At 39.2% G+C, this 141,214-nt stretch overlaps 14 protein-coding genes and 5 long non-coding RNA genes across 22 annotated transcripts; 10 read left to right on the forward strand and 9 right to left on the reverse strand.

Moving 5' to 3' along the window:
- The first annotated feature begins 1,387 nt into the window (after positions 1-1,387).
- Positions 1,388-13,812, forward strand: LOC108101983. 2 transcript variants are annotated; one of them, XM_017206577.2, is made up of 2 exons: positions 1,388-1,631; positions 12,651-13,812. In XM_017206577.2, the coding sequence occupies exon 2, from the start codon at positions 12,712-12,714 to the stop codon at positions 13,048-13,050; it is 339 nt and encodes a 112-aa protein (XP_017062066.1). In that variant the 5' UTR covers positions 1,388-1,631; positions 12,651-12,711; the 3' UTR covers positions 13,051-13,812. The 2 variants fall into 2 exon arrangements, with proteins under 2 accessions (XP_017062066.1, XP_017062067.1); XM_017206578.2 differs by lacking the exon at positions 12,651-13,812 and adding an exon at positions 7,962-8,185.
- LOC108101985 lies at positions 5,474-6,202 on the reverse strand. The gene is made up of 2 exons (XR_001772135.2): positions 5,901-6,202; positions 5,474-5,779 (listed from the first exon to the last, which is right to left on the reverse strand). It is a non-coding gene; the product is annotated as an uncharacterized LOC108101985 (long non-coding RNA).
- A 542-nt stretch (positions 13,813-14,354) lies between the features above and the next one.
- Positions 14,355-16,266, reverse strand: LOC122319981. The gene is made up of 2 exons (XR_006245430.1): positions 15,362-16,266; positions 14,355-15,310 (listed from the first exon to the last, which is right to left on the reverse strand). It is a non-coding gene; the product is annotated as an uncharacterized LOC122319981 (long non-coding RNA).
- Positions 16,267-21,587: 5,321 nt separating this feature from the next.
- On the reverse strand, positions 21,588-22,985 carry LOC122319982. The gene is made up of 2 exons (XR_006245431.1): positions 22,595-22,985; positions 21,588-22,543 (listed from the first exon to the last, which is right to left on the reverse strand). It is a non-coding gene; the product is annotated as an uncharacterized LOC122319982 (long non-coding RNA).
- Positions 22,986-41,564: 18,579 nt separating this feature from the next.
- LOC108097865 lies at positions 41,565-44,239 on the forward strand. The gene is made up of 6 exons (XM_017200401.1): positions 41,565-41,781; positions 41,842-42,183; positions 42,287-42,569; positions 42,623-42,861; positions 43,014-43,712; positions 44,100-44,239. Exons 1-6 carry the CDS (start codon positions 41,621-41,623, stop codon positions 44,200-44,202), a joined length of 1,827 nt encoding a protein of 608 aa, XP_017055890.1. The 5' UTR covers positions 41,565-41,620; the 3' UTR covers positions 44,203-44,239.
- Positions 44,240-44,935: 696 nt separating this feature from the next.
- LOC108097820 (cyclin-dependent kinases regulatory subunit) lies at positions 44,936-46,078 on the forward strand. The gene is made up of 2 exons (XM_017200339.2): positions 44,936-45,285; positions 45,350-46,078. The coding sequence occupies exons 1-2, from the start codon at positions 45,230-45,232 to the stop codon at positions 45,516-45,518; spliced, it is 225 nt and encodes a 74-aa protein (XP_017055828.1). The 5' UTR covers positions 44,936-45,229; the 3' UTR covers positions 45,519-46,078.
- A 1,773-nt stretch (positions 46,079-47,851) lies between these two features.
- On the forward strand, positions 47,852-57,161 carry LOC108097856 (excitatory amino acid transporter 3). Its single transcript, XM_017200392.2, has 11 exons — positions 47,852-48,083; positions 52,745-53,076; positions 53,297-53,392; positions 53,466-53,633; positions 53,695-53,737; positions 54,556-54,598; positions 54,662-54,845; positions 54,906-55,036; positions 55,117-55,546; positions 55,605-55,701; positions 55,940-57,161. The coding sequence occupies exons 2-11, from the start codon at positions 52,892-52,894 to the stop codon at positions 56,000-56,002; spliced, it is 1,440 nt and encodes a 479-aa protein (XP_017055881.1). The 5' UTR covers positions 47,852-48,083; positions 52,745-52,891; the 3' UTR covers positions 56,003-57,161.
- A 900-nt stretch (positions 57,162-58,061) lies between these two features.
- LOC108097861 lies at positions 58,062-59,696 on the forward strand. Its single transcript, XM_017200398.2, has one exon. It carries the CDS (start codon positions 58,216-58,218, stop codon positions 59,542-59,544), a length of 1,329 nt encoding a protein of 442 aa, XP_017055887.2. The 5' UTR covers positions 58,062-58,215; the 3' UTR covers positions 59,545-59,696.
- Positions 59,697-63,749: 4,053 nt separating this feature from the next.
- On the forward strand, positions 63,750-64,507 carry LOC108098268 (accessory gland protein Acp29AB-like). Its single transcript, XM_017201105.2, has one exon. The coding sequence runs from the start codon at positions 63,779-63,781 to the stop codon at positions 64,478-64,480; it is 702 nt and encodes a 233-aa protein (XP_017056594.2). The 5' UTR covers positions 63,750-63,778; the 3' UTR covers positions 64,481-64,507.
- A 6,914-nt stretch (positions 64,508-71,421) lies between these two features.
- On the forward strand, positions 71,422-71,697 carry LOC108097819 (kunitz-type U1-aranetoxin-Av1a). Its single transcript, XM_017200338.1, has 2 exons — positions 71,422-71,430; positions 71,493-71,697. Exons 1-2 carry the CDS (start codon positions 71,422-71,424, stop codon positions 71,655-71,657), a joined length of 174 nt encoding a protein of 57 aa, XP_017055827.1. The 3' UTR covers positions 71,658-71,697.
- Positions 71,698-72,337: 640 nt separating this feature from the next.
- LOC108097834 lies at positions 72,338-72,898 on the forward strand. The gene has a single exon (XM_017200358.2). The coding sequence runs from the start codon at positions 72,428-72,430 to the stop codon at positions 72,827-72,829; it is 402 nt and encodes a 133-aa protein (XP_017055847.1). The 5' UTR covers positions 72,338-72,427; the 3' UTR covers positions 72,830-72,898.
- Positions 72,899-73,824: 926 nt separating this feature from the next.
- LOC108097830 (isoinhibitor K-like) lies at positions 73,825-74,269 on the reverse strand. Its single transcript, XM_017200354.2, has 2 exons — positions 74,171-74,269; positions 73,825-74,113 (listed from the first exon to the last, which is right to left on the reverse strand). The coding sequence occupies exons 1-2, from the start codon at positions 74,238-74,240 to the stop codon at positions 73,944-73,946; spliced, it is 240 nt and encodes a 79-aa protein (XP_017055843.1). The 5' UTR covers positions 74,241-74,269; the 3' UTR covers positions 73,825-73,943.
- LOC108097828 (kunitz-type serine protease inhibitor BmKTT-2-like) lies at positions 74,217-74,667 on the reverse strand. Of its 2 annotated transcripts, none has more exons than XM_017200352.2 (2): positions 74,553-74,667; positions 74,217-74,500 (listed from the first exon to the last, which is right to left on the reverse strand). In XM_017200352.2, the coding sequence occupies exons 1-2, from the start codon at positions 74,623-74,625 to the stop codon at positions 74,301-74,303; spliced, it is 273 nt and encodes a 90-aa protein (XP_017055841.1). In that variant the 5' UTR covers positions 74,626-74,667; the 3' UTR covers positions 74,217-74,300. The 2 variants fall into 2 exon arrangements, with proteins under 2 accessions (XP_017055841.1, XP_017055842.1); XM_017200353.2 differs by having other exon boundaries at positions 74,217-74,495; positions 74,553-74,643.
- Positions 74,668-74,942: 275 nt separating this feature from the next.
- On the reverse strand, positions 74,943-75,383 carry LOC108097835. The gene is made up of 2 exons (XR_001771806.1): positions 75,270-75,383; positions 74,943-75,210 (listed from the first exon to the last, which is right to left on the reverse strand). It is a non-coding gene; the product is annotated as an uncharacterized LOC108097835 (long non-coding RNA).
- Positions 75,384-76,297: 914 nt separating this feature from the next.
- On the reverse strand, positions 76,298-76,756 carry LOC108097832. The gene is made up of 2 exons (XR_001771805.2): positions 76,619-76,756; positions 76,298-76,559 (listed from the first exon to the last, which is right to left on the reverse strand). It is a non-coding gene; the product is annotated as an uncharacterized LOC108097832 (long non-coding RNA).
- Positions 76,757-97,966: 21,210 nt separating this feature from the next.
- Positions 97,967-99,096, reverse strand: LOC122319983 (accessory gland protein Acp29AB-like). The gene has a single exon (XM_043207886.1). The coding sequence runs from the start codon at positions 99,045-99,047 to the stop codon at positions 98,340-98,342; it is 708 nt and encodes a 235-aa protein (XP_043063821.1). The 5' UTR covers positions 99,048-99,096; the 3' UTR covers positions 97,967-98,339.
- A 1,067-nt stretch (positions 99,097-100,163) lies between these two features.
- On the forward strand, positions 100,164-100,917 carry LOC108097827. 2 transcript variants are annotated; one of them, XM_017200350.2, is made up of 2 exons: positions 100,164-100,633; positions 100,684-100,798. In XM_017200350.2, coding segments are annotated over exons 1-2 (396 nt in total). In that variant the 5' UTR covers positions 100,164-100,238; the 3' UTR covers positions 100,685-100,798. The 2 variants fall into 2 exon arrangements, with proteins under 2 accessions (XP_017055839.1, XP_017055838.1); XM_017200349.2 differs by having other exon boundaries at positions 100,164-100,917.
- Positions 100,918-103,995: 3,078 nt separating this feature from the next.
- LOC108097843 lies at positions 103,996-138,792 on the reverse strand. Its single transcript, XM_043207885.1, is given in 12 exon segments — positions 103,996-107,345; positions 108,396-108,500; positions 111,752-112,060; positions 113,763-114,015; positions 114,096-114,305; positions 114,660-114,956; positions 115,273-115,661; positions 115,664-115,775; positions 116,028-116,207; positions 116,266-116,398; positions 119,672-119,821; positions 138,340-138,792. Coding segments are annotated over 12 exon segments (2,832 nt in total). The 5' UTR covers positions 138,384-138,792; the 3' UTR covers positions 103,996-106,695.
- On the forward strand, positions 122,550-126,980 carry LOC108097841 (aldehyde dehydrogenase, mitochondrial). Its single transcript, XM_017200371.2, has 4 exons — positions 122,550-122,797; positions 124,697-124,845; positions 124,915-125,011; positions 125,554-126,980. The coding sequence occupies exons 1-4, from the start codon at positions 122,675-122,677 to the stop codon at positions 126,745-126,747; spliced, it is 1,563 nt and encodes a 520-aa protein (XP_017055860.1). The 5' UTR covers positions 122,550-122,674; the 3' UTR covers positions 126,748-126,980.
- Positions 138,793-141,214: the final 2,422 nt, after the last annotated feature.

Here is a 141,214-nt window from a genome sequence, read left to right on the forward strand (position 1 = left end):
TGGTAAAACCGAGATTACAAACCAACAAAATTGTTGCAATATTTTTCCATTTTCCACCAAGGCCCACAATAATATTTGTATATATTTTAATCCCATATTCCGCTCACACACGCCTGGCCCACTCGAGTGAAAAGATCCCCATCAGAGAATCCGATTTACACACCGTAAAAATAAACGCATGAATGAAGGAAAAATTCGCCCACACAAAATCAACAAAAACGAGTAAATTTAAAATGACGTGTAAGCAAAAACTATCCACGCATAAGACCAGAATTCCCGCAAATAACAAAGGCAGAAATCAAGAGCACATGCGATGAATACGTAACTAGAACGCCATAGAATATGCAACTGAAATTCGCCGAAAAATATAGAAAACAAAATATAAAGAACGAAACGAAATTAAATGCGAAAACCCGGGCAACGAGGGGTAGAAAAAAAGCGGCATGACATTTTTAATTATCTAGAACAAGTGCATTTAGCACACACCCACACAGACATGGAAATAGAGACGCCACCAACACACACAGAAAAATAGAAAGTGAAAACAAAAATCGCTGCATACTTTGCGGGATGTTGGGCATTTAAATGAAATTTCGTTTGCTAACTGCAGTGCAAGTGCGAAAAGAATGCGAAAATGAGGCAACAGATGATGATGAAAGGGGAAAGGGGAAGCGGGCTAAAAAAGTTAAAAGTGTTTTGCAAAAGTTAAATGAAATATTTGCCAGTCACGCAAGCATTTTTCACTCTTCTTTAATTAAAGCATGAACTGTTCCAAATCCATAAATGTGCCTACCGGGTACCGGAAAACATTTTTTCCTTAATCAGCCAAGCCTACTACCAGTTCATCCCCACCCCTTTGGCCAACCGTGTTTGCCTTTCCAAGAGCCGAAGAGAAAGCCTATAAAAATATGTTTTTCTTTTACGACCAACTTTTGTGTTCCTCTCCAAGTGTGTGTGCGTGTATACAGATTTATTAAAATATTTCTCGGCCAAGTGTGCAATGAAGCAGGGCGGAAAGTCGGTTGGTCTTGGGCGAAGTGGGAAATACCCTCGGTGGGAAATAATTGGGGAAGCCATTGCTAAGAGGTTTTCCGAAAAACTTTTTCTAAGACTATAAGTTTTCCTTGGAAAGTCGTAAGCTACGTTTTTCTATTTTTAAATGCTTGCTTAAAGCACCTCAGTTACTTTAACATTTTGAATAGTGCTAAAATCTGTTTAAAACGTGAAAAAAAGTTATTGAAAGTAAACTCCACATTGGAAATGAGTTGTAACCCAATCCAATCCAATTTGTATTTAATTTTAGAAACTTAAAACTTTTAATGTTTCCCATGCGATTCAGTTGCAATGATTTTCGAATCTATATTTTGAAAGGTCATTTTAATTCCTGTAAAAGGTATTAATTTAATCGGATAGGAGATGCATCTGGCATTTCATGCATATCCACCTATATGTTTAAGTTAATTTATCCCCATCATCGCCATAAAATGGCAATCAGGCAAGCGTTTCAGTCGCAGTTCTTTAATTAATAACGGCGAACGGTTTTTATTTTCCCATCGGCTGGCCGTAGATGTTGCGTTTACCCTCGTGGAGCAGAAAGAGCCATCAGGATCTGCAGATCCTGCCGATAAAACGTACGTATGTAGCTCTTTTCAGCGAACACGGCTCGTTAAATTGCACTTTGCACACGCAATTCAAACAGAGCGACAGAGAAGCCAGCAGTTGAGCGGTCGCTTGGTCGTAATAAAAGCAAATAGAAAGCTTTTTGAGAGCAGCAAATATTTTAATAATATTAAACCGGTTTGCAGCCATCGCAAGTTGTTTCCGTTTCGGCTTATTTGCTCAACACTTTATCCTTAGCACACTTTTCGGCTCTCACCGCTCGAGCGGCAATAGTGAAAGTAATTTGTTTATTTATTTGCCCGGATAATAGCCAAAGCTTAAAGTGAAAAGCAAAAGGCGCAGAACTTTCCACGCGTATTTGTGCAGCACTTCAGTTTTCAGTCCTGCCACCGAAACTTTCGGCCATGGCATCTCTCTCTCTCTAATCAAAGACAGGAAGGAAATACTGGGGACAGGATGGGGAAAATGTGGCTGATAACTTTATCGGCGTCAGGATTTTGCATACTTCATTGCGCTCGAGGGCTGACCTTTCGCCACTCAAAATGGGAGGGGGAAGAATATGTTAATACGCCTACAAAAGGGCAACAAAAGTGCACGAATAATGTTCTCAGCTCTTCTCCCGAACTATACAACCTAGAATCCACCGCCCCCCATTCAAACAATACACATTTCCGCCCATTGTTTGCCCTTGGCCTGCTTGCCTGAATGTTTGCTCTCGTGTGTCTGTGCTCTGTTTATGTTTGTTGACATGGAAAAGCCTAAAAGTTATGGTTCGGCATCGTGGCTCTGGACACGCCCATTAGGGGCGAGCACCGTGCCAGACATGACCATCATTTGCCTGCCTGCTAATAAGCGGCTCGAGTGTTGGCCCGGAATTAATGCGATCTCCCTCCATATATCGTCCGGTTCCAAAAGGCTACACTAACCGGACATCAGGATGTGAGTGTGTTTGGGTTTTTGTGCCAGCGGCTTTGTTTGCCGCATCGTTAATATCGCCCAAGGCCATATTAGTAACTGGACTAAAGTGCGTTAGTTAAGTCACCCATGGTTACGATTTGCTAATGAGCTGAATAAAACACAGTTGACACTAAGCTGTGGGCATACAGCTGAAAGTGTAAATTATAAGTTATGTTGCTGAAACAACAGCAGGGTGCACAGATTATAAAGTCGCAGAAAATAATCCCTTTCTCGAACATAAATGTAAAATGTGTGGTCATTTATTTAAAACAAATCATATTAAAATATATATTTTAACAAGAAAAAAGCTACCTACGGCTTATAAGTAGTGCTGTTCAAGAAATTATATAGTAGGTGCCTTCTTTACTGCTTTGCAACCTTCTGCAAGGGTTTAAAAATTATTTAAGGAACGAACAATTCTTTAACCTCCTTTAACTTGAATTTTCAGTGAATAAAAATTTATTTTTTTTCATTTCATTTTATTTTCATTTTTAAATTTTTTGTTACAACTTCTCAAAGAAACACTATTTATTCTGTCCATACAAAATATTTATTTACTTATCCAACTCTATTTAAAAAGTACATTGTACATTTCTAAGTGGTTTCTTCCGCATCCCTGACCAATGTGAGCCTCGGATCCTGTGGCCCAGTGCTCTTCACAGTCCGTCGCCCTGAGAATGGCCAGCGACACTTCTGCTCCTTCGTTTCCTAATCTGTCCCCTTCAGTGTTTTGGCTTTTAACGACCTCTTACTGGCACTGCCACTTGGACTCGGCCGAATCATCCGGCCGCTGTCACTTACGCATTCCACTTGAATAACAAAAGCTTTTGATTGATAAGCGGCCATAATAAATTTGTTATTAGTGCTGGAGCCGAGAGCAAATGAAGCATGGACGAGACAACAGTGCGGAGGTGTGAGCCTTTGAACTTGGAAATATATCGCCATTCGTAATGGATATTGGACAATCGAATTTCTTTTTTCCGAGAAATGGAATTTAATGCGCTTATTTGTATATAAATAGGAAAATTCCGTTGAATGTTCACACTTTGTTACACTTCAATTCAGGTTGATTTGATTTCACATGACACGAAGATAGGAGGATATATTCCAGTAAAAAATTTATGAATGACTGGGGAAAATAGTTTCGCAAGAAATTCTCCCCAAATTGCCAACCGGCGGTTCTGATTAGGTCCCTTCAAATTGGCGCTCGTCCAGAAACACACCCACTTCCGCTCACCGCCTCTGGAACGCCCCCTTTCAATTGTAATTATAACTTGGCAGCCCACGGCATGAAATTCTGTTTCACAATTAAGACGAGAGAGAGAGAGGGAAGCCGCAACGATTTCGCGGTGACTGGTGGAAATTTCGAATGCTAATTTCAATTAAAAATTTCATCCGCTTGCTTTGGGGCGGACCATCAATTTTGGAGTCCTGTTGCTTACGCTGATTGATGGGAAGCGAGTTCAAAGAGGTGCCAAATGCTGATGCTCTCTAAATATTTAAATTGGAATTGAAAGCTCCGCTGACGCAAGACACTCTTAAGTCACAGTTGGCCTAAACAAACAGGGTAGAAAGCTGGAGTGGCTCGACTCCCTGCTCTCCTCGATTTCCCTGCCATTATGTACAGTTGACAAAAAGGCCGGTGCTGGCATTATATTTGCCTTGTGTCTCGCGCTCCATTGATAAATATTTCCCTCGTTTATTTGTGTGTCGGATGTGAGCTGGAAAAGTAAATACAATAAAACACAATACACAATTAAAGGTGGTAGCGTGACACGAAGGTAAATAGTGGGATAGAATACTGAACTAACTGCAGTTTGTTTAAGTAGAATAAGAAAATAGTAATAGTAAATATGAAACAACATGTCTGTTATGTCATAAAAACATAAAAAGAAAAGATTATATTTGTTCAATTATACCAAATAACAAAAGTATTTGAGATAATATTTTTAGAAAGTTTATTTTTAGCATTCAAGAACCTCGTTCCCCAGCGCAGAATCAATAATCATTTACCAGGGCGCAGGAGTCAATCCCAGACATCCTCCACGTGTCGCAGAGCACAAAGAACGCATTAGCCTTCCTTTTAGCCCACTTCACCTACATTGTAGCCATTGTTGTACCGTTTTGTTGTTCAGGAATGGTCAGACATTTGCTGTTGAATTTGCTTTCTTGGCTTTCGCTTTATCGTTTGATTTGAGCCCGAGTCGCCGTGGCAATGGAACTTGCCCCATCCTCCAGTGGGTTCCCATATGAACGCTCGTTTGATGGTTGCTTTATTGAAATTGATTTCCTAATTGAACCAATTTGTGCAGTCAATGGATAATCAAAATGATTTTTGTTGGCCGAAATTAGTCGTCAATTTAATGGATTCGTCAAAGCAAACTGCGACTTTAACAACTCCGTCTAATAAAACTTTTGTGAACTGTACTTCAAATCGAAAGAAACTTAAGCTATGATGACCTTTTGTGTTAAATGGATTAATTTATTACCTCCCATTAAGCGCATCATCAACATAATCGACCTCAACATCGTCATCGTCATCATCGTTATCATCAGCAGCAGCTGAATAAAGAAGCTAAGCCACAAAAAGCCGCATAAATAATGAAACATTCTTTTATGTCGACGCCAACAAAAAATGAAGGTCGGGGAGAAAAAGTTGATATAAAAATAAAAATGAATGGCCGCCCTACATGACCAGAGGCGGTGCGTTTAAAATAATTGTTAGCAGAGGGTCTGGGAAGTGCTGGCCACAAAAAATATTTATATATAAATTAATATTTAAAGACCATGCGAAAATCATGAAATACCCTAAAAACAGGGTCTACTAAAAGCTGGATTAAAATGGCTCAAGCTATTAGGGGTTTTTTTCAGGAAAAGAAATGAAAAAGGATCCAAATTTAAATAGGGACCATTATTAAATTATATTTAGAAGCGAATTTAAAATGCAAAAACAACACCTTATTAACTTAGGTTTTGCTTGGAGTAAGAAAGTATCATCCGTAATTGCTCATTAAAAACATTCCAAAAACGTGAGGGAAAATCTTTTTCATTCACTTTTTCTGTTCATCAGGGGCTTGATATATTTAAAGAAGTCGCCTTGGCAGCTGAAAGCACTTTTTCCCCCACCGTAACGAGATCCGTTTGATTTATGTGGCATAATGTGGGCTTCTTATTATATTTTCGTTTCCGTTGCGTTAATTTGCTGAAATGACGTATGCAAGTTGGAAAGTTCGACGTGGTGAAATCCGCAGAGTGAACCAAAAAGAAAGTGAGGCGAAAATGAATAAGGGTTTTAATGTTATAACTTTTACTCGCCTGCGCACTTATTGCACTTTTTAACCGAAACTTGTGTATTTTTTTTCCCACTGCAGCGAATGGCGTCCATTTTGTATGCATTTGTTTTTTACCCTTTTTGGTTTTCCTGTAGATAGTTTTAACTGGTCGCGTATTTTTTTGTTTTTAATATATTGTGCGAAAAGTTTGGCGTGTAATGAAAAGCTTTCCTCTTAGCTATTTCATTTTGGCAGTGCTGGCCGGGGTTTTATTGAAAGTTTAGCACGATAGACATGCCAGATAAACGGTCTTAAAAAACAGCTAAAACCATGAGAGGTAACCAGTGTGTAGGTTTTTTGGTGATTCCACAAATTGAAAAGCCTATTTGTTGGGGATTATTGTTTTTGCCCCAGCACATAGGTTTTATTAAAAAGCCTTTCATGTTTAAACACTGAAGTACATATTTTAAAATGCAATACCCATTCTGTTAAAGTCATGAAGCTGAAAGTTAAGGTTAAGACTACCTGTTTTTGACTTGTAAATCCATCTCAATTTGCATTTTGCTTATGCATATCTTCTTGGGGATCGGAAAGCTCTTAACCTTTGTCTTGTTTCCAGTGTTCCTTTTAGGCCATTCAAAACGCTCTTTTTGGCTTCCCAAGGAGGACACAAAAAACTAAAAAACAAGGAACCCGAGCACTTCATTAGCATAGAATTCAGAATCGGGTCAGTTTGGCGGGGTCTTTCTCCGCCTTCGTTCATTCTGTATGCATAAGATCCATCGCTTTAAGTCTCAAGTCTACTTACATTTCACTTTGCGTTGCATTTTGCTGGCCCTTTCTTCTCAGCCTTGTTTTTTTGTTTTTTTGCACCCAGACCAGCTTAGCTTGTGGGTCACTTGACGTCCTTTATTCCACTGGTGTTGCACAATCAGAAACGCCCACATAATTATCGCACATCCATAGAGGAGGTCCCATTGTCCTTTTATCGTTATAGAGAGCACACACTCGGGTCCTTGCATATCCCCATATCTGGTGATAAATGCGTAATGCGATAAAAGAGCCCCGAAAGTTGTCTAGGAAAAGGCGGCTAGGGGTTTTTTCTGAGACAAAAAGCGGTTCTGAAGTGAGACATCATCATCCGTTTTCGCTGAGGCCTGTGTGCTGGTGACTGATTAATTGAAGTGAAAAATGTGCCCTGGCCTTGTTGAGTCCTGATTGATGGCACTTGCCTTTAATTAGAATTTATTGTGGCATACTTGCCATCCACTTCAAATTAAATTTGCAATTTTTCTAAAAAGCCCAACTGGGGAAAAATCCCCGCCGCGGGCCAAAGATATCGAGCGTAACAAGAGTTTCCTTTCTCTGCCTTGTGCGCCACCCACTTTTTGTTTGCCATTTGCAATTTAGTTAAATGTTTTTCCGGCTTTGCCTTTCGGGCGTGTGTACGCCTTACTCGATTTTCATTTCGCCGGGCATTATTCTAAAAGCTTTTCCGACCGAGGCCGGTCAGATGGGGATTTTCCTTTTGCATACGGCCGGCAAGTCATTCGTTCAGTCGTTCATTCGTTCAGTCATTCACTCACCCATTCAGTGACTCGTTCAATTGCAATGACAATGAGCCATCCTGGCCGGCTGCATTGTTGCCGCTTTTCTGGCAAATGTTACGCTGTCAAGCGCCTGTCGGCAGTCCATACTTTTCCAGTCTTTTCTCCCTACCCCCATTTCCCCCATTTTCCCACATTTTCCACCTGCCACATGTCTCGGAGGCATCGACATCAGCTCATTCATGCCCATTATACACACATTCGGAGCGGAGGAGCTGCGGCAGGCTGACAGCTCTGCACTTTTCCTTTATTTTCCCTCGGTGCTTTCTTTTTTTCCCATTCACCCGCCTGACAATCACATTAAGATTCAACCGCACGGCACAAAAAATATTAAATATAAAATAAACCGTAAAAAATACAATATAACTTGTCTGCTTAAATCGTTGTGTCATCAGAATATTAAAAGAGACACGTCCAGCATATTGAGATATCATTAAAATACGAAAAGCCTTAATTTGCAATTTAAATTTTATGGTATTATATCCTGGACATTTTTTCCGTGTAGAGTGGACTTGTCGGAGGACTCAACTAACCATGATTGCAACGACTGTGGGCAGGATCCGTCGCAGTCAAACTGTGGCACTAACCGTAATTGTTGACGAGGACTGCGACTCCTCGTCCTTCTTCCAGTATCCTGCTGTCTTCCTTTGTGCCCGCTGTCATTTGTACAATTGACAATTGTGATTGCATATGTTATAATCCTGAATGGCTGAAGGTGCAGCGGGATCGCGGGGGGTCGCCTTTGGATGGTGGGTTGTGGGTGGTGGGTTTGGAATGGATTGACATTGAGCTAGTGCGTAGTTTTTGCATTTGTGCTGATTACGGATTGCATCAAACGATGAACTGCGGATGAATGGGAATGTCAATCTAATGAACACGCGCGCTGATTTCAAAGTATTGCACATTGGGCGAAATTAATACTTATTGCGTGCACTTTTTCCGCACGAATTATATATTTGATTCTGTGCTTTAACCTTTGCAATTGGTGTTCTAAAATTGATATTTCCACTATGACTAAAAAAGCAATAAATCCAATTTTCAATCTTCTACTGTGTATTGCTTAAAGCATCAAAAAACTTAAACCTAACACTCTAAAAAATCTTTAAGCTTTAACAATGATTTCACATAAATGGATAAACAGGATCCACTTAAATTCAGGAGAACAGAAATTGCTTATATTCTTTTTAAATTGGCACTGGGTTGGCTGGTTGGCGTTCTGCTGGCTTAAATATTTTCTCCGCTTCGCAGCCAATCCCTGGAGTTGGCCGTTGCACGAACTCCAGCTGCCACTCTTCGTTGATATTTCATTTTGCCATTGTGCCGGCGCAAAGCTTCGACTGGCTGCGAATGCGTTTGGCGTTCAGAGCTCTGGCTTTTCCAGGGCGTGCCGCGCTCCGAAAACGGATTTTCCAAAATGGCTGCAATGGCCAAGAGTGGGGACCGAGCGCCGGCAAAGCGAAATGGCAAAAGTGCTGGCAAAACTGTGAAAGAAAACGAGACACATGGAGGCCATAAACTAACTGCATTGTTTGCATACTTTCGGCTGAGCCGAATTTCTCTTCTAAGTGCAATTGGGGCCTTTGCGGTCGAGAGTTCGATTATAAACCATCGGATATTGTCCCCAAAAGAGAGTGCCAGTTTGAGGCAGCCACGTTTTCCAATCAGCCCGTTCACACTTTTTGACGCAATTATGCTTCAAAGTTTGGCTCGAATCCACAGCGCTAACTAAGCGCATTCAAGTGGGTCTGGCTGGTCAATTGATTTTCGTTGTTTGCCTTTGATCTCGGCCGTGTCATTGTTGCAATTGAAGCGGGTCGAAATTGAATTTCATTCAAGCCATATCGTGTTAGCCAACCACAGCTCGCCAATTATGAAAGTTCTTTAAAGAAACGTGACCAGAAGGCAAAAGCATATATCGTTACTTGCTCTACACTTTCTTAAACAAAGTCTTATATTATTATTTTGGGTTCCTCAAGCATAAAGCATAATCAATATATATATATATATATATATATATTATTATAAAGTAAATTTACATGTGCATTTTTGCCTTTATTATTATCGGAGTGACTTCTTATTATAAGATATAAATTCAAGAAAAACTATTATTGTAATTCTAACTTTTCAATTCTAACTTTTCAGTTATTTTACTGAATAAGCCGTGAAGAATTAATTTAAAGAGCTTGAAGCGAAGTATTCTCAGAAAGTTTCTTAGTTACCCAGAAAATGTCTACAATTGTTAACTTTTGCTGGTAATGCAATCCCCATTGTTAGGCCACAAGCTAGTTTGGTTTATTCGTTCTGGCCTCAATGTCGTTCCTTTAACTTGCCAACCAGCCACCAGCAATCGAGCACAGAATTCTTGACACATTTTTGTTATGGTCATGTAAAAGTCAACGGCTATGGCCAAATAAAGGACGACACGCTGCCCCCGCTGCAGGACTCCCCTCCTCCCCCTCCCTCCCACTACCCATCCCTCATAAGCTGGTGTCCGTAACAAGTGGGCCACGCTGTGCCACAAATGCGATTACGTATACGCAACGTGTGAGGACGTCGCCGGCCATTTGCTGGATGGAGAGCGATAGGGGCGCACAAGAGGGCAAACTAAACGCCGGAGGAAGCTGAGGAGAATACGGAATGATGTGTGCGTAGGAATAAAGTATACGCCCCGTTCCCAAGCTTGGTTTTGTTTTTTTTTTGTTGCTCGGGACAGGCAGCGCATGTGGGCTGACTGCTGTCTGCTTGAAGTTCCGAGAATCAGTAATTCGTGCCCTGCCATTGGCAAGATTTCGGCGGACGACACGTGTCCGCCTTAAATATTTATTTGTGCGGCAGCAGGTTTGCCTCAACAACTGCCGCATAGTTGGCCAGAGGTTCGCCAAACTTTTACCGCACTCAAAATTTGTCGGCAGCTCAATCTCCCCGCTAAGCAAATCGCATTAGCGTCATCTGCCAAACGATTCGAGCCTTAAGTCTAGCATGGAAAAGTGGAAGTTAAATAGAAGGAGGGAAACAATGTAGACTGGATTAAAGGAGACTATTAAATCAATAGTGTGGTGAAGGAAAAGCCAAGGGGGAAGTTCAGCAGATTGTAACAATTGCCGGCAGCTTACTTCAAGGCAATTTATTGAATATGCAAAACTCTATTGCCCTGCTTTTCACTGTCTCGTTTACTTATAAACGGAACTGACTGAAATCGTTGGGCAAGGACAAAGGATATTGAAGAAAGTATGGATGAACTTTGACGATAAATAAATAAATGGTATTGGAGCAAAGTAATGAATAAGGATTATCTACACTTTATATTTAAAATAAAAAACTTATTTTATTGGCCAAAAGTAAAGCTGTTTGTTGTTTGTTTTTATTTTCGCGGTAGCATATAAAACACTTTCCATCTGAATAACAACATCAAGGTGAAATAAAAAGTGGAAATCAAATCCTTAGAGGAATGCTTGAGCTGTTCAATCGGTGTCTAACCAAGCAGACAATACCCAAATACCGCATCTCTGGCCTGCCCTTAACCTTTGGTAATCTCTTCTGATGCCCAATATACTTGAGCTTTATTCAGCAGATTCTCTCACCTTGGCATTAACTTTAAAGCGCCGCACATCAACCAATTTCTTATCGAAGGACACAAAAGAAAGCTGGCAATCCAGCACTTCCCCTGCGAAAACACACACACATTCGCACAGGCACACACAGATACTCGCAGGCAACCCATTGAACACATATGCCAAAATCAGGATATGGCGGAACCGGAGCGAAGCATAAATCGCCCTGAAATCTGTGTCAGTTCTGCGAGAGCGAGCGTCGAACGCAAAACGATACGGAGCACTCGCACTCGCACTCGGAGCCGTGGGAATCCGCATTTTAACCGCACACTGTGGGCGAGTGCCACGCCTTGTTTCTGGTGAGATGGGACCATCCCACAGTCCTACCGCTACTCCCCTCCCCGCCCACTTCTCCTGTCCGCTTGACGCCCTGCAGCTGCTTTTGGCATATTCAAATGTGCCGGGGACACTCAAAAAATGCTGCATACTTTACGGCGCTTTCACTGGGCCACAGGTGCGAGAAGTCGACACTAAAAATAGGGAGTAATGGACTGATAAAGGTTAATACCTACGTGTACGGTTTTTATTCCTCAATTATTAATAAAAAAATTTATTGATATTTCAGTTCTCATTACTATGAAACCCTTTTTAAAATCAAAATCTTCCTTCGTATTTTTTTATGTATTACGTTTTCAAGATTTTTAAATAACAATAATGATTCTTCCAATTTTTTTTGGTAGGATTTAATAAGTATCTTTGCTTTCTAACCATGTGTTTAAATCAAACCATTTACCATTTTAAATTTTCGATTCCCAATTCGATGCAATTACAATCGTAATCCCCCCAGCTACCCTTTATGGAAATGCAGTTTTCACACTGAGACTCAGCCTGATGATGGCGACGATGACAAAAGCCCGCCTGTAAAGCATTCGAAGCGAAAGGGAACCTATCCATATCGCAGATGCATTCCACGTGGGCGTGAATGGGTGTTATGTTAAGTGAAATGGAAGACTATGAAAATGAAATGGGGGTGCTGCCTTACATGGCGAAAAAGCCAGCTGAAGTTGGATGTCTAATAAAGCCAGAGCGGCGGTGTTCTCCGATCTGATGCTGACACTTTATTGGCAGCTTCCCCGTTTCACCATACATTCCACTGGGAGGAGGCAACTCATTTCACAGTTGAATGACACGAGCCCTTTCCCGCCATCATTACAGTTTAATACGTTCCATATCCATTAAGCTCCAGTTGGAAAACGTGGCCGTAAGTTAAGCCTTTAATTACGGAAAAGCGCTGCTTTACCTTTGCAAAAAAAGCCACTTAATTAAAAAGGCAAACGGTTATTTATAATATTATTTCCCTTTAAATCCATCACCTTTTCCCTTTCTGAAAACAAAAACTATATTAAATCAACATCATTTAAGAATGAAATCAGCGAATTGTAATTGATTCCGATTGATTTTTATAGCTGGCAAAATCTGGGGTCTGAAAAAGTACCCATCAAATCAGGGAAATGAATCGCTCTTACAAAGTTATAGTCATAAAATATCCCTCTCGTTTACTGCGCAACGTGATTAACCCTAAAGGAAGCGAAATTGAGTTAAAGTTTAAATTTTCATGGACCACTTTGGTTGGCTCTTTTCAGGGCTGGCAAACGGTTGTCAATTTGCACGAGGAAAGTGAAGCCATTAATTGTCCCACTAGCCATGCCGATTCCCCAACCTCCGGGCAATCAAGGTTGCGCAGTGGGAGCCTGTTTGAAGGGCCACGCCTCCCGACCACTCCCACTATTACTCCCACGGCTACCGCCCCCGCATCGAAAGTGCTGCCAATTGACGACGACATTGAGGATTGACCAGGCTACGAACAACAACGGGGACAACTACATCAACATCGACATCAGCATCAAGGATCCGGATGTGGGGGCCTTGGCGTTCCATTTAATTGTTTTGCAGGACGCACGTGTTTTGCATGCCAAAGGGATTGCGGAGCACAAGCTTCTAATTTCTGTTTGTGGTACCGTTTTTGGCATTGCATCCACGTAGCCGCGACCGCCTTTTAATTAGCCAACTCAGCCCGCTCCAATGAACTAGCCATCGACACCGCTGTCGTCGGCGTCAGCGTTTGCGTTTCGAGTTCGCGTTTGCGTTGGCGTCGCCTCACTTAATTAGCCAGGTCCAGGTGTCGAGCTTTTGGCGAAAATTGCGGCTTACGCCAGCCATTGCGCGTGGCAGCAATTCAATTTGGCCCGCTGAACACGTCGAAAAATATGCGAAAACTAAGGCTTCAGGTAAGAGTTCACGGCGAATGGCAAACGAAAGGTAATTGTGCTGCTAGCGAAATGCAAACGAGGTACAGTCACGTTAAACTACCAGCAACGCATCATGCTTCCAAAGGCACTAGAAAAAAAATACTTTTTTAAGGATGATCCAAAAAAGATAAGGACTAAAAGCGAATTTCTCCTGCTGTCCAAAAAAAAATAAGCTTCAGCTGGTTGTACTCTATTTTTCAAGTTTCGACGAAACTAATACACCCCTCTGAATTTGGGAATATCTCGTGTAGCTGTCATATCATATCATATCGACGCATTTCCGTGAAAGATTCCTATGTCGCTTTTTTTTGGAAATTGAGATTTTAATGCAAAATTGTTAGGCACCTAATGTCTCACTACCCTCTGAAATATTATAACTGAAAGCCCTATAGTTCCGATAAAAATTAAGTTTCAATTTTATGGTATGTTACAATGCTTTTCAATGTGCGCGCGAAATTATCGTATGTCCATACAAATTTTTTTTTCATTTGCATGGAAATACTGCAATCGCACAAAAATACCGAAATACAAAAATAAAGAAAAAGCTTCTCCTGTAAAATTTGATTTTTATACCCTTGTGTAGTGTACGGGGGTGCTGGTGAGCAAAATCTATCTCTATCTTTCGATAGTCGGTCGTCTATTAGCGGATGGAAGATACTATTAGAGAGGACCTTATACCTTCAAGCTTGGGATACGCACTCTTGCTAGGCTCGGTTCTAGCTCGCCGGATGTCGGGGTTCTTCCTTGCTTGAGAGGGTACGGTTGCACGCTACCACACTTTACTAGTGCGTAATAATCAAAAGGACAAACAATCAAGACTAATGGTTAAGCCATAAAACAATTAATTTAATATTGTAGTGCGCCGACACACTGAAAATCAACTGAGGATCCGATACTTTCTTTTGGGAATCTAGATGTTATTATCCCTTAAGTCTTTACCCTCCCTTCCATGACAATGTTACTTAAATTCTTGCATTGTCCCTTGGCCAAGATTAAACGATCTCTACCACATTATTAACGAAGTGTTCGACATAAGTACTCGACAGACCATTATTATTATTTATTCAAACTTCATTATTTTAATTAAATCCTATATTTCATTTATAATCATATTTATCTACTCTATGTTCCATTGATTCATATATATAACAATTTAAGAATTTCCTAACATAAGAATTAAAGTTGCATTTCATATTCAATAAAATTTCATTTCACAATTAATTAAGTAAGAACGATCAATCTTTCATTTATATGTTTATGAATTTAAGCTATGAATTTAATAATGCATTTAATGACAATAGGGCGGCAATTATAGGTTTTAAAATAGATATTCGTTTTAATTAGTACTCACGACCTTTTTATTTCTGCTCCATGATACGAGTTGTAAAGTTGGGCCCAAGTTCACATGTCCGTTGATGAGCTGTTGGTCAAAATATTTAATAAAATCTACTTTAAATGACCTATACAAATACCGCACTCATGCCAATTAGCAAGTTGTCAAAGACAAATTAAATGGATACAAAATAGAGACTCCTAATAGCCGGACATAGATCGCTGGACGGGCTGGACGTTGTCCTCAGCCGTTGGCCGACTTATGGTCGTCTTGGCAGCTCCTTACAGTGGCACGATCCGAGTTGTTGCTGGGCTGGTGCTAGGGCCAGGGGTATAGGCCAGATGTGGCTACACCTTCTGCACCTTCGTAGTAAAGCGATCCTGAGTGTCGATGGGTAGGTACTCCGCGTTGAATAATAATGATCTTGCGTTGAACGGCCGATGTCCAAATGTCAACCTACGTGGCGGTTGCGTAATCTCGCCACCGGAGGTTATGTTTTCCTCTGGGCCACTTTCATCAAGAATTTGGGCAAGTTGGAACTGATGCAATCTTGTTGAGCAGGCGTAGGGCGATCAGACTGTATCCGGCCTAATGTAGGAGCAGACTCCCTCAACGGGATCTACTGATATACGTCTGACGCCTCGCCTTCTTATGCGGATCCCTAAGAAAAATTCGGTTAAATTGGAGACCCACAAATTCTGCATTTGTTTACCTTTCACTCACTATCACAAATTCACTAGTTATTATTAATAACCTCCTGGTTATATTAATACACCACAGATCGAGATTATATAAGATAAGGGTAACACGAGGTTTATTAATTAGGCCTAAGCCAAAAATTGAACAATAGAACTTTCCACCAAGAGCGCAGATCAGGTATTGAATGCAAGGTTGAAAACGAAGTGTAGATAAGCCGCTCTTGAAAAGCTTTCAACTGCAGTTCTGATCAACGGTTGAATCGTACGATTTTTGCAAGCGTGACTGGTGCTTATCTCGCTTATTTGCATTGATATTGGTAGAGAGTAAGCTAGGCCTTCGGACCTGTGAAGTTACATTTATCTATGCGAGGGTGGGGTGAATAGTTCTTTATCGTAAAAGCTCAACTGGCCACTACACCCACAGATAATGGAGACAAGATTATTTCTTGGAAGCATTATCTGAAATTTTCCTGTTCTGTATATCTTTTAAGTGAAATACGCCTAAATTCTTCCCTTTTTCATCCACTAATTCATAGTAATATGGACTACGTTTCCTAAAAACTTTGGCTGGGATAAACACGGGAGCTAGTTTACTGCTAAATTTCTTTATGGCGTTGCTTTGAGTAAAATTTCTAGCGTAAACTAGGTCGCCAGCTTTAAACTGTATTTCCCTGGCTCGCAGATTGTATCTATTTGCATTTTCTTCATGAGACTTGTTTATGTTCAGCTTAGCTTTCCATCTCTGCAGCTGCAAAACATCTGGCTTTTGTAGCCTAGTGTCATCTGCTAACAGGTTCAAACTACGTAGAAGGCTGTAATCCTTGCCGTTAAGAATCATATTCTGCCCAAATGCCAGGAAATACGGCGATGAACCGGTACTCCTGTGAAGAGATGCCCTTAATGAACCACTAATGGCATTTAAGTTGTCATCCCAATTTGTGTGATCATTCCCAATATAAGCCCTTACTGCTGCCAATACTGATCTATTAAGTCTTTCGCTGGCGTTAGCCTGCGGGGAATATATGGCTGTGAATTTTTGTTGTACTCCAAAACTGGTAAGAAAAGCCTGAAAATAACTCGATTTAAATTGACTACCATTATCAGAAAGTATTACTTCTGGAACCCCGAAAGTATAGAAAATAGCCCCCTCCAAATATTCGCAAATTTTAGGAGCCGTGAACTTTTTAAGCGGACACAGAAAATGAAAACGAGTGTTATGGTCAACTACAATGAGTAAACCTATATTGCCCTTCTTCGTGCGAGGATATGGCCCCCAACAGGTCAATATATAGCTTTTGAAATGGCCTATCTGAAGTCAACGGTTTCCCCATTGGTGGTTTAAGAATAGTGTTTGGACTTTTTGTGGTTCGGCAAACTACGCAGTCAGATATATAGTTGCGTATTTGCGTGACCATGTATGGCCAAAACAAATATCTCTTAAGTTTTTCCACGGTTTTGCTCATACCACAATGAGCTGAACTAGGTGAATCATGAGCCTGGTATAAAATATCTGGTACCAAAGCTGTAGGAACCCAGAGTTTCCAGACGTTTTCCTGGTTGGCCTCGTCTGATGCGAACGAAGTTTTCTTATAAATGTACCCATCCCTGATTTGCAGATCGGGAAATTTGGACTGGTTGGCGGATATATTTTCTAGTAAGTCCGTGTATTCTGAAGATTTAAAGTGGGCAGAGTCTAAGTCAACTATCGGACCATTCTGACAAAACTCATCAATGCTTGGATCGTTTTGCCGAGACAAAGTGTCAGCTACGACATTCTGAGAACCGCTACGGTGTTTGATGGTAAATGTAAACGTTCTTAACTTCATTGACCATCGAGCTAATCTCCCTGACAAGTCTTTTTGTCGCATTAACCATTGAAGTGCTGCGTGATCCGTTATGACTAAGAAATCCTGACCCTCAATATACGCACGGAATTTTTTTATCCCTTTAATTACGGCAAGACATTCTAATTCGGACACAGAATAGTTACGCTGTGCCTTAGACAACTTCTCGGACATATACGAAATCGGTAGTTCTACTCCCTCGCGCTCTTGAGCTAACACGCAACCAATACCATAAGAACTGGCATCGCATAACAAAACAAATTGCTTAGAAAAGTCAGGCGTAATGAGTATGGGTGAAGCTGTAAGACAAGATTTTAAGGTTTCAAAAGCGAGCTGCGCCCCCTCATTCCACTCTAGCAACTTTTTCTTTTTCAGAAGCTCAGTCAAAGGAAAACTTATAGTAGCAAAGTTTTCTACGAAACGTCGGTACCAACCGGACAATCCTAGAAATCTTCTTAACTGCTTAACCGATGTTGGCACTGGGAATTCGGCAATTGCCTTTACTTTATCTGGATTAGTTCTTATCTGTCCATTTCCAATTATAAAACCTAGATATACGATTTCTTTCATACAAAATTTTGATTTGCTAACGTTGATAGTAAGATTGGCTTTACGCAAACATAAGGCTATTTCTTGTAGTAACAGCAAATGAGACTCAAAGTCCTCGGACAAAACCAATAGATCGTCTAAATATACGAAAACCCTATTACGGAGATGAGCTGGTATCACTCGATCCATCAGACGACAAAGAGTTTGGGCCGCATTGCAGAGACCAAAGGGCATCATTTTGTACTGATACAAAGGACGGTTTGGTATCGTAAATGCAGTATATTGTCGTGAGTTCTCATCTAATGGAATCTGCCAGTATGCATGTTTCATGTCGATACCGCTTATAAATTTAGCTGGCGGTAATCGGCTTAAAATACCGTCTATATGTGGAAGTGGGTACGCGTCTCGCTTTGTAACCTTGTTTACTTCCCTAGAATCGAGGCATAAACGATTTTTGTCCCCCTTCTTCACTAAAACACAGTTGCTACTCCATGCACTCGTTGATTCCTCAATAACATCTAAGGCTAGCATGTTATCTACTTCGGCGAACATCAGCTTTTCTATAGCTGGTGAAACCGGCCAATGCCGCTGCTTAACAGGACTAGTACTCCCAACATCTATGCTGTGTGTGGCCAAACTAGTGCGGCCTAAACCTTCAGATGCAAATGACGGAAAGTTTTTGATAACTGTCTCAAGTCTAAGTCGTTCACCTTCATGCAGTTGGTGATAATTTGGAGGCTCTTCATTATCGTCTAATGTTCCTAGATCTAGCTCCGAAACTATCTTACTACTATTCGTAATTTTATTAAGCAAACCGAACTTTTGCCAAAAATCTATACCTAAATATACGTCTTGTTTAAGATCGGGAATTATGAATAATTCGAGATCTTCTATTTTATTCCCATATGTTACAGAAGTTATAAGTTTTGAAACTACCTTGCTTTCTGTTCCGTTTGCAGCTTTAATTACACCAGAACATTTTTTTACGTTTTTGTGTTTTAATAAGTTCTGCGCAGCTAAGCCGCCTACACAACTAATTGTAGCTCCTGAATCCAACAACGCTTTATAAGTATTACCCTCTATAGGAATATCCGTGTAAAGTCTCTGATCAGAGCTTAAAACTATAGCGGAAACTAACTTCCGTCGATCATGATGAACTTTCTTCCAAAACTCTCTTAATCTCCTAGTTGATCGTTTGGGTTTTAATTTAGCTTCAATAATATCTACCTTTTCAAATATTTCTTTGCGTTTATTCATGTAATTTTGTATCCTTATATGTAAAGGAACAAAGGAAAAATGAATCTCAGACTGATTTAAATTTTCTGTTTCCTGACAGTCACTGATTTGGGTGTTTGGATTTGGTTTTGCAACTTCGGATTTTATGGATGTGTCTCCTTGTTGCTCAGAGAAACATCCTTCTGCTGGTTTCCCGGATTACAATTCGGACAAGTTGTTTTGTATTGTTCTTTAGCTCCACAACCGAAGCAACGGATAGTTTTTTTAGCCATGCAATCATCGTATCTGTGACCTTGTTTGTCACAGTTCCAACAAGTGATAGGCCTACGTTGAATTTGGTTTACTTCTTCACCCTCGTTTACTATAGCTGTCTCCTCGTCTTCCGCACTTATCTCGTTTACGTAAGAACGAAAAGGTTTTGGCTTAAACGTTCTAAGATTATTATAAAACTGCTCATGTCTGCGGATTTCGAATCTAAGCTGTGTTCTATTAGCGATTTTAAGATGCAGCAACTCATGTTGTAGGCTAGGCTTTGCGTTTCGAACTAATAATTCGACCAGTTGTGCCTCAGAAACTCCATTCTGAAGTCTATCTACTAGACGTTCCATAGACTCTTGGAAATCTTCAAAGGGTTCGTTTTCGCCTTGTCTACGTTTCCTTATTCCCTCCCAAATGTCGTAGTCTGTCTCAATATCTTCGAATCTTTTCCTAAACTCGAAACAAAACTCATTCCAATTGAAATTTGGATTGTTGCGATGGAATTTCCAATACCAATCACTGGCTTTCCCCGAAAACAAAAGATACAAATGGTCACACAGTAAAGCATAATCATTACCTAGATTCTGTTTGGTAAGTGAGCCTATCCTGTACAAAAACTCGTCCATCCTGAGGCTGGTTTTGCTGCCGTCAAACTTTAATCCCCATTTTTGAATAATTCCTGACACCTTTTCTGGGCTAACATATGAGCTTGTGTTGCTTCTGTTTAACCCTATTCTTTCGAAATTATCCCCCGAATTGTTGGAATGGTGTTGGTGTTGTTCTGGGTGGTTCCTAAGGTTCTCCCTAAGCGGTGGATTAATACCAGGTGTGAAATTTGTTTGAGTGGGCTGAGATAATTGTAAGTTTTCCAATTGACTTTTTATAGATGTTTCAATAGTCTTCGCCAGGTAAGAGGTGAGTTGATCAACAAGTTGTGCCTGCTGTGAGCTTATGGTAGACTGTATATAGTTGGTAATCTCTACTTGAGTACTTAATGTCATACCGGACATGGCTGGTGGCTCTGCAAGGATTCTATCTAGATGTCCTCTTTGTGTATTTCTAGTTGTCATTCCTCGTCTTGGAGGTGTACCACGGTTTCTGGTTGATCTGGTGTTTCTCCTTACTTGGTAACTTGCGCTGTCATTGTTATCTTGATATTCGCTTATGCTAGATGGTCCAGCTGTTGCGGCATTTATTTCAGCATACAAAGTGTTATTCGAATAAGATAAATTCATTTCATTGCAATCAGTTTTACAAATAGGACACGTCTGTGTGCTCTTTAGGTGATCAAGAACACATTGTTTGTGAAATGTATGTCTGCAAGGTGCTGTTGCTGTCAAAACTGTTGGTGAAAATTTTTCTTTACATATAGAACAGCAGTTTTCGGTTTCTTGTGGTATTTCTGGTACCCCTTCCGAGCTATGTTTTGCTGCCATTTTATATTAATTTATTCTTTTTATAATCAAAATATATTTATTTAGTTATTTGGTCTGTCTTTCTTTATGTCGATCACTTCCCTCAGAATTGGGTTGTACTTGGTCTATGGTCTCTAGTTTTGTTCACTAAGAAATCGGACAATATACAGACGTTAAAGTGGGAGTATACTGTATTCCAAGAAAATCAAAATGTAAACAAATCAGAGTTAAGAAACATATGGTGATGAACTCCTATGGTTTTCTGATGGCTATGTTTAGGTCGATCAATTCTAATCTGAAATGAAATCGCGTATTCCTAAATTTGACTATCTCCTCCAAATCGATGCTCTCAATCCAATATGTTAATTTAATGAAGTTAGTTTTATTGTGTTTCAAAAATGGATGGTTCAGTCTTAGAGCTTGTGTACTCAACCAAGTATGCAAGCTGTCGAGCTCCACGGGTTGGGCGCCAAAAATGTGTAGTGTACGGGGGTGCTGGTGAGCAAAATCTATCTCTATCTTTCGATAGTCGGTCGTCTATTAGCGGATGGAAGATACTATTAGAGAGGACCTTATACCTTCAAGCTTGGGATAAGCACTCTTGCTAGGCTCGGTTCTAGCTCGCCGGATGTCGGGGTTCTTCCTTGCTTGAGAGGGTACGGTTGCACGCTACCACACTTTACTAGTGCGTAATAATCAAAAGGACAAACAATCAAGACTAATGGTTAAGCCATAAAACAATTAATTTAATATTGTAGTGCGCCGACACACTGAAAATCAACTGAGGATCCGATACTTTCTTTTGGGAATCTAGATGTTATTATCCCTTAAGTCTTTACCCTCCCTTCCATGACAATGTTACTTAAATTCTTGCATTGTCCCTTGGCCAAGATTAAACGATCTCTACCACATTATTAACGAAGTGTTCGACATAAGTACTCGACAGACCATTATTATTATTTATTCAAACTTCATTATTTTAATTAAATCCTATATTTCATTTATAATCATATTTATCTACTCTATGTTCCATTGATTCATATATATAACAATTTAAGAATTTCCTAACATAAGAATTAAAGTTGCATTTCATATTCAATAAAATTTCATTTCACAATTAATTAAGTAAGAACGATCAATCTTTCATTTATATGTTTATGAATTTAAGCTATGAATTTAATAATGCATTTAATGACAATAGGGCGGCAATTATAGGTTTTAAAATAGATATTCGTTTTAATTAGTACTCACGACCTTTTTATTTCTGCTCCATGATACGAGTTGTAAAGTTGGGCCCAAGTTCACATGTCCGTTGATGAGCTGTTGGTCAAAATATTTAATAAAATCTACTTTAAATGACCTATACAAATACCGCACTCATGCCAATTAGCAAGTTGTCAAAGACAAATTAAATGGATACAAAATAGAGACTCCTAATAGCCGGACATAGATCGCTGGACGGGCTGGACGTTGTCCTCAGCCGTTGGCCGACTTATGGTCGTCTTGGCAGCTCCTTACAGTGGCACGATCCGAGTTGTTGCTGGGCTGGTGCTAGGGCCAGGGGTATAGGCCAGATGTGGCTACACCTTCTGCACCTTCGTAGTAAAGCGATCCTGAGTGTCGATGGGTAGGTACTCCGCGTTGAATAATAATGATCTTGCGTTGAACGGCCGATGTCCAAATGTCAACCTACGTGGCGGTTGCGTAATCTCGCCACCGGAGGTTATGTTTTCCTCTGGGCCACTTTCATCAAGAATTTGGGCAAGTTGGAACTGATGCAATCTTGTTGAGCAGGCGTAGGGCGATCAGACTGTATCCGGCCTAATGTAGGAGCAGACTCCCTCAACGGGATCTACTGATATACGTCTGACGCCTCGCCTTCTTATGCGGATCCCTAAGAAAAATTCGGTTAAATTGGAGACCCACAAATTCTGCATTTGTTTACCTTTCACTCACTATCACAAATTCACTAGTTATTATTAATAACCTCCTGGTTATATTAATACACCACAGATCGAGATTATATAAGATAAGGGTAACACGAGGTTTATTAATTAGGCCTAAGCCAAAAATTGAACAATAGAACTTTCCACCAAGAGCGCAGATCAGGTATTGAATGCAAGGTTGAAAACGAAGTGTAGATAAGCCGCTCTTGAAAAGCTTTCAACTGCAGTTCTGATCAACGGTTGAATCGTACGATTTTTGCAAGCGTGACTGGTGCTTATCTCGCTTATTTGCATTGATATTGGTAGAGAGTAAGCTAGGCCTTCGGACCTGTGAAGTTACATTTATCTATGCGAGGGTGGGGTGAATAGTTCTTTATCGTAAAAGCTCAACTGGCCACTACACTTGCAGAGCAAAAGGGTATTATAATTTCAGTCAGAAGTTTGCAACGCAATGAAGGAGACACCTCAGACCCCATAAAGTATATATATTCTTGATCAGCATCACGATCAGAATCCAAATATGCATGTACGTCTGTCCGTCTGTCCGTCTGTCCGTCTGTCCATCTGTCCGTCTGTCCGTCTGTCCGTTTCCGCGCAAACTAGTCTCTCAGTTTTGAAGCTATCTTGATGAAACTTTCCCAAAAGGTGTGTAGTTATTGCACGCAGTATATAAGTCGGAACGAGCCGGATCGGCCGACTATATCGGATAGCTCCCATATGAGAGAATGAAATAAAAAATTCTCACGCCGTTGTTTTTGATCAGATCGACTTGAATTCTTCAAGATGGCGTTTTCTAACTGTTATTGAATTTCGGATTAAATTTGATCAAAATCGGATAACTCTATCATATAGCTGCCATAGGAGAGATCGAAAATTATATATAGAATTAATGGAAATAAATTGATAACATCGTTGTTTTTTATCCCACGAGCATGATTTTTTGAATATCAAGTTTTTTAACAACGTTTATATTGGAAAAAAGGTTTCATAAAAATCGGTCATCTATATCTTATAGCTGCCATAGGAAAGATCGAAAAATCTATATAGAAATAATGGAAATAAAATTATAAAATCGTTGTTTTTCATCAGACAAGTATGATTTTTGGAATATAGAGTTTTCTTACGACTCTTGAATTACGAATTAAATTTGATCAAAATCGGACACCTATATCGTATAGCTCCCATATGATCTATAGTAAAAATATGGAAAATGAATAGAAAAATCGTCTTAGATTCGATGTTGTCTAGCCTTTATGCGTTTTGTTCGACATATTTGATGACTGCAAGGGTATATAAGCTTCGGCTTGACGAAGCTAGCTTCCTTTCTTGTTCAACATACAATACATTCGCGGAAATGCGTCGATATAAACAATCGGTGAAAAACTGGAAAAATAAATTAAAAAGTCGTCATTACTTCGATCTTGTTTGGACTTTAGGCATTTTGATTGACATTAGTGTTCTCTGTTAAGTACGAGATTATATAAAAACCACTTAAGGGAACACTCTTTTGTATATAGCCAAAACAATTGGATTAGATCGGGAAAATGTAAATCTAAATCTAATATTAATTTTGCTTATACTCTGTGTATCACAGCTTAGTAATGTATCGCGTCGATCCGCTTCCAAGCAGAGTGTGCACAGACCAAAAACTACAATGGGAGCAAAGTACAGTCGCGGCAAAAAGTGCGCTTGAAACAAAGCTGCGTGCAAGGTGGCGCTGCTTTTTGGGGGAGTGCTGGCAAATTGCATGCGCTTGACCTCGACGCGACTCTAGATGCTGGGTTCGGTGGGGTGCTGGCCTCTGGGTCGAGCCCTTTTTATTTTCGGGGCTGGAGCCAAGAATGCAACGAGGCCGAACGGAGAAGGAGGAGGAGGAGCTGCGCTTGAAGGCATCTTTTGTGGCATGTGTACTCAAAACTGCGTGAAAAATTAGCTTCATTGCCAGTTGTGCAGCAACTGCGAGTGTGTTTTTGTGTGTATGTGGCGAGCTGTTGCCGCTCACTTCGCTCTTGTCCCGAAAGTTTTCCATTTTTTTTTTTCTCCACTTTTTCCTATTTCCCCATCTTTTTTTCGGCTGTTCTTTTGTCATGACTGTATGCAGCAGCTGGGAAAAACTAGCAGAGGCCGGCAGTTGGCTCACATTTTGTGGCTTTGGCATTGCACGACAATGTGCTGCCTCCAAACGGCTGAGTGGCTAATAAAATGCACCAAATTGCAAGTGCGTGCTGTTTTCCAAGTTTTTACCCGACGAATCCTGCAGTTTTCACTCTCACTTTTTTATGGAATCGAGAAGTTTTCTCCCTGGCGAACACAAATCATACGGGCAGTGCCTCACATTTTGAAACTTATTGCTTTTATCCACAAACGCGTTCCTGGCATGAAACTTGAGCAACTTGACAATTTTTCTAAAAGAGAAAATTTGGTTAGAGGAAGATGCATTATTTAATGGTAGTTTAAAACCAAATATTAAAAAAGCACACATGATTAATTCTAGAATTGGTCTATATCTTTTGAACTTCTGGACTTTATCGACTTGCAATACATTTAAAGGTATATTGTTCTACACAAGAAAAGCAAAGGAATATATCCATCTCAAGCTTTAACTGTTATTCGTTTACGTATACTATTTACATTGTTTTTCATGTCCCAACATAGAAACATTTGTATCTGTCACTCAGTAATATTTATTACAGCTCTTGTAAATAAATATTCTCAAACTTTTACGTATTTTCTGAACAATTTAAAATAAACCAACTACGCCGGAAACTTTGCCGGGATTTCGCAAATCCCACACGCGCAGAAAAGCAGAAAACATGCAAAAATCAAGAAAATCATCGAACAATTTTGCCATCTTACGTTTATACCTTAGCCATTGTGTCCGCCTTCTTGACGGTTTTCCCTGCCAAGAAGAAAGATTTAGCAGGAAACCTTCGGTTCCTCCCCCCGAGAATTCCAAGAATTTCCCGTGAAATCTGTTATCTGTCTGAGTGTGCATGCACCCTCCATGTGTGTGTACTTGTGTGTGTGTGCGTGTGTTGTTTTTGCATTTGTCATCGCAAACTGTTTTACTGCTTACCCAGCAGCCAATTTGGAGGCGCCCCAAACCACTCAGTTATCAGATTTTCCAGGTTACTGTGCAAGTGCACTGCGGAAAACGGATAAGTTATATTTTCACAACATCATATTTGCATATCAAATATAATACAATTTAATTGATAAAGCTAATTATAGTTTGCTTTTTTCATATTGTATGTTTTATTTTCTATTTATATTTTATAAATAATTATGTTACCTCAGAAAAATCACATTAAACCTTTTAAAAGAAATTTGTTATTTTTCTATTGATCTTTTTCTATTTTGTATTTCTTTGATTTATTCTATTTTTTCTGTGTATATATGAGCATCTCTGCTGAAAGAAACCAAGCACACATGAAAAAAGAGCAGTGGCAAAACAAAAACAAAGAATCGTAACTGAAAATTTATTGTAAGCCACGTGCGATTTGAAAACGGCAAACAAAGTGCACTGGCATTAGTGTATGTGTTTTTGTGTGTGTGTGTTTGTGTGTCTATGTGTGGTGTTGTGGAACGAGGTTTGGCGGGTGTGAAGGACAGGTGTACGAGGGGAAGCCGCAAAACGAGAGTTTTTTTTTTTTTTTTGAAAAATAAGAGGGAAAGAAAGCGTACCCTTGGGTAAATCCAATTAAGTTTCACTGGAACGAAATTTCGGACATCAACTTTGTGTTTGTTTGGGTCAAAACCTAAAATACCTAATGCTCTTGAAACGTGGTTTAAAATGGGACAAAATGCTGAAGAAATATTATGTCAGCAACGTTGACGAAGGTAATTAGGACTTCAGTTACTAACCACAGTAAACGAAAACCTTAATTGACCATAAAGAAAAACAATAACTTAAAGGGTAGCTTGAAAGATATTTTATTGAGCATTTGTACATATTTCGATTTCTTATTTGTGGGAAGTCCTGATAAACGGGTTTGCTTGTGAACCAAACAATACCTGTAAAAAATGAATGCCAATCAAAAATGTCACTTAAAAAAGGTTTACTGATTTTTTGAATAATGGCCCATATATATTATGTGAATCACTGCTATTACGTTTCGTTAAATTTATGCAGTGTGCTTCCTCATATTCCCCTATTTTGTAAACCTTTGCCTCTCCTTTTTCCTGTATCCATAATTTCTCCATTTTGTGTCAAAGCTCTTCTAATGTCAATGGATTTCGTTGGGGCACATAAAACGGATTGCTAAATTTGAAACAAAACCTGCACAAAGTTGCTCGCCAATGTTGTCACAGTTGCTGCTCTTGCTCTTGCTCTCGATTTGAAATGCCAGTGCTTTGTTCCAGTTCGATTTGGTGTTCAAATTGGAAACGGTGTTATGTGAACTAGATGGAGCATATAAGGTGGCAACAGGGGTGTGGGGAAAGGTGGGGCCAACAGACACATGGCCAAGTGAGACAGAAAGCCGCCGTAGGCACAACCACACACACACACAAGCCCAGAGAGACAGGACGAAAGGGAAGGACATGGCAGTCAGTCAAGTGTAAGAACAAAGTACTCGAGGGCATATCCCAGGCCGAGCTTAAAGGGGGCCAAAATGATTCTGCCACCTGGTCTGGGGCTTGAGGACTGGGTTTTCGGGGTCCTTCAGCATCCTTCTCCTCCCACCTCCCGCCGAACCCCCCGTATTGACACACATAAAGTAGCTTAGTGATTGACAAATAACAAATAGACACGTAACTAAGCTAAGCGCCCTGGCTGGCAGGCCAGCAAACATTGATTTGATTAACTTTTGACAATGGACCCAAGAGCTCCGAAAAGGATTGTCCGGGTCGAAATTGGATTAAAATGGGTAGCGAAACGGCCAGCATATCCTGGTAGATGATGTTCAAGAAGAGCAAAATCGATCGTGATGGAGGTGCCACCCTTATCAAATTAAATATTGATTTTAAAGAACTTATGCAGATAGAAGTGCAAATAAAACAACTTCAGGTACTTAGCCTACTTCAAGTTTTATTCTTCTAGATTACGAATAGAACATAAATCAGGCAAGTCTTAACGGACAAACCACTTTTAAAATTGATTCTAAAGAAATAAATTAAAATAAAAAATTTTCAAGTTCCTATCTTTTAAGATGAAATTGAAAAACTAAGTCTATTTTACTTAATTTTTTGGAATTTATATCTTATACAAAATGTATATAATGATTCTTTGAGCTGGACAGGACATTCATAAATATTTTTCTAAGATACTCAACCCACAATTTCCCAATCCACAGTTCTCCAATCTAAAACTTTCCTATCACGCACACACTGCAAAGTTTGTGCCTGTAAAAATTTGCAATTTTTGTTATTGTTTTGGTTTTGTGTTTGTCTTTTGATTCGGTCGGATGAGAATCCTTTCGGAGAAATGAAGTACACTCGTGCGTGTGTGTGTGTGTGTGTGGGTGAGTCCGGTTCTGATTTCAATTCCGGGCGAGTGTGTGTGCCTGCTTGATTGTGTTGGTATGCCGGGTGTGTGTGTTTACTTGGTATTGGCCACTTGGGTATAAATATAATTAAAAGCGGGATTTCATTTTGGATTTTCTTGCCGTTCTCTTCCTCGAAAGGGGTGAAAGCTGATTGCCAACTGGCGGGGCAAGGGGACACTTCACACTGTGTGTGTGTGTGTGTATCTGTGTGTGTTTGTAGGGGCAAGGATAAGCATCTTATGTGCGTGGGTTCGTGTGACTCAAATCTGCCCTGAATGGCTTCCGCAGCAATAAAGTGGCAGCAGTTGAAACAGTTCAGCACGAGCAGTTCGCCTGAAAAGTTCCAACCGGCCAGAAGCGACAGATAAGACCGAAAGGGGAATTGGATGGATGGAAGAGCTGAAAAACTGAAATCCCTTCAAAGCGAAATTATTAACTCTAGCACTCAGAAATAGTTAAAGTCACTGCCATAGAAAAAAATGGGGAAAAACACGAGTATGATGAAAGCCATTTTATCTGATTTTAATCATGTTAAGTAATCTTTTTTGAGGAAGCTTTTTAATAAAATATATGTGTGCATATGCCAATGCTATCATTAGTTAATTAATTTCCAATTAAAAGGACCTCCTCTTTTTACTACAAAAATTGATTATATGGTATTATTCCCCAGCAGGGAGGGCTAACTTAAAGCGACTGCAATTTCTTTAATCAAAGTTCATACATCCCTCGCAGACATAAGTTTCACTTCCCTTTTCGAAAGATTCATCAGCACATTCACTTAGCCAAATATCTCGGAGACCTTGGAAGTCCTTGCAGTGTCCTACAGCTGAAAAAAAAACCGGGTCAGCTTGACTAATCTAGAGCAGCGCTTCCGTAGAAATGTCAGACATAAATCATTGAAACGCACATTGAAAGACCTGCAGCTCAGGTCCTCGCCCACAAAATCAGAGAGCGAGGTGGAAATTGAAATTCAAAGAGCATTCCACATATTTAATGTTTCGCACACGCCATTCAAATGCTGTCCAGGATGCGAGCGGTGGCGTAGGTCGCAAAAGAGGCCCAGGACTTTCCGGACGAGGCCATCAAACCGAGCTGAACTAACAATTTATGCGCTCAGTGTTCGTTATTTATGATGCGAGCAATTTTGAGGGCGCTGCAAGCTGCGAGCTTCGGGCGATGAGCGGTGCTGGCGGACAAAAAATGGCACAAACTTGCTATAAAATAAATTAATCTGCCGCACAACACTTGTCAAATGGGCGTGGCCCACCTTCCACCGCCCCTCTTGTACAGTCTGGCTCATTTGGAACGCCATCATTATCATCATCATCATCATCATCATCATCATCTGGAGCATTTGGCAGGCTGCTCCTCGTTTGTCCGCAAGTCCTTCCTTGTTTTGTAACTTCCGAGGCTGCTATTTTTTTATTCACTGTATTCTGGTTATTTCGTCAGTATGAACACACAGACTTAAAGCTCTTTTGAGGCTGTTGAAACTTTGTAAAGTACACCAAATAATATTATCACTAACTTTAGTGTTTTTAAATCGACTCAAATGGGTTGACCTACATAAGATTTGTATCCAGAGGAGTTTTTATTTTATTTGTCTGTAAATGTATATCTGAAAGAATGGGAAATAAAAAAGAAAAATTTAGATGAAAATAAAATATGTTCGAATCATACATTTCGTTTTATGCTCCAATGAATATTTATTTAAGCAAATTTTTAGTTTTATTCTGTTTATTCTCTTTTTGATTTAAATTTAGTACAGCGGATAGTTTAAAGATAATATTAGTTTGCAATTCATTGTTTCCGATTACCTAGCTCCATTAAGAATGTTTTTTTTTTTTGTGTAAACTGATTGCATAGGGCATTTAACAGTTTCCCAAACCCCACGGATGTCCTCTTCCAGGTTTTCCTTTTTTCTAGGGGACTTCCTTCAGTGTCAATGGGAGCATTGTTTCGCTTGTTTCGCCGCTGCTCGTGATTTTTCTTGGTCTTCCCAGGCGTCTCCGCTTTCCCCCGTTTCCTCCGTTTTCCGCAACTCTTCACACCAAATGTGTTTACTTCTGCGCCATTTATCTTGCTTTGGCGCCTAGCGACTACAATAAGCGGGCGGGAAAGAGAGGGAAGTGTAGCCAGAAAGAGATGGCCTGAGGGCTGGCCTTGCCAGTGCTTTCTTTCCGTTTCTATTCGGGTTTTCCCATTTCGCCGGTCTCTCTGAATGGAAAAGTCAGCGAGGAAATTCCGAAATGTCGCTGTCCCTGTCGCTTTTCCCGGCCCTCGTCTTCCCTTTCGGTAACAATTTAATTTTCCCCGCATAGTTTTCCCCAGCGCTGGCTGCGTTTAATGGCAGGCAAGTGTTCATCAGACGGATTATACTTTTTGGCTCCCCCCGAATTAAATATGCAAACGAGCCAAGATTTCTGCTGATTACTAGAGCGAATTTTGGTGGCTGTGTACCGAGTTGCATGGCCTACTTTTTTGGGCAGTTATGCAATGGCGAGAAAAACAAGAGAAGCGGCACAACTTCCGAGTGATGTTACCCGAGCTTTTGTTCATTAATAATTCATTATTTTAGTGATCAGTGCCAGTTGGACTGTGTAATCCCCTTCCTCTGCTCGAAAGTTTCCCGTTCAAATCCTTTGGTACACAACTGGATGATTGAGCAAAGACTGCTCTTGTTTAATAGCTGCCACTAAATCGCTAGTTAAACACAACACAAGCAAACTGGCGATTACTCGATACAAAGCCAGTGGCAAAGTGGATCAAACAGGAGCCACTGAACAGAAAGCCGCGCTCGCGGCATTTTCGCCCAGCCCACACAATAAATACCGATTGCACGGAAAATAATTGGATTGATGTTAAATATAAAGATATTATTATAAAATACAATATTTGAAATTAAATTTATTTTATTATTTAATTTATATTTATGGTGGATTATATTATTTAAGGATAATCAAATGAATTAATAAGCTTAAATTAGCTTAAATTAAATGAATTAATAAGCTTAAACTAGAACGAATTTAGTGTCACATTGGAATTGGTTTCTTCAGGCTACTTTTTATTCGTATTTCGATTATAAGTCTATCATTTGTAGTGCATTTACTGGAGCAACTAAAGCTTTGATCATGGCTTGTGTTAAGAGCCCTGTAGAAATCCATTGTCAACCACCCGTGAATGACCATTACAGAGTCGCCTCCAAGCGATTCCTCTTTCGTTCTCCCATCAATCAGGAACGGGCAAAACAATTTGTCAGGCAATCAGCCCCCCGTCAAAATACCTCCCGACCACTCTTCAAAAATCTGTCTAAAAATTTCAAGCGCAAAATTCCGTAAATTCAGCAAAGTGGTTGAGATAATGTTTTTGGCCGCAGTACGCCGACGGCAGCTGCCACTGACAGTGATGCACTGACTATGAAGTCTGCGCAAAATGCCCCGGCTGAAATTCTGCACCTAATGGCGGGGGCAGCATTCATATTTATTAACTTGGCCAGCGGCGAGACCCTGACCCGTTCGAGGCGTACGAGGCGAGTCAGCAACTGAAACCGTCCTCGCTGACAAATCTCACTTCAATCAACGGGGCGGAGCCCATCGGTACATTCCAGTGCCACGGAATCGGGAGGAAATGCGGAACGGGTATCAATCAATAGCCATTGATTCGAGCCAGTGGGCGGGACATGGTCTCGTTGGCGCCAATTAAGTGCCCATAAAAAACGAGCTCGGGCGCTGCCAGTTCTGCCAGTTTTGCCAGTTTTGCCGCTTGTTGCCCGATTGTCTCAACAGCCAGGGCACGTGTATGCGGGTATTAGTGCTTTCTTCTTGAATTTGTGCGGTCCCCAAGTGGCCGTTAGGGGAATTCAAGCCTCGCTGGTCCAAAGGGGAAGCTCTTAGATGTCGAATCTCCACAAAAAATCACTAAATGTCAGATATACTTCTAAATAATACAGGAACGTATACAACGCTAACAAAAAAAGTCGAACTTAATCAAAAGCAAAAATATGTTAAATTACAAATCAGACTTAAAATTGTAATTTATTTTTTTACTTATCACAAGTTGATTGTACTACGATAAAAATTATTAGGCCCCACAATATTAAGTTTGTCTGTTTTAATCTGAAGCCGGCAAAAGTTATTTTGTCTTACGTTTACCAACGCAAAAGTTTAAGCCTTATCAGCGAAGTCATCTCTGGGAACATCCTCAGATTAACAGTACCCATGGCTCCCCTGGCAGTGCAGTGCAAAATGTTTGCCAAGGAGCCAGCCACTCTCAAGTACTTCACATGCCCCACAATTTTGCGGAGAGGGAAGGGGGAAGAGAGGAGAAGGGTGGAAGGGTAAGAGAAAGTAGGGGATAGGAGAACGGAGGGGGAGGGGAGATAGTGTCGGAGAAGTGTGTCAACTCGACCCACGACAGTCAACATTGGGTTCATGTTGTGTAGTGTTGCATACTTTTTTGGCGCCTCAAATGTTTGCTCGTTTTTTGGGCGGAGGGCGTGCCCAGTCATGGTAAACATGCAGCAGCAGCATTAAAGCCATTTTGCATATCTGTTGCATAGTCGCCCTGAACTGCGGCAGTCATGCCGAAACCGAAATGTAATTAGCAAATGGAAAGTACTGCCGTCGGTTCTTCAAAAAACCAAGATAAATTAATCAGTTGTAGACTTCCGAGGGAACACCAGCGCTTTTATTAATTAAAAGTACGTTCAGTGTACCTGAGGAATAATTCTGTTCTGCCAAACCAATAAATGCTGAATTAATTCCCAGTAGAAATGTTCAATTTTCTTCTATTGATGATACAAATTATTAGACAGAAACGCAAGAGAGAAACCATTAGAAATACTTAAAGTAAGCAGATTATTTGTAATATATGAAGCATGTGAGGAGAAACCCAATTCGGTTTCGAAAAACAAAGGAAGAAGGGAAGAAGATAGGTCCATTTACCTAATTGAACAATGCAGTGGATTTCCTTACCCTTTATTTGTGCTTTTATTTTGACAAAAGTCAAACTTCCGAAAGCCCACTTCGATTATGTACATTTATTTTTAGATTTCGGCCTAAGCTTGCCCCGAGGGACCGAAGTCTTCTCCCTGGCACATTGACCTTTTCGGCAAACAGGCGAAGGCTCTTGTTACCCTGTTGGTGGGCAGAAGGAAAGTAGGCAGAAACAGGACAGAGCTGGTCAACAGATGCCCTTCGGCAGGTAAAGACGTAATTCGCAAATTGACTGACAATCATGGGGCGTTACGGGGCATGAAACACCTACCGGTGCTCTCGAGCGGTTTGCATTTTGATTGGGTCGAAGGCAAATTCGAAGCTTCCTAAGCAGATTTGACAGTTTGTTAGGTCGCTCCGGGCGGATAACTGGCCCCCAGGTTGCGACTCTCGTTATCTTCCCCATCCGGCAGCTCGTTTTTATGTCCGTAATTTCAAGTTTTTATTTTTCGCACCGCCTCCCCTGCATTTGTCTTATTTTCCCATTCAGAATTGCACACTTTATGGCTGGCTCTAAAAAAAAGGGGACGAACTCGCTTATTACTTTAAGTAGCTTCTAAGCTAACAAAAACGAGCGAATGGAAGGCCAGACAACAAAGAAGCTGCCGGGGAAATGCAGGGAAAGCGGGAAGTGAAAAGCAGAAAACAGAGAACATTTAAAGTCGCCGCAAAGTCGGCCAGAATGGCAGCCGAAAAACGTGTCCCGCTATTAACATTTTTATAGGAGAGAGTTCTCTGTCCAAAACAATTTCTCTCTCAGAAAGGGCCACCCTCATTTCTTTTAAAATTGCTCTGTTAGACGGTAATACCATCTATATATATATTATTATAAAGAAAGAAACGTTGTTTTGTACAGCAACCATGTATATGGTTTTAAAATTTTTGTCTCTACGAATTGATTCTAATAATAGTTATTTTTACTTGAACACAAATAGTAATTCTTTTAATTTTAAAGGTATTCTATTACATTTAACAGAGTCCAACGGATTCTGTTAGTTAACATTAGCGAAGACAACTACCGTATAAAATTGCTAACTCGCATGCGATAAGAATTTTTAAACAAAATGACACTCTAGTTTTAACAATATTACAAAATAATATAAATATAACATTCCACTTTTTTTAATATTTAATTTGGTTTTTTTTTAAAATACATTTAAACAATTTTTAAAGGGGATGTATATAATGTTAGGCATTTGGAAAATAAATCAACATTTTAGTAAGGTAGCAAAAAGTAACCATTATAGTAAGGTAGCAAAAAGTAACAATTTTCGTCCATTTTCGGTTTACGTAAATAATATGATATTATTACCGCTTGAGCTGGTTTCCGATTTGACTCAAGCCATAATTTGCAGTCATCGTCAAGGCGAATATTCAAAACGCCGGCCATTTCTCCCAAAATGTAATTTCCTCCTACATAATAATTATAAATATTATTCCAATTTTTCAAGTCCCCGTCCCGCTGGCGAGCGACTCTTGAGGAAAAGTTATCCACTCATCTCGCATGTCTAACGAGCATAAACGAGCCACCAACTCACGCAGACAAGGCCAAGGAAAATGGCTAATGCGTGTGGCGGAGGTTCGGAGGTGCACGGGGCGTATGAGTGATATGGATTCGCATGTGGGCGAAGTGGAACCCATCAGCAGACAGCTGTTGCTGCTACCCGACCACCAAAATCTGTGAAGTCATTCGGGTGGCTGATTGCGCCATCATCTGGTTTATATTTTTACGGTATTTTAATTTAATGCCTGTTGACATTTGGTTACACCGCCGACAAGAATGTCCTGGTCCGCACCTTGCTCCCTCCCAAAATTACGAAACATCCAGTCGGAGTGGGGCTGGCTGCCTCGACAGTTGTTGCGCCAAATTTACTTGGAGATAAATTGTTTGGTTTCCTTCTACCACCGTCCATGACTAGCTGATGGGACACTTGTGGTTGAGTGGTGCGGTGGCTCCCGAGGACCGTGCTCCTAATAATGTTTTTCGTATGCATGACAACGACTGTAAATTGAGTTGCGCAAGGCGAGGGAGTTTGCTCATTAGTACAATTTTTTGGACCGACACGTAAATTGTTTCGAAATAGAGCGCAACCAAATGGAAAAATGTGTAAGGTCTAATTAACGTTTGCTTGATCAAAACATAAAATGGCAAGTAAATCTGTGATAAGAACGTGTGAAAAATTGTACCTAACTTGTATTTTTAAAGAACTAAAACTTTAGGGGGTGAATTTTATACCATTTCTCCACTGACTTAAATTAACTTTGCGGAATTCTCAAGTTGCTTTAATAGTATTTGCTATGCAGTGGATGGCCAATTTAAACTTTTTGCTATCAGGCCCAAAAAGTGCAACAAAATGCATTCACCAAATTCTGCTACACTTCCTGGCATTCAAACTCAATTTGCATTTGAAGAACGAAAATTAAGGTTTATCCAAAATCTGCACAAGTCAACCGAATGGAAATTTTCCGAATAACGATGATGACGTTGTTCGCTGGGAAAATTGCATTACTGTTTGCCGAGGCAACGGCGAAAGGTTGAAATGGTTGAAATGGTCGTAATTAATCACTTTAGGGGCGAAGAATAGCTTTGGCTCTGCGGTTACGCCCACACTTTGGGCTGAGGCTTACCCTAAGCTATAACCAAGTACTGCCTTCTGGCCATAAAAATCATAAGCCAAGTTAAGGTAGGAATGCGGCAAATGGGTCCGCTGGTAACAGCTATAATGGCTGCACATGAAAGTTAAGCTCATAATCCGTTTAATTGATTTATATACGTTTTAATGAAGCTGCAAAACAGGAAACCAGTTCAGTCACGTCCCTCCGCCGTCAAACGTGTAAAATGCATTAGTTGCGCTTAATGAATACCGAAATGATTGCCTTAAGCACTATTCTCACCACACCGTCGGTGGAAATGTTCGGCTAAAATTTAATCCCCGACAATTACACACCTGAATTTCGGATATTCCGATATAATTTTAATTAATATTTGGCCTCCACCCACAAGCCAGCCAAATATGCAAAGCGACGGTGTCCTGAAATTACTGCCGTAACAAGGAAACAAATTAGCTTCTGACCACGGGAAACCGACCAAATTATGTCGATTTGTTTGCCATCGTACGAATTATTTCAAATATTTAATCGGTTTCTGTGGGTGGTTGTGGCATGCGATGTCCTGATAAAGTCGTTGCATTTACTCATTAACACGCAACCTTCTATTGGATATGGAAATTAATTAGTTGGATTAAATTGATTTTGAACAGCTGATTGAAATTGTGAAAACTAAACTCGATAAACTTTGAGCTGCAAATACGATGATAATACATACCACAGATGAGTTGAAATGTAATATCCTTATTGTGAGGATAAATAAAAGTTGAATTTAGTTTTCCAAATGGAAAAAGCTTTCAGTCCACCCCATTTCCTGTAAGTAAAATTGAATTTAAAGAAAATCGACAAAAGTTTTCACAATCATGCAACATTGATAAAATCAACGACGAATGCAAAAACCGCAATGACAAGATCAGAACCCACAGAATTTACATATCAATATGGTAAGCCGAGCCCAAAGCATCCCAAAAATAAGTTAAGCCAAAAAGCGCCAACAAGAACGCCAGTAACGACCCACAAACTCATGCAGACAAAACGGGCGGCTCTGCCAAAAAAAAGTAAAAAGAGAAAATAGCTGAGAAATTTTTATTTATACAGTTGCCAGGTTTTTGGTGTAAAAAGACAAACAACAGTTGGAGACGACAAAGTAAAAAGAACAACTGACAACAAGTTCCAGGAACCCAAAGAAATGCAAACAACAAACCCACAAACTAAAAGCGCATTTCGAAAATCGAAAAGACCCCAAAGAGCCACAAATATGCAACCGCAACAAACCAGCTCAAAAGCCACGCTCCCTCACACATGCTCCTACGTGTGTGTGTGCCAGTGTGCCAGTGTGTGTGTGCGAGTGTGTGTGGCAAGCGAGATAAATGCACGGAACGCGCACAATTAAATATTCAGAGCGAATATTTTTTGTCGGTTTTCGCCAGTTGCCATTGCAGTTGAGTTCCAACCACGCAACCAACTATCCGAAAATAAATAAAAATTGGATCTGGTGCCGTCCATACTCTCACACATATGTAAACATTTTTTGCATATATTTGCTTGTTATAAAACTATATTATAAGTGTACAACGTTTTGAGATTATTAGTATTCTATATTATAAATAATTGTAAGTATATTCGTATTATGTTTCTCACTTTTTCAGGTTGATGTTTTATAGTCAAATTTATTGTACTCAATTATCTGAATACTTACTTTAAAGGGTATTCACAACTTCGTTTTTAGCCGTACCTGAAATGTAAAATTGCGCCAAGTAAAAAGTTTCTTCTGAAAATGTTGTTGAAACACGTAGCATCGGGAAAGATATGCTCTTACCAAATGCGATGCGTCAGTTCCAGCAACATTTTTTATAAGTTACGGTGAATATATTTAACTATTTATTTAAAACGCAAAAAGTTGATCTCTTATAAAATATATTAAAGGTTTTATGTTGGTGCCTTAACATAAGATGTTAATAAAAAAAGTAGTTTGTGTGTAGAGGCTCATTAAGCAATTGATATTTAGAATACTGAGTAGAATCTTCAAGACTTCAAGTCAGCCAAACACTGCCTACTAATATACGAATATTAAATTATAGGTACAAAATTGAAGACCATCCATTAAGCTTGAAGGCTCCCATGTGGTGCACTGCCAATTAGTTATTTGTAAACGATTTTTCAACCCACCCAGCTTTGGCGCGCACTGTAAACACTGGCTTGCAATGAATATCCTCTTCGCGGCTTTGTGGGCAATCGACTGGCGAGGAGGAAAGGGACCGACCGACAAAGCTGCTTGCGGGGCATGTGAAAAGAGTTGGAAAAGCGGAAAAGCAAGCAGGCCCAGCTGTCAAAGGTACGGGTATTCCTGTGCGAGCAGAATCTGCATATAGGAAAAGGACTCCAGCGGCTGTCAGAGGAAGAGGCTCTCCCACGTCGATGATGACAATGATGGCGGTGATGATGACAGCGATGGCGTGGCGGATGCGGTTTCCGCTTCCGGTTTTGCGGTCCAAGGCTGGAAAAGCGTTCAACTCTTTTGCCACAATCGCACTAAGCTGCGTCCATTTGGCGTTATCAGTCGTTAACGTATACATTTCGGTTTAGCGAACTGCCTTTGGGGAATACTCGTATTTCTGGTGTTTGTGTATCCTATCCAGTTTGTGTGTTGAAGTTTTCCCATTTAAATGCGACAACTTCCTGGCCCTTGAATCGACACTGGCCTGCCCACCCGCTCGGCCCCCTTGGGAAAAGTTATTCGGGTGCATTTCCGGTTGCAAAATGTTGCATTTCCTCTGCTCCTCTGGACACTGGGCAAAGTTTTCGCTCTAAACTTATTTGGATGATTAAGTGTGCCAATTTCGGGCGTTGAGCCAATAAGCCGAGCTCCGAGAAAATCCCCTTAACTGCAAAAAGGTTTAGTTAGAGGTCGTAATCAGGTTATGGCAGCACACATAGATATGCAATTACTTTCCACACTGGTTAATGCCTTAATTGCATTTTCCTAACGCTCCTTGAGCAACGTTCTCCACAAAGCGTCTCATATTTTCGCTATTATTACTTTTTCAGCACTGACAATGAAAAGGATCAAAAATATGCATGCACACATGGACGTAAACAAGAGTAATCAAGGGGCGAGGGGCGCTGGATGCTGGGGGCTTCGTCCAGTTTGCAGTTACACCATGGCGTATACGTAATTTGCATTACAATGAACTCGACAAACCCCTCTACCCCCTTCGCCTGTCGTTCATTCCGCTGCAAGGTGTATAATTTTGATAGCAATTCTACAAAGGCCACAGGACTGCGGTTGGAATGGGGAAAATTGGGGTGAAGGAAATGAAGGGGATGAGTGGGAGATTCGGGGGAGGATGGATGGAGGAGGCTGTATTTCAATTGGAATAACAATAATTGTTTGCAGCAGCCACAGCAACAGAAGCCTCTTGCCCCAGCTCCTCCCCGAAAATCCCCCGCTCCTCGTCTTGCACAATGTATTGCTTTGTTTTGTGGCTTGGCAATTCTTGCTCTTCTGCCGCTTTCTCCTTCTCAATTTCTCCTTCGCATTTCGCCGGCATTCGCATGGAAATGGCAAGAGCGGATGTTGAGTGTCAGTGACTGCCACGCCCCCACGTCTGACGCCTCCCCCAGAATGGCTATCTAACCTTTTGTTACGAGGAAAATCACTTGAATTCAGGGCAACACATACGAACGCACAAAATGGTTTATAAGCAATTAAGTGTAATACAAAACACACACATTTAAGTTGTTTAAGTTGAAGGAGAAATAAGTTATTTATTTTAATTAAACTTTAAAGGTATGATTGGGTAAAACATAATTTGTTAATATTAATACAAGCCCTCTTTTTATTTTTCAAAATGTTTAGAGGAAATGTTTAATTCTTGTTATAAATTTAACTATTTTATTTACACCAGCGCTTTATAAGTGAGATTATAATTCCTTAAGATTTGCTTACCTTTTTAACACTTTGAATTTGAATAGTAGCAAGCAGTGCAAAGTTTAATTCCTTTTAAATGACACTTAATTGGCTTTAAGCAGTTAATCACTGTTTCTCTGCAGTAGCTCCCCTACTCTGAGCTCTCTACTTACCTCTGGCTGTGAAAATGTTTTTCCCCACTTCACGCTCTAAGTGATTTTCAATTATGAAGCGCGACAGATGTGGGCGAAGGTTCGGTGAGAGGAACTACAATAACTGGGGGAATTCCAGAAACTTGCGATAAAGTTTCACCTGACGAAGGAAAATGTAAAAAAATGTCTTGCGTAAAAAGTTTTTAATTGCCATGTGCTTCTGGCCGAAAAAAGAACAAGCCATAAGACGGGGGAGCCGAGGTGGTTTGTTATAGTAATTAGTTGGGCCTGCTTGAAGCAGCAAACTAAGCCATAATTATGCACAGCCAGCGACACTCTGAAGGAGTTGACTGAGCCATCAAGGGGCTCAGTTCCCCTTAGCCAAACCCCAGGCATCTCAAAGTCTAACCACAACAATTGCCCAACAAGTTGTCGCTGGTCAACAGTTCATGCAACATCAACACAAAAAGGGGATACAAAATATTTGCTTAAAACATAAAACTTGCTCCACGCCGAGCAATTTGAGCTGAAACGCGTGGAAGTGCAACGCTTTGAGTGAAATGCAACGGTGGCACGAGCGAAACACTCCGATTTTCCTTCGCCGAGGAGCAACAAGAGGGAAAAATCACCGACAATTGCAGCTGCCTTGTTTTCTTGGATTCCTGTGTTCCTGTATTGTGGTCATAGACCATTTTCCACCATTGTCATGCCAGATTGCTGATAAGGGGTGATGGGGGGGCAGGTGACGGGTGACGGGTGTCAACGGGGGAACTTGGAAGGACATGACTGATAAGCGTGGCAGCGACAGTGTCAAAGGTTGTGATTGATGCACACAGGTTGTAGCTGCTGCCGAGACAGTGGACATTAAGTGCCAATAACGATTAAATATAATTAATACTGCATAAGGGAAAAAATGCGATGCATAATGAGGATTCAATGAAGATCCCATTAATGAACCAAATACCTATCGGGAAATGTGCATTAAACAGATATATCTCTTTTAATTTATGGTTTTAAAAAACCTTTCGATTCACTTTACAAATTAGGATGCCTAAAATTTTATTGGATGAAAACTGTGCATTTGGATGCTGCGTAGTCTTTTTTCCTTCAGTAGCATATGAATTTGGTTGGAATATGAATCTTACTTTTCTATATTTATTTACCTGTTCTGTGTTTACTATTGCTTTTATTTCCAAATATTATTATCTTGACTGGCTTTCAGAGCCTCCACTGTACTATAATTGCTGTTGGTCTTTCACCTTTGCCACTGTCAGCGGACTAACTGTAAACGATGTTTTCTCGATGAAGCTCAACTGCAGTCACCCACGTACGCACACACGTGAACACACACACTCTCACACTCGAGGACACCGTGCAGAGAACTATGCGTGTGTTAGACTTGGATTCTCGGCAGGAGGTTTGTTTTCTACTACGGCACTAATGTCTTTTTCTTGCTCTTTTCTGCCGCCCACCCACTTGGCCTTTGGCACTTTGTCAATTCACAAACAAAAACGAATTGCACACAGGATTATCGAGGCACACACACACGCACAGGTGCACACGGCTGTCCTTCATCACTTTTCCCCTTTTGCATTTTGTGGCGCCGCTATTTTATTCGCTTTCCAAACAGCAGGAGACCCAACAAAGGGAAATATATTTTTATAAAGTTGAAAAGAAACCTAAAAAGATCGTTAGGAATCGGCTTTTTTATTTATAGTACATAAATATATTTTTAAATTTAAAGGATATCAATCGATGTATGTTTTAGACAAAACAGTTGTTAGTAGCATTCATTTTTTGTGACAGATCTAAACTTTCGGCAGACAAAAAATATCTTTTTATCCAGGCGGCAGTAACATATATTTCCCAGTTCAAAATGGAAGAGGAGCAGCTGGTGACCATTGTGATGCCGGAGAAAAAGCCGTGTAGACCAATTCAACCACCGCCCATCTATCAAAAGCTAATGGTGGAGAACCTGACCATCATACGACCGCCTATCTTAAAGATTTTCTACTGGGAGAGCTTTGATATTCCGGGGTGAGAAAGAAATTAAGTTGAAGCAATGGTGTATCCTTACCAATCCTTTATCTTATTCAGACTGAACAGGAAGTTGCGATCCAACCGCCCAGAGCACGAGCATACGATCGTAATACCCATTCGCCAGATTCACAGCCATCCTTTGAAGATGGTTTTTTGGCTGCGTAACCTCTCTTCCAAAAACACCACAATATCCCTAAAGCGGATCCAGAATTGCCAGTGCCAACCGTTGAAGACCCAAGTCGGGTTCAATCAGTTCCGTCAGCTATTCCACTGTCCCCATCGCAGGCTGCTCCACATCAGTCAGGAGGTCCTGGCCATCAAACCAGATGAGGTGGTGGCCCTCACTGTCACAGCCTTCTTTTTCCTTTACGGCGAACACCTGCTCACCTACGAAGTTAAGTAAGTTGTTGTTATTTTATGTGCTTACACAATTGTGGGATAGGTTAGAAACTTAGATTAAAAACTCAACTAATTTACAACTCCTTTCTTTGTTGTATTGTAGTACCGAGGACAAACGAAAGTTCCTGTGGCACTTTCATTTGGAAATCACCTCTTTCGACTTGGAAAAGTGCCTGCTCTCCAAGGAACTGCTGCCAGTGAACATCAAAACCTATTACCATGTCACCCAGCCATTGTGGGTTCAGAACATCACGATGTCGCACCTTTCGTTCTCCTTCGCATCGAGGGATCGTGGTCTCAAGCTGCTCAATATGAATCTTACAGTTCCTCGACAGAGTGTTTGGCCTCTTTTGGTGGACTATCGGCCATTGGATTACGAAAATGAGGTATGTTTTTGTTAAAACATTATACAAATTTGAATTTTATAATTCCCCTGTAGGCGGAACTTGTCCTGTCCTACGAAAGTACCAAGGCTCGTTACAAAATCAAGGCTCGAGGAGTGCTGACCGATGAAAAGGAGCAAACGGACATGCCCTTAAAAGAACGGGAATGTGCTGATTTTTTGCACGTCATCTACCCAAACAGATTGAGTTTCGAAATCTGTTTAAAGGAAGATCGGACACAGCTAGTTAATGTCCACAATTACGGACAGAAATGCATGGAGTTCCGTTGGCAAAGGTGGGGTTTATTATTATATGTCCAATTTAACGAAATTGTACTTAATATCTTAGAGACGGCTCTACAATTTAAAAACTAATAGTTCAACACAACCACTTTGAAAATGTAAATGTATTCAGAGAAGTACTATTTAATCGTGTGTCTTGTTGCAGCTACATTATCAACGAGTTTTTCGGGGTGGTCTTCAACCCACCGATTTTCCGACTTAAGGGCCATCATTCCAAGTTGTGTGAGATCAGGGTGTCTGTATTCGATCGACTGTTGCACTTTCGTCGAATTCCCATTGTCCTAGAGGTGCACAGGATTTTGGACCCTGCCACCTTGATAGCCAAGCAGGAACTGGAGGAGATCGAGTCCATCGATGATCCCAAGTGGAAAGAGGATAGCTATTTGGAGCACGTCTATCTGCACCTTAACATCCGCACCATCGTAAAACCAGCGCTGGATAGCACGGATGAGACGGAACCCGGTGACAAGATTGACCCCACGGCTGGTCCGGATCCCTGTGCTCAATTTGGATCTGGAGTTGCAGGGGGAATGGGAGAGGGAGACGGTCCTTCGCCAACACCCGTGCAAACTGAAGAGCAACGCAAGGAGGCCGAGCGAAAGGAGGTGATCAGCCGGTTGGCGGGCAAGAACAAGCTCAACTCCAACGAGATCATCGAGCTGAGCATGGCCATCGACCAGCGCATCACCATTTTCGAGAAGCTCTTCTGGAAGTATCTCAGCAAGTCCAAGTTTATGCGGATCAATGGGGAACGCAAGCGGCAGAGAACTACGAAGACCTACGAGCAAGTTATATCACTGGATGACTCACCCCCGCCGGAGACTGCCGCGGATTTGGATCGCAAGTAAGTTTTTTATTTCATTTAAGAATCCACATTTTTTAAGGTTTTTTAATCAATAACTTGAGTATGATTCAGACGAGATACTGACTTTTCAGAGTAGTATTAATTAAAAGATAACCATCTTTCACAAACAATTCGTTTTTAATAAAATATTTTATTCCTTTCTTTTATTTAAAATGCATATATAAAATTTAATTTATAAAACTTTCAATATCAACCAGTTTTGAATTATATTTTTTATATGAATTTAAAGTTTTGCGTTGATAAATTAAAGCAGATAAATTCATATTTATGTCAATTTTTTATTATCTTATATATTTTTACCAAAAATATGAATTTTATCTTTAATTAACTTATCTATAAACCTGAAATCTCTCTTCGTACTTTCAGCCACATTATAGATATATTATCCCGGCTGATGCAGGAGGCCATCAACGACTTGGCCAAGAACTGGGTCTTCATCCCGCCGCAGTATTACGAACGCAGCCATTAAATGTTCCCGCCGTTAAGTAAATGCATTTCACCACCAATAATTCAACAATTGCCTGCGAATCGTTTTTTTTTGTTTTTTTGGCTGGTTGCATTGCGTTGGTTGCATTCCACTTTGGATGTCCGCACCGCGAAATTTATTTAAGATTTCGCAGGAGTTGAGAGCCAACGCCTCTGCCTTTCGTTTTGACCATTCTACCGAATTTATGTGTCTGAAGAAGCCTTTTAGGGTTTTCCACGCAGACAGGGGGCGTGGCAGGGGGCGGCTCGAAATGGTCAGTCTATTTAACCCGAGGATTTATGTTTGCTGCTTGCTGTTAGTTTGTGTGGGAAATATTCCATGTGCTCAAATTTTGGCCCATTAGTTTTGTCTGGTAGTTGTTTTGCTGTTACTTTGGAAGAAATGGACATGTTGCGTTTGGTTAAGAAGAATATGATAAGCTTATTATAATTTTTTTTTTTTTCATAACTACAAACATTTGAATTTTTAAAGATAGAATCCAGGAACGTTCAATTGAGACCCATTTTTTAAAAACATACAGTTTACACCAATTTTGTTATTTACGTTTATTTAAAGCATAACGGACAATTTTACACTTCTTTGCTATAAAAGCGACACCTAGCGTCTACAAACGAAACAGACCAGTAGTGTTAATTAACGCATCGGTTGTAAGAACACAATTTAGTATTTTTGGTATGTATTGCCGACCGCGCGGGTTGTCGATAATATCGAATAAAGATTTCACCTCGAGTTCCAGCTCTAAGCGCGTCACTTTTTTTCGATTTAAAATATTTCAAACGTAAATTTGGGCATGAAAAGCGAACCCAATTGTGATAGAAACTAGAAAACATATCCCAAAAAAGCAGTTGCAGTATTAACCCAATCATTCAGTGTTTGCGGAAAGTTGAACGGTTTGAATCCGAAGAAGCCGCTTTTGCCGGTCCAAAAAAGGACGCCAAATTTTGCACCCTTGCGCTGCGAATTCCATTAGTCCGTAACTCCATCACATACCAGGTAGCATACCGATACCATGAGCAAGGAAATCTACTACTCGGACAAGTACTACGACGAGCAGTTCGAATACAGGTGGGTGCCACAAACCAAATAATAACATGGAGCCAAGCAACTGTAAAATCCCCTCGTCCCGCAGACATGTGGTTTTGCCCAAGGAACTGGTGAAAATGGTGCCCAAAACCCATCTGATGACGGAGGCCGAGTGGCGATCCATTGGGGTGCAGCAGTCCCGCGGATGGATCCACTACATGATCCATAAACCGGAGCCCCACATCCTGCTATTTCGACGCCCCAAAACGGAATAGCCGCTCGCAACAACAACTGCATCACAGATACACATACCCCTATACCCACACCCCTGCCACATAGCCTATACCCCACATACCTATATATCCGGCAGCTGCTGCCGATAGTTTGTATTGGCGGTGGTGGTGGTTGCTGCGAAACAACCAACTGTTGCACAAACATCAACATCATCCTCAATATAGGTATTCATGCACGAATCCCTCTAGAAACTACTTTTTAAACTGTGCATGCTTCGTAATATTCTTTTTTAATGATGTTTCAACTGTCTTTACCTCCTTTTAAAATAGCACCTAGAGCTAAAGCTTAGTTTTGCCATTTTCATAGTCTTGGGAGATTCGAACGAGGTTGTATTCCTTATTTATTCCTCGTTGTTCCTCAAAGTTTACCATATTTTATGTTGCCATTTCGAAACGGAAGCGAAAAGAAGAATTTTGCTCACTTTTTATAAGCTTAAATGAAATCTGATTTGTGATCTTGAAATTCTTAATCAATAATACATATGTTTACACATAATATAATGAACTTAAAATAAATATGTTTAATGTATGGAGAAGCTTGAGGCGTTGATTGTTTAAAGTGTTTCCAAATCGATCAAATGTATTTGTTTTACTTGCTAAAGGTTGGTTATAATAAGTATTGAAATGGGTTTGCAGTTTTCAGATGATATATGACACATTTTGAAGCTGGGTAAGTATGACATGGTTTTATGTTTTTGTAATCAGTAAATTAAGAATACCATTTTGATTTCAGGCAATGATTATGTCCGGTCAATTCAATTGATATTTGGTAGAGAAATGCTGGTTTCTACATTGATTGCAATTGGATTTTATTTTGGAGAAGGTAAGACTTTTTTCAGATATAAAAAAAAAGTTTGGCCATTAAGAAAATTAATTTTGGGTCAATTATTTATGACTAGATCGCAACAGTTAGTTTCTTTTGCAAACCCAGTTGCCTGTTCTTACTTTAATCCCAAACCAGGATGGATAAAGCTGCCTTTAACTCGATCACTTCTTGAGCCCCCTCCAAAGGCTCATCCTCATTACTAGGCACTTTCTGAATTAGCTTGGGTCGACCAACACAGATACTCGTATCTAATTATTTAGTTATTTTTGTACCACAACATAGCAACACGCGATTGGTGTGCAATTTGCAACCTCACCATTCTGTGCTGGTGTGTGATTTCTGAAATTTCCAGTGTCAAAAATGAAGATCGACAGTTCCGGTCCGAATGTGTGTGTTGTGTGCCCACCAGGGCAGCACCTCACCTCTCCACATGAGAAAGCGCTGACCCATCCGAAGGGGCGGACCAAGTGGGCCGGGGAGGCAGCATCCCCAAATGCCACGTTTAGGGACTACGAACCACTACAGCCGCTGGCGACTGTGGCTCGCCACTTAGCAGCATCCCATCCTCCGGCCTTCTCTTTCGCAGCTAGAACATACCACACTCGTTTCCCACCAGCATGGAACTGGAACTGGCCCCCAAGGCAAATCGAATTGAAGCAGATCAAAGGCAGCTGCAGCTGTGATTTTTATTGCTTTATTTCTGCCGTTGATATTTATTATGATACGACGAATATGAAACCGGAAACGCTCGACTAACATTCTTTCGGTCAACTTAGGACTCAGTCCCACTTTCTTGCTGGTTCCCTTAGATTCCTGGCCTTTGTATTCCGGGCACACTCAATCAGGTTCAAGTAGACCATGGCTATGACCATTGTTCTCGCTCTTTTTCGGGGTGGTTTGTCGCGATCTTTATTATTTTGAGGTGTAATCATTGCTGGGATTGGGTAATACGCACAAACTTGACCCACTTATAGGGCGAGCTTGTTGTGACATAATAATAAACCAGATCTAAACAGAATCTTGCTTTCTTTTATCTAGAACGGAGGAAGACCTTGGGTCGGCCGGAAAATCCCCTGATTGCCATTAACCACAATGCGAGGATGATCAGTGCAGTTCGGACACACAATGCAGCCTCTAATGGCGAGGAAGTAATCGAAAGTGGAAGCCAAGATACTGAACTACCGTAATGAGTTCCTTTCACTGCACTCCTTGTGCAGCAAGGGAAAGCGAAACAAGGCGCGACAAATTACGCGGCCAACGCTGCGTATGCGTTACGTGAAATGCTATGAGACGAAGGCAACGCAGTCGGCAGCGGCTTTTGATGAATGAAAGTCAACCCCCACAACATTCACACACACTCATACACAGAAACACACACCCGCTAAACTGATGCCAACGTCGACGGCGCTGTCGCCGAGCAATTTGCGCGGTAGCTGGCTATATTTCGAATTTGATTTCGATTTAGTTTCTAGTACTGTTTTACAAACCGACGAGTCAGGTTCTACTGTCGCTGCAAGCAGAACCGACTAGACCAGATCGGCATCGGAATCGGAATCGGTGTGTGGGATCACTGCCTGATCACTAGTCAGTTTCTATATCGCCGCGTGCTCGGAACAACGCGCTTCTCCGATCCTCCGCTCATAAATTCGGTCTCGTGCCTCAAGGGTTCTTAAATACATCGGGGTTTTACCCAGCCTGCGGCACTGTGAATGATTTTGATTGTAAGTGCTCGGAAGAATGCTGTTTTGGCAGATGAAAACTATTAAAATTTACAACCACTGCTGTTGCTAAGAAGAAATTAAAAACAGGCAAATACAAATTTGTGCTGACGAAACAATATGTGTGATCCTTCAAAGGGTTCTTAGACTATAATCAACTAGTTACGATATGTAATGATTTGCAAGTGAGTGTCCTTCGGCGAGAGAGAGTATAATTTTTTTTCACCGGGCATAAAATGAACTTTATTATTACGAGACTTTTTTGTTTAATATTGATTATGTCATGTTATTGTTCAAAAAGTATGTATGTAAACATTGCACTACCAAAAAGTATAAGCAGTCGGTCATATCCTTTTATTTATTTACTTGTCATCTCATCGATTTACTCTTCTTGAGGCCCAAGAGAGAATCGTGAATAATGCCAGATTTCTTATGCTGATAACATACTGAACAACCTTGGCAGAACGCCCACCCACTTTTGCATAGACAGGGGCGTGTCAGACAGTTACCACCGTTTGTATATTTTTCGCTTTCTTTTAATTACTTTTATTTTTAGCGCACAATGCACTTTATTTGCGCGGTGCACTAAAATAGCATTATGTTCTCTCTCGCCAAAATAATGAGAAGATGAGTAAAGAAATTGGCTTGTGTGTTTATAATTTTTAAGGTGATAAGTAAATATATATTTAATAATTATATTTGGCAAATTCTCGGATCTTCCCTCGCGAGAAGATTTTCTCACCTAAATAAAATATGTTTATGGGATGGACGCGTGGAAATATTCGAAAAAAATTCTTAATTGAAAGGTTGAATCAAGTTGATATTAACTCATATTTATGATAGTCCGAAATATCACGTTGAGCTGATTGCGCCTAAACTCTTCATTTCGCGGAACTATAGTGATCTTGATAAGGTGAAACTTGATGGAAATGCCAAGCTCTCGTTTGGAGATAGTCAGACAGTCAGTCTATAGATTATGGTGACAGAGGCCTTCGGATTAGTAGAGATTATAGCGTCATATATTTACATATGAAGTGCATATACTAGAGGTATTTCGACACATTTATAATAATCTGAGGTGTTTGTCCTATAACTCACAGAAATTAATTTTTAAGTTATATTGTTATATAAGATTTTACTTAGTATACAAATTCGTTAGACTAAAATTTGCTTAATACACTTTTCAGTATAAATACAACAAACTCTAATAAATATTTTTTTACCATCTACCTAATAAATAGGTAGTGATAATTGCATTTATTACACTAACATACTATTCATTTTTACTGCGTTTAGATCAGCTTAAACTGGTTTTCCTTAGGCATTTTCTTAATTAATTTTCTCACATCAAAGACAAGTGGGTGGGTCAGCTTTCTACCCCTCATACATCCCCTTTGTCTGACTTAACCCGCCAAATGCAAATCAATTTGCATTGACAATGAATTCGCTGGCCCTCGAACATGGGCTCTGAATTCAGTTTGCATTGCATTAATTAGCTGGGTAGTAAAAGTACTCCTGTGTTATATAAGTCATAGTCTAGCGCGTTAATTAGTATTCATCTCTGGATACATATTTGTGTTTGACTATCAACAATAATAAACTTGTTCGGCATTTGCGATCATGTAAACTGTCTGTCAATCAAATAGGGAAAGAAGATGATTTTCATATTTATGATACACTGAAATCTTGTTGAAAAGGAAACAATACTATGTATGATTTTTTGGAAATATAGTTAAGAATCATAGGTCCAATCAATTCGAGCTTCATTAATTGAGACAAGTTCAAGTTCACCGGCGATCACGACAGGGTTAAATTTAAATTGGGTTTTAGGTTTCCAGTTAATTGTTATGACTTCTCCATCGACGGTACAACTTCCGTTTGGTGTGAAACCCATCCTTTTGTCAATGAACTTGAGCGTTCAATGAAACTTCCGCTGCAATTGAAATTCACAGCCAATTGCGACACATTTTTAACAAAGTACACATATTTACATCGAATGCAGTTTCTGTCTACGGCAACATGTAAACAAATTCATTCACGGTCAAGTTCAAAATGGAAAATTATGAATAAATAGCTGTATACATTAATAAATGTCGACAAAGACAATTCAATTAAATTCAAACGCGGCTTTATAAATTAATTCGCTTAGTTGAGCACGAGTGCAACTGCATTCGAAGTGCACTCGAGTTCCGCTATATCTATTAAATTGAATTCTTATCTGTTCATCTACCTTCTCACCCAATTCAGTTTGGAGTGCGAAACTTAAACGGTTTGTAAATTGAATGATTGAGATAAACGAATGATTTGATATGGCTCACTGCACTCACTAAATATCCATATCAATGGAATGTCCATCCAATTCAGCCCACTTTCCCCCCGATTTCACCTTACAAACGACCTGGGCACATGCCAATCATTTACTCAGAATCAGTTTCAGAATGGAACAGTCTCGTTCTGTAGTTACATCAATTAGGAGAACCGCATATACCGACCACCGTCCACCGACCGAACCGAGAACATCGCACACATAATGGCATTATCATCGCGTCGCTTTTCCAAAGGGTGTGGAGCACCCAGACAATTGCGATCAGTGATCTCATTGCTTAGGGTGAAATGGTGAAAGATCTGAGGAATAGTCGATACTGACGATACCCTATAATTCTAATATATCTTGTGGTTGAGTTGGAAATTTCCCCCTTTGGCTCCCCCTCTGTGCGCCCCTGGACATATGTATTTCTAAAATGGCAATTTCATTTTCTAAGCGCTGTAAATATTTTTGTTTTGTCCCCTCTCAAAATCTGTCATAAAATTAACGAAAATAGTATACTATATGTAGTTTTCTTAAAGTTCCTAAAAAAAACTCTTACGCATGTATACAAATTGTCACTTTTCATTTCAAGCCCTAGACTTTTATTTCATTAAGGGGAGGTTCTTTTCTTTTTTTTCGAAAATTAAGCAAACTTTGAGAATTATTTGCGGAAAAATGAAAAGACATACGAATTTATGCTTTTGAACTTTTGATTCGTTGTTTATTAACGATTAAAAAAAAATTTAGTATTCAGGAAATTCAAAATGGCGGCTTCAAAATGGCGGATCTCGTAGACCTCTATTTTTCTGCTTTGTCGAGTGTCGGGCCGCTGGTAGTGAACCGAAATTAAAAATGTAAATTATTTATTAAAATTGATGGAGTTTCCTATGCCTTATACCTAACTAGAATCAATTTTGGTAAAAATAAACCAATTTTATGGACATTTAAAAAAAATGAACTTTTTTTTTTTTACTTCGATCCCGTTTAAAAATTATAAATAAACAATTTTTTATGCCAATTTTAGGTATAAGGCATACAAAAAAGTATATACTTTCAAAAATTTTTTGAATGAAGGAAATCGGATCAATAGAACGACTCCTGTGCGCGACAAGAGGTTTGAAAACATGGTTCCGAGAAAAACGCGTTTTAAGTTTTTAGAGCGTACCACAGCGCATGTGACATAGGTATGTTTGACACGCTCTAGCTCAAGAAATACGCGTCGTATCGAAATATCCTTTGGCACGTATATTCTAAACATATGTAACTTTCATTTTATTAAAAAAAAAAAAATCAATTTTTTCAAAAAAAAGAAAAGAACCTCCCCTTAAATCTAACTAAGAGCTTCTTGCCACTTATTTAGTCACCCCTCTAATTTACATCTACTATTTCAAGTGCTCGCAGCGATCTAATCTCTCGTTGTCTCCTCGTCAATTGTTACACAATTGGCTAAGCAATTTCGAAGTGCAAAGATTTCTTGATTAATCCAAAATTGCGAGGATATTGTGATGACCATGATGGAAACGGTGTCAATTTGTTTTATATATTTTGTAGAACTGAAACGGACTCCACTTCTATTTATCTGTCTAGATCATTGATCACCGGTTTGCATATTGCCCTTGCACCCACTCAAGACATAAATTTGTTTTCATTATTCGATCGTTTATGTAAATTTATTAGTTTGACACGTTTCCCAGCTTCGATTAATTGAGCTGCATTCTTCTAGGAATTGGTTGCTGTTTATCGCTGATTGTTTGTTGTTTTTAACACATTTGTGCATAATGGGGAAAAGTGTCAATGCTAAATAACTGCTATTAGCAGGCGCAAACTTCTTAATTGTTCAGCAATGTTTGAGTTTTGTTTTTTAGAACTAAGCTGTTGCTTCCGCTCGTTGCACTCGAAAAGTGTTCTGTAAAGTATTCCGAAACATTTCCAACATTGAACAACATCCGTCCGGCTTCGTGTCAAAAGTAACACCCCTCCGAAATCGGAGGTTGGAGGTAAAAGGGGTGAACATAAATCACAAAAGCCCAGCTGCCCGACTTTACTCGTTTTAGGGTTGTAAATATCTGCTTTGTGCGAAAGCTCAGTCGTCGATCGCTGTTCGCCCGGTGAGGAGGAAGCGCTACTGTTTAACCCCTTGAAAGCATCTGTACCATCTAAAAACTAGCTTCATATTTTATTCAGAAATTTGCTAATGTTATACAGAAAAAAGTCAGATGGTGCTCTCTCCTGAAAATATTCAAACATTAATGGTAAACAATAATTATTATTACTGAAAATGGAATGTTATATAAGAACTTTTTTTTTAATGTTACAATTTCCTAAATAATTATATTTAAAAATGTCTTTCTATTAGACCCTATTTTAGGCTGCCTGAACTTTTAGGACAGAAGGTCGGCTTGGACGACGGAACGACTGGCAAACGCACGTGAAAGTGCGAGAGGAGGGTTTCCAGCAGGACCCAGGGTTCTTCAGACCCTAAACTTATCCAAGGATCGTCACAATGACGCGACCCAAGCAGGATGGCGGCAAATTCAAAGCTTTCATGCAGGAGAATGTCCTTACCATGGCCACCGTTATCGGTGTGTTTGTGGGAGGACTCATCGGCTTCATCATCAAAAACAGCACGGGCGAGTGGTCCAAGCGAGAGATCATGTACATATCCTTCCCCGGCGAGATCTTCTTGAGGTAAGTTATACTCAAAATCCGTCAATCTTGGAAAACCACAGTTTTCTTTACTCATAAATATGCAAAGAAAATAATTGCGACGTAAAAAAATTAAAAAGGAATTAACTTTGAAATGACTAATGGAAAATTCCTTCAGCTTATTAGCTAAAAAATAACTATTTCCAAAATTTGACTATGTTTTATAACTGCAAACGAGTTAATAAATAAAATCTCTTTTCAGAATGCTCAAATGTTTGATTGTACCGCTTTTGGTGTCCTCGATTACCAGCGCTATTGGTGGCCTTGATTTAAGCATGTCCAGTAAGATTGCCACCAGGTGAGTTCGTAAAATGAAATATATTGTAATGGCACAACGATTTATTAATATGAATTATTACTTATCCCTTCAGAGCCATTACGTACTACTTTGTAACCACCATTTCTGCCGTCATTCTGGGCATTTGTCTGGTGACCACACTGCGTCCCGGCCAGGGAGCCAAGATCGTGGAAACCCAGACGGAGACCATCGACAAGGCCTCCAAGGTGCTCACCCCAGACACGCTGATGGACCTGGTGCGGTATGTGGGGATCTGCTGATAACCGAACCCGCACTCTGACTCACTTTATCTTTCCCAATAGAAACATGTTCACGGACAACATCATCCGGTCGACCATGTTCCAGGTGAGTCTCTCTCGATCGAAGGCGCATCGGTCATACGCACTGTTGAACAGCGATTTGGATGGGAACCAACATTGGTAGCAATTGTTCAATTTTTCGCGGTTTAGCCAGATTTTGATTGAAACAAAGCGCGACACATAATCAAAAGTGACATGATAGGGATACCACAATTTCAATTACCGACCACATTCAAGTAGGGGGATTTCACACAAGTGTTCGGGGCTTAAATTTCAATTATCGCATGCCCACTTGTGAATCAGGGAGAGAGTGAGAGGAAAGCGGTCGTATCAACACGGTTTAGGAGGCCCCAGACGCAAATTGAATCAAAGTACTTAGCTCGGGCAGTCGCAGATACGTGGACATTGTACCTCCATAATTATATGCACATTCTCGTACTCGTACGTGGGTATGTTGATGTAGGTAGGCAACCAACTGAATATTCATGCGCCCAATTAGATTATTGTTGACTCAATCAGGGAATATAACAGACAAAACAAATTTTCACTAATCCAGATTATGCCATTTTATAAATCTAACATTAAAAAACACTGAAAAGCGTCTGCGGCTCATAAAAATCTATTAATAATGTTAGACGAAGTTAGTCGGACACAGTTACCAATTTGTGGATTATTAAAAAAATTAAATAATAAAATAACGACTTATTATATAAAATCGTTGAAATGCCAATGATTAAGTTCAAATTATTAAGGTCTGTCGAGTAAAGACCACGCCATTTAGTTAAATTTTTGTTTTTGTTTATGATTTCTGACCTCGTTGTCTTTGAAACAAAATAATATAAAATGTTTTTACACCTTTTTTAGGACCGCACTGAGATCTTTGAAAATACTAGCATTAGTCCAGCACGTAAGTGATAACATTCCCCATTAAGGATTACTACCAAACTTATTCCGATGTCTACTCATACAGAACCCATGGAAAACTGGGAGTTCAAGTCTGCCCAACGCGAGGGCTCCAATGTTCTTGGCCTTGTGATGTTCAGTGTAATTCTTGGTACCACCATTGGCAGAATGCGAGAGAAGGGTCAACTGCTGCAGGATTTCTTCACCACTTTGAGCGAGGCTATGATGACCATCACCTCGTGGGTTATTTGGTAAATGGGAGTTCTTCTATAAAAAAGTTTACTTGAAAGTAACAATCTTTTCTTTTTAAGGATTTCCCCGTTGGGAGTGGCTTTTCTGATCGCCGCCAAGATCATTGAGATGGACTCGATAGCGGCGACCATTCAATCATTGGGATGGTATTTCATAACGGTTATGATAGGTCTATTTCTGCATGGTTTCGGTAAGTGCTTACGAAAATAAAAATAAACAATATTATCATTAAATTTATTGGTACATTATTATTTCTTTTTTTTTTTTTAGGCACAATTGCTGTGATCTTCTTTTTGGGAACCCGACGACTTCCGTACCGCTTTATTGCCAAGCTCAGCCAGGTTTTGGCCACCGCATTTGGAACTGGATCCAGCTCGGCCACCATGCCACTGACTATCAAATGTCTGGACAACATGGGCATTGATCCGCGAGTCACTCGCTTTGTAATTCCCGTGGGGGCCACAATTAACATGGATGGAACGGCTCTCTACGAGGCTGTGGCTGCTCTTTTCATTGCCCAATATCGTGAGATGAGCTACTCCTTCGGAACCATCGTGGCCGTAAGTATAACGGCCACGGCAGCCTCGATCGGAGCTGCAGGAATCCCACAGGCAGGACTCGTCACAATGGTCATGGTGCTGGATACTGTGGGCTTGGAGCCGAAGGATGTGTCCCTCATTATAGCTGTCGATTGGTTACTGTAAGTTGAGGGAAACACATTTAGGAAATATGGTGTTAAAAATCCTAATCTCTTTTAGGGATCGCTTCCGCACTACCATCAATGTGATGTGTGATGCCCTGGGCACTATTTTGGTTAATCATCTGTCGAAGAACGATTTGGCCAGCGTGGATAGGGTAAGTGAAAATCAGAGAAGTATCTATAAATATATGGTAAAAAGGTTTAATTGATTATAAACAAACGTATTAAAGAACTGAAGAGTAAAAAAGTTTGGATAAATGCATTATTAGAAGCGTGTAAATTAGTTAATAACATGTGTTGAATACCATCGCGATAAAAAAGATTTGTGGGAAGGCTTACATTGACTAAGTTTACTTAAATTTGTACTGTCTTATTACCCCCTTTTTCCCCCAGCTGAACGCCGAGCCCCATGAGCTCCTCGAGCTGGGACCCAATGGCCACGAGATGAAGGAATGAAGGCAGTCTTCGCTTGGCGCCTATAACCGCAAACGATGAGTGGACATGTCCCGGCTGTGGGCATGTTTCCACATCCTTCCCAGCAACGATAGCGACAGCGATGACTACGACGACGAGGAGTTTTAAGGGGAGCAGGAGTCGCAGAGTCGCATCAAATCGAATCGAAGCTGGGGCGGAGTCATCAAGCTTGTTTACGGATTATTTGGGTGACCAAGTCGCATCTAATTTCCAGATTGATTATTTTGAAGCAGCTCCTCTGGCAGAGGCTAGAGTTCTGCCAGAGTACAAGTACTAAGCCAGCAACGAATTTAAGTGACACATTCGTTAACTAGTTTGTTTTTCCCAAAATTAAAGATCGAGAACAGAAATAAGATTTAAGATGAAAACAAAAGAACATTTATCGTCTAAATTAGAGATACTTTCAAGCTGTAAATAATTTTTAAATATAATTATATTAAATTGAGTTCAAATTTGCATTACATTCTCCCATACGATTAGTATTAAAATCGAAGAGTTTAAATTAGTCAATTCCAAGCAAACAATCCCAACATTAAGCAATTGCATTTGATTAGGTCGCAAATTGTTGAGATTCGTATCTAGTATTTGTTAAACATTATTTACACTTTTTGACATAGCAAAGCCAAGCAAAACAATTTACAAAGACAAGTATAAAATAGTAAAAATATTTATTAACACACTAACAAATAAAAACCAGAAACAATTCAAATCGAATCAGATTTTCAAATGCCGTTACAAGTTCGTGTTCATAGTTGAGCTTTGTAAATACTTAATAGCTTAAGTATACATACATAAATCTTTATGGAAATATTTATATTTAAAGCGTGGAAATCGAATTCTTGAATGACAATAATAGAGTGCTACAATCAGACGTACAGTCAATTTATACGAGTATCAAATTATTTATTACATATTATTAAAATAAATAAATAAATAAATAAATTAGGACACACTATTGCAAAAACCCACGGGACAGATATAAGTACACAAGAAAGCCAATAAAACACATAAAATATTTCAATGTTTGCCATGCTTTTCGCCAAAAAGGAGAATTTTTAGGTTACGAATCATCAAAATGTTTGTAGTTGTGCGTAGTCTAAATATATGTTTACTAATAAAACTTTATGAATATTAAACGAAATTCTCTTGTATTATTTTTGAAGGCATACTTATCTGTTTTTGAATGGGATTACCAAAAGATACATATTTTATAAACGTTACCCAAAAAACTAAGTTTAATAGGTTTGAGAAGCACTGTGCAAATGGTTGAAGAAAAAGTCGGAGCTTGCTTTGTATAAAGCTTACTGAAATTGTCATTAGCTTTAATATAGGTGGAGCGTTAAAGTTTACAATTTTTCCAACTATTAGGTATTTAATAATTTTTGCCACATTTTTTTATGCAGCTCTGAATTATTAATTTTGTTTTTCCTATTAAGCTAAGTGGCTTCCAAATACAGCTTTAAAGAAATTAGTTTCTTCAAAACTACTATGTTCCAACGTAATCTATTCTATTAGCCTTTAATGTTGAGAGAAATTTCATTAGGGAAATTGGTTTTGGTGAAAAACAATAACTTTAAAAACATTTTTCCAATCCCTCTTTAAAGTTGCCACCCCTTTGATCTTTTTAGTGTCCCATCTGTCCCTGTTGTTTTGAAACCCTTCCCCAAAAAGTAACTGCCTCTAAAAAGGCCATAGCACAAAACAAAGCACTCCAAACACAAAATAAAATATCCAAAGGGGACAAATGCCATTGGAGCATGGAAATGCAAGCAGTCATAAAAACAAACAAATATAATAAAATGAAAAAAAATGCAAACAAAAGAGCAAGTGTATTTCGATGACTTTTCAACTTTTTCTTTTTCAGAGCCATAAGTTTGTACGGTCAGTGTATCGATTATTTAATTATTTTTTCTTTATTCCAGATTTATTGTTTATTGCGGAATAAAGTTATATTTTAAAATACATAGTAAAGATCAGGATAACTGCAAAAATATTATAAACTTTTAGCCTACACATACCTTGTTTTTCTAGTCCAAATTGACAATTTCAATTCATTGACAGCAAATAAGATAATACAAAGAAAATTTAAGGGATATAGCCTGAATATTTTAACCTAGCAATAAAAATTTTCCGTGAGTTTATTGTCCAAATTATGCTCAAAGGATTGGCTAAGTCGCTGTAGACCATCGGAAGCCATGCTTCAAAATGGTGCGTACAAGGAGCGTCCCTTATGTCAGATGGTCCGTGACCTCTCAGATGCCCAGTTGACCATGATGGGACGGACTTACCAAGTAAATCTGGGTCCCATAACCCCGCAGAATCGGAAGATCGCAGAGCGCCGTCTTCATGTAGCGATGATCGAAGAGAGGGCCAAGTTCCGAGCACAACAGCAGTTTGCCCAGGAGCAGCGGAACCCAAGTAACTTCCAGACATACCTGCCGGCAAGGAACCCCTATGGTGTATTGAATACACTACCTCAGAATCGGCCTCAGGCTTACTGGCCACCTGTAGGTTCATCCAATGTGCGTGGTCCGCCGCCTCCTTCTTCGGCATTCCAATATCGCTCGGAGCGTCCGGATCCTGTTCGCGAACCAAGTCGGTATATCAGTTGGCGGCAGCAATTCCAAAAGACAAATAATAATGACAACCATTTTCTGGGCTTGAAGATGCCCTTCTCCCTGGAGACAGTAATGGACATCAGATCGAGAATAAGTGATACTATTAGCCGTTTTCGGGGCGGAGAAACTGAAGGTTCTATAAAAGAATCTGATAGATATAATGGTAAAGATGCATATCAGAAAAGATATCAAGAGGATAATTCCACCGAAAGTTGTGATGAAGAAGAGCCAGAAGAATCACTTCAACAGGATTTGGATGATCCTTTCTCCGAGGAACTAGAAAAGGACACGCTCTCCGAGCTTTCAGAGGATGAGAAAATTCAGAAGGCACCGCTGGAATCCTATGTTCATCCCTATCCCTATGATTTCCGGAAAATGGAGAGGATGCTCAACGGAACGGATGCGGAATCCCAGAAAGAAATTCGCCCCTTTGATAGTTTTACCAGCGTTCCCAGCGTTTACTATGAGTTCACCCACCAAGTTCCCATGGCTCGAACAACGCCTTCTGCGGATCGAAAACGCCGCTTTCGCTGGTGGTGGCAACGGAGGGAGGAAGCGGGGGACGAGCGGATTCCCGAGGGGGAGCGGACCACCGAACAGGACCTTCTGCAGGAGCGGGAACTAAAAACTATTAACTACCTAAGCGAGGTGCCAACACGAGTGGATGATGGAGTGCTGGAACTGATGGGCCGTGTGGATCTGCGAGACGATAGCGATGAGGAGGCGTTGGAGCAACTCGAAGAAATTAGACAAAGACCTCGATCTTTTGCCCAATTCTGCCGCCACATTTTCCACCTGCTCTGGTGCGATCCCCATGGAAAACTCGATGCCGAAAAGCTGCGATGCAGCTTCTTTTGCTGCTGCATGGCTTTCGGCGTTTACGTTGGCTTCAAGTTGATGAAGTAGTGGCACAAACTTGGCCAAAAAGGTAGAGAAAATGTTTGGTGTTTGTCTTCAAGAAAGTCCCTTCAAATTTAAATTTAAAGTAATACTTCTCAGACTTTTACTATTATATTTATACAATAAAGTGGAAGAATCAAATATTAGCAATACCAAAACCTTGGAAATCGAAGTCTTCTTAATTAATATTCAATTCTATTTCGTTTGCTAAATAAGTTTTAAATGATTCTCTTACTTTAACATTGTTAGTTACCCAAGCTAAAACCAAGGACATACAGTGACGTGAAAACTAAATCCAAAGTGAATGACTTCAATTTATAAGCAGATGGCCTTTCGTAGAAGAGGAGAAATTACGTGGCCTGATGCGCCACGTGTTTCCATCTGAGCCAAGTCGTCGCTTGCTGGCCAAATTCCCATTTTCGAGTTGGAACGGAAATGAAACTGTAATTATATTTATGGCGCCCTTAGACGGATCTTGAAGGTGGCTTTTCGGAATAGGAATTTATAAAATCTTGCTTCAAGGGCTGCCTTTAATAAAAATTTGTATTTTTGCTACTTCAAAGACCTAAGTTTTGAAAATAAATCTTAATCTGGGTTTAAAAAAATCAGAAAATTAAGTTTTAGTTTAAGGTAAAAATTTATTTTATTTATTTTTTATTTAATAAAGGAGTGATATACATAATAAGAAATTTTTTTCGATTGCAAAAAAAAAACTTTTCCAATTCTTATTGTTATAAAATAACACATTCAAAAGTTCTCGCTTAGTTAATAATTAAGCAGAATTACACATTACCAAAAAAAAATTGGTTCAGCACAGTTTCTTGTGAGAAAATCTTACTGCTTTTCCAAGGATGCGCAAACTTAATGACTTTCGGCCATTCGCCAGTCTGAAATCGCCTTACTAAACCCCGTCACCGTTGCAGTTTCCGTTTAAGCCAGCTCAGGAGTTGGATTGCCATTTGCTGGCGAAAAGTGACCATAAATCTTCTTAAACGTCACAAATCAACACAGCAGGTCACCATTATCTGGCCGAATCACACTGCCAACTGCAATATCTAATTTAGACAGGTAAATGTGGATGGTCATTCCTACAAACTTTTCCATTTCGCCGGCTTTTTCGAACGTGACCTAGAAAAAATGTCAAGCCTACAGAAAATAATGTATTTGTCAATTAAAACCTCATTGTGCAGGGTTTTTTTTTTAGTAGGTTTATTGCTGAAATTAATTAGCCATAAATAAGAACAATAACCGCATTACTCATGTTTCCCCGCCAACGCGGCAAACTCATCTTCGGCGCTCAACTAAGCAGACAAAATCTAATCAAATGCAATTGGCGTGACCGAAAAGTCGAGCGAGGGAAAGACATAAATAAAAGTTTGGCCATAAAACCACAAAGAGACATAAAATGGGCATAACAAATTTAAATGGCATAAACAATTGACAACAAAGTAAACTCCAGGACAGACCCGCCCGATCGACAAAGTCAACTATAGTACCCAATCGCACGGTTTTTGACTCCGGTCGAACTGCAGACTCGCATCGGGTATAAATCTGCAGCTATAAAACGGAACAGGACTCGATAGTATTGGCGTGTTGGGGCTAACAAATTGAGAGACTCGGTGGATTGGGCCGGACTCTCGGCTTGTCTTTATGCCAATTCAATTTACCGGCAAATCGCTCCGCTGCAGAGCCTCATCTTTAGTCAGGACCTCGATTTGAGCTTGGGACACCGTAGGAAATAAACATAAAACGGCAACGAAATGCGGCCATTTAATTTATATTCTGCCAGCATTAAATGGCATTTTAATTTCTATGGAAGTCGTAAAAGTACTGAAAAGTATTTTAGCCCCCCTCTTTTTAGCCATCCCACTCCCTCTCTCTTTTCATATTTATGTCTATAAATTTGTTTTGCACTTTTCCATTTCTCAATTGCGTGCAAAAGATTTTTACATTTAATTCAATTTGGCATCTAATGGATGGGGCGGCCGATTGGGGTTCGTTTCCCCCGGGGATGTGCAATGGTTGCTTACCAAGTGGGCGTGTCCATGTCTGTTTTATAGTCGTTGTGTGAAATATGGTCCTGATTACTTAGCAGTCTTATTTCAACAAAAAAAAAAAAAAAAAAGACTGAAATCCGGTGGACGCCCTGGCTAAATTACCGTTACAAATTTGCGCTGCTTTGATGGCAGCCTCTTCATACTTAGTTCTTTCCAGGAGTCAAGGATACCGCCTCATGGTCCCCAGGTTCCGAATGCCCAGCAATGTCATACAAAATTTATTCGCCCTACGTGCCTCAGCCGCAAATCTCCTATTCGTCCGGAGGGTCAAGAAATTGCGTCCATTTCGAGGGGAGATCCTGGCTAGTTTGGGTCCTTCCAAGTGGATGTTGCTAATGTTCTCCATAAGAAAACAGGAGAGAACGTTATATTCGGGTGTCTCGACTATCAGATACCCGTTACTCAAATATGGAGCTAGATTAATGGTGTCCGTATTGGCTAAGGTTCCTGAATCGACTTAGGAGCTTGCGTTAGCTAAGGTGCCTGCATCGGCTTAGGAGTCTGCATTGGCTAAGGTTTGGGTACCGCATAAAGAGGCCCTGAAATAGTGGCGTACAATCCGAAATTATAATCCAAATTGTTGTAATCCCAATCTATAATTAAACTATTTTAACACAAAAACTGCTTTTAAATGTTAGTAACGTTTCTGTAATGCATTTTTTCAGGTTTTATTTGCAAAATGAATTCGATGAGGTTTGTCATATCGTAAAGAGCCGTAACAAACTTAGAAGCAGTTAGTTACAAGGACTGGATGACACAGGTCTTAAGCACTCAATATGTTGAGGTACTCCTATTTTTTATGGCTCTTCACTGTTTGCGGACTGTGGGGAAGCCAAGCTCAAAACCAGGAGCCAAGCCTACTTGATCAGATTGCCATGCACCAGCAACAGTGGTTCAGATACACAGCGGCAAATCAGGCTGAAACTCATGCAAAAATAAACAGACTGAAGGAAGGCATAGAAGGCCAACTACAGGCGCAACAGGTGAAAACAGAAATCCAACAACAGTCGCTTCGGGACGTTATGGAGGCAGAAATCAAACCGAAAATAGACAGAATGAAGGCGGATATAGAAGAACTAAAGAAAGCCATTGTGGACCCGAAACCTTTAAATTCTTCTTTACAAAGAGTATCACAACCGCCTTCAAATCTGTTTGAAAAGATTGGTTCGAGATACTTCTACATTGAAAAACATGATCCCGCAAATTGGTTTGCTGCATTTAACAAATGTCGTCGATTCGGAGGTTATCTGGCTACAATCAACGATATGGAGAAACTAAGAGCTTGTAATAGCCTTAATTAGCCGTTCATTTTGGTTGGACATGAACTCAATGGCCAGAAGTGGCACGTTTCTTTCCTCACGAACCGGCGAGAAGCCACCATTCTTTAATTGGCGTACTGGGCAACCGAATAACAAAAATGTTGCTTGTGTAGATCTATACAACATGCTTATGTACGATGAAAATTGTTTTGATCAATCCTTATTTATTTGCCAAAGTGACCAATGAGACTATATATAGTTTATGTTTGCGAGTGGAATTTAAATATTCTGCTCCTTATTTTTTAGCTTTGATAATCTTGATCAGATCCTGGTTCTAATCCAAATGTCCAATCTTATGAACAGGGGAAATTAGAAATGTGAATAAATAAATTTTCAATTCATAAATTCTTTTTGATTTTTTATCTAAACTAATATCTAAAACAGTGCATTTAAAAAATGGTAAAACTTTTCTGCAGCAAGTTTTTTTTTTTTTTGCGACTGCATACCTTTAAAAGCAATATTTATCAGTTTTAAACAAAAAATTCCCAGAGTAAAAATCTTGTCCAAAGTTTTGTAAGCTAAAATAGAAATGTATAAAAATCGAAGAGACAGTTAACTTTAGTGAAAAAATATTACATCAAGATTTGTCGACACAAAAGGTTGATGTGCGGGTATCAAGGATAACTCTTCCGCTTTAATAGCGATCGCGGAATTTTATTTTGCTATATAGATCGAACACCACAGAAAAAAATCAGCTTCTCATTTGATGACATTTACATACGTTGATAAAGTTTCGGTCATGCATATTTTCATTATATGGTTGCAAACGGAATTCGCTACGGTTTATCACATACGTAGGAGCTGCAACAAACCGAGAAGCAGTTAGTAACGAGGATTGGGTCTCACAGGTCTTATATATTCAATATGTTGAGGAACTTCTTTTTTTTATGGCTCTTCACTGTTTGCGGACTGTGGGGAACCCGAGCTCAATACGAGCCAAGCTTGCTTGATCAGATTGCCACACACCAGCAACAGTGGTTCAGATATACCGCTGGGAAACAAACTGAAGATCTGGAAAAACTAGACAGGATAAAGGAAGCGCTAGTAGGTCAGTTAGATGCGCTACATATGAAAACGGAAATCGAACTTAAGGCGCTACGGGACGCAATGAAGTCTCAAAAGGGAGTAGTTGAACAGGAACCTGAAAATTCTTCAAATCCTTCTTTAAAAAGAATTTCTCAACCCCCACCAAAGCCGTTTGAAAAGATTGGCAGGAGGTACTTCTACATTGAAAGCCATGGTAAGCTCAATTGGTATGGTGCATCGAACAAATGCCGTCGATTCGGTGGACACCTGGCCACAATCAAAGATTCGACGGAGCTTCAGAAAATAAAACAAAAACTCGATTCAGACATTGCTTATTGGATAGACATCAACTCAAACAGGAATATAAAAACGTTCGTTTCCAGTCTCACCGGGAAACCTGCACCATACTTTAGTTGGGCAAGTAAGCGACCGAAATACGATCACAAACATTGTGTGGCATTAAAGTCCGGGGAAATGTATGATAACAGTTGTGATGATGAAAATTATTTATTTATTTGCCAAAGTGAGCAATCAGACTAAATACATATTTGATCGTTCTACAAACTATTTTTTTATTCTGGCCGTTATTTTTACTTTTGTTATCTTGAACAATCGTGAAAATTTAGATAAAAATGTCCAACCTTATCAAAAAACTAACAATTTATTGAATTTAAGGAGGGATCTAACATAAATAATTAGAGCTGTAAAAAAGTCGATTCGCAATGCATTGGTGGTTTCTTAATTTTAAGAAAAACAAGAAGAGATGCCAGCTTTGGCAAACCGAAGTTATCAGATACGTTGAAGAAAATCCATAAAGGCTAGACAACTTCGAAGCCATGACGATTTTTCATTATTCGTCTATATTTTCGACAATTGTTTATATGACAGCTATATGATATAAAACTCAAATTTTTATGAATTTTAATTCTAAAGTTGAGACTCATTAGAAAACTCTATATTCCAAATATTATGCTTGTCTGATGAAAAACAAGAAAGGAAGCTAGCTTCGGCAAGCCGAAGCTTAAATACCCTTGTAGTGTTATTAAAAAAAGGGTTAGTAAAAAACTCCATATTTTTAAAATCATGATCGTGGAATTAAAAACAACGATGTTATAATTTTCTTTCCATTATTTATATAAATATTTTTCGATTTTTCCTATGGCAGCTATATGATAGAGTTATACGATTTTGATCAAATTTAATTCGAAATTCAATAGTAGTTAGAAAACGCTAACTGAAAGAAATCAAGTCGATCTGATAAATACAACGGCGTGAGAATTTTTTATTTCATTCTCTCGTATGGGAGTTATCCTATATCGTCGGCCGATCCGGCCCGTTCTGACTTATACTTTATACTGTGTGCAATAACCACAGGACTTTTGGAAAAGTTTGAGCGCGATAGCTTTAAGAGAGACTAGTTTACATAGAAAAAGAAAGGAGGACAGACGGACAGTGCGGGGTCAAAGATAACTCTCCCGCTTCGATAGCGATCGCGGAATATTAGAATCTTAGAAACTGTTTTCCTAAATAGATCGAACATCAGAGAAAAAAAAAGTTTCCTGAAAAACTCTAACCGTGTAAGTCTCTTCTTATTTGATGACGTTTACATACGATGATAAAGTTTCGGTCATGCATATTTTCATTATATGGTTGCAAACTGAATTCGTTGCGGTTTATCACATATTAAAGAGCTTTAAAAAACCTGGAAGTAATTAGTTACGATTATTGGCTTACAGATCTCACTCGCTAAATATGCTGTGTTACTCCTTTTTTTTATGGTTCTTCACTGTTTGCGGACTATGGGGAACCCAAGCTCAATACGAGCCAAGCTTGCTTGATCAGATTGCAACACACCAGCAACAGTGGTTCAGATATACCGCTGGGAAACAAACTGAAGATCTGGAAAAACTAGACAGGATAAAGGAAGCGCTAGTAGGTCAGTTAGATGCGCTACATATGAAAACGGAAATCGAACTTAAGGCGCTACGGGACGTTATGAAGTCTCAAAAGGCAGTAGTTGAACCGAAACCTCAAAATTCATTAAATTCTTCTTTAGAAAGAATTTCTCAACCCCCACCAAAACCGTTTGAAAAGATTGGCTCAAGATATTTCTTTATTGAAAACAATGGGAAGCTCAATTGGTATGGTGCATCGAACAAATGTCGTCGGTTCGGAGGACACCTGGCCTCAATCAAAGATTGGGCGGAGCTTCAGGAAATAAAAAAAAAACTCGATTCAAACAGTGATTATTGGATAGACATCAACTCGAACGGTAATATAAAAAAGTTCGTTTCCAGCCTCACCGCAAAGTCTCCACCATACGTTAAATGGGCATATCAGCGACCAAATTACGATCACAAACACTGTGTAACATTAAAGTCGGGGGTAATGTACGATAACTTTTGTGGTTCGAGATATTATTTATTTATTTGCCAAAGTGAGCAATCAGACTAGAAACATATATAATATATACATATATGGTTGCTCTACAAACTATGTTTTTATTATGCTCGTTATTTCTTGATTACTTTTTAATCTTGACCAATCGTTAAAATTAAGATTAAAATGTCCAACCTTATCAAATAAACAAACGAAATCGATTTAATAGAAACATTTTTATTTATTTATACAGAAAAAGAATTATTCAAATGCGCAGGGCACAGTCTTAAAAAAATGAATTTGGTATTCACTTTGATTTTTTTGTAGGTCCTATTTAATGGTTTATAAAATGTACCAATTCTCTAGATGAGAAAACTTCTTTTCAAAAACCGTCCAGTTCATAATCTGGACTTTAAGCAAGGAGTTTAAAAGACGGGAAGACTTTCCTGCAGAAAAAAGGGTTTAATATAAAAATCATTCTGATCCAGAATATATACATTATGGGGGCGCAGGTGCTTCCTTTAACCTGTTACAAACTTTTCAACAAACACAGTATACCCTTTTTTATCTACGAATAACGGGTATAAAAGGGATCAACTCATGTTTCGTTGGGTAAACTCTGGGCAACGCCCTAGAGATTTACTTTGAATTCCAGAAATATTGTGTATAACCCATTTCAAAGCAAATAGGCGAAGCTTATATACCCTTGCGGTCATCAAAAATCTATAGTAACAAGATTTTTCCTTATTGTTAGTAGATCTTCTAATTTGTTTGATCTTCGAATTGTTCATTAATTTTTACGTATCTATGGAAATAGATAGTAGATTACCCTTGTAGTAAAAACTTTTTAATATAAAACATAGTAATTCGAACTTTATAGTAATAGTTTTTAAATATGTATTATCGAAACAAATTGGTAAACTTTATGTGGTGTAAAATGTTTTAAGACTTAACAACATCTATTTTTTTTTCTATAATTTCACCGATTTTTCTTATGATTGCTAATTCTTCATTTAAGAGTCGTTAAAAACCTCTTAAAAAAAAATGGACAGACTTACGGTCTTAACCTTCACTGCGTTGTAACAATATGACTAAAATTATAATACTCTCCGCAAGGGTATACAGATTACAGCTACATATAAAAACCCATATGGTTCCTCTTCGTTTTTTTGTGGCTTAAATATTTTTTACCATGCTCGTTCAAATAACAAATTAATCTTTTATAACGTGGTTTCATTCTCAGAAATTTATAGAACTTTCAAGAATAAAACAGCACGCAAAAGTTCCGTCATTATTGGTAAAAAGAAAGCACAATGTTCTATTCAAATACCCTACACATTAATTAAGTGCTCGCAGAAAACTTTCTCATTGTTTCATAACTTTAAATACATATGGACTTTTGCAACTTCAAACGATACATGCTGCTATAGCTTCGCAGCCATTTTGGTAGCCAATTTAACCAGAAACACTTTTTGGCGTCTTTGGCCTAATGAATGAAACTCCAAACAAGCAGAACTAAAATGCGCGTCTGCCAGAGGAAAATGCTGAAAATGGCTGTGTGTGCAGTGGTGGAAGATGGAAGGTTTTCCCAAGCCCCGAGGGGGAAAATGCAATTTTGTAATTGACTCACAATCAGTCGTGCGGAAGTTGTTTAGCTATGCAATATGGCTGCCAAATGCGACAAACGGATGCAATTTGTGAAATATTCACGAAATAAGACGAAAAGTGATGCCCAAGGAGTGGGCGGGGAATGCACATGTCTCACCCGATGCAACCCTATTCCACCAGAGATTGAAATGTCAATCCGTTTATGGGAGTGGGACATGTCCTGTCCGTATTCCTGCTCCAGTCTCTCCGCCTGACTGGAACATGCTTGTCAGCTGGTTTTCGATGGGAACTTTTTACTTTTCCGTTTGTTGAAAGGAAATAGGAGAATATTATTTTTTCCAAAATTTAAAAAATATTTTCAAATAAATTTCTATAGATTAATTAAGGAAATGATATATGTAATATCGGCCTTATGGTTTTAAATTTATTAAATTCTTTGCATGTGATACATTCATTTAATACATACAAATTCCAAATGTGAGGACATAATTATAAATTCGGAAAAAAGTTTACTAAGTCGTTAAAAAGTATATTCATAAATAAATAAATCCCATTAGATATAAAAGTAAAACAAAATATGTATAGGCTTACTATTTTTCTTGGCTTAAATTCAAAGTCAATACACAAATGTTTCTGTAAGAGAATCAAAATTCACGAAGTGACTCTTACAAGTATTTTTTAGTTGCTTTTCCCAAATCGGGTAGTTCACTGTCAGTTTGCATTGGGGCCACAGAATGTTGCCAAAATGTCCGTTTGTCGCCCACATGTCTGAGCCGAATGTCGCGCCTGAATGCCGCTGACAGATGTTGAACCTTTGGACAGGAAGCGGTCTACGGGCTCCGGAGAAAAACTATTTTGCTTCGCCGGGAACCTGGAGGCCGGCGTAATAGTTTTTATGTGCGGTTTTCGCTTGAATTTTTACCTTTACCCTGCCATAAGCGAGCAATTTGTGTAATGTATTTGGTGAATGATAAGCTGGATTGGGAGGGAGTGCGGTGATTGCGGAACGTGTTTGCCAACTGAGGGGCTACAGGTTTTTTGTGTGTCTATGTCCGGGAAGGAAGTCATGCTATGCAGTTTTATTTTTTATGCTCACAGTTTCCCGAAAGTTGCAAAAAGTTTTCCCATAAAATGTTTACATATCGACATTTGTGGTTGCCATTCAAGGTGTGTTTGGCAAACATTTGTTATACAAGCGTACATATTGCAAACATATTACAAGCTCTAATTCCATTTGAATGAAAGCTCTTTTTGCCCCCGTAATCCGATAATTGTATGTTTTGGTAATGAATTCAAGCTAATTTATTATGAAACGCTTCGTTTAACGAAAGTCAGTCAAAAGTAAGTAGCTTTGATTTAAAAACAAGCATTACTTCACCAATAAAAAGATAAAAGGAATGAATTTAATTGGGCCACAACTCATTGTACAGCAAAGATATTAAATTGCAGTGAACCGAAGTATGTAAGTGAACAAAACTAATTGCTCAATCTGTTCACAATTATTTCTGTACCTTATTCTTTCCAGCCGCCAATCAAGTTGGACAAACGCTCACTTAACCAACTGGATAAAAAGAAAACAAATAAAATTCAGCACAGACTTTTGCCAATTAATAAGAAAATGGACCGCTTGGTGGCCAACGCTTTTAATACCCTCAAATCAAAAACGTAATAAATATTTCTAAAAAAAAGCTCCGATTCAAGCCAACAGGTAACTTAGCTTTCTTAAATTGTACATTTTTGTAAGGACAAGCCTCTCACCTTATAAATTGCTTTGCAAAATCAAACTTCACTGTTTTAGGGTATAAAATGAATTGCTTAACCCGTCTACAGGGCCGCAGGAACAAATGTTCCCTTTTTCTTATTTTTTGATGCAAATATCAACAATTAATTTGGAGGCAAAATATGCGCAGTCTCACAGAAAAATAAATAAACGCGAAGAAAAACACAGCCAGACTAAAAGTTGAGGAGGAAAATTGCAAAAGGCAAAATAAACAACAGAGGGTAAGGTGGAAAAATGTAGAAGCAGTGGCGGCAATTAAAGTTCAGACTTCTAAGGCGGATCCCGACCAGATGAGCAGATGGTAGAAGCTAAGGACTCTATTCTGGGGGAGCAGGTGGCATAATGAAGTCGATTGGAAGTTGAGTTCACTTGAGCAGGAATAATTTGTTTTAATGTTTATGTTGACGCCCCCGGCAAATGCAAAGTAGCTATGAAATTAACGAGAACATTATTGTGTTTGCCTCTAAATATGAAATTCAAATAGCCGAAATTCATGCCGAGCCACACATGGCGGTTACTTGCCGTTTTAAAGTTGAATATTTTTGATGCTTATTAAAATAAAAGCGCTTAAAGAGAAGGGAAATAATGGAGGGTCGTTAAGGCGCACTCATTTTTTGGGGTTCAAAGAAAGATTTAAGGCTCAGCGCATGAATATTTTATGTGGTCCTCTCCCTCGTCATCTTCACAACTTAAAACTTTGATCAAGGCCTAAATAATCGAACCGCATCATTGGCCATCATGTCCGGTCATCGGCGTTGCCGGTTCCATTCAACAAGCCACTTTAATGGCAGCCCGGAGCTTTTCGTTTTCATCTTGCTTTCATTTACATGTCCTGTGGAGCGTTCCCAACTTTTCCTCGGCTCCTCCAGCATCTGTCAGATGTATTTGATTGATTTGTTGGGCAATTTGCCACCGCCTGTTGTTCGTTTGGAGTTTGCACAAAGTTGTGTGCGCCAGTGTCTCCACTGCCAGGCCACTTGAATCAGTTTTCTGCCACATTCATGCATGATTTATGCCCGAACATATAAAGCTGCCACTGACGTTGCTGGGAAAATAAACTCGGCCCACAATCTGGGGCTACAATCTCGAACCTGTTCCGCCATCAAGACGCCCCTTGAACTGGGTCTCTGGCCAAAATGTCTGTCGCGGAACTAGAGTTAAATCAATCAATGACTTAATGGCTTACTGCGAATATATTCCGACTTTTCCTTTGATTTTCCCTCATGGGCAATCTATCAAGTGCCACTTTTCGCGTTAATTAGTTAAATAAATTACTCAAGAATTTGAGTGAACAGCCAGTTCTTTTTTACTTTTAAAAACTCGGTTTGTCTACTTCTGGTAGTTGCTGATTTTTCCCATTGGACATGTAGAATTTCGGCAAATTTATATTTATATTTTATTTGCAATATTTTGATTTGCTTACGATTTTGGCAATAAGTTCTCCATTGTTTGAAATATGTTTAGTGTGTGATGAGCTCCACCATGTCTGAAGTCAATACATTCGATCTTCTTAAACGTAACGGTATTAGAAAGTTCAGTTCAGTTACATTAGGAGGATGAAATTAAATTGATTCGGTAATTTTAAAAAATTAATTCAAGTTTTACGCTTACCATCTTAGAAATTGTAGAATAATTGCATTAAACAAAGTAATGCAGTTCCAGTTGATATAAATATTTATTTTGCTAGTTCTACGATCTCATACTTCCATAAGTTATGATATTGGTAAAAAATAATATTTGAAGTTCTTAAATTGTAAACTAATATGGTTTTTATTTAAAGTAAAGTGCAATGCCCCGCCAAGTAACGGAGGTCCTTGTCGAAGAGATCCAATAGACAAATGGACCTTTGTGAAGAGCCACAAGAATTGCGTAGAACTGGATTATTTTGGATGCCCAGACACAAAAAACCTTTTCGACTCAAAAGAGGAATGTCAAAAAGCCTGTTTTTAACTCTCATGTGTGTCAATAGAATATAATGTGCTTAATTAAAGGGTGTTTTGGTTCGGTGATAAGTCGTGAAAGGAAAGGTATCTGGGAAGTGATGCTACGCAGCTATGGCCACGTGTACCACGAGTCGTATGCGTAATAAGAGAATTAATTAATTCCGGCAGTCTAGCCATCTGCAGTTTACGGCCGACAATTGAGTGAATACAGTCCAGCTAATTGATGGCTGGCGACGTTTTCCTTTGACCTCATTTTCCCGATTAGCCTTTTCTTGGTTTTCCCACTTTGCTTATGTGTGTGCAAACAAAAGCTGGCCAACCGAGCACTGATTGATTGGCTTTCTGTTTCCGTGGCAAGGAGGCTTCCAGTTAATGGATCAATGGCATTCTGTTTAGTTTGTTGACATGCTTGTGTACACTCACCATTTCCCCTCTCACTTTCCTCATTGTAATGAAGTCAAGCTGGTTGGTAGAAGGCAAATTGGTTTTACTGATTGCAATTAATGCATTGAATTCTACTCCTTTGTGGCTTTAAAATAAAAACTATTTTTATTCTGTTTTGTCTTGCCATTTAACTCTTTAATCTTTAACGAAACGTAATTTTTACCCATTCAAAAAGTTTTTATATATTTTTGAATCAAATGAGCATTGAGTTAATGGAAACTTACCCCCTTAGACTTTTCGAGGTAGAACTTTCCATTCCACTACCCGATCAAACACGTCGAACATCTAAAAAAAGACGTAGTTTTAAAACCAGTTTTTAAACTAGGAATCAAGATGATCATCCCAGAGGTGGACATGTGGACCGTGTCCAAAAGTGTCCGGGTGCATCGACTCTCAATCTTCAACTGCGATAAGCCCGGTCTGAAGGTGCTGGACTACGCCTCAGTGAAGGGCATCGATTCGTTCTACTTGGACTGCCAGAACTACAGGGATTACTTCAAGGATCCTTACAATCGCGTCCACAAGCCGGCAAGATTCAGGACTTATGGTGGCAGGTGCGGCGTGAAGTTGGACAATGCCAATCAGTGTCTGGACATGCCACCTGTGTGGGGCATCGATCGCCAACCCATCGTCTACCCAACCGAATATCACTCGGATATGGCGTTGGGCAGAAGGGATTGTGATCACATTAAGGCATTCTGTTCTCCAGCTGAAAGCCTGAGCTTCAAGCGATAGATTCGTCCAGCCAAACGGGTTTCTAATGTGTTACCAGTTTTAATACAGTTATCAGCATTGCAAAACAAAGAGCTTTGTTTGTTTTAGTCAAGGTCAACAAGTTATTCGGAATATTGGGCACCACATTTTTTATTAATAATCATTCATAACGATATTTATTTAACGGTTACTAGCCTTCAGATCATTTCCTTTATATGTATTTCCAAGAAGTGCAACGTATGGTGGCCTTGCGAAATTGCTTCTGTTGTCTTTCCATCAGGCTGAGTCTGCCAATCTGTCCCCGTTCATCTTGCTGGCTCTGTTGTTTTCCGTCAGCTGGGTTGCACTTTTCACTCGCACGCCGGCGTGCAAAAGGCTAATGAATTTAATTCCCCTACACACACCAATGTGCACACACACAACGCCCGGGAAAGCGGAAACAGAAGGGAGAGGCGGGAAAGTGGAAAAGCGGAAAAGGGAAACATGGCGACAGCAATGCCAACATGTGATAGAACCGACAAGTGAACTTTGTCTGTTGTCGGAAAATCTAATAAGCGACAGCGAGCAAACACACAATAACACAGTTGGCAGCTACTGTATTCCCGGGTTTTAATTTGTGTTGGGACCTGCATATTGAGTGGGGGTCAGCCACAGCGGTATCGAAGGTTACTAGCCACGAACTGAATGAATTGAGGGGGCGGCACAGGGCGTGGCGGGTCGAGTTGATCATCTCGCTGACTGATGATTAGGCATACGCTCAGTGTACGCTGGCCAATGGAAAATGCACAAAATGCATTTGAGTGAAAATCGCCGGGTGCCAGATTTCAAGCCTATTATAACACCGCCACCCCCGTTCAGTGGCAAGGCCGACTATATAATATTGTTTACGGCAACTCAATTTTCCATCAGCATAAATCAAAACTCGACTGCAGTTCATTTGCATAGCGCCGTTCGCGCCGAAAATATATACCCGAAAATTGTTTGAAAATCTATTTCAACTTTGCAGACAAATCATATTTTCGGAAAGAGAGCGTAAAGCGTCAAAAACTTCCCAGCAGCTGGAAACTTTTATTTTGTGGCACACAATGGACGGCCATCCTCAGGGGGCATAAATGTTTATATTTGAATTGCGGCTTCAGCTCAGGCACTGCTCTTTGCAGTCCGATTCCAGCTCGAAAATATTATTTGTGCTCAGACATCCTCCGTAGGTGAAGGACTCGCACTCCATTCGCTCCTTGATAAAGCGCCACATTCGAAACGAGGCCTTACAGGGTCCAGTTTGACTAGGCAAATCATCACATTTCTCTGGCAGATGTAGGTCTGGTATTATCATAAATCAGCTGGCATTCGGTTATAACTTACGTGAATTATAGGCCCACACCCTTGCCAAAAATAAGAGCAAGAAAACTACGTACTCTGAATTTAAATTCATTTTAGATTTCCATCGAATTTGTCGTTGGTTTTGATAACTTTGGCAGCGCAGAGGTCGTAACTACGATTTAGGGTCGTACTTTACCTCACCTAAGCCCATGCACTGAGTTTCACAATCGCTTCCGGAATCGAACATATTCTCCGTTGGGTCGCAACCGCCCCAGTGAAACATAATGCACTCCTTGAGGCTTTTGGAGTAGAACCACTTGATTTTGTAGTCCTTACACGTTCCCGTCACCGTCGGCTTCTTATCACACTTCGCTTGGGGGAAGCCAGTGAATATGAAATGCATTTGAATGCATTTAGTGCTTACCCTCTTGATCCCAGGCAAATCCCACATACAGGAATGCGAATGCAAGGAGGAGCCAAACCATTCGGTGGCCCATGCTTCTATTACCTTTAGATGTGGAAGCCTAATTTTAAACGATGTCACAGCAAATCAGCTTTCAAATGTCGCAAATATAAGCGAAACCAATTAACAGCACATTTTAATTTCATGGATGGAATTGTATGGACCAAAAATTATATTTGTATTCAAAAGTTACAAGCAATTTATTTATTTATACATTTATAATTTTATACTTTAAGTCTGGGCAAATAATTCTTCTTTTGTGCCCGATAACTCCACATAATATTACTCAAAAGGTTTTAGCATGACCCTTTTGTCAAACTTAGCTGAAATAGCTCTCGAAATTTAGGGGCATTGAAATTTAGACTTTTTCTTTTATTTTTGCTCATATTTTTCATTAGACATACTGAATGTTCTCATTTCTTTATTTCTTTTCAAATAAACTGTCTTAATGCGTATTATTTTTTGCAAGATGATTCGCATTCCTCCTTTGTAGAAAATCTGTTTTTAGAGCGACCACATCCACCATCAAGGTATTCAATACAGTGGTTTTTATAAAAGCTCCATTTCATAGTCATGGCCAAGCAAGGGCTTCTAACAGCGGGTGGAGCATCACATTTTTCTATAAATATAAATGAGACGTTAGTGCGAATCAAACTAGAAGTAGTCTACGAGTCTGACCTTTATCATATGCAAAAGAAATAATCGGAAATATCAGTAAAACAATAGTGATGAAAATTAGTTTGGGTTCCATCTTATATCGCCTTCTCGTAATATACTAAGCAAGATTATGGCCAAAAGAAACTTAAATGCTTATTTTTAAGTATACAAGAACAGATAATCGAATTATAGTGTAGCTCATTGAATTGATATAGTCTTTTAGAGGGTACAACATGTTATGTACAGTTTATGTAACAATTGACGTTTCCTTACTAAATACAAACACCTTTCTTCGATGTTTTGTTTTAAAAAGTATAATTTTACACTTTTAATCCGACAAACGAGTTCTACTTTAGTGCCCGATATCGATATATTATTATAGTCAAGGCTTAACACAAACTCTTTTCAAACTCAACTTGGAATAGCTCTAGAAATGTAAAGGCTCTGAAAGTAAGACTAACGTTTCTTTTATTTTTGTTGACATTTTTTATTAGACACATTTAATTTTCTCACTTTAAACCCTTTTAACGTGTATTATTTTTGCAAGATGATTCACATTCTTCCTTTGTAATAAATCTGTTTAGTGAGTGACCACACCCACCATCAAGGTATTTCATACATGTGTTCTTATAAAAGGTCCATCTAAAAATCATACCCCTGCAAAAGCTTTTAACACGCTTTTAGTTTGGGTTCCATCTTGTATCGCCTTGTCTATATATATACTAGGCATCATTATGCCCAAAAAAAAGGGCATAATAAATACTTATTTAAAAGTCAGATAATTTAGTTAAAGTATAGCTAATTCAATTTTTATCAGCTCAGATTAGCTTTAGAAGGGCATTGAAAGTAAGATTAACTTTTCCAACATATTTGTTAACCATTTTATTGTTGCATTTGTATTTATGTTCCATTTTGGACGTTTTTAAACTTTCGTATTGAATAAACTCATTCAATGAAAACTGATATTTGCAATAATATTCACATTGCTCCTTTGCAGCAAAATAGTTTTTTTTGTTAACACATCCACCATAAATGAATTGAACACACTCTTACTTGTCCTGATTAAAGGTCTAATTTGTAAACTAGGCCTCGCAAAGTAATTTAATAATATGCGGGGCATTTATTTTTTACATGCAGCTTTACATTCCTCAATCGTTTGAAAAATGTTTCTTGTGGCATTGCAACCGTTATAAAAAAATCGTTGACATTGATTTTCCCTAAATGTAAATCTCGTAAACCATGCATTACAGTAGATTCGTGACTTTTCATCTTTTTCATATATCCTCTCACTAAAAGGGTCATCACATTTTTCTGCAAAAAAATTGTTTAAAATAGGGTGTATGTCTTACTTATAACATTTAGCTTTGTACCTTTATTGTAAGAAATGGTAAATGTGATCAATGTCACAAAAACGATGGCAATTATTATTGATTTCAAGTCCATTTTGCTGTTTCTTTCTTTGGTTTTGCAATCTGTTGTAAAAATGTATAAAAATTCTCGTATATGGAGAGAAAGTTAACCACATTAAATTTACCATGGCTTAACAATTGAAATGTTATAATACATTGGAACTGATGTTCATATTAGACTGTGAAGAAAACAATTGTTATGCCTGATAGAGACTGTTTCCGTCTTTTTTTTTGGAAGGGAAAATGTTTTACAATTTGCTGAAAATGTACCAAGTAAAACCTTAATTAGGCTTAAGGACTTAAAGCAACAGGATATTAATTTTTTTTTTTAAATTTTAATGACTGATTAAATGAGAAGTATTCAAGGTTCAATCCACCGTTATTTTTTTTTAGCTCCGGAAAATTCGACTGGCTGGAAAATATATCACCTACACTCGGCACTTGACCAAACCCACCGACACATTTACCGACAACCAACCAACCCAACCCCACTTGGCTGGGGCTTTATTGATTCGCTATTATGCTTTTACATTTTGGCAGCCGAAACTGATTTTTAATGCCCCAAATCCATTTTGTTGGCCTTAACGGCCAGCCAGTTGGGTATACTCGCAATTTGTATGTCCTTGTTCTTTAGGCGCGACTCCATTTTCACTGGTCACTGCGGTCAGATTTGGTTGGTTATTTCTGTGGGGTTATTTTAGTTTGGGTTAAAGCGCACTACAAAGTTGAAAATATGTTTATACACATTTTCACTTCTATAAAGATTTGCAGAGTTTTACTTTTTAATAAGAACGATTGGCCTTAACTTGATTTGGTTATCAAACCCACAATTTTGTCGTGGTATTATTATTCATTAATTACACAGGTTGACTGCCCTTGAATAACAACAAGCTCACCGAAATGGCAAATTTTTTAGGCCTGCCAATAGGCTGGCATTGGATTTCAACTTGAACACGTACTCAACCTCCAAAACAGAAAAAAAAAATAAAGAACTGGCGGGAGACACATTTGGAAGTGGAGGAGAGTTATTTATATGGGGATATAGTCGAGTTGCCTGCTCCTCCAATAAGCCATTGATACGTTAATGTATGTTATGTCCTGGTCCCGTTGGTGTGTGTGTGTCTGTGTGTTAACGTGTGCATGTGCAAGTGTGTTTGTGTCAGCTTAAGTTGGCTTTTTGAAGGATTTGTAGGAGTAGAAGCACCGCGCCATGTTTATTTTCCGCCGGGAGTAGCGGGATTGCATTTATGAGGATATAACGTATACGCACGGTTGGCTATAAGATTTTCTTTTTGTTTTACAGCTGCTGCAAAGCCAAAAGCATTTATTTATTCATTTGTTAGGAAAATCAATGGCAGCCAAAAAAGGGGAAATATCTGGGAAAAGCCACATTTATAAATCACAAGAATAAATGTTTTTCCTACTGATTATAATTAACTTCTTGTTCGACAAGCTCAATGGAGAAGTTAAAGACCCCTTTCAATTCCCTGGTCACACACAAACAAAGCTCATTAATTAAACATCCCTAATCCATATAAATTCTCAAGAAGCAGAAGTCATTGAGCGTAAACTTTGACCGCAAAAGACCATTGTTGCGCCTTTTGTGAGGCGGTCCAGTTTATCCAGCTGAAAATCCCTATCAATTACCATCCCGTCGCAGAAGTACATTCAGTTCATTAACTACACAAAGAAGGACACATGCGCGTACGCCCACCCAAATTCAAATCTATTGACAATGTAATTAATGGAAACCCAAAACAATTCGGGGCCAAAGTGCAAACATCAGCAACAGGAGTAGCATCTATAAGCAGCCAATAGAAAGGATCTTTATGTGTGTGCGTGGGTGTGTTTGACTGTGTGTGTGTTGGTCCTGTTGTCTTCATGTAAATACGCAAACGTGACACGCCTCCAGCATCTCGATTTATCGTCGCAATTTCGACTCGCCTTCTAAACGCAATGTTTATTAGAAACCCGAATACGAAATACAAACAAGAAGCACACAAATATTTATATTTGACATTTTAGACAAATGCACGAGGACACAGCTGGGGAAAGCCCCATATCCGCCTGCACATCATATTCAATTTAACCCCGGTCTAAGCCCCCAGAGAGGTGTCACCAGTTGGATCAATCAAATCAGGCAATGAGCCATATGGAGCACACTCGCCCACAAAAGTGTGGGGCACGCATCTGTGCGGCATTGCGGCATTGGATTTCAGCAGAGCTGTCACGACGAAATCCACATGAAAAAGGACCATTCTTCCATGTGGCGTGTTGCTGTGTGTGCATAATGAGTGAAACCCGAGCCGCATGCAAATGTGATTAATTACAGGTGCAGTAATCGGGAATACGATATGATATTGGCACTCTTTGTGGCCTGTAAATCGATATACTCGTATGGGGTTTTGCATTGACAAACAAAATCCTAACCCAGAGTAAAGAAGAAGCGACGCAGGCAAACCACAACAAATCGACAACAACTTTTCACTCGAAAGAAAACTCTTCTTGTTCGCCTCTGTTTTGCCAGGCGAAATCAAAAGACAAAAGTTTCGCAAAAACCGCGCTCGAAACTTCTTCAACTTTTGCCGCAGGATGAAAAACAGCAACAACCACAACATGGAGAAACATTAACGGCAGCCAAGTGAAATGACAACAGCAATCGGCGCTCATAAAGTTCAGAAAGTTATGTTGTTATATTATACTGATATCGGTTGTTGGTTAAGGCACCTCCCCCTCTCCATCCCTCTCACCCATCGAACCACCTCGGCCATCCTCATTCATAGGAAAAAGTTTTATGTTTCGTTTCGAGAATTGATGTTGAAGGCTGTCAGCCGGGGGCGAAGGCCATTGACTGCGGTTTTTAAAGTCGGGGCCAGCGAAAGGGAAAATGTCCTCCGAGTTGACAATGGAAATGGGATAAGAATCGGAGAAGGTTGAACTGTCTGACGCGGAAAACGGGGAAGTTTCCCAGGTGTTTCCATTGTTATATAATATCATTACCGCTTCGTGGAAGTTATTGCGAATGAAAGTTTTAAAGAATTTAAAGCGAAAATGGGGGAAATGCGAAACAAGAGAGTTATATACAATTTATCACACAATCCAATGGGACTTCAATAAGTTATTCATTATGTTTAAGAAAGTTTCGAAACGGGAGAAGTACTTTATGATATTACCTATAAATCAAAATAAAATCAGAAATAATAACAATAGTTCAAAGCTTATAGTGTAAAAGAGAATATTAAAACAAAATACCTATGTTACAATAAGTAATATAATATATTTAATAACGCATACAAACATATTTAATAGGTTAATTTTGACATGTAAGTATCCATACGTCACACAATACTCGCACATTAAAAGTTATTGTGCAAATATATTGGCATATCGGGAAATAGCCAAGTGGATATGAAAATACGAATAGCCTGGAAATTGCCATTTCCCTTCGGTTTCCATTAACCACAATCCTCACTCGGAACGAAGACCATAAATATTTCAAATAACGTTGCTATTCGCCGCCAATTATATTGCCACACTGCAAATATCGAGGCAAGTGAAGCGAGAGGAAAAAAGCAGGGGAAAACGAGAACGGAAAAATTGAACCCAACTCAGGCCGGGAAAATCATTTTCAATTTCATTTATGAAAGCAAATAAATATTTCAATTGGTTTCATTCGGGTATTTTTAACCCTCTCAACCGCCCAACCGCCTTCACTTTCACTTTCGCTTTCGTTTTTTTTTTTTGAGGCTGTGAAACAAATAGAAATTTCGAGAGGCCAAAAGCAGACAAAATCAACTTCTTATAAAGCTGCTTTCGCCAAGGGAATCCTTTTTACTTTCCGTACGCTTTCCCCTGGCCAAAAGCCCAAATAAAAGCCTGTTCAATGCCCGGCCCACGTAGAGGCCGTAAAACGGGGCGTGGTTAAGGTGTTTATATTCCCGCCCACCTTGTTCCTGCCAGGGACATTTAATAAGCAGCCTAAGCGAAGGCTCAACACCAAAACTCTGGCCAGAAACTTCGACTTCGGCGGCTCAAAGGAGCTGCATTTGTGGCCTGTGCATATTTCATACCCCAACGGCCACTTATACCCGAAAATTCTGGCTTAAGTCTTTCGGTTGTTGGACAGGCTTTAAAGACACGCAATGCTTGGCCTAGTCGAAAATCGACTGGGTTATTTTGGCCATGGTTAGCAACAAGCTAACAGTTTGGACAAACATTTGTTTAAGTACCTGAACAGTTCTGCTGTTCAGGAATAAATTAATAAATTTGTCATAATACAATTTTATATAGATTTTTAATTAAAAATTATTTTTCAGCTTATAAATTATTTGTTATATTGTATATCTAAATTATTACTTTATACTTATTTTTGTTGTACGGTTTAGATTAAAGTGATTTTATAAATGGCGTTACGGAAAATATTTAACAATAAATTTAAGGCCAGCACATAATATTAGTTATGTTATTTAGATATAAATTGTTTTTCTTTAACTTTAACCGTAAAGACCAAACTGTTTAATTAAATATTTAATGTAAGTTGGTAAGCAGAGGTATCGGAAAGCCTAATACCTGAAAAACATCTCTCGGAAGCGTTTGGTCGTGTGTGCTGAATTCGAAATTAGTTTCGCTCGGATGCGAAATTATGCCGCTTCACCATTCATTTCTCCCCACTAAGCCTTATCGACAAACGAATTTCCTTCTGCGAACTGCTTGGCTCAATCTCTTTTTCCCGCTCCTTTGCATTTGATGGGCGCGGGCCTTCAATGAAAAATAAAAATATTTCATTTTGCATTAACTTGACAGAGAGAGAAGGAGACAAAGAGAGAGAAAAAGTCGAGTATCGAAACCGGACTCGAGGCGCTTTCAGGTTACATAAAGCAAAAAGAATGTGTGCACAAATTGGCTGTCCATTTGAGTCTCCTTTGTTCATAATTAGATTTCCGTTTCTCTAACTCTAAACAATTTCCCATTTTCGCAACTTTTTTATTGGACCCCAGGGCGATTCGTACTTAATTGGCTGTCTAATATTCTCTACTGTTCTCTAAGTTCGCCAATGGAATTTTGAGTAATATTTTGCCAACAATTTAAATGTTTCCTAAGGTCGCTAGACCTTTGACTTTTGCCAGCTTAAGGTGAACTGCTAAAACTAGCTTAAGGTCTCCATTTTGTATAATTTTTTGGGAATATTTTTCCTTGTTTTATTTGCTGTTTATCTACTAACCAAGAGAAGTGCTTTTAAAACCCAAACAAGATTCATGAGTCGACCTCAACTTTAAAATTATTGCCTGAAATTAATTTTTTTCTAGGTCCCCCTGTCTGATGACAAAAGTTTTGCGAGGATAAAAAGAAGCAATGGGACAAGACCACCAAACATTCTCTAATTGCCCTCCAAGGAGTTCCTGCTGCCTCCAAGGATCTGGTCATTTACATAAAAAATGATTTGCAACAAATTAAAAATTGCTCAGCTGGGAGGCTTTTGGATCGAAAGTCGCTGCAAACCAAACGACAGATACCATAAAATCTCCAAGCGTTTAATTAGGAACATTTTTCAAGGCATTGATAGAGACGAAGAAAACAAATAGAAATACAGGAAGCAAAGTGTCAAATGGCAGTAAAAAACGGATGAGAAATGTAACAATTTTTGGGTCGTTCCAATTTCGCTTCACTGTAGCCAGAACTTTACAATCTTGGCCGGTCTAAGTTCCTAATTGTTCCTCTGAGCGCCTCGTCCACTCACTGACACTCCCCCATCGGCCTCCTCCTTTTGCTGTCAATAATAAGAGCTGGGAATTTCCTCCGTTTCCTTGGGTTTTCCCAAATAGATTCCGGTCTCCAGCCTGGCACGCGGATTACTCGGAACGTGGCTGCTAAGCGCCTCTAATGCCACTCAGTTTTAAGGAATGGGGCAAATGGGAGCTCACTTCCGACTGGTTGGGGCATCGGTTGGGCCTTTGTTTTGCTCTCGGCCCAGTTAACAGTCGCTGGCCATTTCTTTTCATTATTTGCCGGCATTAGTGTTGACTTATGTTGCTGCCCCTTGACTTCGCGCACGCCTCGAGTGTTCTTCCCAAAACAAATACTTCAAATCACCCAGGCTGTGTAATGATTTTATTTAATTACTCTATTTTTCCCGATAAATATATTTACAAAAATCGAATTGTTTTCATGGGGCTTAACTATTTGGGCAATCGACAGCATGGCGAGCATTTTATTTCACTTTAAACCTATTTTAATAAGCTGAAAATTAAATTGGCTGTCGTTTATTATTGTTTTGCAAAAATCTAATTACTACCCATTTTCATTGAACGACAGGAAGCAGGAAATGCTAATGCCGAACTAGTTCGGTTGAAGTAAACTCATTTAAATTATACGACCTATTATCATATTAATTGCATTTTCACCAATCATAAATAATAATTTCATTGAATGTATAATTTATGGAAAATCTCTTGACTGGAAATCGCATAAATTAAGGCAAATAATTGACAGCAAAACCGTGAAACGAAAGTGAATTTTCATATACAGCATGTCAGATGAAAATCTACCCCGCTGCTTTCATTTTAAGCCAATTTAAATTAATGGAAAGGAAGTCAAGGTAATAAATAACAAAGTTTAAGAAATCCATTTTGAATATTTTATGGTATTAAATAAATATAACCAACTTATAAACAAGGAAACATTTTATAAACAAGAAAATTTGTTACTCTGTTCTTGAATAATTTGATGCGGAAAAAATGATGATATGCTAATGTTTTCCACCAATTAAGAACAAAAGAAGTAACAAAATAAACATCTACAATGTGTGAATAAGGAGCAATACTAATAAATTTATTTATGCCACATACTCGCACACGCAATTATTGCGGCAACTTGAATGGTTGTGGCAGAAAAATCTTGGAAATTGCCACACATAATAATGTAAATGAGTTTTCCACCCCGACTTCGCTCGATTGGTGCCACGAAATGGGGGTAGGGTGCTGTAAAGACACATTTTAATTACCAAGAAAATGTAAATTAACCAACAAGAGACAGCAAACAGACAAACAAACAGGCAGCGGCAACATGCCGCGGCTAACAGCAAAAGGCCATAAAACCCAAATCTCATACGCAGGATACGAGTGTGTGTTTGTGTGTGTAAATGAGTGTGAGTGTGTCTGTTTCCATGTCGCTGTGTGTGAAAGTTTGTCGCTTTTTGCAAATGGCTGCGCATCTGTGATAACTTTACCCCGAAAAATGCCCCAAACCGAACTCCCTTTGGCAGCGCCCAGAAAATAAAAGGGACACAAAAAAGCATTTATGATAATCAAAATGAAATTTAAAGCATATTTAGGGATGTACGGTCACGGCCCGGGCTAAGCGGCTTTAATGCATCTGTTCCCCGTCACTCGCCTCCCATAATTATGGCCAAATATATGGGAATTCGATGGAGAGTGTGTGTGGGTTCCAGCCAGAAACTGACACATTCACGGCTTTTCACGCCCCATTAGAACTTTGACAGTTTGACAATGTCAGAAATCCAAACTTTTTTTCTTGATATGCCTAATTGATTGACTTGCAACTTATTTGTTATGTCATGTGTGATGTGGGTAATTGAATATATAAATTGAAGAGCCCCTGGAGCGCAAACATAATTATTTGCTAAAAGCAAAAAACGTTGAAATTTTACAGCCTTGAGCTATTAAATTTGTATTTGTTAGTTAATCCACTTAAATCTGGTTCTCCACACAAATATTTTCAATTTCCGCAGCTTTATTTGTCTGAAACCATCGCTTCCGATACAAATTGCAAATAGTTGAGTGCTTCGACTGCTTCAACCGGACACAGAAAAAACCACCAACCGCTAAATAATTTAAATCAATTAACAGCACAAAAAGAACTACAACCGCACGGGGGCTAAAGCGAAGTTTAACAGAAACAATTAAATAATTTAAACTAAAACCGTTTAAGTCATTAAATCAATTCGCAGTAACGCAGGGTAAAAAGGGCGACAACTGGGCAAACTGGGCCAACGAAGCACTTTTATCAGCATGAAAATTGTAGAAATATGCAAAACAGTTGGCTGCAAAAAGTGCATTGTACTTAGGGGAAAAGTTGGCGAGAAAAGAGCGGAAAAAGGGCGCATATATTACGGGCAATTTGTTTTGCATTAGATATGATAGCACTGGAATACTAGCTGATAAATATATAGGGGAGATGTGGGGGTTGTGGGCATAGTTTTGTTTTTGGCTTATAATTACCGAACTAGTGCATATTATTTGGACATATGGGTATCTGTGTAAAGCTAGAGATTTAAGCTAACTAATTATGAAGAAACATACTTGATTTTGTCATGCGAAAAAATTTCATATGGACTTTTGTAAAATCGTAATTTTTAGCTAAAATTTTTTTTGGGGGGGTTGTGGGCACCCTGGGAAAAAATGCTGCAAATGGAATAATATGGAAAAAAACCGCAACCAATATCAACAAAATGACAATTTATTTATTTCACGAATATTCTGAAAGCCGAAATATAAAGAATAAAGCGTGGAATTCTTAGTGATAATCTATATCTTACGAATATTCTGGAAGCCGAAAAATGAAGAATAAAGTGTGAAAATCTTAGTGATAATCCCTCTCAGCGGGAGAGGATCCTTTTCCAAGAGCCTAAGATTTCTACAAGAATGTTCTAGAGGGTTCCAAACAAATTTTGAAAACAATTTTTAAAAAAATTGTAGGTAATAAAAAAATTTGCCAAAAAAAAAAAACGGGTGCCCACAACCCACCCAATTTTGGTGCCCACAACCAACTTTCGCAGACATTTTAAGAAGTAATTAAAAAATGTGTTTGCATAAATTTTTTGGTTCAAATCGATATTGTTCCATTTAGTATAATGCTTTGACTAAATAAAAATGCATTACACTTACCTTTTTAATCGATTCACTTTAATTGATACACTATTGAAAATCTTTGAATAAAGTTTCACCAGGTTTTCCAAGCACAAGAAAAACCAATTCGTTAATTTCAAAAAGCAAACGCGTTCGTTTACTTTGATATTTGGCATAAATCATACATAGGGTAATTGCTTGCGAATGGCATTACCAAAAAAATTCAATCTTCATTTTGTGAAGATATACGTAGGGGTGCCCACAACCGACCCATGCCCACAACCCCCACTTCTCCCCTATGTATCGCACTTGAGCAATGGCTAGAAAATTAGTTGAACTTAAAACTTAATTGGTCATTTGGGTGGGCACCAAAATGACATCTAATTTGGCTGGCTCAAGGGTCAGTGAAAATCGAACCCAAATCCGGAGCCCAACGTTTTGTTTGGTGTCAAAGGACGGAACCCTCTTTTCCCCTATTTTCCATTCCCTCTGTAACACAAACAACCGAAAAACAGCTGGGGGAACATCCTGTGTGGGACTCGACATAACAATAACCGTTTTCAGCGCACACAGACCAAACACAAACGCACGGAGAGCCAGGACTTTGTGCGCTTATGCTGCATGCCAGGATACATAGATAATGTATACGCAGTGTGGTACGAGAGGACAGTGGAACTGGGAGTCGTTCTCGGCACCACTGGCATGTCAATCAACAACTGTGCAACTTGTTCGGTCTGCTCTTCTTGCAATGCCTGAACTTTGAGGTGGGCCAGCCGGAAAATGGGAAATTGAGTTTGCAGGTCCTCTCCCCCAAAAAAAGGAATAAGCTTTATGTTCTGGGTGTCCTTAAAGTTGTATTGTGCCGGGCACTCACCATTCGGTTCGTCCTGAATTATTTTGTTGTTTCACTTTTCCTCTGCGTCACGCATCTCTGGCAATTGGCAGGCACACAAAAATCAATTGATAACAGGTGGCGTTGGCACAGGAAACGACCCGCGTTCCCCTTTCCCTTAGCAAAAAAATACATGGGAAAAGAGTCAACGGCCCATCCTGAGACAGGCATAAAAATCGTTATGAAAATACATAAAAAATTTAAAAATTCTCCAGGCCTTTCGTTCGTGTGTGTGTGTGTGTGTGTGTGCTTGTTTTTCACATATATTTTTTTTTGCCTGGGCTTCTTCGCATGAAAATGCTTGGGGCGGCGTCACTTGTGTGTTGATATTAAGCTAAAAGGGCCATTAGCTATAAAAATACTTAAGATGGAAATATGCGCAGTGCCGCGGGGCATTCGAGTGGCAGAAAGGGAATAACACGGAGAAGTCGCCGCCCGGAAGAAAGGAAGCCAAACGACTCGGCAAACTGTCACCGAAGTTGTCAACGGCAGAGGCAGTGAGATTGGATTGCGAGCTGCGAGTTGCGGGTATCTGCAACAACGGCAGGTGGGAAAATGTGTACTGGTGTACTGGTGTTGGGCTAAGTGAAATGTGCATATATTTTACCCATCGTTCATGCCGGGCTCTATCTGCAAATGGCGTTAACATCTTGCCATCACGACGTATACGTAATATAAAGGCAGCCAAGCTTGTTAACGGCCCAGTCAAACTCGGTTTCCAGAAACCACAATTTACGTGCAAAAGACAGAGGTCTCAATTCAAGTCAACTAGTAGTTAAAACCATATATTTCCCCTTAGATTACTTGATTCTGCTGTTTGTGGTCAAGGCAAATATGTAATTGCAACATTACGACGGACCAAACACTTATGCATGACTTGAAAGGGAGGAAAGACATTTAAATGTTAAATACGTTTATGCAAATTTGGCCCCGGTCCAAAATCGCTAAATTGCCTTCAATTGCGCGCATTTAAGGACATCCAATTTACTTTCAAAGCCCCAACTCTGCTTTCCCCGAAATGGAAAAGTCTGCCGTTGGGATTCCCGCGGGTTCCGCGGCAGCGTTTTCAATTAAACTTTTCGCATAGCATTTAATAACTCCGCATAGTTGAAAAGCCGGGTTGGTTTAACAATCTGGGTGTTGGTGCAGGTTCCCTATTTTGTGTGGCACCCACATGTTTGCCTTGCCCCAGCCCGATTCAGTCTGCCTAGAATGGGGAAGCTTTTTCCGACTGCAGCTTCTGCGAGATAAGTGAATTTTTCGAGGTGAGCATGCGCTCTTGGCGAAGGAAAAACAATTTAAAGAGATGCTGAGAGCAAAGGAGTTGGATGGACTCCAATTTTTGTTTCCTGCTTACACTAACAAAAAAAAAGAAATAGAACATAACTTCATGTGACCTTTAGTTGATGAAAATGATAAAAAAAATTAGAATTACAAGTCCACTCTTTGAAAAAATGCAGTATTTATATTCCTGATTTAAGATTTGCACTTCCTTTTTTGTTCTTCGTTGTTAAATATCGTACTGTAAAAAAGAATTTGTGTAAACCCAAAATAATCTTCAAGATTTATATAATTTAATTATCATTTACTTAAAATTCATTTGAGGTAGGAGCTAAATAATTAAAAACCGTTTAATGTGTTAGTTTTTATGATCTACTTAAAAACACACATAAGTAGAACAACTGGTGGTTCTCAGAAGCATAATTTGCGAAATCACTTAATCAGCCATAAGACCACTCAAAGCAGCCATTAGGTAAAACTTACTAAAAGTGCCGCCAGACTGGCAATCAATTTGGCAATTCCGGCACATTAAATGCTGGTCAGATAGGTCCTGTTGCAGTCCTCAGGTCTTCGGCTCCTGTCGGCCACAAACACGCTGTGATGTCAGCAATTAACATAGTCTAATCAGGGTAAACCCAGTTACCTGTGGCACAAATGATTCACTAATTGTCATTACCTGGGCAAAAGCTCCCGCAGACTGGATGCAGTGGGGTCCTATCCGCTTCAGCTCTGTCCCGTCCAGTCAGTTCGGTTTTGTTTAGTTCAGTCATTAAAAGAGAAAACAAACTTAATGCCTGACTAATGTCGTAGCAGGAAAGCCGGAGGTGGAACCGGAATAAGAGCAGTCACGGTGGCAAAGTCCGGCAAATAACCAACAAGCGGGGCCATAATGATAACAACATGGAGTGCGTCCACAGCTGCAGGTGATGTTCCACACACAGCTATTTACACATAAAAAAATTATCAACACACTAAACAAAAAATATATTGCATTTACCATCTTATAAACCATCGAAATAAAAATACAATACACACAATTTTAGATGCAAAGAATAAAACAAAAAACAAAACACTTTCCTTCTAACTCTTTAGTTTTTGTGAAATTTGTTGGGGGTAATTTTAGTTTTGTATAAATATTTTTAAAAATCGTATAAATGTCATTAAATTATATCATTATATCAGCTGAATTAACGAACAAATTGATATATTTTTCAACTTTTTATTGGTCATCCAAAGAATGTTTATATTATTAAGCTATTATTGGCTTCATCAAGATTTTCCAATTGCTTTTTGACTCAGCAGGTTTGTGCAAGTGCTGTGATTTTTCGCTGGACACATGTAATAGTTGGACATGGCTTGGGCAACTTATAAAACCATTATAAATGACAGAAATTGCATTGGAGCCGGCGTTTTAAGGGGCCCAAGCGGACTTAGCCACGCCGAGGGCGGCGAGGTGGCAAATGCACGTGGGGTTATCCTGCCACCGGCAATGTCCTGCCATCGTTTTCGCCTTTAAGGTGCTCTCAGGCATGTGACTCGCTGCGTGCCGAAGTGTGCTCGTGTGCGGGGAACTTGTTATCCTGGGCATTAAATTGTTTGTACATGCAACAGACAAGACAACACGACACCGCACAAAAGGAGCAGGAGGCGGGCTATAAGTCAGCCTATTTGCCTGATAACAATAACAAAAGCTCTAACAAGCCATGTGAGTTCAGCAGGAGGAGCTGGCTCTGGATCCTTGCCAGAGCTTTAAAGTAGCTTTGGTACACATGGGATTATGAAGTTGTAGTCTGTCTGAGACGTACTTAAATCAATATTCCTTTCACATAAATCAAAATCACTAAGCAGGCTTCAAGTTTCACATACATCAAATATGAATAAAATTTAAACATAACTTTTATTTCAAGTGAAGAAAATCAGTGTATGATTTATAGGATTTATTGACATTATTTAACCTTTCTTTTGTTTTATAATTATTTTTGTAATCCTGATTAAATCCCTACCCCTCTTAAGAACCTCAGCCAAACGACTTTAATAAGCCACATCTCCAAATGACACTTAGAATCACCCCATTAGCCATTCTTTCGTCTTATCCAGACTTTTAAGTGTCTGCCACAGGAATTTGTATTGGCATGACAAATTATCTGCACTCCTTTGATGAAGCCACATCGCCGAGAACATTCCTCAAAAACGAGACAAGTTCGGGGGAGTTTGCTCCTCTGGAATTCTGTGTGGCAGGTATTGCCACTGCCATTTATGGAGGTGTGTTCTTAGTTGAGTTTCGCTGGAGCGTGAAATATTTTATTGCCGATATAAATCTTGTTTATGCTCGGAAGGAATAAGAATGGAACTTGGCCAGAGGCAAGGATGCCAGACACTCCTTCTGCTGCTGCCTTCTATTCTGTGGCTATTTTGGCCTTCACCCATCGTGGCTCAGTGAGTTAGTTGATGTTTTTATCGGCAAAACCAAAACCAAAAAATTCGATTTAACTTAATCGAATCTGAGGCCCCGTAGAGTGTGATTCAATTCTTGGCTTGCCTAGACACTTTTCCCCAATATGTCGCCATTGTCAGACAAGTAGGTCGGAAAAGCGGAAAAGTGGGAAAAGTGGGAAATTGGGAAAATGGGCAGGGGCTGAAAAACACAACTGGTACGGAGCAGCAAAAGCAATAGCAGTGCAAAATTGAAAAGTAAATGTGAAAATCGTGTTTTAAATGCTTTCAACGTCAGGCCGATGCGACGGCAAAACACTTTCGACACTTTGGCATTTATCAAGTTTGGATCCGGCTGACAAAACAATTTAAAATTTGTTGCCTTGCCAAGAGCCGAGCTAATTGAAATGTTTGCCTAGGTCAAAGTAACACATGAGGACAGGATACCTCGAGAGTCCTAGAAAAGAAAGTTTTGTTTGCCATTAAGGAAGTCTGAAAGTACTCGGTTTATTGGGCAGCTTTTACTTTAAGTGCTAAATCAAGGTACAAGTATTTAAGGGGCAATTCTATTTAAGGTTTGAAGTGCAATTAGAGCAAGATTTATATTGAATACAATTTTATTTTGAATTATAGTGAATGGAAAGTAATAAGGTTCCCACAAGTTTTTGCTCGATCTGTTTTATCAATTAATCCCTACTTAACGTTGTATTTAAAAATCATATAAAAAATGTATCTTACATCTGTTGCAAAAATTAATTTCGCTAATGCCTTTAATTAAGCCAGCTAAAGACCACGACTATCGAGCTTGAGCTGGGCTCATTAAGAGTCGCTCGACCGCAGGACAGATGGAAATGAAGTCCTTTATCCTTCGCCGCTCCTTGCCGCTTTTCCGCGTTGTCATTTGCTGCTCATGAGCGTGTTAAAGCTGCGTTCAAATGCAAATGTCGCTGGCCATGAGGCAGCTCGGGTTTTCCGCTTTTCCGCTTTCCCTTCCCTAATCCACTGCTTGCAGCAAATGGAAATGCTTATAAATTATGCAAGGTGATCTTTTTTTTTTTTTTTTTCTTTTTTTTTGTGTTTGTGGGAGGATGGACAGCTGGCGGACAGCAGACATTGTCATTGTGTTCATCCTTCATTTGGCAGGACCTGCTGCACTTCTGGGAAAAGGGGTGAAAGTGACGAGGGGCCATGTTGATTCTGGCCGTGTTGTTGTTCTCCTAATAGCTGCGAGCATTGACTTTTGTTTGTGTTTGTGGCTTGTCACCAAACAGGACTCTAAAGCTTCGGCTTTGGCAGGGACTCTGATGTGGGGCAAAGTGGCGGAAGGGGCAGCTGACAAAGAGTTGTCAGATTTGCATCACAAAGCTGGACTCCTGCGGCTCGTTCTTGCCAGCTGCCCTTAAATAGATCTTAAAGTTGAGCCATTCTAAACACAAAGGGTGGCCTTTTAAAGTCTTCAGTAAGTTAAATAAAACCTCGCTGGCGTACTGCTACTGCATTCAAGCCTCATTGACTTTCCGCATTTCAATTAGTGCAAATTTCAGCGGACCGATCTGAAAGATTTTACTTCCTTCGCGCGAAAAGCACACTGAGAGAATATTGTTAATAAAGAAATCAAAGCTTGACAAAAACTATTTTAAGCCCGGTGTATTATTTTCATAAATTCTGATTTAGTTATATTACTTTATCACAACAAAATTAATTACTAAAGCTTTTAATTTTTAATCCTTTATAATCAAGGTAGAAAACAAAATAAGGGCAAAAAGTAAATTCCATCTTTAAAATGTTGTAAAAAACCTTTAAAAGCCGCTTGATATTTCTTCTCGAAATTTGTTTTTTGCTTCTGTGTTCAGGGACTGCGACAATTAGCGTGATTTTCAACGGCTGATGGAGCCGGCAGAGTGAAAGTGGTAAAAGCGCTTCGGAACGAAATGCAAATCAAGCGAGTCCTGCACCAAAACTACACACAAACAAATCGCCAACTGCCGCATTGCCAGCCGCTGCCTGTCCGCATTTCACATGCCACACAGCGTTGCAACAATTGCAACGAATTCAATTTGTCTCCGGGGAGGAACGGGGCTTACTGCAGCATGAGTTGGGAGCGGAACTGATGCCACTCCTTTGACAAGTCGCTCCGCCAGCGTCACGTAAAAAGCCCCCGGACGCAGCTCCGTTTCCAGGTCCTGGATCCTGCGTCCTGGTTCCTTGTTGCCGCCTGACACGTGTGCAACATGCAGCTCATGACAGACAATTTTGCTGATGCAGCAGCCCATTTTTACAGGGTCTTTGGGAGGTGTTAATTCCAAACCAAAGTAATAGCAATTGCAGAATTACAAAACATTTTTTTAAGTATTTCGAAATCTTCAACTATAAAAAGGTGATAGAAAATCAATTGGTTTTATCAATTATATCGGATTATTTATTACTTTAAGCTAATAGTAACATAAAATATTTTTTTTTGTTGGAAAGGAGTTACTTATATCGACCTCCTAATTCATGATGTTTACTAACTTGCAACTTTAATTGATATTAAGCCTTTTAAAGGGTATACAAAGAACTGAATTCTGTGATTTCCAAATTCATTTTGAGTATCAGCGGGGGAAAAGCGCATAAAATCGGCAAAAAAAGGAATCCATTCAGGTAGCAGAAGAAAACTTTTCATGGCTAAAACTTTTACGCGCACGATTTGACAAGTCAAGCTGGTTGTTGCTGCCGGCATCTTCAGCCAAAGTTGGTTGCCACATGTTTTCCGCTTTTCCACTTGCATCCGCTTTTCCCGACAGACTTCACACAATGCACTTGGTTACCAAGGCAGACCCAAAAACCAAACTATTGGGTAAGCCCGCTCTCGCAGGCCTCTGTGTACCCTCTATTAAACACTTTTAAAAGCTTTTGTGGCTTAAAAGCGGCTTAAACTAAATGAAGTATTCTTTAATATGTTCAGAAAATATAATGAAACCGAAATAACTTATTTAAATTGTATTTTTATTAATATTTTAAAATAGAACGACAAAGTATGGATGTGAACTAAATTAAGGACAAATTTGGACTAAGCCCTTTTGATTGAACTTTGAAACGATTTTATGACGTGTGGATCCTGAAACTAAAAAGCTTAGCTATCGTGAAGCCAAAGTGGGATTTAATAATCATGGCTTAGTTGCAACATAAACTTTTCAGTGCTGCTTTATGTGCGGGTTTTCAATGCCAGACCCAAGATTCCTTTTGCTGGCCCCTATCTAAATGTGTATGTGTGTGTGCGGGCTTGTGTGTGGGTATGTGTGTTGTGGGTGCGAAAAGTTCATTAAAGTTTTACGTGCGAAATTATATAAAATTTTAAGTGCTTGACTTGGCCGCGTGTGTCTGCTCCCAATTGCTCATGACTTCCTGCCGCAGCCGAAAGGGAAGTGCAAATTATTTTCCCCAGACATTTTGCAGTTGTTTACGCTTAATTGCTACCGCCATTGCAGGCATTACCCCTTCCTGAAGAGATTTATTATTTAATTGAAAAACAATTACCTTCCGCTGGGTACAAATTTTTTTTTTTGAAGGAATAAAAGCGCTCAGAAAGAATTAAAGTGTTAACTTGTTAATTATAAACATAATTATTATTGAATACCTTACACATTAGCCTGTTTTTTTTACATACTTTAATGACCTCTTTAAATATTTATGCAAATGGGCTTCCGAATGGATGATTTCGTACATGTTTGCTTTTCGCAAAAACCCGTTCAAAAGTCAAGCGCACAATTTTGATTGATTTTTCTACACGAATGCTTTCAATTACTGCCCCTATCTATTTGACTTTCCGCACTCTCATCGCCGTCAGTTACTCTGCAAATGAACACATCCTTCTGTCCTGCCCCCGAAATACAATAACCAAAGTCATGCTGTGACACCTCCAGTCATGCTGAATCCTGACCCCCGCCAACTTGTTGCATCCAAAATCAACTGTGATTCCTGCTTCACTGGAGAAATCACCAATGAAAAAAAAAATGGCGAATAGGATCCGTCTCGCTCTTTCTCTCGGCTTCTCTGGTCCAAAAAACTGGCAGTGACACTTACAAATTGGATTTTCGACATCAGCAACAAGACCTGAAGGACACACCATTATCGGGTGGCGGCATAGAATCGCTTAAAAAGATATCCCAAATAAATAATGCCGCATGTAAATAACAACAAATCAATTTTTAAATAGACAGGATGAACCCAAGCATACACAAACAAAAACAGGACCTTATATCTGACAACAGTGAACCCTCTTCATCAGTGGGCTTAATGCGTGTGAGTTTTTTTTTGTTTTTTGGAACTGTGGTTACAAGTTAACAACATTTCTTAAGAAAAAAATTTAATAAGTTAAAAATCTATAAACATTTTTTGAGATTACAATAGCAAAGCAAAAAAATCTATATTTTAATGGCTACCAGCTAATGGTTTCAACTAAGTTAATTTATTTTTTCTTATGTTAACTTAGCTAATTGTGCTAAAAGGGCTTTCAGCTAAAATAAATAAAACCAAGATTTTTACACTTGTTGATATTAAGTTTCGTAACTGAATAACAACTGTTTTATTAACTTGAAATGAATTGCAGTTACCTTCACTCGATTGAACCACTGTGCCTTAGCCTGGGGCAAAAAGGTCTTTCTCGCTGTCAGAACCAGGCACTTTCACTTAGCCAACGGCAATGGCTTTGATAGATCCCAGTTCACAGTAGGCCACCAGGTAGCCATTCATCTCGCACTCCCCAAAACCACTCCCCGAATTTCGGAGACAGAGATTGTTGGCTGACTTTTGCGGGGACCTGTGTAACTTGACTGTTCATGCGGTTCATTGACATGGCAATAAGAGGGGCTGGGCGTTGGGGCCAATTTAATTTTGATTAATTGCGGTAAATGTTGTGTTAATTTGCTACGACTTTTTTGTATCGCTGCCTTGGCTGTCTGTCGACCGATTTAAGATAAGCGACTAATGCGATACTATTAGTGGGCGGGTCGGTAAACTAATTTTCTAACAAAGCCTGTCGTCACACATTGTGTTTGAAAAGGCTATAGTGTGTGTGTGTGTGTGAGCCGATTTGTCTGGGTTGACAAACACTAATTAATTGCAATGAGCTCGACTTAAAAAGGGTTCGCCTCCTGCTGTTCATTGAAGCCTTCTAATTATTCGAAACCCAATCAATTGTTTTAAAGCATATAGAATAAAATTAAAAACACTTTGTATGCTAACTTGGATAAAAAGGTTTAAAGTTTTTTTTTCAAACATTTGATAGGTCCCCCTTTGCTTTTTTGCAATATGATTTGATCACTTTTATACCCGTTACTCTAAGAGTTAAAGGGTATTTTGAATTTGTAAAAATTATGTAACATGTCGAAGGAAACACATGTGACCCCATAAAGTATATATGTATATTCGTTATTATATATAAACACACTTAAACAGAGTTATTTACTCACACAATGTTGTCAAATTTTCATTAAAAAAAAATGAAATCTTAATTTAAAACTAACTTTTAATTCATACACCATTAAATACGACATGCTTAAAATATCGACTTATATTTTTTCTAAAAGCGCCCTGTGCTTCTAAATAAAAATCGCTGATAAATAAATTTTTTGTTTTGTAGTTGAAAAATTTTCATTTTATTTTTCTTTAAAAATCAAAAAGCATTTCTTCTGTTAGATTCCTTTCTAAATCCAAAATATTGTTTTTTATTAGATAATGTTAGATGTATTCATAATTTTTATTTTTGGTCAGGATCATAAGAAGTGAATACAAAAGCCAATTTACTTGATTTTGGTTTTCAATGTAGAAGTACCTCGAGCGGGTGTAAATTTAAAGGTTTCGGCTCAGCTACGGTCTTTTAGAAGCCATTGCGTCCCGAAACGCCTGTTGTTGGATTTCCGTTTTCATCTGTATGGCCTGTAGTTGACCTTCCATCTCTTCCTGCAATCTGTCTATTTTTGCCTGAGTTGCAGCTTGTTGTCCAGCTAAATATCTGAACCACTGTTGCTGGTGTAGCGCAATCTGATCAAGAAAGCCTGACTCCTGGTTTTGAGCTTGGCTTCCCCACAGTCCGCAAACCGTGAAGAGCCATAAAAAATAGAAGTAACTCAGCATACTTGGCGTGTAAGACCTACGAGTCCAAAGCTTCGTAACTAACTGCTTCTCGGTTTGTTACAGATCTTGACGTGATAAATGTGATCAACTGCAACTAATTAAGTTTGCAATCAAGAAAAGAATGCAGCTTCGGCGAGACGAAGCTTATATAATTTTGAGCAAAATGCATAAATGCTAATCAATATCGAAGCAAAGGCGATTATTCTATTATTTTCATATACTTTCACCGATCGTTCCTATGACAGCTATATAAAATAGTTTTCCGATTTTTTCTTATTCCAAATTTAAGAGTCGATGGAAAACTCTTTCTCACAAAAATCATATTTGCATGATTAAAAACAAGGATGTTTTTCGTTATTTTGATCGTGATGGTGATCAAGAGTATACATATATACTTTATGGGGTCTGAAGTTTCTCCTTCACTGCATTGCAAACTTCCAAATATAGTACCCCATATTAGGTTATACAAAAACCTGAAAAAAATACTGAACTTATCTAAAAAAAATTTTCCCTAAAAAATGTATTTTGTTCTGTATTAAAAGACCTAAATTAAAAGATCGACATTTGAATTTATTCAGCACAGTTTCATTGTTTGAATAAGTTTTTAAACTTTGACATTTCACATTTTATCCTAAGTTTTTATTAGCCAGGATTTTCAATCAATTGCAATCATTGATCACTTTGACAAATAGAGAGGTATTCATCCCAACAATTTGGACTCCACATTTTCCCCACGTACATATTCACACATTCGTTTTCATTGTTGGTCGGCCGCTTATCTGCCCATCTGAAGTATGGTGGACGCTCGCCGGTGCGAGTGGAAAGAAAAACTCCTTTTTTGGCCAATGAGGTGGCGTCCAACCAATATGCACCTGGAATGACTTTCCCGTTGACGGCTTGTAGTTCCTCCAGGTCGTTGAATGTAGCCAAGTAGCCACCGAGTCGGCGACATTTGTTAAATGCTTGAAACCAATTTAATCGTTCTTGCTTTTCAATGTAGAAGTACCTCGAGCCAATCTTTTCAAACAGATTTGATGGCCGTTGAGAAACTCTTTGTGAAGAAGAATTTAAAGGTTTCGGGTCCACAATGGCTTTCTTTAGTTCTTCTATATCATCCTTCATTTTGTCCATAACGACCCGAAGCGACTGTTGTTGGATTTCTGTTTTCACCTGTTGCGCCTGTAGTTGGCCTTCTATGCTTTCCTTTAGTCTGTCTATTTTTGCATTAGCTTCAGCCTGATTTGCCGCTGTGTATCTGAACCACTGTTGCTGGTGGTTGGCTATCTGATCAAGCAAGCTTGGCTCCTGGTTTTGAGCTTGAGTTCCCCACAGTCCGCAAACAGTGAAGAGCCATAAAATATAGGAGTACCTCCACATATTGAGTGTGTAAGATCTGTAATCCAATCTTCGAAACTAACTGTTTCTCGGGTTGTTAAATAATATGTGATAAACCTTTAATATGTGATAAACCGCAACGGATTCAGTTTGAGAAAGAAATAATGAAAATGTGCATGACCGAAACTTTATCAACATATGTAAATGCCAGCATATGAAAGACGCCTATACGGCTAGAATTTTTCAGAAAACTGTATTTATTTTCTCTGGTGTGGGATTCAAACAGGAAAATATGGCCTATGCAGAGGTGGCAATTGCTGTTATTATCTTTCAACCCCCCGCACAGCAACCTTTGGTGTGGACAAATCTTAAAGTGGTTACCAACAAAACTGAAGTTAACTGTCTACTTTTATTTTCATACATTTCTCTTTTAGTTCACGAAACTTTGCACAAGATTTTTACTCTGGGAACTTTTGTTTGAAACTGATAAATAATGCAGAAGAGTTTCCCTTTTTTAATGCATATTTTTATATAAAAGTCTAGCTAAAAAATCAAAAAGCATTTATAAATTAAAAATTTATTTATTCACAGCTCAATTTTTTTCTATTCATTGCTTTCTAAACCCAAAAGTTGTTTTTTTTTTTTTTAAATGAGGTTAAACATTTTCGTCGTAATTTTAACGTTTGGTCAGGATTTTTGGAACTACAAAAGAAAAAACGGGCAAAATATAACAACCGTATCGTAAAAATATTGGTTTATAGTCTCATTGTTCACTTTGGCAAACAAAAAAGTATTGATCAAAACAATTTTCATTGTACATTCCCGTGCCGTACAGATCTACACAACGAAAATTTTTGTCATTCGGTCGCCCTTTTGCCCATTTAAAGAATGGTGGACGTTGCCCGGTGCGTGTAGAAAGAAACACCCCTTTTGTGGCCAATGAGGTGATGTCCAACCAAAACACACCTGCAACTAATCTCGGGTAGATTGCCTGTAGTTCCTCCTCGTCGTTGATTGTAGCCAGGTATCCACCGAATCGACGACATTTGTTAAATGCAGCAAACCAATTTGCACGCTCATGCTTTTCAATGTAGAAGTATCTCGAGCCAATCTTTTCAAACAGATTTGAAGGCGGTGGTGATACTCTTTGTAAAGAAGAATTTAAAGGTTTCGGGTCCACAATGGCTTTCTTTAGTTCTTCTATATCATCCTTCATTTTGTCCATAACGACCCGAAGCGAGTGTTGTTGGATTTCTGTTTTCACCTGTTGCGCCTGTAGTTGGCCTTCTATGCTTTCCTTTAGTCTGTCTATTTTTGCATTAGCTTCAGCCTGATTTGCCGCTGTGTATCTGAACCACTGTTGCTGGTGATTGGCTATCTGATCAAGCAAGCTTGGCTCCTGGTTTTGAGCTTGAGTTCCCCACAGTCCGCAAACAGTGAAGAGCCATAAAATATAGGAGTACCTCCACATATTGAGTGTGTAAGATCTGTAATCCAATCTTCGAAACTAACTGTTTCTCGGGTTGTTAAAGCCCTTTAATATGTGATAAACCGCAACGGATTCAGTTTGAGAAAGAAATAATGAAAATGTGCATGACCGAAACTTTATCAACATATGTAAATGCCAGCATATGAAAGACGCCTATACGGCTTGAATTTTTCAGAAAACTGTATTTATTTTCTCTGGTGTGGGATTCATACAGGAAAATATGGCCTATGCAGAGGTGGCGATTGCTGTTATTATCTTTCAACCCCCCGCACAGCAACCTTTGGTGTGGACAAATCTTAAAGTGGTTACCAACAAAACTGAAGTTAACTGTCTACTTTGATTTTCACACATTTCTCTTTTAGTTCACGAAACTTTGGGAAAGATTTTTTCTCTGGGAACTTTTGTTTGAAACTGATAAATAATGCTTTTAAGGCAGGCAGTCGCAAACAATAAAATCAATCCGGGTTGTTTGTCATTTGGCTGCATTTTGCCTGCAAGCAAACAAGTCACAAAGAGTTTTCCATATCATTTTTCTTGCCATCAATTTTAAATATCTTGAATTGGGAATACATAATACTAGGATAGAAACGAAAGAGTTTAAACTAAAAATCTCCTCGTTTTTATAACCATAATGAATGAGAGGACTTATTAAAACAAAGTGTTACGACTGGATTATAATAGCTGAAACAACTAGACTAAAAGTTCTAGATTTGTAAAAAATTGATATTAACTCATTGCTTTGGAAGCTTGATTTCATACTATTAATTATATATATTTGTTATTGTAGGAACATTAACCCCGAATCACTTATTGACAAACACACTAAATTTAAAATTAAAATTACGTTTTTTAATGAATTTCAAAAATTTAGTAACAGATAAAACGCGATTAAAAATTTTTAAAGAAAATGAATGCATTTTTGTGTAAAACCAAGTCTCATTGGTCTCTTTGGCAAATAAATAAGTATTTATCTCCACAATCAATACTATACACCTCCGATCGGTACACATCTGCACAAAGATTATCCTGGGTAAAGAGCTACCGGAAAAGCAGATCAATATTGTATATAGAAGACAGAAAGTAAAATGTAGTTTTCAATCAAACATATAAATTTGACTAGTTCACTTTCCCGTATATATTTATATCATTGAGCAAGTAGAATAAACTGGAGTAATGGAAGTCCTGGCAGTGGGAGTGGCAGCTTTTTTCCAGCTGATGGGCTGCTACTTTTTCTTCGCACAGCCGAAGGATCGCTGTTCGTCAGCTCCCGACTTGGCCAGTTGGCTTTTTCTGGGAGCCACATTGTGTTACCTCTGGGATGCTAACATTTATCCTCGACGTTTCATGCACATGCCACGCTACTGGAAACTTATAATTGAGATCGTGGCTGCCATTTTTCTGACTGAGTTGGGCACAATTATCATTTGGTGCGGCCTCGAAAGATTCCTCTTCGGACTGACGAATGATCTGCTGAATCTTGGCTACACTGAGTGTAATCCATCTCCTTATGCCTATGGATACTGGCTGTCGGGAGTAGTCACCTCCTTGGTGAGCGGTGCGGTCTTGTGGTATGTGCTTAAAGCCACCGATGGCACATATTATTTTATAAAGTTCACAGAAAATCTGCGAGCTATCGTGCACGATTATTGGCAGATGTTCCGCTGCTATAAAACCATGAATTCAAGAGGAAGACGTCGGGCTTTGAGGGTTTGTCAGTTGGCCAGGAAAACGCCATGTCGCCGGCCTAAAACTCGAATGTGTTGTCCACAGGAGGATGATGAAAGTGACTGACTATAGACCCTGTTCATTTTTTTTTGGCAGTCTTATTTTTCTAAAATGATAAGAATAATTTTTTTTTAGTAAAATAAAAATAAAACTCTAAAAAAAATACAAAATCTAAGGGAATGCATTTTTAGGTATGTTTATTTATCCTATAAATTTCACGAACTTGTAAAAATATTTTCTTTTTGATTGTGGCTATTATCTCACTAAGTAATACTACAAAATTCTTTTTATATTAAGTTGTACCAGTCGAAATGCCTACATTGTGTTGGTGAAAAGCTTATGTCTTCGTATAAGTGGTCTCGATTATTCATCGAAAGAAACATCTCTCATACGCCCCGTCAGCCACACCCCACAGCTGTGTGTGTGTGAACGTGGCCATAACAAACACTCGCACAAAGCAAAACCGACCCAAATACACAAAAAAAAGGCAACTGAAAATGAATAAAAATGGGCGTGTCAGACGAGTTGCAGACAATCAGAGAGCACATTTGGAGATTGCCGTGCATTTCTAGGCAGCAATCACCACCATATGCTAACTTTGATTACTTCTTCTGGCTTTTATCACCGCCTCCCAATCCCCAAATTCCCAGCTATTCCTGGAGAAACGCCTAGGAAAAGGCAGGCAGGGAAGGCGAAGAAGAAATTGTATTTCATTTTCCTGGGCCTGAGAGCAAAGACGAAACCGGATATGCGACATTTTATCAAGTCAGGCATAAATCAGCAGCTTATGCTGGGATTCCAGCGGGAGATGGGCGAGTACCATTTCCTCGCCTTGGCTCGGTTTTCACTTGCGTTTACTGCTGCTATTGCTGTTGCTGTTCTCCTGCATGTTTGAAACTGGCAAATAATTTATTTTGCATAAATTTGCCAGCACTTAACGATGGGGATCTACGCCACACCTACGAGAAGCGAAGAACGAGTGCGAGGAATATGTTCCGTGTGCGGGTCACGCTGAATTATGCCATCTAATTTGTCTGCAGGCAGGTGGTGCTCATTAATCTTTCCTCGCTTATGAGCGGCTCCACCATCTCCGCCTCCGTCTGTTTTTTTTTTTTTCTTGCCACACTGCCGCAGCACACTCCTGGGATTCTGTGCCGCAGATAAGCTCTTCGCCTTTGCAGCGCGCTCACGTAGCAGGTTTGCGATTTCCTTTGCCCGCTTCGGTGCCAGGCGAAGGATTTTACACGGCGATACCCTTTCATCGGGTTAAGTGTGTCACATATAATGGGTAAACACAAATATTATTTAGAATAAAATAAAAATAGGTAAAAAAAACTTTTTAAGCTAAACCGTTTTATGGAAAACATACATTGCAATGTTTAAGATAAATATATAAAAAACCAAAAAATAATATAAAATAGATACAAACGTGGGAATTATAAACATATGCATAGACTAGACTAAAATAAAACCGTGGGCACGTCAATTGTCTACAATCGTTGATTAAAATGTTTGTTTGCCCCACGGTTTTATTTTAGCCTAGAATATCTAGTATAAAAAAATGTATAATAATTAAAAATAGTTTCATCAAGTGATAGGAACGATGTTCTATTATTTCCTTACAGATACTTTACGAGTAATCTTAATATGTTGTTAATGTAATCCTTTTAAATAAAAATGTTGTTTAAATACTGTAGGATTGCGGGCCAACAAAAATATATTTTAAGTTTTATATCTATACGAAAAAGAAAAAGTAAAAGAAATTTTATTTAAGTTACATATTTTGTGTGGAGTTTAGATATATTTTACAGACTAAATAGTTCTTATTTTCAACAAAATTACAAATTTAATAAAAGTATGCCTTAAATATATTTCCGAGTTGTCCAAAACACATAGCAGGGTATCCACATATCCTGGGTAAACAGGACTCGTGCAACTTCACCCGCATAGTTCCGTACCTGACTCCCGCTTAATGCTTAATGGATTTGCGCTTTGATGTGCCAACTGCGTGTACGTGTATCAAAATCGTACTGTGGTGGTCTGTGTGTTTGTGTGAGTGTGTGTGTTTGTTGGCCTGGTTGTAAGTGGTTAAGTGTCTATATTAGACGCCATCACTTGCAGTCTCCCATTTCTAAGGGCCCGATGGTATTTTTTGGCCGTGTTTTTTGGTCCATTTTACTGCAGAGGTGGCAAGCATAAATTTCCCTCTAAATGGCCTTATGAGAGCGGCCTCGAAGCTGATCCTCTGTTTATGACCTGGCCAAATGAAATGTGAATGGGAGTCGGATTCGCATTTGGCCATAGCAGCCGGTGAGTGAGAGTGGCTCGTGTTGGCCCTTTTAAATTAAAAATCCTGCCCGTGGCTTCTGTTTGGGCCGCCCTGAAATTGAATTTTCCTTCCGTCCCGGTTTGATTAGCATAAAATGCGGTACGTGTCTTGGTTAGACTGGAAAACGTGAAAAACGTGTGGTGATGATGATGATGGGCTTGTATTGAAACCATAGAAAAATGAAATGCTTTTTCAAAGAATTTTTATTTCTGTTAAAATTTAAATTTTTTTTGCACACCACATTATTTCTTTATTTATTTACTTTTTCCGGATCTCATTTTTTCTTCAACATTTAAAAATTCGCTTTGTTTGTAAACATTTTCGGTTTTCTTTTATTCTTGACACGTTACTTACAACTAGTGTTGTAGAAATGTTTTTCCACTGCTCTCGGCATTTAATTAATAAAATTAGGTTGTTCTTCAGATTATTTATATACACACAGATTTTAGTTCAAAGTATTTTTGTAATTTACGTTCAGCCGGGTTCTCATTTCCTGTCTGTGGTGGGTGATTTCATTCAAAAGGATTTAATTCTTCAATCGATTTCAATATGCAGTGGTTTTTGCATTTACCGGACTAATCTTAGTTATTTGCTAGGCAAAAGATTAATATTAGTTTAGTATCTCACTTGTGTTTTTTAAACTAACTATAATCCTATTGAAACAATATTTATTTCAATGAGCAATGGTTTGCAGCAGTTTTTCTTATATCAAAAGAATCCTTCTCGATTTCATTTAAGAATATGTAAAATTAATTTAATTAACTTTTAGCTAAAAAGTTTGTTTATGAATTAACAATAAATATTTATTTACTCCTCGGATTTTACTTAATTTCAAATTTTTGGTTTGGGATATAGGAAAACATTTTTTTTTCTAAATTGAACAGTATTTAAAGCAACGTTTTCGTTTTACATTTTAAAGTAAAGAATCTATATATTTAAACAAGAAAAACGCTTCAATCGGCAAGCCGAAATCCTCACACAACAATTAGGCAATTATTTAACATTTTAATCATAGATTAGCTAAGTAATAAAGATTTAATTTAGAACGACGTACACTCAGACCAACGGATTTGATTATACTGACTAATTGGAACTAATTTCCCCTTCTCATTCTTTTTGGGCTGATATCTATTTAAATCTATGGTTCAAATAGTTTCCACATTCTCTTACAAGCTTTTGTTCAAAGCTTTTAATCCTTTTCTTACACAAGGATCTGAATCAAAATTGTTCATGTTTTTTGTTAATCCTGTTAGCACATCAAAAACTATAAATATTGGACCAAAAATTACCATTGAACCTTATTTAAAGTCAAATATGTCTTCTACTGTCTTCTTTTGTGTTCAGTTTCATTTCGTTTTGGTTAGTCCTTGACCGCCATACTCAAATATTTACAGTTCCCTGCGTTCTACTCTCCGCTCTTTGTGAACTTCGTCGAATAAATCAATTAACATTTATGGGAATAAATGTCGAAGAATGAAAACTTAAGACAGCGACCCCAAAGGACTATTTACAAGGTCAACCACACACAAACTGAACTCAAGAGGGCAAAGTGGGTGAGATGATAGGTTAGAATGGAATGGGAAAGGACATCTAGGACACGAGTGTCGTGGCCGTTTTAGTTTTTGGCTGTCGTCGCCTTTTGTGTGCGACTTGTCGACACAGTTTTTGCTCGCAAGTTCATTGAAATGGTGGCAGTCAATGTGTCAGATAAACAAGCCCAGTGACACTTTTGGCCATGATTCAGAGTGTCTGATCCGGGAAACGGAGCGTGAGAGTCAAGTGTGGGAATTTATAGTTGGCCATGCAATTTTTGTCCCAAGATTTGCACAATAAACACCTTGACGTGCTGGAAAATGGAAAATGGGAAAATATCAACCGATGGGTGGTGCTACAAAGTTGGCTGACTGCACACAAGTGGTCACATTTATATGGACGATATGTTTGCCTTATATGCGGGCAGATCCTCTCTTGACCCCCGTCCATCTCCATCTCCATCTCCGTTTTCGCTCTCGCTTTGTCTGCAGGACTCTGGCCGGACGTGCCCCGGCTGCAGGATAGCCCACCCACACACCCACACAGACAAACAATCGTACATGCACGCTGCCAATGACAGTTGTCAACATGACAGTTATAAGGACACTGATACAAATGTTACGGATGTTTGTCTTGGCCAGACAAGAAATGCTTGCCGCATGCCGTGGGCCGAGAGCAAAGATTGATTAAAACTGCTGATAAATGATGGCGAAGTGGGGAGTGTTCCAGCTTGAAATTAATCGAAAACAGTGGCAGTGCTTTTCCGATTTAAATTTCGAAAGATTACTGGCGGAAAAGAATAGGAATTAGAGGTTTATTATAACTTAGTACATACTTTTGCTATAGCAGCCCTAATGTTTTATTTCTTTTCTTTACGATTTAAAAATAATTAAAATCATCGTTTTTTGTTAAACATTCAAGACCATGTTAGTTTAAATAGCTTTTGTTTGAGAACATTTTGAAAACTCTGCCTTTCTACTTGATTTGACTTCAATTTATATGCTGTTGAGCAACACAAGCTTAATTTTAAATTTTATTTACATGCTCAGCAGATTTTAGTTAATGGGACATTTAAATTCAGAACCAAGAATTGTTGCAGACTTTGGTGAACTGCGACAACAATTCGGTTTCATTTTTAATGTGGGCTGCAAGCTAAACTGTATAAAATTATTGGAAAATTATACAGATCTCCTACTTTAACCCTTTACATGGCAATAACTCCGATTTTCTTCATTTTTTTTTTGTTTGGTAGATAAGTGAAAATAAAAAATACACTTTTTTTATTTTTTTAATTTTTTTGGTTTTACCTTATTTTTTCTATGTGTAAAGCTACTTTAATGCATATCTGCAACAAGGCAAAATTGTTGATTTATTCGTATTATAATGCAACAAACACAAAAACTCGACAATATATAACTAAATATAATTTTTACCTGTTTATAAATATAAATTAAATTAACTATACATTTTTTTTTTTTGATATTTAAATTTGGATGAGAAACTGCACAACCAGTTCAGATTTCCACATTCACCAAATTGGCGGGAAAAGTAATTATCTGTTGAGTATTGGACAGAATTCTGAGTGACTAACACTTGTTATATAAAAAACGAAAGTTTCTGAACTGCATCAAAAAGATTTCAGAAAGTTTTGCAACGCCCGTTGAAAAATAAATGAATTTGAACGGTATGATGCAGATATGCATCACCACCATGTAAAGGGTTAAAGTTCAACAAAATCGTGACCATTCGAAAGAGAACTGAGAAAACGTTTGAGTATGATTGACCTTGATTTTGGTTGCTCCTAAGAGAAACAGTTCTTACTTAAGATTTTGTGCGGTACTTTAACCAGAAAAAGTACCATTCAGCATTAAAGTTAGAGTTGCAGATAGCATTTTACAATTCATTCACATAACATTTACACTTTAGTTCTTGCCACCGATTCAACGATTCAGCGATTTACAGTTTAGAGCAGTTTTAGGCAGTTTACTGTCAGAAGTTGGTAAATCCGCTTTAGTGAGGGAAATCCCAGTTAATGTCGGGCAATCAGTGCCGAGGACCAATGTAGATTCCCCCAATGCTATCGTTACTATCCCCGCCCACACAACTACCATCTCCTTCGTCGTCCTCCTCCTCATCCTCCTCCTCGTCCTCGTTATCCATAAGGCCATCGTCCAATCGGATAACATCCGCTCCGTTCTCCTGGTTGCTCTGGCCATTGTTAATGGTCCCACCTTCGTAGGTATCACTGTCCTCCACCAGGCAGCAATCCCCGCACTCGTCCGTCGAGGAGTTCACCTCATCGCTGAGATCATCGAGCAGCGTCACCTTGGGAGCCCGGAATTCATCCTGGCAGCCCATCGGAACGCCGGCGGAGGCCACCGAAATCTTGATGTTGCAATTCGTGGAGGCGTGGCAGGCGTGGGCGTGTGGAATCGGTTGCTGGATGTTGGCCACCTGGGAGGAAGTTCCGTGAGCGGCCCGGAAACTCAGATTCGGAGTCCGTTGACCCATGCTGGCCATTCCCGGTGGCATTTGCGTATGCGACATGCTCAGTGTGGGCGGTACGTTCAGTACCGCCGCTCCACCGCCTCCTGTCTTGTGGGCGGGATGGGCGTGGCCCGAGTACATCAACTGGTGCGTATCGGAGGCCAAATTGTGGGCGGTCAACTGTAGGGGATGCTGATCCTTGCGTTCTGTCGAGTGGAGAAAGCAGATGGGAGAAAAGAGAAAGGAGAAATGAGAAATGAGAAGGGAGATGGCACCTATAAACACTTCAGTTTGCAAAGTATCTCAAGGATGCGAACACGGAAGCGGAAGTGCATTCGAGGACGTGTCGGCGATTGGTTTATCGCCACCACAATGTGCAGGCATCTGCGAGGACTTCGAGTGAACGAACCGCCACTTCGCGTCCTTCAGCACTTCCGCTTTTCATTGGTCTGGTTTTGGTTTTGCGAACGGGAAAGATTGGAAAGTAGAAGCTGCCAGTACCCTGTCTTCAATTGTAGGAGAAATCAAAATAATGAAACTGAAAAAAATGCACCTTCTATTTTAAATATACATATGTAGGTATGTATATAGACCATCAAAACCTCTGTATGTTATGTTGGTGTACAATATTTAAAAGAATATTTGAAATTCAAAATTAACTTAACCAAATCTTGAGGGATTGGATTTAAATAAAATAAATACTAGACTTTGAAAAAGAACTTTTTTCAAGTCGGTGTGGAACCAGAATAGCAATTTCTAAATATATTTTAAGTGTGCCGAAACTCTTTAAAAAATATATACTGTATAATGTTTTGGTTTGACCGTTTGCCAGTAGCTTAAGTTATATATAAAATGACTAGAAAATTGTTTGTTTTTTTTTCTGAGAATTTGTGCAAAGATCAGGATTAACTGTCAAAATGTGCATTTAAATACTACCCAAAATAGATTTAATAGTTGAAATGGTTAAAATAAACAAAATGAACTAAAAGATTAGTGAGTACTCCCCGCTTTTAAAGTACAGCGACTCGCAGGGGTGTCGCAACTTCCCGTGGAGGTCCTGACAAGGACCATTGTCCTGGCCGCACAATGGCTCTCAAACTATGTGTGTGGCTACAAGTGGGTTCAACTGCGTTGGCCTCACCTTTTCCGCCGCCCCCTTTGCCCGCCCCGCAATTATCTGTTCGCAAAACTTTCAGCTAACGCGTTCCAAAGGGGGAAAATCCCTCCGACTGGCGGAAAACCCGTCATCAACTCACCGAGGGGGCCGAGAAGTTTCGGCTGGAGCGGCAGCATGAAGTCGTGGCCAGTCGTCGCCGCCCGCGGCTGAAGGCTCTGCACCGCCGGCACACTCAAGTAGTCCGCTGCAAAGTCAGAGGAGCCGGCCGGAAAAGCCGGGGAAATGCGTTAGTGCCGTCGGAGCAAACAATGTTACGGTGGCCGAGCCAAGGCAAAAGTTTCCCCACCCCCCCCAAAAACAACCGAAAAGAAAACAAACACGAAGAGAAAAAAACCAAGGGGAATGAAAAACCCAAGAGGTTGTCGGGTTGCTTAACAAAACTTTAAAAAGGCACGCAACAAAAATTTCAACTACATAGCATAAAAAAGTTGGCGGCAGGACACAAAAGAAAAAAAGACAGCGAAAAGTTGCGAAATCATTTTTAATATTTCTATAGATAAGTGCAAGCATATATACAGCGTTATCATTTCTATCAACGGGCACTTGACGAGCTGACATGAACCAACTTTTAAGTTGCCATAACTTCAAGTGGGGGAAAATCTATTTGCAACAAACTTTAAACACACAAAGTTTAAAGGAGGCTTAGGCAAAGATCAGCTAAAGAAGTTAAAGTGATGATATTTAGAAAAAGGCTGCAGGAAATAAATACAATAAACAGAAAATAAAACAGAAAAGCGCATCAGTAATTTAATTTAAAGAGTCATTCAAATAAAGCTATAGCAAAATTACATCTTAATAAATTGCATTCACTTTAAATTTATTATTACATTCCAAGTAGTCTTCTCTTCTAGAAAACATTTTATTCAATAACAACATTCAGTTACAGCAATTGAAATTTCTCAATGGCTTTTCTCCACTTAACAAAACAATCTATCAAAGGACCGTCTTTTTTCGACAAACTTTTAAGTTTAAAAGACAGTCGCTGAGAAGTTGTTACCGCGAAAAGTGCTTTACTTTCGCAGTTTGTATTTGAGCTAGTGAAACAACTTTAAATATTAAAATTAATTTTCGCATATTCCCAAAGGACTTGGTGGTGTTGAGAACAAAATGAAATTACAGCGAGTGGATGCTGGTTGAGGAATGGGTTGGGATTTTTCCACAGATGCCCAGATGCCTTTAGGTGAGTGGGCAATCGACAGCCAGAGCTGGCCTTAATTGAAATTCCTGGCCGACGGTCTGCCTTTGGCACGAAGTCTTGGCCCACCGTGGCCATAAATTGTTCAAGCCCTTGTTGCTGTACTGTGCCAAAGTGTAAAAGTGTGTGCTCGGTAAATGACCACTACAACATCCCAGAAGTAACCCGCTAGCCACTTGGCCTGCTAATGATTTAGTTGCTATTTGTGTGCCCTCCAATTTGCATCCGAAAGCGAGGAGCAAAAGTATTTTCCCCTCGAGTTTCCACACCTTGGCATAATGCAAAGCAGCTTAGAAAGCCAAGTGGGGTGGTAAACAGGTTCCTGGCCAAATGTCACCGCTCCTGCATTTCCGGCGAACACAGAAATGTCATTTCCCCCGGTTTAGAACGTGCCAAAGTATGCAACACTTTTTCTAGCTGACTTTCTTCAAAAAAAATGGGGCCATTTGTGTTTTATAAGCAGCTTATACAAAAGTTTCGCTACGTGTGTACTGTTCTTAAAATAATAACAAAGCAAGCGCTTAATAATTACATTTCTACTTGACTGACACCATAAATAGAGTAAGCCATTAAAAGTCAGAGAACGGGGTCAAAACTTGAACCACTTTTCTAAATATTAAAAATAAAAAGATATTAATAAAAAGAAAAAGTGGTGGTAAAACAAATACAAAATCCTTGTCATATCTGAATTTCAGTCGCTGAACTTTTCCATGTACAACTACGTCTCAAAACTTTGAGCTCCTTTTTGAATTAGCATTTATGGCTCTTTTTTCTTTTAACACTTTCCCATGCAACCCCATTCCCCTCATCCTTAGCATACAACATCCGAGTAAGTTGAACTAAACAACTTTCAACTTTCGACTGAATTCTTTTTCTTCCCACTTTTCACAAGCTCACAAGTGGCTCAAGAAATTAATCGCCTTGAGAGCCGCAAACTGCCTTCCGTTTTCCCCATTTGAGTCCGGTCCTTACTTTTCCTGGACAAAAAAAAAAGAAAAGTCAAGATTTGAGCCTGCACACTTGAGCTTTTGTGGCTTTAATTAAAATGCACATCATGCAGAAATTTTCCTGACCAGGTTCCTCTCATTATTTTATTTTTTTTTTCGGCAGGTTTTTCTTTACGATATTTTTACACTTTTCATTCAATTTTATTTCACGTTTGTGAGTCGGGCTATTTTCCAGAGCTTTGCTGGACGGGCGAGCAAATGGAAAAAGTTTTTCAATTTGTTTGACGATAAATGAACTTTATTTCTATATGTGTTTGAGGGCTTAGGTGTGGGCCAGAGCATATAGAATGTGTGCGTCCGTGTGGCCTTTTGAAATATGACATAAAAAGGATTTTCGCCTAGCATAATAAAAATGTAATTAAAGTTAAATGCCGAAAATAAAAAGAAGTTGCAAAAAGCTTTTAATATGCAAATAAACATAAAAAAAGTTTGCCATTTTCTGCTTTGTGTTTGCTGCAAGCTCTTTTATTGACTGACTCTCGCAGTGACAAAGTTATAGCATTCGGCTGAAATTTATAGCATGCGATAAATTTTAACAGGCTTGGGGGAATGACTGCAAGGAACGGGAAAGAGTTTTTCGACCCGTAGGACTAATTGCTGCAAGCCCATAGGAAGGTCTTTTACACGCATTAAGAGAAAATCCTACACTGACAAAAAATTTAAGTGTTCTTTATTTTTTTTATAAGTGAAATAACAGAAAAAATTTAATAACAATGTGTTAAGATTTTCCTACTTAGATTTTAGTTACACAAAAAACTGACCTTATCAATTAACGTTGGCAAATAACTGAACCCTAGTAAAATGGAAAAAAACCTTACAGTTTTCGATTAAAAATAATCGCATCTTTAATATACATATTACCATTTTAAAACACAAAGTCTTTAATAAAGATTTCAGCACATAATTTCATTTAAGTTTAAAACATTAAAAGATGTCTTAAGAAGAAGAAGTTTTTCGTGTTTCTCGTAAAATACCTAAATGTTATTTAAATACTAAAAACAAAGTTCTAGTGCAATTTTCGTTCAGTGCTTTCACAGGCATCAAAATAAAGTTCCTGTAAATGGTTAGCAAACATTTGTACACGTGCAGCATGCCAAGACAAGACAGAGACAAAGAGCGACGAAGGGACTCAAAGAGAAAGGGGCGGTGAAAGGAGGAAGAAGAAAGTAGAAGGTGGAAGGTGAAGAGGGTGTGGGGGAAAGACGGATAGACACAAGACAAGACAACACTTACAACTGATGAAGGAGGGACCGGCGGGGGCGGCGGCGGCGGCTGTGGCAACGGCAGCCGAAGCAGCTGAGCCAGTGAGCGATGCCGCCGATGACGTCATCGCCGCCGTAGCGTGGGCATGGACATGGCCATGGGCGTGGCCGTGACTGTGGGCGGGCAGCGGGGGCGGCTGAAGCATAGGCACTTGGTAGGTCATTGCCGACATCGGCGTCGGATCTGCCATTATAGTCGTCGACATCGTTGGCGTCGTCGTCGTCGTCCTTTGCGCAGGATGCAGGCCAATGACATTGACGCCGTTCACGTTCACGGTGCCTGGGATTACCGACGACCGAACGGCGGACGGATGCATTTACATTCGGATACACATATACAACACACGCATTCGTTTACATTTCGTTACACCAACACACACAAAGTAACAATTACAAGTACAATAGACCAACATTAAGGAACAAAAGTAAAAGGAAATCAATTTAAGAACAATATGCAACACCAAATTGATGGGAATATAATCAATAATATATATTGAGGAAAAGACAGCGGGAAAGATTTTTAATTTTTAAAGGCTCCAAACAATAATTAAAACATTTAACAATTAAAGAGCGAATCGAATGGGTTAGCAAATATACAACAATTTGAGTAGCAATGTTTTTTTTAATAATAAAATAAAGATTAATACTCAATGGTGATTGATTTCTAAAATTAGTTATATACGTTAATAAATAGTAATTCAGAGAGTAAAAATTCCTAAAGTCAGCGTTAATAAACAGTAACTTAGAGAGTAAAAATTCCTAAAGTCAGCTTAAACTATAATAAACTACAAGTTTTAATCCACTGAAGAAATCTTTTAAGAGTACTCCGTTTATTTCCATTTCACCATTACTAGACAAATGTTTGATTATTAATTGTTGGCCCGAAGGCCGGCTCCTATAAGGACCATAAATAATCGGGATTATCTCGAGTCAACATTAATGGACTTAACAGCAGCGGGTAGGTTTACTGAGAGCTGGGGAAATATCCACAAGTTAAAATTGGGAGCATTAAGCAAACCCGAAGCGATTATAAATCGTCGTACGACATTAAATTTATAACCTCTGGTGAATCCGAAATTGCCCTGCAATTGCAGTTGCTGCAAGCAGAGGATAGTGGGAAATCTTGTCTTCGGTTGACTGCACATACTATATATATAGCACATGAAATATATATGCATCCACTTAAGTCCTTCGGCCCTCGGGGAGTGCAGCCTCATCAGCATCAGCATCCGAGCATCAGCATTCGCATGTGGTGAAGGTCCTGCCTTCAATGCTTTTGAATAATCAGTAAAATGGAAATTTACCACATGAAACTCCCCGTGGGAGCCGGTGGGCGGACATTCCCTTTCCGGCGGGGACGACGGCTCCCCGGGGAATACTAAATGCTAAATAACAGCTGACTCTCTCGCCCAGTGAAGGGTGCATAAATAATAAAATATTTAAACAAGAAATTGAATGAAATTAATTCGGCCCCAAGAGCGACGGGAAAAGCAAGAGCAGGAGCGAGCATATCTGTGTGAGTGAGACTATGTGTGTGTGTGTGTGTGTGTGGGTATCTGTGTAATGTATGCTGCAAGTGGCTGTGTATTGGTCTGTTGCCCTGAGACTGCTCTAAATATCTGCAGGCCAAAAAAGCAACAAAATATGAAAATTAAATTCAATACAATTTTCGAGTGACAGAAAGAGAGAAAAAGTGAAATAAGATCGAAGGATCCGATCTTTTTAAATACCCTCTACTCGAATTTTTATTATTTACCCGTTGTTAAAAAAATATTACGTGTACGCAATAAGTAGAATATCTAATTTAAGTTCATAAGAGTTCCCTCCTTTTTATATCCAAATTCTAAAAACAAAACTGTTGAAATTTAATTTTACAAATTCTTTGAATTTAAGACTCCTTTTACTTGTTTCGTGAATTATTTTCTGGCAGCTAAATGGCTTTTCGAGTACCGGGTATGCAATAAGTCAGCTGCAGAACTCACCGATTTTGGCACCGCCGAATGCATCCTTGAACATGGGCGTCCCGGCAGCGGGGTGGCCCACAGCATGGCCACCGAGTCCTGCCCCGCCCCCTCCCACAGGACCAACGCCACCGGCCAGTAATCCTGGTCCAGTGGCTGGCGTTTGTTTAATGGCATTCGTCCTCCCGCGATGCGGAGCAGTTGGCTCCCTCTTGCGACGCGGCTGCTCGACTGGCAGGACACGTCGTCGCTTCTTGGGCAACTTGGAGCGAGCCTGGGTAGAGTGAGAGTGGCGTAAGCCAGGTAAACAAACAACAACGGGGACAAACAGCTTCCGCGAAAGCCCAAACAAACCTGAGTGTGGGAGTAGAACATGGAGAAGTTGCTGACGATGACTGGCACTGGCAGGGCGATGGTCAGCACTCCGGCCAATGCACACAGCGCACCCACGAACATCCCCGGATAGGTCTTCGGAGCCACGTCCCCGTATCCCACGGTGGTCATGGTCACAATCGCCCACCACAGCCCCAAAGGGATGCTCTTGAACTGGTTGTCCGGATTGTCCTGCGAAAATAAATGGTTCGATTCTTTTATCAAATAGTTGTCCATTTAATTAGAGTCTGAAGAACATTACTTTATTCATTTTCCCAATTCAGGCGAATGAAATGTTCTTTAAAAATATATTTGTTTTTCCCAATTTATATTTAAAAATAATAAAATAATTTATTTTAATTTATGTTTCGCTTTAGCATAAACTCAACTGAAAGCACTTTTATTAGGGTTGTACTTAAGATGAATGTTTGTTTGCAATCCATATATTGTGCACAATAAAGTTCGATATGTTTTACCATTTTATTAATTTAAGACAAGCTTACCAACAAGTTTTAACTAATAAATTTTTGTTTAAAGACAACGCACCTGCAACTTTTCCGCATAGTAGGCCAAACTGGCGAAGAAGACAATGCCCAGGACGAGGAAGAAAACCAGCAGAGTCAGCTCCTTGGCAGAGGCCTTGAATGTGTGGATAAGGATTCTCAGCCCAGGCGAGTGACGGGTCAGCTTGAACAGCCGCATTATCCTCACGATGGAAAAGGCCTCCAGGAGACCCGTATATTCGCCCATGCGCTGCATCACGTCCGTATAGAAGCTCAAAGTGGCCGTAAAGTCAATGATGTTGACCGGCGACTTGATAAACTGCCACAGATTTGGTGAGACCTAAAAAATATTTTGAAATATTATTTCTTGCCTTTAAATATAAAATAAATTACTTTTACTTTCAAAGGGTTTATTGAAGTTATTACCAACACTTAAATATATATATATATATATATGAATATATACATAAGTAAGGGACTTTGTGTTGTCAAAGAAATAAATAAGCTCAATTTATGGTGGCTTCGACTTGACAACAATTAATTGAATGGCAACATATTAGATGCAAAAATAATTAAAAATAACTTTTGATAAAATATTTTATAGTATTTACATTTTTTTTTGTATTTAAATTCAACTTTAATTTGCGATTACTCACAATCAGTCTGATGAGCACCTCGATGAAGAACCAGACGTTGCACACCAGCTCCACGTAGAAGAAGGCCTCATGTGGCTGACCGTAGGTCTCGATCCAGCCGTGTTTCCGCCTCCCGTTGTGCCCGAGGATCTTCTGCTCGATGAACTCGTTCAGGATGCTGCCGTTGATATTCCGTTTCAGTCGCTGCCGCTGGCCGCCCTTAATCGTGGCAATGGGCGTGCCCTGGCCGGGGGCGGTGAAGTTGCCGCTGCTGTAGCTCGTGTAGTTCGTCACACGAAAGGTGGGTCCGATGCTGCCGCTCGGCGGCGTGATGCTGTGCTGATGGTATTGGTGTTGCTGCGGCGGTTCCCCCATCGGATCGTGGCCGTGGGGCGGACCCCCGCCCCCGAACCGTGGGCGTCGTCGGCGGCAGAGGGCAGGTCCACGCGGAAGCCGGGGTGGGTCTTCAGGCAGAATGATATCACAGAAACAAATATAAAGAAAACCGACATGCCAGCAACGATCTGTGAAAAGAAAGTAATGAAAGCAATAAAAGAACAAATTTGAATTAGAGAATATTTAAAGTACTTTGGTTTGATGCCAGTTAGATAATGATCAGAAAATGAAAAGAATTTAAATGTAATAAAACCTTATAAAATATTACTTCAAATTTAAAATGATTTGGTTAAATTTATTTAATGTAAATGTATTTAATTTTGAATTCAATTTTCTTTATTTTTAATGCATATTTTTTCAATTTAAGTATAATTACTTACCTTGGCACCCGTGGAGCTGGAGGGCTCATCGAACATGGCCCAGATCTTGGGTTTAAGACGCTGCCAGCAGTTAAGCTCGCCGTTGCTCAGTGCCTCCTCAAAGCCAAATAGTCGAGCTATCTGCTCCTCAGTGGGCTTCTCATTTTCAATATCTAGCTTATCTAATATGGCTAAGGTGTTCTATAAAGAAATTGCATTAATATTATAAGTAATTAGATTAAAATGGAGTGTAACTTACTTGCGTATCGCGATGTATGCTATAGGTTGACCAGCAGCATGGTTCTACCTGGTTAGAGTCGAGTCCCCAGAATTCCAGCTCCTCCTCGAAAAGCGGTCCACACACGTCAGTTGGGTAATGCAGTTTGCCAGTTCTACGGGAAAGCAAATTAATTATAATTAAATACGAAAACCTTCAGATTGTCAGCGCGGATTATGTGATGTTATCCATTTATTAATATTAAATTAATTAGCATTTTATACATAAATAATACAGCAAAAATAATATCCAGCAAAGTGGAACAATTTATTTAACATTTTCTGTTTTGATGTTTTTTGAGTCCCACTAAAAGATTCAGGCCAAGAGTTTTCCTCATAAATTAAAATGCCAATTTGCTTGGCCTTGTTCTCAAATTATTCAAACTCAAGATGACGACTGGCTTGCCCAGAATCTCATTAAGACTCCGAAATGATGGCATAAGTAACCTCTGACTAAATGCTCTTGCCATCAACGATTCCCCTTTTTCGGCTCTTTCAACCGGTCTAAACTAATTCATGGACTTGGCCAAGCATGCAGGGGGCTTAGACATCAGACCGAATAATTTTATGGCCGAAACGGCACGTCTGGATCTGTGGCAGCAAATTGCGCAACCGAAAGTCTGGCAACGAGAATTGGGGAAGGGGGAACGTGTATCACTTGCATATATGCATGTGGCGGTGGGTTGGGCCAATGTGCGGATGGATATGAATGCACCTGGTAAAAAAGCAGACATGGTCATTCCACACACCCACCTCTTGACCCCCATTCTCCGGCACTTGGCATATTCATAATGCTGCCTTCTCTTGGCCATTGTTCCATTCTCTTGGCCAACAACAAATTGTGATGGTTGCGTTTCCATGTGTGTGAGTGTGTGTGTGCTCAAATTGCAGTAAATGGCTGCGAGGGAGTTCCAAAAAAGCAAAGGGATAAGGGGGTAAAGGGGGTGGTGGTGGATCGTCCTTGTCCACAGTTGTTGGCCAACTTGTAATGCCATATCAGCTGGCGGACAGTCGCCGAGTGCGGAGTATGTCCTTGCAGGGTTTTATTTTTGGATGATATCTTCACTCCCCACCCTTTTTGCAAACCCTCCACACACACACACCCCACACACACACACATTCGTGCAAGTGTGGTATTGTGTGCGCGCCACGTGTGCACATCCTGAATGTCCTTTTTTTATGCCGGCTGCAGCAACATATTTGGCGCAACTTTTTCATTCTTGTGTGCTGTCCAAGCCTTTGTGATGGTTAAAAATCATTCCGTACCCAGAATTCCTTGAAAAAAATATTTAAAAAACGAATGCATAAAGGGAAATGTCGCAGTGCTTTTCCCTTGTTTGGGGAGCTGCAAATTGCCCCTTTTATTTCGCGATCCTGATCCTGATTACTGACTAAAGCTGCCGCAACAGACTTTGACATTTTGACGTGACTGCCTGAAATTTGAGCGGTCATTTATAACGGACCAACCATTGAAAATACTCTTCAAAGGGCCTTAAGAAACTTTCTGAACAGAAAAAATAAAAATGTTGCCATATATGTCTTCATTGAAATTAAACAACTTAAAAAGGTTTTATTTTTTCAACTCCCAATTTAAAGGCAAGAAAAGGCTGTCTTTCATTGCATTTTTTTAATATATCCTAGATTATAAAGTATTTCTTGTTCGTTACCAATTATTTCATGACACTTCCACATTTTTTTAAACTTTTAAAGTGCGCTGCAGTTATTGTCATGCCTTTTCGATATAACTCTCAACGCACCGGGATCGTTAATTGGTTTTCTCCATAAAACCCGCAATTCAGGCAATTTTTTATGCCGATTCCCCACCACTTAAACAGTTTTCGAGTTCTGAATATACGTTTCGGTGAAATCACTTCCATTCCCTCTTAATCCTCCACCTCTGTATTTCTTCTGCGTTTTTTTTTCCTTCATCAGGTGTGCATAACAAATATTACGCATACGCAGCGTGCAACCGATGCAATCAATATTTATAGCTGACCTCAACAAGCAGGTGAGCCGATCAGACTCATAAGAAGTCTCCGCGTTTAAATGTGCATAAGCAATTATATCGATTGGCTCTCATACACTCGGTTTCAGTTATTTGCATTAAAAACATGGGAGCGATAAAATGGGATATTAAACTGACTTTAAATAAGTTATTCATTAAGTGGTAAAAAAATAATGAGGAGTGGTAAGCTTTACAAAGGTAAAGAAATAATCTTAACAACAGATATTTGCTTTAACATTATTTACAAGCTTTAAAAACCACGCCATTAAACTACGAATTCTGCTTACACAATGCATTCTTATAATTATAAAAAATATCTTAATCGAAAATCTTTGCATTTCCCCACCAGTTGCATAAATTCCAATCTTTAAATAATCGATAAACAACAATCCCAACATTTTGCTTTGTGTTTTACTGCATTTTTGCATTCTCTGCAGCTTATCTGTATGAAATCTTTTGCCACAAATTGTCTGAAGCATTTGGTGCGTACATAATTTGATTATATATGCCCCAAGGAGAGTGGGTTACCGAGAGACCCCTAGTTTGTGCCACACCTCCTGAGGGGACTCGGTTTCAATTCCAATCAACGCGGCATGTTGCAGCATTTTTTTCTGCCATTCCTGCCCCTCTTTGACACCATTTTTCTGGCCTGTGGTGCCTGGTTAATTGAGTTGGAAAACTGTTTGGCCAAAGCCCCTGGAGCCATGGGTGTCCAGGAAAACAGGCTAACGGACGCCTCTGCCCAATCAATGAAGATGAACAACCAAGCGATGCTGACAGGCTTGTTTCATCCGAAAAACAACTCCATTTGCAGGTGCACCTTTAGGTGTGGATGTGGGAATAAGGATGAGATGAGATGAGAAGGGGTGTTGAGCAGAACAAACTTTCATTAATTTTAAACAACTTAAGTCATCGCAAACGGGGCAGACAACAGCTCACCTCGGCTCACGGCAAAGATAAATGAGCCCGCTAATGACCCCGAAAAACGTTGGATCAACTTTCGCAGCTCAAAAACTTTAGATTAATGGGCGAGGCAAGTTCGTTCTGCTCCTGGGGCAGCAATTAAAATATTAGTTTGTTTATTCATCGGGCAATCTATAACGAAAACTGACTTTTGATATCTTTTTCCCTGAGCTCCATTAATCAGGGCAATCATTGCCAAGGGAAGCACAAATTGAAATGCCAAAGGTGAAACTGAAGCTAAGTAGGGAAGATGGAATTTTTCAAGGAAAGTGTCTCCTCTTCCTCCACTTTCCACTTGCTTTCTGTACTTAATGTTGTAATTACCATGCTAAGTAATACTACCAGCTCACATTTACAGTCATTGCACGTCTAAACGGCTTTCAGGAGCGTAATTAGCCCGGCTTAGCACTTGGTAACTCACCTGTAATAGTTGAGGATTTGGGTGAAGACCCCGGGGTGGCGATCGAAGAAGTATTCATTGAGTACCGGATCGTAGTTGGCCAGGGCTTCGGTCAGTCGGGAGAGACGTGTTGCGGGGATTTTCTTGAGCGTCGCCTTGTAGGTTTCATATCTGCAATGGGAACGACCAAAGGATGGGCATAAATTATGGGAATTTGCATGTCAATTACTATGTACGCATTGCGCATACGCCATGTGTGCGCTGGTTAATAACTTAACAAATTACTACGGTCATAACTTGCCTTCCTGATCCGCCTGACCCTTCTGCGGTATTTCGCCATTATATCGAGCCATAAAACCCGAGTCACTGAAAAAGTGAGCGATAAAAAAAGGTGGAACACTCCGGAGGGAAAAAACGAGAGGAGATTCAAGCAAGTGTAAGCAAAACCGAGCCATAAGCCATTTGCATACATTTCGCTTTATTTTTTCCCATGGCTCTACGCGGCTCCTCCTTTTTCACCCTCTCCTTTTTTTTAGATTGTGTGCCAAAAGCATAAAGCATTAGGGCTCTGGGTTTTTTTGGTTCTGGCCAAAGTCCAAAGTGGGTCACGTAGACTTTGGTCTAGAATTTCCTTTGTTTGATTTGGCCTTTGACAGAGATCATTACCGCACAAAATTGATGGTTTTTCCATTCATTATGTTTGACAATATTTGCTGACCAAACAGAAATCAATTTAGGACATCCCCACGATTTGAATATGCAAATAGATTTGTTTTTTTAAGCTGTACAAACATTTTTTGTTCCCTACTACTACGAAATCAAAATCACCTCGGGATGTATTTGTTAATTATTACCATTTTCTCATTGCACCATTTGATTGCTATTCGGGGAAAACAAACAGAGCACGTGTTAATTATATTTCCAGCTTTGCTTCACCTGGACAACTCTACACACGAGTATCATGCCGCCACATACACAAACCAAACTTAATTTATGTAATCATCCATAAAATTACACGAGCGAAAGGAGCGACAACGGCACCCACCAGGCGTAATTAAATTCAATTGAAAGTAATTTCCAGCAAATTGTTGTAAATTTCATTTTCGCATTTATAACCCACACATTCCCGGCTCGCAACAGCATTCAATGGCGTTTAAGTGCGCTTCCTGGCAAAACGGAGCCGATTCGAGCCGAGCTGTCCACACGCGTTATATATTTTTTACGCCAAACTGTTTGCTTTCGGTTATTAAATATTTCATGCAGCTGAGGACAGCAACCGCAGCGACAGCAGAATCATCAATAACCGGGTCCGCCGTATAACAATGGCTATTAAAGTTTATTCGGGCTTTTCCACGATGGTAATTGGCCCGAAAGAAGAGCAGTGGACAGGAATCAAGTCCGGGAGTTGGACAAATGTTTACTCAGCCTCAAATTCAATGTATGCAATATTCGGATGGCATTGTATTGAATTAGTTTTCCCGCCTGCGATTGGTTTTCTTTTTTGTGCCATTTTGTTGACCAACAGTGCGTATGCGTAATTCACTTGACAGCTGTGCCGAGCTTTTATTTTACGAGCGAAATAAATTTCGAGAAATATTCTGACAAATTGGCCTAAATCGTATTTAATGAATTATGTTGAAATAAATTCCGTCCTCTTTTGGCCCATCAATCTCGTGCTTGTAATATGGCCGACAGCCGGAAAGTATGCTAAAACAATTTGTATTATGCGAGTGGTAAGAGAAGGGATGAAAAATGTTGAAGAGCCGGCAAAATGATTGAGTGGAGCGGCCAAACAAACATCAAAGTAACGATCAATTAAAACGCAAATGCTGAAATCAGACATTTCACTAATGCTTTTTGACTTCATTCAATAAAATTTACGCAAACAAGGGTAGGCATTTCTCATTACAATTTTATTAAAATGGTTAGAGCAATAAGATGAATTTGTGATTTATACTGTGGAATCTTTATATGGTTAAAAGCATTCTTAAGTGTTTTTGTATACTGCTTTATTGGTTTTCATTAAAGCTGATAAGCTTGCAGACGTTTTTGTTTTTCTCAATTTAAAATGAATTTCCACTTGTCACGAAATTCTAAGCAAATAATTTCGCATACTCACTACAAAATAGCAAGTCACTCTGAACGAAAAACATGAATTTCTAGAATGTTTTATTTTTATGTGAAATCGTATGATAATTTCTACCGGTTAGCTTGCCAAACTAATCTAGCCAAAGAGCCACAGTTCTCCTAAGATCTCCAATTTGATAAACAATATTTAAATAATTCCACTCACGCATACAAAACAAACGCCACATGCAAATGCAATTAATTGAAGTATTTTTAGTTTTATTAATCTCCTTTTTATTGTATTCTTTCTCTTTCTGGTTCTCCTGAGCCAAGAGATTGTTGGGTAGCTATCTTTAGTTCCATCTCACTCGGCCATTATCAGGAGCTATCGGTGTTGGCAAGTTAGCTACTCGACATTTTTATACATATACATATATAGATATAAAAACGTAATTTTTTTTCTTTTTGTGCAGATCGTACTGTAACTATAATAATATAATATAATATTCCTTTGGGAAAGAATAATTTAATATGCTGTATTTCAATAAATAATTTGCAAGAGCTTTTAAAAAATGGCAAAGAATAGGATCCGTATTAAGTATTCGTATCGGAAAGTGACCACAAAGTTACTAGCAGTATAGTACATTAAGATTTTGATTTTAAACAAGATATTTATTTTTGTTTTAAATAAACTAGTTTTAAGCTTGATGATAAAATGGGTCTAAAAGAGTAGCGAATTCAGCTATTTATGGCTTTGTTGTTTGGTGGGGCCTACATCTGTCATCACTGGCGGGGCTCTTGAAAATTCCTCCATAGCTTTCGCGAGCGGCAACGCGACAACATCGCCTCAGTTGCCCGCCGACTGCTGAGTAGCTAACAATTAACGACGTAGTTCTAGTTTTGCGTTCTCGACAGTCTCCCCTATTTTTTTTATCCGGAAAGTAAAACAAGATCAAAATGCTGCGCGTTTTGAAGACCGGTGCTCTGCTGCGAGCTCAAACCAAGAACTTCGCAGCTGCGGTGGCCAACTACTCCGCCCTTCCACAGCCACAGACCACGCCCGATGTCCTTTACACCGGGGTAAGTCTAAGTCCTATTTAAACTCCATATCTAAATCCAAATAAAAGTGAAAACAGTCATAAATTGTAGAAGTTATTATCGCAATCGCAATCGGAAGAATTAACTCGGCGGAAGAGAAAGAAAGCATTAAACGTGTTTTTTAGTTGACCTTGAGACGGGGAACTGCAGCTGTTATCGCTCGAAGCCCCTCCTCAAATGCCCTACATATGCGAAATCAAGTTTTTAGGATTTCCAGTTTAGGTTTCCTCATTTGTGTTAAACCGAAACAGGAAAAAAAAATTGGCAATTCATCGAAAAGCAAACCTCACGGCATTCAGATCACGTACACCAAATGTTTATCGGCAGCTGTAGGGGATTGCAGGGGATTAGGCTGCCTGAGCGAATCGAAAGACCGGCGACTAAAAAATAGATATCCAAAAGCGAAAAAAAAACAACAACAAAATCGCCGGCTGTAGTTGTTTTTGCCACACGCGTTCATTTTTGTTTTTGCTTCTGATTTTCGTTGTTTGCCATTCTCTTTGTTACGTCATAAAAACTAATTTGTTTGCCGCAAATTCTCTCTTTCTTTATTATTCTCTTCGCTTTGCGGTTTCTTCTTTTTGTCCGTAGGGAAATTTGCATAAGTTCAACGAATTTGCAATCACTATCTGTTATCTTTAGTGTCACCAATTAGAACGAGCGTTTGTTGGATTTAATTGAGAGAGGTTTGCGGTTTACAAGTGAGCCAAATGGCTTTTTTGTGGCCAGATGTGCCAAGAAATCCCAAATTGGAGCATTTGGTTGTGAGCCCAACGATGTGAAAATATTGTACACACAAGTTTCTGTGAGACAAAATGTTTAAAATTTAAATCGAAATAAATGCAATCAAGCCATAAATAAAATTAAAATAAAAGCTTTGACTTGCCCACATATGCATTTCCTCATATATGTAGAAATTGAATTATTAGCAAACTTAATAATTTGATGTTCGAGATTTCAGAAAATTGTAATTGGATAACTTCTAACCCGTTTATTATCTGTGTATTTAGTAAAGTTAAAAATTGAAGTTAATAAGGAAAACTCTCAATTGATCCGATTTAATCATCTGTATAATAAAACAATGAAAAATCATACAATTTAAAATTAATTTGCATTTAATATATTTCTTAAACTCCAAAACAGAACATATCTTAAATACTAATTTAAGCATCGTTTTTTTCCATCTTTATAACGCCCACGAATGCGACCAATCCAAAAATCAGCCATATTAATTTGAAAAATCACCCCACCTTCCCACCCGCTTAATAAACTTTCCTATCTGGTTCATTCATCTAATAGTATTTGTTGCCATTGGCAGTTTCCACTTCTTATCACTAGTAGCTCGATTATTTGTGTGGGTCTTTGCTGTGAACATAGATAACATGGCACACTTTATAAGGTCCGAGCTCCCCATCAACCAGTTGGATCGTCTAGCCAGACCCCCAAAAATTGAATACACGTGCCTTGGTCGCTATATTTATGTCTGGCGGAAAGTTTTATATTCGCAAGCATGTTGTGAAATACAAATGTAGATGTATGCAAAAAATAAAAAGTAGTCAAACATAAACATATAGAGAACCGACTTGGGATGACGTGAGGGGTTGAGAGCTCACTTCATTTCAATTCTAATCAGTTAGCCGGTAAACGTTTCAGATTACACGGGTTGGGGGATTGTCAGATACACATGCTAACCGAACAATCAGACGATTGCGATAGAGAAAAAAACACGAACATGAAGCTAATAATAACAAATAACAGCAGTCGAGGGCTTATCATATAAAGGTGCGGCCTGTTTGACACTCCAGCAAAACTGTGTAAAATTAAACAAATTCAATATGCGAGATTATGGAAATTATACTAATCGAAATCATTTTATTGCAGCTGTTTATCAACAATGAGTGGCACAAGAGCAAGTCGGGCAAAACTTTCGGCACCATAAACCCAACCACAGAGCAGACCATCGCCGAAATCCAGGCTGGAGATAAGGAAGATATCGATATTGCCGTGAAAGCTGCCCGCAGTGCGTTCAAGTGAGTGTGCAGTTCAGATTTCAATTAATATATTTTATTTACGACTTATATTTTATCTGTGACCCCCAGGTTGGGATCTCCATGGCGTCGTATGGATGCCTCCGAACGCGGTCGTCTGCTCTACCGCCTGGCTGATCTCATCGAGCGCGATCAGGTCTACCTGGCCGTAAGTATCAAGAGCTATTAAGTCAGACATCATATGACACGCAATTTACTTAGAGGGATATGCTAAATTTAGTTACAGCCCTTGCGTGCCGGTTCGGGCAGTAGACTTAAAGTGTTTTATCTGAGTCTCACGGATTTAACTTTTCTAATCAATTCTCTTTTACGTTTCTTATTGTTTTTATAAAAATTATAGTAAATATCGAAGTTTACGTAATAGTTAAAAAAGTATCTAGCCAATATAACATATATTTTCACTAACATAGTATTTCTAAAAGATTTTATTTTAGTTCTTGTTTATTAATTATCGAATCTACACTCACCTTTAACTTTCCCATTTATTGAATTTGCAAGTAAATTTACAGAAATAAGATTCACTTTGAGTAGAAAACCAAACAGTTGATTAACCTTTAAACTTTTTCAATTGATAAATATTTGCTTCAATCGCTTTCAGTATCACTTTAAGAAACAATTCCCAAAAAAATCTATATATTTAAAACGATTTCGTATTTTTTATATTTAATTAACCCCGCTCATTTCTTGCAGAGTTTGGAGACCCTGGACAATGGCAAACCCTACAGCATGTCCTACAACGTGGACCTGCCGACTGCCATCAAGAACCTGCGCTACTTCGCCGGATGGGCTGACAAGACCCACGGCAAGACCATTCCCATGGACGGGGACTTCTTCACCTACACCCGCCACGAACCCGTGGGTGTTTGCGGTCAGATCATCCCCTGGAACTTCCCCATCCTGATGATGGCCTGGAAACTGGGTCCCGCTCTGGCCACCGGCAACACCATTGTGCTGAAGCCCGCGGAGCAGACCAGTTTGACTGCTCTGTACATCGCTCAGCTGGTAAAGGAGGCTGGCTTCCCAGAAGGTGTGGTCAATGTGGTGCCCGGATTTGGAGGAGCTGGGGCTGCTTTGGCCAACCACAGTGATGTGGACAAGGTGGCCTTCACTGGATCCACCGATGTGGGCAAGCTTATCCAACTGGCTTCCGGCAACACGAACCTCAAGCGAGTCACCCTGGAGTTGGGTGGCAAGTCGCCCAACATTATTTTGGCTGACTCCGATCTGGATTACGCCGTGGAGACGGCTCACTTTGGTCTCTTCTTCAACATGGGTCAGTGCTGCTGTGCGGGTTCTCGCACCTTTGTGGAGGACAAGATCTACGATGAGTTCGTGGAGCGCAGTGCCGAGCGTGCCAAGAAGCGCACCGTGGGCAATCCCTTCGATTTGAACACCGAGCAGGGACCCCAGGTGAACCAGGAGCAGATGGAGAAGATCCTTGGTCTTATTCAAACCGGCCAGAAGCAGGGCGCCAAGTTGGTCGCCGGTGGCAGTCGTCCTGAGGGTCTTCCCGGTTACTTTGTCCAGCCAACGGTGTTTGCCAATGTTGAGGATAACATGACCATTGCCAAGGAGGAAATCTTCGGACCCGTCCAGCAGCTTATCCGCTTCAAGAAACTGGATGAGGTCATCGAGCGGGCCAACAACTCGGATTACGGATTGGCCGCCGCCGTTTTCACCAAGGATCTGGACAAGGCCAACTACATTGTGGGTGGTCTGCGTGCCGGAACCGTTTGGGTTAACACCTACAACGCTCTGGCTGCCCAGGCTCCATTCGGTGGCTACAAGATGTCCGGACATGGACGCGAAAACGGCGAGTACGCCCTGTCCAACTACACGGAGGTCAAGAGCGTCATCGTTAAGGTTCCCGCGAAGAACTCCTAAGAAGGAGCTCCTATTTCCTCCAAGAGGGAAACTAAAAATGATTAGCCGCGTTTAGAAACCCTAAACTTGGGCGATAATCTACCGCTTTACATCTACGATCTACATCTCTATATGCACATAAGTATAGATACGTCTGTTGGATATCCCTGTCTACAGCCAGTTTCTGTATTCTTTCCATTCGGTTAACTCAGTTTAAGTGTACATCTCCATTTTGAAATAAAGCTTTTGAGAAATTTGTAGTTTTTAAATAAAAGGCTTGGATATTGGCATTTATTAATTCTGAACTAAATCAATTTAAATTATGAAATCTGACAAACTCAGTGCAGCCTTAACAAAAGGCAAAGAATTTCCGAAATCTTGGATGGCAAATTAATAGTTTTTTCCCTCATTCCTCAGCTCATATTCCTTTGTGTACTTTTGTGTTTTATGGGTGATCCAAATGTTTGCCGATAGATTCTTGGCTTTGTTTATGGCGCACTCTGAACTGAATGTCATTATTTTGCTTATCCCACAACACCAAGATAAAGCAAACAAACGCCGAGATACTTCCTCACAGCTTACACTGCACGAAACATTGATTGGCTTATCATAGAGCCGAAAGCGAACGGAAAAAGTGAGCAGCCAGGAAACGGAGCTCGGCAAACTAGCTTTCCCATCTACTGGAAATAAGCTTACATTTATTTGCATTTATTGGCATTTTCCATCGTTTGGTTTTAGCTCGTGTGCTTGTATGTGTGTGTCTGCATAGCAAAAGGACTTAGTCACACATCCAGGACACACTGGCACTCAAATACAAACACAGCAGGTCGTCTTTCATCCGACATCAGGACAAAAAGAGGAAAGTTGTCCATTAGATTGGACAGCAGCTGAGCGTGTCAAGTGCTTTGCGGTTAGTGGAGGACTTTTTCTCTTATTTTTCACTTTGTTGTTTTCGAAATTGAATAAGCGCATTTGTATGCAATTTATTTAAAATTTGTATTTCAATTTTCACGATGACCAAAGGCCAAAGTGCAAATGGCTATTTGTTTTATTTACCGGCTGACATCCCAGATGGCACTTACCTAGATGGAAAAGTGCTGACATTTGAATATTTAAATCTCATTTTCGCACCGAATTTTGCGAGTCTAATTTATAAATTCTACGACCCTTGTATTATTTATTAGTAGGTATAATTATTTTACTACAGCTTGTATATTTTATAATTTGCATGCGTGGCACACCAATTCAATTTTTGGGCATTTTATTCATAAACCTAGGTATATAAATCGAGTCGCAACTGAACTATGAAACTATATTAATCTTGATCGAGCTTTAATATTTTATACCAGTTTGAATATACCATGAAGTGCTACCTTGTACGAAACTAAAATTTTACTTTTGTATGCCATTTTCAGTCGAACAAAAATAACTAAGTCAACCATGGCGTATACGCAATTATTTTATATCACCTCCTATATTCAGCATTTCGGCGTTGTTTTTTGATGCCGGTTATTTGAAATTGATTTTCGCTTCATGGCAACCATTCATACACATTCAAGCCCGGACAAAAAAATGAAAATTACATGCGAACAAAAAGCAGAACGCAGAGAGTCTGAAAAAAACTGTTAAAATTGCAAATGATCCATGGGCAATTTTAATACCCCAAATGGCAGGTGGCCAAGTCGAAAACAGGCGACTAACAGGACCTCAGTTAGTGGGGGGATAAAGGAGGTGGTGGAGGGAATGAAGGGGGATTGGGGAGGGGATAAAATGGAGAAAGAAATGATGATTGCCAAAAGCGCAGCCGTGCGCATTGAGGCGCGTGCACAGGTGCGCTCGAGCGTTGTAGTTCTTAGTTCAGGCTCGGCTGTTCCGAAGCATAATTGAAAATCATTTTTCACCGGACTTAATGCTCAGCCAGAAATTTTATAAACTGCCAGCCATACTTTAATTATCCGGCAACGCCAAAACTATAACTCAGAATTTGCTGCCCACCAAAAAAAAGGCAGAGGAGAGCCCAAAATAGCAAGTATCCGCCACGTTGGCCAATTTGCAGTCACTTTTTCAAGCCAGGCAATTCAACTTTATCGCAGTGTCTACACTCGATTACATTGTTATGTCCAAAGGTTGCCAAAAAAAAAAAAAAAAGGAACGAAGAGGCGGCAAAATCAAAAGAAAATGTAACTACTCCCATTGGGAAAACGAAGAGATGCCAGCACTTTGATCATTAGCCGGAAAATGGCCATGGACACGGTGCAGATAAGCCAACACAGCAAATAAAGAAAAAGTTTAAGGCAACAAAAGGAGGGGAATTACAATTAGGGGAAGGGCAAACAAAAGGCTTAACAATGGATTAGCAGTGTAACCCAGATCAAAATTTCAAATTTCTAATGGCAGATAAAGCAACCTAAATTCCCTCAGCCCGAAATTATGCAACGATGATTTCGCCATAAGTGCGTTGAAAAACCGCTAGGGGAAACGCTGGGGAAAACGCAAGTACCCATAAGTGAAAAATCAAATTGGGTTCAACACACTCACGCAACTGCAGCGCACTTAACCCAATAAAGTGCCTACGATCCAGTTTCAGAGCAGATGTGTCAGCATATAGTCCCCGTCCCCCTCCCTTCCCTCCTCCCCCTCCACTCCTCCCTTTAGTCCTGCGATTTCCGTTCGTCGTTGGCCTATTACCTCCGTTAAGCAGGCTAAATGCTTTCACATACACATCCTCGTTTTATGGCCGTAATGCGATTTAAGCACAGTGGGAAAAGAGGAAAACCGCGCATAAAAATCCGATTTGGAAGGAAGAATGACTCGTGGGAATAGAGTCAAGTCAAAAGTGGATTTTGATTGTTAAAATTTCAAAGTATCAAAAATTGTAAGCATATAACAGAGTCTTTTTCACAAGATGTATTTGTTTAATGATAATGATAATGATAACCATTGAAACAAAATAAATCTTACCTAAACCCAAATCATTTTCTAGAATTTCTCTGGATATCTGATAGCAAATATATTGGATTTTAAACTCAAATGCAAAGGACTAACTATGCAATATTTATTTTCAATTCAGGACAACAAAGCCCAATGGATAGTCCAAAATAACTTTCAAACGTCTGTGTCAGTATCGATTACTTTATTTTAAGCTCTTTAATTGAGCTCAACCGCTGGCCAAATCAAGCCAGTGATTAAAAATGCAACATAACCCGCATTTGTTGGATTTGGTCGCCGCAGATGCCATCGATTTTCACGCCATCAACGCCAACAGCCTGAAAATGCGCAAAAATGCTGTTGCAGTCAATAAGGTGGAACTTGGCAGTCCTGCAACAACCTGCAACAACATTCTGTTGCAACAACAGCGGGAACGGTGGCAAAAAGTGCAGCAACAAAAGTGAAAACGATGATGGCTTTGATGCCACTTCAAATGGAAACGTTCCCATACATCATCCGCCCGCTCGACAGCGTTCTCGTCTGCTTCTTAGAACTCGCCGACTGTTGCGGGCCCTTTGTTGTTTGCCGAATGCAATGGCATTTCCGTGTCCGCCCCTCGGCCACGCCCCCAGTTACACATGTCGCACACGAAAGCGGCAACATCGGTCCACCCTGTAAATCAAAATCGAGGGGTGTTTCTCCAATTTCACGGTAACAAGAAGCAATGGGAAATTCTTTTCCTGTATTTAAAAAATTTAAATTGTTATATAAAGTTTTCTTGCCTGTGTGTATACCAAATGTATTTCGAGAAGATATTTTTTTTTAATTTTAATTTAATGATATAGTATAATAAGTAAAATAGACAATCGATTTTACCATCTTATCCATTTCAATGTAAACCCAAGTATTATTTTTTAACTAGATATATTATTATTATATATCCAATTACTTATTAATGTTTAGGAATAAATGTATAAGCATTTAGAAGACTTGTCATCCAATAAACACAAATACAATATATAAGCAAAAAAACATATTTCGTTGATCAAATATTTAAACTTTAAACAACAACTTGGGGTTTAAAAGCCACAAAACTTGAACATTTTATATTTTTATAATATTTAACAATTTATATGTTTTATTATGTAAAAGGTGTACCTTATTAACAGGTATCTGATTGTCGGAAAACAGGACAAATGCCTTCTGGCCTGTTCGCTTTTCCCGCGGCCCCGTCACCAATTTTTTCTGGGGCGCTAGTCCGGAAATGTGCATAAAGTGGAAGTGTATTGCGCATTGGCGTGAGAAGAGCCATTGATGGGATGATGGGTCTCCCGCCTCCAAATACGTACGCCCCATCTGGGCCACCTCCACTGGAAGCGTTTCGGGGATGCCGGAGGCGCCACAAAAGCCAGACACAGACGCTGGCGAGGTTGATGAGTTGCCAGGCATTGCATCGCATCGCCATCGCTCTTGGCTATTAACTTGCTCAAATATTTGCTCAGGCAGCCGCGATGCACTAGACGCTAAAAACGGCAAACATGGCCAACACAAGGCAAACAACGCTCGGGCTTTTAAAGGAGGCAAAAATGAGCGATAACGTGGAAGAAAAATGTCGCTTTGTTGGAACAGTAAGCCAACAGCAAACTATGCAGCTTCAAAGGAATTACACTTTTTTGTTGCAAATTACAAGCAGAAACCACTTAGAATCCACAAAAGTGTATATAGGTAACGTTAAAGCTTGACTAAAATTCTGTTTTACTTTACAACTTATTTAGCAAATGTGGAAAACAGGACCAAACTCTTATATAGACATAAAAACGTTTTATGACGTAAATGCCTTTTAAGTTTTGCATGAGCGTAAATATTCTAAAATGTTTCCAAATTATATAGTACATTTTATTCTTCTCAGCTTAATGCTATGCTATTTTAAAGAAAAATTTAGTAGTTCGCAGACACCAAGTGTCATAACATAATTCCCCATTTTATCTTCATTCTGTTGTCATATCTCGTTTAATCACAGTAACAAAACGCCATTAAAATGTCTTACTTTCCTCCGTCTAATAAAATGCGTAGAAATATTTCTGAAAAGCTTAAAGAGGCTTTTACTCACAATTGAAGATAAAGCAACACCCTAGCGTTCTTTATGAGGGACTGCCGACGAAACAAACTTAGCCATAACTTCTAATGCCCCCCATGACCTAGGCGAAATTACATTGAAATATATGAAGACTTGCTCCTTTGGCAACCGAGTCCCCGTCCCCAGAAAGGACCTTTGTGCGCTGATTCTAAAACCCTTTTTAATTAACTCGCACAAACTTGCGAACAAAACGCGTTCGCGAGTCACAAAGTAACACAGGCGTCCTGAGCCAAAACGCGTTTGCCGAGCCATTTTTATTTGGCGTTACCAGAGGCAGAAAAAGACCTGGCCCAAAACAGATATTCCCCCCTCCACCCCCTCTGCCGTCCCTCTACCATTTTGCCAAGTATTTCTGAGTTTGTTTTTCCTGTCCCCCCCCCAGATCCCCCCGGCATCCACATCCTTATCCTCAGACCCTCAGCTTTACAAATTGTATTTCAACGGTTTCGCGCTTCATTAAAATTGCTGTTAAAATAACACACGCACACGCGGCGGGGAAAGGAAGCGGAAGCCCTTGCACAAGGACGCATAGAAATAGCTAGAGATACTCGCATGTTTTCACGGAGAAAAAAATGTTGATAATTTCAATTTTGAGTTTTCATACCAACAAACTTTTTAGGTTACTCAGAAATGCCACAAAGTTGTTAAAACTCCTAACAAAACAATGTTCTTTTCACAATGAGTATTTTAAAATTCATACATTTTATTGGAAATAAATTACGATTTTCAAATGAAACTTAAATAAACAAAATCTTTTTATAACTTTTGGTAATTGAAAAGAGAATAATATTTTTTACTTATAAAATATTCATGTTCAAAGTCTATTATTTGTGCCTGTGTAGCATTGTGTGTTTGCAAGCGTGAGCCAACTGACAAGGCTTACAATATGATTTTGTGGTTCTGTTCCCTTTTTTTTTTTGAGCTTGCTCTGCTCAGAGTTAAAAAATTGTTCGCCGCATATAAACACACCATTCAACGCACTCGAGAACACGCACACACAAATTCACGAGCAGAAAAGTTAACCCATGAGTTGAGAAGGTTTCTTTTTCTTTGTTAGTTGTTGAATTGAGGCACTGAATTCAGTCATATGCAGCTAGTTTATAGAGTTTTTTAAACTAAAAGCAAACATATACCACAACTTTCAGAACTTTGAGATGACTGGATCTCTCAAATGAAAGTTGGACAAATTAAATGGGAGCAGTTGGTTTGCGTTTTAAATTATACGTCAAAAGCTTAACTAAAGAATAAAGTTTTAGTTTATGTTTTGATGGAAATTACAGTGAATTAAATCTTTTCAATTGATCATTATAAATTAAATTAAAATCGAATATTAATTCATTTATTCAAAAATGAGTATTGGGCACACAAACTTGTCCTTTATTCATGAAGTCAATTCTAACTTAAGGATTTAAAATTGTTTTGCTTGTTTTTATTTGTACAAGACTTAAGTCTTTATGACCCACAATGAGGGAAACTTCTTTTAATGCGCCTGGGCCTCGAAAAATAGCCGCCAGCTAAAGTGTCACTAAATCTCACACCTCGACACCCAAAAGGGTTAAAGAGGGGCCAATTTTTTTTCGCGGCTTTTATTTTTTCAGCCCATAGCCGGTATTCGTTTTCGTTTCATTTTCAGTGTTTATTTATTTTACGGCCCTTTTTTTCTGCTGAAGTTTCTAAAAAAAAAGGAACAACAAAAAAAAACAAAAAAAACCAAAAATGTTTTCCAATTTTGTGGCCCCGGCAGACAGAAGAGACCTCGATGAACGCCTGACTGAGTGACAACAACAGTTCGGAGGGGGGACAGGATAGGGGTTAAAGGGGGTGGGAGATGATTGGGCGGAAGGCGGAAATTCGGGTCTGGCCGAAGTATATTAAAAGCCAAAAAGTTAATGAAGCGTTAGGCGCTGCAGACGAAGCCGCAATAAAGCGGTCCAAACATAAAACAGCAAAAGAGCAGGAAATTTATTTATTACTTTGCTATTTCCGCCCAGCCACGTCCCTTAACTTGGCTATTTAAACAAAAACAAAACACAGAACACAGAAGCATTTCAAGTCGCTACTTCAACATTTTTTTGTTTTCTTCATTCTCCTTCTGTCAGAAAACGCGTAGCTGTTGGTTTTAAATTGTTGTTCTCCTTGTTGGCTGTGGTTTTGTCAGCTTTTCCCGCTTTCCTCGCTGGCGGGTCCTTTGTCTTTCTGTGTGAGTGTAGGTGCGAGTGTGTGTGTGAGGCGGGAGGACTTGCTTTGGGGCATTGTCTTTGGCACTTGCCTCTAAGCGGCTACTTGAGCAGCGAAACCGGCACGAGCATTTGCATTTACTTCTGCTTTCACTTATTCTTTTCGAACTTTTTTTCATTCTTCTTTGGGTGTTGGCTTTCTTTTTTCTTGTGCTGCAGCAAATGCCGCAGAATGCTTGTCAGTAATTTGTCATTCTCCACGGCGTCCTCCCATTTATTTGTTCCGCTTTGCAAAAGAAGAATAATGGATGGCGTAGAATTCAATGGCAATTAAAGGCAGTTCAGACAAGAAAATGTCTGAGTTTATTTGCCAATTATATGAAATAATTGCTCATAAATATAGCGTGACCTTTATCTGCATTTATGCTTTCAAACACAATGGAGTAAAAAAATGATTTAGCTTGCAGATAAAATTAAGTTTTTTTTATTACTTAATAATCAACTTTTTATTTTTTTATAATTACTTAAATAATACAAAAAAAAAAGCTAGCAAAATAAATGTATTCTTACATATTATGTTGGTCTTAAGTGCATATAGATTTAATTATATTATTGTAACAAAAGTCCATAGCCAAACAGCTTTAATGAACGGTATAATCAAATTAAAGATTTAAAGATACAATTGAATAGAAGGGAATCAGCATTCATCTCCTATTATGACGAGAAGAGCAGAGCTCGTGATTGTTGATGTCGCAGCTCGCCTTATTTATTGACTGTTAAACTTTTCATTAGCCATTTCGTTTAATTCGCACACAATGGCGTGAGATTGAAGAGGGCACCGCGGGCAGAGAGAGCAGAGAAAGCGGAGAAAGGAGGGGAAAGTCCCAACAATGGCGAGGAGAAAATGGCAGCGGAAATACGCAGCATCACAAACAAACAACCAGCGGCACTAAGTATAATGTATTTGTGTTGAAAGGCAACCACAGTGGCAGCTTTATTGCCAATGTGTGTAGGTTGTGTGTGTGTGTGTGCCTGGGAGTGTGTGCGTGAATCAAAGATACAATCAGTGCGCAATTGTCTGCGTTGATGAGCAGCAGGATCTGAAAGTCGCCCGTCCTTAAACCGACCAATTCCCAAGCCATTGCCCATACAATATTTGCTCATCTCAGCTCCCTGCTCTTTTTTTATGGCGAAAAACGCCGCGTAATCACAATGATAATCATCACGCATCCCAATACCAAAGGGAACTTGACGAAATATATATAATTTATATTATTACAGTGCTGAGTAAAAAGCTTTTCATCTTGGTCATGATAAAAAAGTGTATGTGGATTGCAAGTATGTAAGCTTATTTAGTTTCGAAATTAAATTAATGCAAACACTTTAAATATCAATATGCTGCTGATTAAGTAACTCATTCAAGAAAACTTGACGAAATGCATATAATTTATATTGTAAAAGTGCTCAATAAAGCTTTTCATCTTGGTCATTATAAAAAAGAAGAAGCAATCTGTATGTAAGCTTATTTAGTTTCAAAATTAAATAAATGCAAACCCTTTAAATAATAATATGCTGATTAATTTTAAGCATTATTTTATTTTACACATCATTCCATTATAAAATTATGAAAGCTGTAATCAAAAATGGAAATGTGTTGCATGTTTATTCTAATTAAATTTAAATTTAATTTTTGTATTTGCTGGTATTACAAACGGAATTATTGTTTTTTTTTTTTTTTTTTTTAATTTGAGGCACTCAAATGATTATTTCAATTACATTTTATTTGCACAATAAATGCATTTATTAACTTGTGATTTGCCATAATCGAAATGCGCAACATAAGAAGCATTTTGTTTGTGATTTTGAACCGTAATCAACTAGTCAATTGATGTGTAAAATTGGTAAGGCTAAACGCTCTACTTGAATTCCATCACTAATTGGATTCAATTTGAAATATGTTTGCAAATGTAATTTGTGCACACATTGCATTGAATATAGACTAAGGACTACTAGTATATAATACGAATCATGTGTCATTCTCCCTGAAAATGTTCAGAACAATGAACGGATTTGCACATGTTTTGCACAAGCTAACAGAACTTAACCTGCTTTTCCGTCTGTTTGGGCCACAAGTATTTTAAGCGCATTTTCTTGGCGTCACCTTAAAGGCGACGACTTTCGGATTGGATGGGAAACTTAGTTAAATAGCAAACAACTTACAGCGAAATGTACTCGCACTGCAATGTATTCTATTTAATGCTCATGCGAACAAGGCTTGTGTGTCTGTTTATGTATTATTTGTGCTAAAAACGTCGGCGAGCTGACAGCGTGATGCCAGTCAGCCAGCAATGGCCCGCATAAGTATGCTACAAAAGTGTGTAGTCTAGAAGGATACCGACGCACACACACACTCATACACCCACACCCACACACAGGCGGGTCTTAAACAAGCATTCGAGTAGTGTGACATATTACAACGCCCCAACTTCCCCGTTCTGGATCCATTTCGCCCCCATTGCAGTCCACAGACCTTTAAGCGAAACTGAAACCGAAGCTTTCATCCATTTAGATGGCAAATGTCCGTAGGAGATTTATTTATATATATATATATGTATGTATAACTATATGTATTAGTGCAAAAGTAACGAGCGGTTTTTGTAGCAGCTACTCACTGACAAAAAATTTTATTCAAAAACATATATATTTCAAATTACTTTAACTACTAATTACAATAAGATATTTGCTGAAAAGACCTTCAGCAAATCTAGATACTTTCAATTGTTATGGTTTTCATTTTAAACATTACTTTTGCGAAACTTGAATCAATAACAGAAATATTCAATATACCATCACTAAATATACGTTTTCCATTAGGTTTTCACTTTGTTTTATTATAATTTACATTAAATGCTTATATAAGTGCAGTAATTATTTGTAGTGTTACACCCACAAACCGCCCAATGACGCCACATTCAAGTGATTCTTTGTGTACCACAATATTTTATTTTTTGTTAAGAATTAATAATGGCATTGCTTTATGGACGTGGTGGATTTGAAAATGGCTGGCCCACCAACGCAAGAATGCATTTCCCACAATTTTCTACTTTCAGTTGATATTTTATTTTCCCTTTTTTGTGGTCATTGCTGCGGTTTGTGGAAAAAAAAAAACAAAGCAAGATAGAATTTATACGATGATGATGCAATTACAATTGTGTTGTTAATTTTGCAAAGTGCGGTTAACCGAGCGGGCAAAATATGTTGCCAGCAATAAAATTAACAGGCTTTGTACGGTTCTCAGTGGTCAGAAAAACTGACTAAATATATTTTATATATTATATCCAATTAAAAGCATTTAAAGTTACCTCAAAAACGGAAAGATTTATGTTTTTCATTATTTTTTGCATATAACTCGAAATAAAATCCCCAAAACAGCAACCGAAAAATATCATGGGAATTTTCTCTTAATCGCCCTTTTCACATTGCCCATTAACGGAATCATAAATTATTAACTAGGCACGAAAATCTGCAGCTGGATAAATGCTCTCAGGCAGAAAAGTGCGCTCGAGCAGACAAGGGCCCCAAGTCGAAGGGGATTTCGTATATCAAAAAAAAAAAAAAAAGCACAGCCACACACGAGAATGATGATAAACACGATGATGTTGATGATGATTATGGCCCAATGACGATGCTGATAATAGAGCTTACAACTCAAAGCCAGCACACAGTTATTTACATGAAAGTACAAATACAGAAACTCTGACGGAAAATGAACCACACTCACAGGCAAGAGCCAACATTTCCGGCTGTAACACAAACTGTGAACAATTTCACTAGTTCTATTTTGTTTTCCTTATGTTTTCCTTTTCATATTGTTGGCAAGGATAAAGGGCCCCGTATCGCTTCCATTGTTTTGCCAGGCGTAATCACAACAATGCCCAAATAATGACGGAAATACACGGAGCTATCCTGGCCCAATATCCTGTCCAACAAAAAAAAATACAATGTCGATAGCCCATGTGAGCAAAATTGGATAGTGTGTGTCTACAGCTACACAAATATGGCAAATATATTAAATCAACAGGAAGTGCTACGTGATTTGGCAATGCCTAGGACAAACACAAACAATAACCCCAACTATTGCGGCAGAAGCACGAAAACTTAAAGCCAACTGCCAGCAAGATATCTACGAAATTTATCGACCAATACTTTCAGTAGATTCTTTTATATTTTATCAATTTGATCTGATTTTATATATTACATTTTAGTTGAAAGTTAATAAAATCCTCTGCAATAAAAAATTGGCTTAATTTTTAATATACATTTACAATTTTAATTACATGGTTAGATTGCCATATTGACTTTATAACTCACCTTATTCCGCCCACATTGAGTATAATCCGATTTTCGCCATCCATGTTGCATGCAACAGTTGTGGCAACAGCAGCCGCATGCCAAACTAATTCTGGGACGGCCCGCCAGCAGGTTGAACAAAGATTTCGATATCCCTCTACTTGCTTTCACAAGTTGCAACCTTATTATTTCACGAGAAGCTCACATATACGAACACTCAGGCACTCGCGGTCCACACGGCGTATGAGCAATCTGCAGCCGCTGTGAAATACTTTTTAATTAGGCTTGGGCGCAGGTTGCACTTCCTCCTTATTTTTTTTTTATTTATATTTTGTGGTTCTTCAGCACTCGCAGCTGAGTTTGTTTTGCACTTGCATTTGGATTTCGGCTTTGGCTTTGGGTTTATGGTTTCAGCTTCGCCTATCTCTTCCCTCCATCGTCTTTTTTAACATTTGGCCCTCGGCGTCTCGTTTGTCCTTTGACTGAAAATAAAAAGGAAACAAAATGGATTCCAAGGACTTTAGTCGAGTAATATGCAAACCAAGATTGGGTTAATATCTGCGCAGTAATGCGCTGTGCGCCCTTAAGCTAAAATTTTCATGCATATATAATATATAAGTTACAATTTATGTGTATGCAAATACTTAAGGCAAATCCCAGTTGCGCAAAAGTGCGCCACTGTCGAAACTATTTCCCTTTGACAAAGACAAATTTAATTAGATATTTTAGTGGAGGGAATTTCCCAAGTATTTCTTCAACGCAAGTGCTATCCGAGTTAAAGTTTAATTGGAATTTAAGTTGCAAGGTGGTTGACAACTGGTTGACTTTGTTGTGTATTCAAAAAGTTTTACTTTGAGTACACATTTGGTTGAAAGTTTCTAATTCAGTTGTCAATTCTCGAGATATTATTATCACCTTTAAAAGTAGGATATAATTTCTGCTGACAAAAACTAAAACCAAGTAATCTCCTAAGGCAGAAAGCGGAGTGAATTTGGTTATATGGGATTTATAGCTTTCTTGGTATTACCAAACAATCAATAAATCTGAGTGTTTGGGCTGGTAAAATAGGACTTTTAAACTTATATAGAATAACATAGACTAGTCAGAATTCACAAGATAAAATAATCATACTTTGTAAAGACGCACATTTACAATTGTATAAAAATTCCTTTAAATCGATAATAATAATTTAAAAACTGTAAGCTATAGGAATGTTGTCCTATTGTCCGCTGAAAATTCAATTTAACTTATATAAACAAGAAGAAATAATGGCCTGAATGCATCAAAAGTTTGCGTTACATGAAAATACATTTTTAATTGAATAAACGCAACGTCACTTATACGCCACATCAGCCCATCTGTTTAATAAGAGCTGTTAAAAAAAAAAAAAAAAAAAAAAAACAGATAAAAAAAGGTACACTATGTAGAGCAAAGATAGGAGTTTTAGGTGCCGGCCATTTGAATCTAGAAATATTTTTGCTGTTGATATAAATATGTTGATAAAGTTTCAGTCATGCACGTTTTCAATATTTCGTTGCAAATAAAATTTGTAGAGGTTTATCCCGTATTTAAGAGCTGTAACAAACCGGAATGCATTTAGTTACGAAGATTGGGTCCCACAGGTCTTAAACACTCAATATGTTGAGGTACTTCTACTTTTTATGGCTCTTCACTGTTTGCGGACTGTGGGGAAACCAGGCTCAAAACCAGGAGCAAACTTTGCTTGATCAGATTGCCAACCACCAGTAACAGTGGTTCAGATACACAGCGGCAAATCAGGCTGAGAGTCATGCAAAAATAGACAGACTGAAGGAAGAGATGGAGGGCCAACTACAGGTACTACAGGTTAATACAGAAATCCAACAATCGAATATAAACAGAATGAAGGAAGGCCAACTAAAAGCGCTCCCGAAGAAAATATAATTCCAACTTCAGACGCTTCACGATATTGTGAAGTCTGAAAAAACAGAAATTAAACCGAAACCTTTACACCCGCTTTTTGAAAAGATGGGCTTGAGGTACTTCTACATTGAAAAGCAAGATCGAGTTAATTGGCTTACTGCCTTTAACAAATGTCGTTAAGTCGGTGGTTATCTGGCTACAATCAACGATGACATGGAACGACGGAATGTCGGAAACCGGATTGATGAAGGGGGTTCATTTTGGTTGGATATCCACTCATTGGCCAAAAACGGCACGATTCTTTCCACTCACACCGGGGTGTGCCACCATACTTTAGCTGGCATGACGGGGAACCGCGTTACAAAAATTGTGGAGAAATCTACCTCGGGAAAATGCAAATTGACAGTTGTTTTGAGGAACACCTAATTATTTGCCAAAGTGACTTATGAGACTAGATACATTAATTTGTGCGATATCAATTTAAATGTTCTGCTCGTTATTTATTTTTTGAAAATCATTTGGTTTACAGGATATCGTTTTGCTCTTCGAGTAATGGGTATAACCAGACTAAAATGAAGCAATGAACATGGACGTGGATAACGCTGACTTCGAGTTGGAGTCCAAATTAGATTCCGAGAGTCAGTTAGTGCCTGCAGAAAAGGGAAAAAATCCAAAACAATGCTGCCCACATCGGTATCGAAAAAAAAAATCAGCACCAGTAGCAAATTCATTCCAAAATGGGAAGGCGAAGGGAAAAGTTTTGCTGGAAACAAAACTACGGAAAAACTAAATAGAGAAAGTTTTGGGTCAAACAAAACGTTTCCCTTTCGCTGCAGCGAAATAATGTGCAAATGAAGAGCGCAGCAAATGGCAACACACACAGACCCATAAATCGAGTTGCGTTTTACTTGTAAATTAGAGTCGGAAGGGGCCAACGAAACTGGCGATGATGGCGAAAATCAATGGCCAAGTGGCGGACTCCTTCGATGACGCG

This window comes from Drosophila ficusphila, unplaced genomic scaffold (genome assembly GCF_018152265.1).
Source record: "Drosophila ficusphila isolate 14025-0441.05 unplaced genomic scaffold, ASM1815226v1 contig_350, whole genome shotgun sequence".
Lineage (NCBI taxonomy): Eukaryota > Metazoa > Arthropoda > Insecta > Diptera > Drosophilidae > Drosophila > Drosophila ficusphila.

What these genes read in the sequence shown, in the direction of transcription:
- LOC108098268 (XM_017201105.2), top strand. Translation starts at nt 63,779, where the DNA reads ATGTTGAGGAACTTCTTTTTTTTATGGCTCTTCACTGTTTGCGGACTG.
- LOC108097834 (XM_017200358.2), top strand. Translation starts at nt 72,428, where the DNA reads ATGATCATCCCAGAGGTGGACATGTGGACCGTGTCCAAAAGTGTCCGG.
- LOC108097820 (XM_017200339.2), top strand. Translation starts at nt 45,230, where the DNA reads ATGAGCAAGGAAATCTACTACTCGGACAAGTACTACGACGAGCAGTTC. An exon ending in GACGAGCAGTTCGAATACAG is followed by an intron (nt 45,286 to 45,349) that starts GTGGGTGCCACA and finishes CTCGTCCCGCAG; the next exon opens with ACATGTGGTTTTGCCCAAGG.
- LOC108097827 (XM_017200349.2), top strand. Translation starts at nt 100,239, where the DNA reads ATGGAAGTCCTGGCAGTGGGAGTGGCAGCTTTTTTCCAGCTGATGGGC.
- LOC108097830 (XM_017200354.2), bottom strand. Translation starts at nt 74,240, where the DNA reads ATGAATTTAAATTCAGAGTACGTAGTTTTCTTGCTCTTATTTTTGGCA. An exon ending in GGTGTGGGCCTATAATTCAC is followed by an intron (nt 74,114 to 74,170) that starts GTAAGTTATAAC and finishes TACATCTGCCAG; the next exon opens with AGAAATGTGATGATTTGCCT.
- LOC108097841 (XM_017200371.2), top strand. Translation starts at nt 122,675, where the DNA reads ATGCTGCGCGTTTTGAAGACCGGTGCTCTGCTGCGAGCTCAAACCAAG. An exon ending in CCGATGTCCTTTACACCGGG is followed by an intron (nt 122,798 to 124,696) that starts GTAAGTCTAAGT and finishes ATTTTATTGCAG; the next exon opens with CTGTTTATCAACAATGAGTG. An exon ending in GCTGCCCGCAGTGCGTTCAA is followed by an intron (nt 124,846 to 124,914) that starts GTGAGTGTGCAG and finishes TGTGACCCCCAG; the next exon opens with GTTGGGATCTCCATGGCGTC.
- LOC108097861 (XM_017200398.2), top strand. Translation starts at nt 58,216, where the DNA reads ATGCTTCAAAATGGTGCGTACAAGGAGCGTCCCTTATGTCAGATGGTC.
- LOC108097856 (XM_017200392.2), top strand. Translation starts at nt 52,892, where the DNA reads ATGACGCGACCCAAGCAGGATGGCGGCAAATTCAAAGCTTTCATGCAG. An exon ending in TCTATTTCTGCATGGTTTCG is followed by an intron (nt 55,037 to 55,116) that starts GTAAGTGCTTAC and finishes TTTTTTTTTTAG; the next exon opens with GCACAATTGCTGTGATCTTC. An exon ending in ATAGCTGTCGATTGGTTACT is followed by an intron (nt 55,547 to 55,604) that starts GTAAGTTGAGGG and finishes AATCTCTTTTAG; the next exon opens with GGATCGCTTCCGCACTACCA.
- LOC108097865 (XM_017200401.1), top strand. Translation starts at nt 41,621, where the DNA reads ATGGAAGAGGAGCAGCTGGTGACCATTGTGATGCCGGAGAAAAAGCCG. An exon ending in GAGAGCTTTGATATTCCGGG is followed by an intron (nt 41,782 to 41,841) that starts GTGAGAAAGAAA and finishes TATCTTATTCAG; the next exon opens with ACTGAACAGGAAGTTGCGAT. An exon ending in GCCGCGGATTTGGATCGCAA is followed by an intron (nt 43,713 to 44,099) that starts GTAAGTTTTTTA and finishes TCGTACTTTCAG; the next exon opens with CCACATTATAGATATATTAT.
- LOC122319983 (XM_043207886.1), bottom strand. Translation starts at nt 99,047, where the DNA reads ATGTGGAGGTACTCCTATATTTTATGGCTCTTCACTGTTTGCGGACTG.
- LOC108097828 (XM_017200352.2), bottom strand. Translation starts at nt 74,625, where the DNA reads ATGGGCCACCGAATGGTTTGGCTCCTCCTTGCATTCGCATTCCTGTAT. An exon ending in ATTTGCCTGGGATCAAGAGG is followed by an intron (nt 74,501 to 74,552) that starts GTAAGCACTAAA and finishes GCTTCCCCCAAG; the next exon opens with CGAAGTGTGATAAGAAGCCG.
- LOC108101983 (XM_017206577.2), top strand. Translation starts at nt 12,712, where the DNA reads ATGCCGATTCCCCAACCTCCGGGCAATCAAGGTTGCGCAGTGGGAGCC.